This window comes from Rhinolophus sinicus, chromosome 12 (assembly GCF_057876585.1).
Source record: "Rhinolophus sinicus isolate RSI-liver-muscle chromosome 12, RSI-T2T, whole genome shotgun sequence".
In the NCBI taxonomy this organism is placed as follows: domain Eukaryota; kingdom Metazoa; phylum Chordata; class Mammalia; order Chiroptera; family Rhinolophidae; genus Rhinolophus; species Rhinolophus sinicus.
The window spans coordinates 5,146,309-5,285,000 of NC_142512.1; the positions used below are offsets into that span (position 1 = coordinate 5,146,309).

The following is a 138,692-nucleotide window of genomic DNA, read 5'->3' on the forward strand; positions in this document are numbered from 1 at the left end:
CTTTCCTTTTAGGGAAGGTCCACTCTCCAAATCTTTGCTTCCTGGGGCTCCCCTTTGACCTGGCTGTGGTGAATGCTCTGGCACATGGGAAACTGTGGGCAAGAACAGAGCAGCCTGACCTGGCTCCAATCCATGTGCTCTGAGGGGCCCTGGCTGTCTGGAAATCCTGTCCTCCCGTCCGGGGTCTCTAGGCAACATGGGGTCTTAGAGACCCCTTAATTTATAGCAACAGCAGCAACAATAATAACACGGCTCTCATTGCTTGAGAACTTCTTAGTCGCCAGGTGCTGCCCTAAGTTTGGCACACATGCCTCACTTCAACCTAGAAGCAAAAGCTGTGACTGCTCTCACTTTATAGAGGAGCAAACAGGCACAGAGAGGGTTAAGGACTCACCTACCCACTTCGCTAACGAAGGGGCCAAGGATTGCCCTGGAATCTTGCTCTTTTCACCTCAGAACCTGCTGGGTAAACTGAGGCCCCTGGGCTCCCACCACTTGAATAGAAGAGAGAGGACCCAAACCCCAGGTGATAACGATGATCAAGGGATGATGAGGGGGACCCCATGTCATGGGCAGTTCCTTTGTCTCCCCAGGTCTCAGTCTCCCCATCTGAAAGATGAGGTGTTAACAGCACCCGTCTCAGAGGAACAGTTTGAGAATGAAGTGAGTTAACACATATGAAGTAAGCACTCAGGAAAGCTGGCTGGCATGGTTTTAAGAATAACTGGCATGGCTGGGGTGCAGGGTGTGTGAATTCTCCCTGCAGCCTGCTGAGTTGTCTGGTACACTTTCCTCAGTTTACAGACCTGCTCACAGAGGCGTGGGGTTAAGGAGATGTCCTGAGGTTCCTGAGTGGGGAACATGGGCTGTGGGTACAGGTGGTGGGGCCCAGCAGAGTCCCATGGGGACATGGCCTGGCCTCCCCCCCCCCCCCCCCCGCAGCCTTGCCGTAGGGGACAGCCAGGACTGAGTGTCCGGCTCTCATCCACTGGGGCCATCACCAGTGTCTGAGTATCCTGTCACCACACTTCCTGGCCTCAGCCAGGGCTGGCCAGCCTGGTGGGGAGTGGACGTTTTGCCTTGGACACTTTAGGGTGCCTCCCTGGTGGCAAGTGGGTCTGCCCAGCAGTGACTTGCTCTGTTTCCAGATGAAGAGGCCCCCTTCATGTTTCACTGACCAAAAACTTCACAACCATGATAAACGCTTGCATGACCCTTACATTGTGCCAGGATTGATCTAAATGCTCTGTCTACTCACAACCATGTGTGGCAGGAAAAGTCAACCCATTCTGCAGATGGGAAAATTGAGCTGGGAGGCAAAGTTCCACAGCTGGTGAGAAGCAGGGCTGGGCCTTGAACCTGGGTAGGGGTCACAGAGGCCACACCTTAACCCCCACCCTACGGGGTGGGTAATTTTATTATTTTATAATGCATTTATTATTGGTGAAACTGAGGTTGTGTGTGTGTGTGTCTTCCCCAAGGCCACCCAGCCAGGAAGGGGTAAAGCTGTGATTTGAACCCAGGCTTTTTAGCCACAGAAGCTGTGGAAGTCACCATGATAACATAAGTCTCACCATGGTCTCTCCGAGACCCTTGCCTACACCCTGCTGAACCCCACTTTCTGGGGCCCAGCCAGCCCCTCTCTAGTAGGTCCCCTCTCTCTCAGCTCTACTGGCCACTTCGCACATTTATCTCAGGCCCAGGCCAGTGTGTGTGACTTTTGGTGGAGGGTGACGAGGCCTTGGTGTGCCTATCTGGGAAATGGCCTTGCAGCCCCTGTCTTGCAGCCTCACTAGGGGAAGGGCTGGGGGAAGATGGGATGTCCAGGCAGGCTCACGTGCCACTCCAGGCTCCCAGACCCCTCCGCTGCCCCTGCCTAATCCTCTTGGGCCAATGTCGGAAATCTTCATGGGGCTGCCAGGGCTCTCTGGGGACCCCTGCACAGCCTCGCACCCTGGACTTGGAAACTCACCTGGCCCTTATGGGATGTAGTGAGAGGCCCTTCCCATCTTCCAACACCCTTGTCTGCAGAACCTGCTCCCCACCTCAGGTCCTTCTCTTCCCTTTGAACTGTCTGTCGTGCTGTGGAGGAAGCTATTCATAGCCAAGATGATGCAAAATTTATAAAGTGTGGCTGGTTGGGCTGAATCCACCCCTGGCATAGGCCACACTCCCCACCCCTCCTCCCACTCCGGGCAGCTCTTCCTGTGTGTGCGCATGTGCACGTGTATGTGTGTGAGGACCAGCTCCCTCCCCTGCCCTCTCCTCAGCCTCCTTTCTTCCTGTCCTCCCCTCTTACTGCCTACCAGCCTGAGTTTCCACTCCTGGGGGGACCTGGGCTTAGCACAGCCAGTCTATTTAGGATGGAGGGGCCATGGCCGGTGGCATCACATTCCAGCCAGCTGCACTCATGACCCCTCTGTTCCTTCAGCTGAAGAAAGGGTTGTTGTAGGAATTAGACACGACGAGAATCCACTCTGTAGAGCCAGGCACTGCTCTAATGGACTCATTCAGTCCTCACAACACTCTACTAAGTAGTTGCAATTATTATCCGTATTTTATAGATGGGGAAATTGAGGCACAGAGAGGCCAGCTGAAGCAACCAGATCCTGAGGGGTGGAGAGTTGTGAAGCGGTGGAGCTGGGATTTGCAGCCTCCGCTGTGGCTTAATCACCACTGCTGACCCAGTGCACCGCGCCGCCTCCCTCTCCAGCACACCCCCCAGCACACCGATTGACTGCCTTCCCTTGGACATCCCAGAAGCAGTAAGGCTCTGCGGCTAGAAGCTTCATAGAAGATCGATGTCCATCCCCCTCCCCAGATGGGTGGGCAAAGCCCAGGGAAAAGATCCAAGGACACAAAGAGACGGCCACTCTGGTTCAGCTCTGGACCATCGGGGTGGGGGCCATGGCCCCAGACGTGGACTAGGACGGCTCCGGAGCCTCCGCCCCCTGGGCAGCCAGCCTTACCATCCAGACTTCCTGCACATCCCGTGGCTCCTGTTCGTGGTGGCTGCAGATTCTTCAAGAGAAGAAGACTAACGATGCCTAGTGCTTCGGCAAGGCAAGCCTGCTTCTGGCACTCTCACACACTCGCTTAGTCTCAGGAGCCCCAGAGAAGGCACTCTCTTTATCCCCACTTCATAGATGGGAAAACCGGGGTTCAGAGAAGTAAAGGGATGTGCCCAAGATCACACATCAGGCAGGTGGCCGAGGAGGCATTTGCACCCAGGCAGTCTGGCTTACTATGTCAGCTGCTGTGTTTGCCATGGTCCTGCTGTGTCCCTGGTGGTTCACACCCACATTTATTGGGGTAAAATTTGCATAACATAAAATTACCCATTTTAAAGTGTACAATTCAGTGGCATTGAATACATTTGCAGTGTTGTGTAAACATCTCTACTCTTTAGTTCCAGAACATTTTCATCACCCCAGAGGAACACCTTACACTCATTTGCAGTCGCTCCCCATTCCCCTCCTCCAGCAGCCCCTGGCAACCTGTATTCTGCTTTCTGTTTTTGTGAATTTGCCTATTCTGGACATTCCATATAAGTGGAATCATATAGTATTTGGCTTTTTGTGTCTTGCTTATTTCACCAGGCATGATGTCCTCAAAGTTTATCCACGTTGTAGCATGTGTCATGACTTCATTTCTTTTTATGGCCAAGTAATATTCCATATGTGAATGGACCCCAGCTGTTTATCCATCATCCGTGGATCCACACTGGGTTGTTCTTCCTCTGGCCATTATGAATAGTGCAGTTATCAATGTTCATGCACCAGTTTGATGTAAACACCAGTTTCAGTTCTCTTGGCAGAGACTTTGGAGGGGAATTACTGGGCCATATACGGGCCCTGGTGTTTTAAGGATTTCTTTTCTTGCTGGTGAGGCCTTGATCATAGTCTTCATGATTAGCACCCCTCCTTTGTCAGATGGAAGCACTCTCCTCCCCTCTGCTCCCCTCAGTGATCTGACCTGCATGTGTCCTCCCTTCTGGGCATGAGCCCTCTGTCTGTCCCCTCAAGGCTACACTTTGCTCCTTCCCTCCCTTATTTCTGGGGGTTCTGGCCAGGGGCCCAAGACGGTGAAATCAAGGCCCACAGGGGAAAGGGGCCTGGCCCAATGAGGAGCTGAGATGGGACTTGAGCCCAGGCCCATGGGACCTTGCACTGTTTCTGCCTGTGTCATATGGAACATTACCCCTGGAGAAAGCCAAGCAACAGGGCACTCATATCCTATCTTCTTGGTGCTTCAGCTTTCCAGGAAGATCTTGGGCAGGATGTGACACTTTTATGTGAAAACAAACCTCAGCTAGATTCTGCATCAGAATGGTAACCTCACATGAATTTTTCACCCTCAGTCAGAGGTGTCCAAGCGATGTCCTGGCTTGGATGGGCATGGACGTGCCAGGGGCCCACTCCTCTGCAGCTCCTGGATGCTCAATGGTGGGGATGTGATCAAAACTCTCAGACAGCCTCCTCGGGGCACGCATTTGGGAGGGGGCTTTGCTGTCCCCCTGCTCTCCCAAAGAGAGGCAGCAACCTCCTGCTGCTACCAGGCTGCCTCTCTGAAGTCCCAAGGCGGCAGGGAAAGGAATCTGCCTAGGCAAGAGCACAGCCCTTCTGCAGCCGGCTCTGGCATTGAGTGGGACTGTGGCATGTATTTTCGTTCCTTCAGGGGCTCTGACTCCACTCATTTTGCAGCCTTCTGCTTCCCCTTCTGAGCAGCAGTGGACACTTCATAAATATTGAAATGATCCATGGATATGTCCCCCTTGGGCTCTCACGAGTGCTCCTGAAACAGTAGTGTTTGCCACTCCCCTCACTGTGTAAGTGAGGAAACTGAGGCCTCCAGTGGAGTTGGGCTTATCCAAAGTTACCCACTGAGGCTGTGGGGGTTGGGATGGGTCAGGAACCAGCCCCTCTGACTCCTGCCCCAGGCATAAGTTGGCCTCCTTACAGTAGCCCTGGGCCTGATGCCAACATGTTCTCAGGTCCTGGACCCTCAGTGTCCCTTTGGCCATGAGCACCCACCCCCAAGTCAGTCCCCTCCGAGTGCCTCAGAATTCTGGGGAGGAGATGAACCACCCATTCCCCAAATGTTTACTGCATGTCTACCCCATGCTAGGTAGTCCTGGTGCATCCAGGGATGTATGAGACAGGGACCCTGACCTCATGGAGCCGATGTTCCCGTCAGGGAAACAGACTATATTAAAATGCCAGGTGGAAGTAAGTGCTATGAAGAAAAAGAATGCAGGGAAATGGGAAGGAAAAGGTCAGGGAAGGCCTCTTGGAGGGGATGACATTTGAGCAGACACCTGAATAAAGTGAGGGAGTAAGCTGTGAGATGTCTGGAGGAAGAACTTTCCAGGCAGAAGAGCAGCAAGTGCAAAGGCCCTGAGGTCTGCACATGCTTGGCACAGTTGAGGAAGTTACCTAAGAACTGGCAGGGATCACAGACTTGGTCCAGCCTGCAGACACCTTCAGTCTGGCCTTCATAGAATTAGTTCTCCTGATGGTTTTAAAATTTTGAATTAGTGGCTAACATTTTAAAATCTGATATTTTTTGTACCCATGAACAATCCAGATTTCCAGCCTCTCTTAAGAAATCAAAGCTCTGACAACAATGAGCCCTCGTTTTGGAAATCTGGAGTTAGACAGCATCTACCCCCTTGCCTCGTGTTTCTTCTCACTATGCTCTCTAGCCTGAGTCCTGCAGCATTTGCATTGGTGGCCCCTGCCCAGGGTCATTTGTGCATACCACAGGACAGGGGCACAGATCACTTAGGCATCTTTGCTTCTCTATATTTCATCTGGAGAAAAAACTGGTAACTGAAGCATTGCAGCACTGCTGCCACCAAATAAGGCAGGACTGAGAGGTCACACAATGTCATTTTCCTAGTTCTCTCCAGTTCTGGCAGTTCACAGCAATTTTCCCACCTCCGGAAATTCAGGGGGTACACTTGCTCCTTACTGTGTCTGTGCTGCCCTAACTGTAAAATCTTGGGCAGGTCACCTTGTCACTTAGTTTAGTTATTCCACTTCTCTGTACCTGTTTCCTTGCCTGGGAAATGGAGGGAGATAAACACTGACCTGTCTAGCTCAGGACAGAAATCGGAGAAGTCAGGGTCTTTGATGCTTCAGGGCCAAAGATCTTATATATTTTCCATTTAGGGTCAAAGAGCGAAGATTTGGGGACATGCCGGCCTTTAGGTTTAAGCCAAAGCCCTGGTATTCATGGTCCAGAGATTTGGGATCAAATACACCCTGTATGTTTCCTTTCCTTCTTCCCTTCCAGCCTGGCCTTTATCTCCCATTCATTGTTCTTTGAGCACCTGTTGTGTGTCAGGGCCCTGACGGAAGTTGAGCTGTGGCCCCCTCTCTCACCCACCTGGAGCTCGGAGGCTGGGAAGGGGGTGTGCGTTCCCTCCCTCTCTACCTTGGGTGGCACCTCCAGCAGCAGCTGCACCGTTTCCACGGCCTCAGCGGGGCGGTTTCCTATGGTGTCCATCACTGGTGCTCACCCTGTGCCTTCACCTCCCACATGACCAGTTCCCTAGAATCAGTTCTCTCTGAGAGACCTGGAAGGGCTCTGTTTCCTGGCTGGATCCTGCCCACTTCACCTGGCCCACATCCTGGCCACACAAACTAGAACAGTCTGGCTCTGAGTCTCTTTCCTCCCCAGAATCTGGAGTGTACCGAGGATGAGGAATGGCTGCTTCCTTCCTAGGTCAGCAGAGTCCAGGAATGACATGCAGTAACACTTACATGTTGTGACCATTTCCATCTCACAATTACCTCAGGAGTCGGGTACTTTATAAGCCCTTGCTGCGTTTTAATAGGTAAGTAAACCGAGGCACATGCTCTTAGCCTACGCTCACTATGCTGCCCGCACAGCTGGGCGTGGAGGAGGCATTGGCACAGGATTTCTTGCATGAATGGATGGATGGATGGATGGATGAATAAATGCAGGCAGGCAGGCAGGCAGGCAGGCAGGCAGGAAGGAAGGAAGGAAGGAAGGAAGGAAGGGAGAGAAGCAGGGCTGTGTGTGTATTTGGAGAGTGGGAGCCAGGCTCAAGTCTCAGGTAGCTGGGGATTTGCCCACTATTGCCCGGCCCCTGACCCGTGCAGAGCACCCCGCACGGCCTATGTTAGGCTGGAGCCTTTGGGTTGGGACAGACATCAGGAGCAGCCAGAGCACTGAGCCAGGTGCCTATGCTTGAGGCTTGTCCTCCCAGCTCCCACCCTGAGCAGCTGGGGCCCAGAGACAGGCATGAGCTGGTCCCATAGTGAGACGGTGTCATGCGGGGGACCCTGCTTGCTGCATCATTTGTCGTGCGAGGTGGCCTGTGGGGTCTCTGCTCCTGCTCCCCACATAAGAGCGCAGGATATGGCGAGGCCATAGATAGGGGAGTCATACCACTATCGTCTCACTGGCGGCACTGTAGTCTCACTGGGGGCTGGAGTCACACGACCTGCAACCTGCTGTCTGCCTCTCTGCCTGCCAACCCACCAACTGACCAACCAGCGCAGCCGCGGCAGTTATATCAGTGGCTGACTGGCTCACTGGTTACAGCTGATGGCCAACTAGTCACAGCTGACGGCCATCTGCTACCCAAGCCAGCACCTTTCCACATGAGGCTGAAAGCCTGGAAACTGCTCTCTGGGACTCTGTCCCCACAGATGGTGACAGGGCTGGGACAAGGGCCGGTCTCCACCTCCTTTCCAACAACCTGCTGGAAAAGGCTTGTTTCTGTCCTAAGGATAAAGATCGTTACCCCTCAGACTGCCTGCCTCTGCCATCTCCCCAGCCCAGACCCCCTCTGCCCTTGCTCTACTGCGGCCTTCTACTCTCCTTGAATACCCCTGCCTCCCTCCGGCAACCGGCTTTTGCCCTTGTTCTTTTGCCCAGGTTGGGACACCCCTCTCCCAACTCCTACTCAAGCTTTAGGTTTCAGGACAGATGTTACCTCTTTAAGGGGGTCCTCCCCGATCCTTCAGTGTGCTTAGGGCACTCACCTTTGGGGGCTCACCCATTAGCACTCTTATCACTGAATGTGATTATACACCTGCATCCGCCCCACAAGTGCCAAGGGGCTGGGACCAGGGCCCTGGTTCACCACACTGCCTGACCCAGGGGCCCTGATGTACATCACGTGCTCAGTAAGTATTGAGGAATGAATGAAACCTACCAGGTACTAGGCACTGGTACAAACAGCTCCTACGTGCTCTAATTAATCTCATTTTCCAGATGAGGTGACCGAGGTTCAGGGATGCTCACAGACCTGCCTAAGGAAGTACAGCTGGAAAGTGGTAGAGGTCAAGGTGGAGCTGCTGCATTGCCGTGACACCACAGGCCACTGAAGGGGGACGGTGAGAATGAAGACTCTGTGGAGTTTCAGAGCCCAACTTCCAGGCCTGAGGGCTGGGTTTTCTTTCCTTCTGTCCTGTTGGCATCTCCTGTCTGGTGATCTCACCGCAGTGCCAGAACCCTGCATGATGGAGCAGAGAGGGGCCTTCAATGGTCCTACCATTTGAGGAGTGACCCCACCTTAGAGAGAAGAGAACCCAGGTTCCAGGAGGACACCTGACTGTCACCCCAAGGCTGACAAGTGAGAAGGTCAGGGCTACAGACATCAGCTGCAAGGGCTTGGGCTTCGAAAATACCTCTGATGATGTCACATCTGATGATGTCACATCTGATGATGTCATTTCATGTCACTTCTGGAGTGGGTGGAGCCAGGGTAAGTCCGTTTTGAAGAGCCAGCCCCCGCCACCCCCCATCCTGCTCTGAGCATGGCCCCCGAGCCTGGGCCTGGCCTCCTGGAGGCCCCTCAGTGCCACCCCATGTGTGCAGGGCACCTCCTGTCCAAGAAGACGTGCTTGCATGTTCTGAGGCCCAGCAGACATCTCTTCAGGTCCTAGTGTCTAGAACTGGAGTATGTGCCCACCCAGCAGCAAGAGAGGCTGTGAGGGGGATCCGTGACCCTTCAGTCTCTGGGGCAGAGAAGATTGGCCCTGCCATCAGGGCCTGCTTCGATCTCTTTCCCCTGCTCCCTCGGTAGCAGATGTGATGGGCTCTGGTCCCAGACCTAGGACTCATCTTCATTCTTGTTCACAGACACTCAGAGCCCTCATACCACTCAGGCCCGACTTACTTAGGAACCAGCCAGTTCTTAGGGCCCGGGGTTTGGGGGAGTTCAGAGGTCTCTTTTGTATCTTAATCTCTGCACCCCAGGGCCTGTGGGTGAGACTGGCAGGGCCTTCTCACAAAGGCAGCTCCAGGAATCTCGAAAGGTCCCGGCCTGTGGGCTCGTGGGGTCCTGCTACACACTCAGAGGAAGGCTGCCAAGAGGCTGAGCCACTTGCCTGCAGTCACACCATCCCTGTTGCCGCGCATCATTTCCAGGCCCCTCCCAGGCCCTTGCTCCTTTTCTTTCCTCCTCTTTCCCCAGAAGCTTGGAACTTGGGGACTAAATGGGGACCTGAGGGCTCAAATTAAATGTGCCATTCTGCCTGTGGTCATATGGGATGTTGCCCGAGGTCACACAGCAATGAGCAGCAGGTGGGACTCCAAGCCAATGAGCCCATTGCCTCTGCTGGGCTGCGTCCTCAAGGGCACCGTGCAGCGCCCTGTCTGTGGAAGGAGCGGGTGCAGTGCAGTGTGTGGGTGACTAGCTTTTCAAAGCCCCATGGTTCTGTCCCTCATCAGTCTCTTGCTGTGGGTGTGAGACTGGGAAATCTGATGGGCATTTGAGGGGGCAGTGAATGAGTCGACTGGATGGCTCCAGGGTTGGCAGCCTGGAGGGTGGGCCGTAGTAGGGCCTGAGCTGGCTCCATCCCCGATGCCAAGTCCCATGGTGGGCACTGGGATGATCAGATGACCTTGTCCTGGAGGAGCCAGTAGGGAGGATACTCACAGGACAGCACACAGACCCTCCTAACCACACCACATGTCGCCTGGGCTGTGGGGGGGGGGGGGGCAATCTTAGGGCTGCCGTTGGGTCTCCGGTACAACCTGGCAGGTCAGTGAGTCTAGGGTATAGGTCTCTTCACCCCACCAGTAATATACATTCTCAAAAACACAGAGAAAGCAAAAAGAAGAGATCAAAAACCTGGCCCAGGGATAAGCTTTGCTAACATCTGAGATGTTGCTCTTCACACACTTGTCCACACATTAAACACATCTTCCTCTTCTTCTGCAATACCTGCCACCTGCTTTCCTGGTCACTGGCTGTGTGGGGTGCCTTCTGAGCGATCAGGTCCTTCTCTGTGGATGGCTGTCCCACCGCACACGTTGCTGGACACTGTCTACTCTTGCTAGGCATTGTGCCCTGTCCACCACTTAGACATTAAAACAGTGCTGCTGCAGCACCCCTGAGGTTACAATCTCCATGTACCCTAATTATTTCTGGAGGGTTTGTGCACTGCTGTAAAATGCCTGGGTCAGTGGGTCAGCAGGTTTCATTTCTATATTGAATTTGTAATGGACACACTGTGCACAGAGCATTAAGGTATAGCGTGGATATCTCTTGCTCGTCTCTGTCCCCCAGGTACTGGGTTTCTTGTGTGTCCTTCCAGAGGCTTCCATACATACACAGCATTGGAACAAAATCTTTTGTGTATGTGGTTCTTATTTTGCACAGAATATGTAGCATGTGTGAATGCTGTTCTATGCATGTCTCCTTCTTTTAACTTGATAATCTTGGAAGTTCTTATGTCAGGGGAGATTGAGCCACTTCATTCTTTTTCTCACCTCTGTAACATTCCATGGTATGATGCCACTATATTTATTGCATTAGTGCCCCACGGTAGGCATCCTGGTATCTGAACTTTTGCTCTTGCAAACAGTGAATGTCCTTGCTCAGGTGTCACTTCATATGCATGCAAGGATATCCATGAGCTAAAGTCTTCAGTGGGCCTGAGGATCAGTAATTTCTGGCAAGTTTGCCCAAATGGCCCTCCATGGTGGCTGTCAGGCAAGCAACAGTGTGCGAGGCTGGGGTCTTTGACAGTCTGATGCTGAAAATGGCAGGTATATCGAATTTGGTTTGCACTTTTTAGAGCTGGTAAAGGGAGGGAGGCAGTCAGCCGTCATGAGTAGGATAGCGACTATGCTCAGGGTGGGTAAGGGACCCCGTATGTCCCAGATACATGTCGAGGGCAGGCAAAACTTCCTGAAAGATTGACTTCAGTGGGGCCGTGAGATGGGTGAAGAATTTCCTCAGGTGAGAAAGAGAAGGAAGGGCACTCAGGCAGGTGAAACAGGACAGGCAAAGGCAAGGAGGTGTGAACGTCAGGGTGGGTTCAGGAAGCAGTAAGGGTCACCGGCTGGGCAGGAGGGGGCAAGAACAGGCCATCTTGCCAAGAGCCTCAGTTTGTCCTCTGGGCGATGGGGAGCCAAGTCAGGAGAAGGAGAAGGGAGGACTTGGGAAGAAGGTGAGCAAGGGTGACCCTAACAAGCGAGGCCTATCCCCCTTAGCAAATAATGAACCCAAAATGGAGCGAAGGCCGATATTTTATTCATGGCCACGCAGAGCCATCAATTACCGGTTCCTGCCACCCAGCCCGGCACCGCCTCCATCATCCTGCCATCCCAGGCTATTTTGGGCTTGGGCTTGGGCTTGGCCTCGACTCCCTGTCATCCAGGTCCCTCTCCCTGCCCGGGGTGGGGGGCGCTTGTCCTGGCTTGGAGCGACGGGCCAGAAGCCACAGGTGCATTCCCACTGAGGTCTAGAGAGGTGCAATGGCACGATGAGCCTCCCACCACTGAGGGAGACCGGGGCTTTCATTCCCCCCATGCAGGTAGGGGGATGTTATTCCCACTTGACCCATGGAGGACCACAGGTGCCAGCTGACAGCCAAGATCACACAGTGAGCCAAGACCAAGCCAAAGCTGGAGCTGCTTCCCAGCTGTCACCTCTTTTCCTAGGTTCTCTGTGCACACCTAGCTGCTTCTGGGAAGTGGGCATTCCGGGCCCCCACTAGAGCCCATCTTCAGTGCTATTCTCTCACTCATTCCACAAACACCCTAAAGGTTTCCTCTGTGCCCGCCCCAAGCTAGCCACTTAGGCCACTGAGCGGGGCAGCTCCAGGGCCCTGCTGGGGCCTGAGAATGTCCCACCCCATCCCTTGCTGCTCACCACAATTGGTGTATCATAGGACCCCCAAGGGAGGGGTGAGCAGCCCCCAAACCCCAGAACCTCAAGGGTCCTGGCAGAGCTCCCTCAGAGGACCAATTAGAAGCTCCAGGCTCAGAGAGAAAGGAAATCCAAGCAAGGTCACACAGCATGGCACTGATGGAGTGGGGAGCAGTAGAGGGAAGGAGCACATATTAATTTAATATTACTGTGTGCCTGTGGCTTTCCTGCTGCTCGATTTGTCACACCTCAGTTACTCCTCAAGACAATTCCGGGTGGTCTTGATGATGAGACTGAGCCAGCCTCCCCAGAGAAGGGACCCCGCCACCTGGGGATCCTTCCGTAAGACCAGGGCACCCCAGCCCCCAAGCCAGGGGCTGAGGGGAGCCAGAAAAACAAGGAAACAAATGCCCTTGGTACCAAGCATGTCCTCCTGCTGCTTGGAGAGGCGATGAGTGGGCACAGCAGCAGCAGGAGTCCACGGGGCCACTGCATCCCTGGGGCCTGCAGGCTGCTCAAATGGGGGTTCCCCTGGGCTCCCAGGGTTGCTGGAGCACTTACTACACACCAGGTGTAGGCCCATCACATCCCCACTTTTCTGAGGAGAAGCCGGAGGCTTGAGCTGTGGGCTCCACGGCAAGCCGTCCGCCATGTGTCTCACAGAGATGGTGGCAAGCACTGAGACGCCTCATTGTTCCCGGACCTGTGCTCCAGAAGGCCAGTGCGGCTGGAGTGGAGTGGACGACGGGCAGGAGTGCGAGGTAGCCAAAGGGCTCGGCTGGATCATCACGGTCTTGTTGCAGGGCCCCAGCTGTACACAAGCTCCTGTGTGACCTCAGGCAGAGGGCAGGAAGGGTCCACCCCTGGCTGACCCCCCTTATCATACTAGCCCAGAGCTAGCATGGGTGGCCAGGAACTTAGACGGGCCCCTCGAGACTCCATGCCCTCTGAACTTGTTCCATGAGGATGTGTCACTGTGTCATTTGGGTGAACAGCACTGAAGCTCCCTGCTAGGCTCTGCAGGGCTGTGCCCGGTACCCAGTGTGCTCCTATCTTCAGTCCCAGGAATCTGAGAGGAGACTCAGGGTGTCTGTGGGAGAATAGGGGTGCAAATTCCTCTCTGTTTCAGTCATGAAAACCCTCCCTAATGGGCTTAGGGGGAAGGCCCTCAGGGATGCCCCTGCCTCCATGCCCCCACCAAAGCACACTCTGCTCTCTGCACCCCCACTCATTCCACGTGCCACTGGCCCAAGGTGACTCTTCGTGTAGCACTGCCTCATCCCGGCCTTCTGGGCTTAGGGATCACGAAGGAGCAGTCCTGCCTCCCCCCACCCATCTCCTGCTCCAGAAGGTGATGAGCCAGCCAGCAGGGCTTAAAAGCCGGAGTCACATCTGACACACTGCTTTGGCTCTGCCACCCACTAGCAGAGGGACAACCTCTCTAAGCCTGTTTCCTCATCTTTAAAGTGGAGCTGGGGCATTGACTGGGGTGAGGAGCTGTGTGTGAGGCATGTGCTGGACGCATGTGTTGTTTCCCTGGGTTCTATCTGCCAGGGCCCCACCCTGGTCAGTCAGGCTCACATCCCTGGGCCTCCAGTGGTACACTCTCCACCCTGGCCGGGCTGGAAGCCTCCGCCTCCAATCCCACTTGTCTTCTCTGACCCCTGTCCACCTGGCGGCCAGAACAGCCTTGGCCAGTGGCCTGGTCCCTATCTAGTCACTGGGACAGCCTGGGTCCTGGCCACCCTCCGCAGAGACCCTCCTGGATTTTCAGGACCTTCTTCTGATCCCCTAGACTCCCCCAAGTCTAGATGTGGAAGGCCAGATCCTCCCCAGGGGATGCCTGGATCCCTGTGGGGCCCCTGGTGAACAGTTGTCATGTCTCTGCTTGCACTCGTCCGCCAACAGGGAGCCCGCTGCCACAACATAAGCAAACAGCACGTTTTGGGGCCAAGTTCTGTTCCAAGCCCTTTGCTCACAGCCAGTCTGAGCCAGTGTGGCCTCACGTGCTGGAGAATATATCTAGACCCTTGTGTGTTGGTGGGTCCTTCCCTCCACCATCCCCCTCCCTCAACCACAGCCTCCATGACCTGTCATAGGGCTCTGCTCCCACTGGAGGTGCCCATGTTGTGGTTTGGGGCTGTCACAGCAACCCCTTGGGGGCCCCATTTTCCAGATGTGAGCATGGAGGCCAAGACCTGGCTCAAGGTCTCCTGACTAGGGGGACCTGCGTGGGGGCAGGTCTGCGAGACTGAAGTCCACCCTGAGCTCTCCAGGGGCTCTCCAACCCCACCCTCCACTCCCTCCACACTCAACCTTATTGATGCATTTACAGATGAGAAAACTGAGGTTCAGAAGGTGAAGAGGGAGCCTGAGGGCCAAGGAAGAAAAAGCAAAGCTGGCAGAGTGGCCGCTGTGTCTCTCCCACAGTCCAGGGGCTTGGGCTATTCCTCCTACCTAGACTGTCCTGGCTTTGTGACTGTGGGTGGGCCCACTGCCCCCCTCTCTGGACAGCGGGGACTAGAGGGGGCCTTGCAGGGGCTGTTGAGAAAGCCAAGTTCACCGAGAGAGAGCAGGCCATAGGCCCAGCATGCGTGTGTGCAGATGGACCCTGGTGCCCAGGAGCAGCTGATGGATGACGTCATGGTCTCCACCACCATTTCCACTGACCAGCGAAAATGGGGAGGTCACCAGGGACAGGCTTAGAGACAGGAGGTCAGTGCCAATGCTGAGGCTCTACCCTGAGGCTTCCCCCTCTGAGCCTCAGTCTTCCCATCTGCGAAAGGAGTACATTCTCACAGCTGATATGGGGTGAGCATGCCAGGCCTAGGTGATCACCCCAGCACCCTGTGTCCTGCTTCTTTCCTTCCTGACCCCAAGCACTGCCTGAGTCATCCCATTTTCCATGGATGCACTGGCACATTTATCAGTTGTCTTCTCTGCTGGAATGTCACCTCAAGGAGAACAGGAACATCGCCTGACTTTGCTCACCTTCCCAGTTCCCAAAATATCACCTGGCACATAGTAGGTGCTTAAGGAGAGAAGAAGAAGGAAGAGCATTATTGAATGAATATATTTGATGAATGAATGATTGTCAGTTCCCCACTCACTGACTTTTGGCCCCATAAACCCATTCTGTGTCAGTCTTCCCTATTCTATGCCACTTATTGGGCACCCACTGTGTGCCAGGCCCTGTGTAAGGGGCTAGGGACCTAGTGGTGACAGAACAATGACCCCGCCCTTATGGAGTTGACATTCAAGTTGGGAGATTGATAAATATCAGGCATCAATAGGTGCATTGGAAAAATAAGGCGGGGAAGAGGGGCCCATACTGCTTGGGCCAGGGGCTGCACTTTTAAATCCAGTGGTCCAAGAATGCCTCCCTGAGAAAGTGATAACTGAGCGAAGACTTGAAATGGGTGAAGGATTAATCAACAAGTCATTTGAGAAAGAGCGTTCCTGGCAGAGGGAACAGCAAGTGCAAAGACCCTGAGGTGGGACTGTTTCTGGCATTTTTTCCTCTGGAAGTGGTAATTTCTTACTTTCCCTCGTTCCCACACCCAGCCCCTCAGTAAATCTGGCAGCGCCTACCTGCTGAATTCCTAATCCGACCACTTCCTCTGCCTCCACTGTGACCATCATCGCTCAGTTGGACTAGAGTAGTGGCTGCTTCACGGCCTCCCGGGGCCACATTTCCCTGTCTAACGTCCACTGTGCATAGCAACTGGGCATAGTTTAAAGCACAGAAGAGACCATATCTGCAGGTACTGTGGAAAAGTTTTTTGGTTACACTTGGAGTTACAATAGGACCCAGCAATTTCTCTCCTGGGTGTAGTCCCAAGAGAAATGAAAAGAGACATCAAACAAGTAGAGGTGCGCAGGCTCGTATAGCAGTATCAGTCACCACAAGCAGGAAACAACCCTAACGTCTAACAATGGATGTGTGGATAAACAGACTGTGGTTTATTTATTCTAATACAATAGAATACTATTCAGCCATAAAAGTGAAGTTCTGACACACGCTACCACATGGGCAAACCTTAAAGACATTATGCGAAGCCAAAAAAGCCAGACACAAAAGATCACATACCGTATGATTTCATTTATACATAATATGCAGAATAGGCAAATTCACAGAGATAGAAATTAGATCAGTAGTTGCCAAGGGCTGGGATGGAGGGGAGTTGGGAGTGACTAATGGGAGTGGCTTTTCTTTTGAGATGATGAAAACATTTCAGTTCACTCGTTCATGCATCCATCCATCCGTCCATCCAACTATCCATCCATCCATCCGTCCATCCACCTATCTATTCTTCCACAATCATATCCATCATCAATTGTTCATCCACCCATTCATTCATCCCTCTCAACCCACCTGCTCACCCCGTCCAATTGTCCATCCTTCCCATACATACTCTCACCTGTCTGTTTACTCGTCCATCTGTCCACATGTCCATCTGTTTTCTTTCTTCATCATGCACTGCATCTGTCTCTGCATTCATCTCTCATCTCCAGAGATGTTTCTAGCATCTGACTCCAACCTGCTCGGCACAGATACCCTCTTCACCTCCCAATGCTGACTGATCCAAACCTAAATTTCAAAATCAGTGGGGCTTCAAGGCCCTGCGAAGCACTTGTCTCTCCTCTTACTTTTCCCACTTTTGATCCTAGAAGTTAGTGGGCCCTGTGCCTACTGTGCCCAGTGGGTGAGCTGTCCCCAGCTTTCCCCTCTGGCCTGGGTTGGAAGCTGTTCCTGAGGGTGTGTGACTGGAGTCTTATAGCACAGAGAGGAGAGGTAAGTAAGCCATGATCACAGGGTCTGTAAGGGAGATGAATAGGAACAGATCGATGCACTGGGCCTCAGTTTCCCTACCTGTGATGAGCGGATGAAGGGTGATGACCTCCCTCAGCATTCTTAGGCGCTCCCTCAGCTGCCTGAGCGCCACCGTGGAGAGGGGTTGCTTTGCTCTGCCCTTCCTTCCCTGACACTTATCCACTTAACAGCCCTCAGGACCTCGGTCCAGGAAGGGAGGGCCTGCTGCACGAGGGGCATGTGTTAGCAGCCCTTGGGGAATCAGGGGTCACCAGATTGCAGCTGTAAGGCCATTAGCAGTCCATTAGCCCCATCCCCCCTTCCCCCCAACCCCCCACTTTACCTCAGGACCTGCCCTGTACTTCCTGGCAGAGCTTCTGGCCCCTCACACCAACCCTAGTAGCCTCAGAGGCCCCTATCAATTGTCAAGGCCCAGTCAGCTGGTGCCTCATCAGAGCTGTGGAGGACAAAGGTGAGGGAGAGCCTGGAAGGTGGGATCCCATTGCTGGACCCACTAAGCAGGTGTTGAGGGCAGGTAGAGAGGTATGTCCCGTGGGGCAGCAACTTAGCACGAAGTTCCCTCTGGCCCTTTGCCAAATTGGAGTAGTGAACCGTTCTCTGCTTTCTCGCCCCAGCCTCTGTGAAGTACATTTCACTCAAGAGGAGCTGTGCCAGGTCAGCCAGTCAATGAACAAAGAGCCACTGAGCTAACAAACATCAGCACTTGGGTGGGGGGCACAGATTTAGACTCTCCTACCTGGAGAATTCATTCACTCACAACCAATATTTACTGAGCACCCACTCTGTGCCATGCCCCGGGACGCAGCAGCGAAAGAGGCAAGCATCCAGTGGGGGAGATGGAAAACAAACATGTGAAGAAGTTAATTAGACAATTTCCTAAAGGATAGTACCATGCAAGAGATAAAGCCCAGTCATGTGAGACAAAGGTGGGGTTGCCACTGGAGAGAGGGAGAGAGACGTGGGAGAGGACATGAGGGGGGATAGGGGGCCCGAGGAGTTTGGATTCTTCGTGTTATGCAAAGGACAGCTGTTGGAGGGACACGACTTGGCTCAAATTTCACAGAATTCCTCTAGCTGTGCTTGGGGTGGAAAGGGGGCAGCAGGGCGGTCCGTGAAGAGGTTACTACGTGTGTCCTGGCGAGCCGATGACGGCTCTGACCCGGCTCGGAGAGTGGAGAGTTGGGGATGAATTTGGATCTGCTTGGAGTCTGAGCCACCAGGAATTAGAATCCTCATGAATCTTAGAATTAGACTCCCCTAATTAGAACTAGACTGAGAAACATTAGAATCCTGGCATTAGAAGCTGGCAGGAAGCTCAGGGGAACCTGATCCATCTCCTATGGTCTCAACAACCCAGCCTCACCTCAGCCTCTGCCTGAAAAAGCACCTGCCCCCCGACCCAAATATACTAGTAGCCTTAAAGGGCCAGCTGCTGAAAGACTACCTCCCCTAGCGTCCCTCCTAGCAAGGGCAGCCACGTGACCTAGTCTGTCCCATGCTAAGGGCTTCACAATATTACTTCATTTGCTTCTCAGGACCTGATGAGACATATGCCATTATTCTCCCCATTTCACAGACGAAGAAACTGAGGCTCAGAGAGGGATGAGATCCTACCTGCCCTCAGGGCCTGGCCTTGGGGTAGATAGAGCCATAGAGAAGGGGGAAGGTCTAGCAGAAAGAGCAGCGCCTGGCGCAGTATTTTCAGCTGGCTGCCTGCCTGCCCTGCCTGCCAGGGGAGGGGTATCAAAGATAGTCTTCATGGGAGGATGAGCGTAAAGTGATGTCTTAATTGGGATTCTCAAGGAGAAAAACTGTTACAAGTGCTCAATGATTGTGTAATGAGCTCACCAGTGTGAGGAGAGTCACAAACATTTGCAAAGCTGAAACGTGTGTGGTGCTGACGTCGGGGGTGGGCGGAGGGTTGGAGGTTCTTTTTCCTGGTTGTGAGGAGTCTGCTCAATGTCTGTGCCAGGAAGGTCCTTTTGCCTCACAATTCACTCACCTGATGAGCCACTGCTGGAGGAATTTCAGGCATTGTGCAGGACTCTTTGGTGAGGATTCAGAAGCTTCTTGCCCCTGCTAGGTGGAAAAGGGGCACAGATGTAGGGAGTTGGGCTGTTGCAGGTGGGGAAAGAGGGACACCTTGGAAGGACAGACCCACATTTATCTGTCTGGGTCACCACCAACTCAACACCCTCTGTGTCTCCTCATCACCCTCTGGTAACTTCCCAGCTCTGCTGGCCTAGGGGGTCCTCTGTGACTTGCCCTGCTGACTCCCCTCAGGCCCACTCATTCTAAAGCAGGTCTGACAGGTTCCTGCCTGCAGGCCTTTGCACGTGCAGTTCTTGCTGCCTGGACCACCACCTGTGTTTTGTTCACAGCTGAAGAACTTGATGTGGTCTTTCAGGGCCTGGATCAACTTTCTCCTCAGTAAACCATCTAGTGTATCTCACCTGCCTCAGGCAGTCCCTAGTATGTCCTTAGTTACCTTGGTTAAATCAGCCCTGGTTAGCTCATCTATTCAATGGGGGGCGGAGTGAAATGTAGGAATTTTGAACTGCCAGAGCTGGGAGGGACCAGGGTTCCCCACACAGAGAGAGAAGCCATAGGCCTAGAGAATTTTTCCACAGAGGGTCTGACAGAGATGAGACACTCCCAGGGTCTCTACCCACAGAGCCTGGCCCTTGGCAGGTGTGTGGGCCAGCGAGCAAAGCAGACATTACTGTTATCATTTGACATTTAAGAATTTTAATTTCAAACTAATTTTTCAAAACATGATTTTGTCTTCACAAGTATATCTGAAAATGGACAGTGGCTGGGAAATGGGAACCAGATTGCCGGGGGCTCTCAGGAGCTGGCCCCAGAGGCCCCCACCTCCCCATCTGTGACATGGAGATGCTGATTGTCGTGGTGGATCTGGGCTCTGCTCCCATCACAGAGACCCAGTGATCCTGACAGAGGCTGTAATGGCCTGGGGGAGGGGATGGCTGGAAGCAGCCTTCCCTGGGGCCCTTCCTAACATCCCGCCCGGGCCCAGGGTCAGGAGTCTGGACGCGCTGTGCAGCACTAGGAAAGGAGCAGGCACAGGAGCCGGCAGAGGCAGGAAGGCTGTCCTGAGCCCCACATTAGCTAAGGGCTGCACAGGGAGGCTGTCAGGGGCCCCCACAGCCTGCAGCCCTGGGACAGTGTCCCAGACTACAGGTGGGCAGTGGTGACCTTAGAGGTCAGGGAAGAAAGGAAGGGAGAGGAGGAAGAGCAGAGACTCTTAGCCTCTGTCCTCATGCATTCATTTACTCATTTATTCCTTCGTTCATTTATTCTCTTGTTCACATCACCCTCTTCTTCCCTCCCTTCTTTAATTCAGTAAAAAGGCTCCCAGCTCCTACTGTGTGCCAGACTGCATGTTGGGTGCTGGGGACAACAGAACAGACATGGGCTCTGCCCTTAAGCTCTTCCAGTCAGGATGGGGAGGCAGACACCTTCCAGGCTCTGTGCGTGAGAAGCCACTGTCATGCGGGAGACCCTGCTCGCTGCGCCATTTGTCGTGCGGGAGACCCTGCTCGCTGCGCCATTTGTCGTGCTGGGCGTCCGGTGGGGTCTCTGCTCCCACTCCCCACACAAGAACGCAGGATATGGTGAGGCCAAAAAGGAACACCCATGGAGCCATAGGTAGGGGAGTCATACCACTATATTCTCTCTGGCGGCACTATACTCTCACTGGAGGCTGGATCCACACTGTCCGCAAACCGCCATCCACGCTTGCCAGCCCAGCCGCCATCTTCTTGCTAGCCCCCATTCTTCTCTCTTCTCCTCCTGCTAGCGTAGCCACAGCAGTTATATTAGTGGCCAATGGCTCACTGGTTACAGCTGACAGCCAACTAGCCACAGCTGATGGCCATGCAATCACAGTTGATGGCCATTTACTACCTGAGCCAGGCACCTGTCTATGTGAGGCCGAGAGCCTGGAAACTACTTTTTGGGGCTCTGCCCCCACAGCCACCATTACAGCCACCAGCCATCTTGAGGGGTTTGGGGGAACAGTAGCGGGGCTTTGCCAGTCAGGCTCACTTATCTGCTCCAGAGACCTCTCCTGCCTCCCTTTTGAAACTTAAGTCAGCTTAGGTCACCCTACTGCTCTAAACCTTCCCCTGGCTCCCTGCTCCCTCGGAGACCAAGGCAAAGGTTTCCTAAGGCCTCAAGGCTCCGTATTGACCAAAGCCCCCACGCCCTTGCCCATACACCCTCTGCTGAGCCACATGGGCTTCAGCTGGAACTCACCAGACAAGTCCTACCTCAGGACCTTTGCACATGCTATTCTCTTTGCCTGAGCTGCTCTTCCTCCAGATATCCTCATGGCTCCTCCAGCACCTCCTTCAGTCCTTTCTCAATGAAAACTTTTGTGGCCCAACCTAAAATTGCAAAGCCCCCAACTCTGCTTTATTTTTCTCCATAACACTTGGCATTCTGATTCCTCACTCAGCTTTTTTATTCCCTGCCTCCTGACAAGGGCAGGGATTCTGTCTTTCTTGTTCATTGCTTTGTCCCCAGCAGCTGGCACAGTGCCTGGCACACAGTGGGTATCCAACAAATATTACTTGAATGATTCATTTATTGATTGATTGGTTGGTTGGATGCCTACAGTTACCCTGCTCCAGTCTGGAGTTGGCTGGAGAGGAGAGTAAAGTGCTGCGGATGGGCGGCTCTCCTCCCTCCGCCTCTGCCCTACTCCTCCACCATGTAAGCCCCAAGGCCTCTGCAGGGCCCGATATAAAGGATGAAGACCCAGCTAAGTTTGAAGTTTGGGTCTGACTCTGTCAGCAGTGGTAGGAAGAGACGGTTTGTACTGGGAAGTTTGGGGTCAGATGCTAGAAAAATCTCTGGCTGTTAGAGATGAGTGAGAAAGCTGATGCTATAAACGATGAAGAAAGGAAACAGATGGACACACAGATGAATGAGAGGGCAGGTGGATGGAAGGAAGACGGATGGATGGATGGATGGATGGGTGGATGGACAGATGGATAGATGAATGAGTAGGTGGTTGGATGACTAGATGAGTAAGTGGATGGATAGACAAATGGGTAGATGAATAAATGGGTTGATGGATAGATGGATAGATGGGCAAATGAATGAATGGTCAATTGATGGTTGGTCAGATGGGTGGACGGATCACTAGGATGATGATGATTAAAAGCACCTATTATTTATTGAATTTATCCCGTGTACCCTGCCTGCACTTCACATACTCAACCTAATTTAATTCCCATTATAATTTTATGAGGGAGGGATTTATGTCCCCATTGTACAGATGGAAAAATTGAGTCTCAGATGTGAAATGACTTACTAAGGCCCACAGCTGAGGAGAGGTTGAGACCAGATTTGTACCCCAGTAAACGTAGCCTTCAAAGTTGCCTTGCTCTTCAGGACTGAGTGCCCACCACATGAGTAGCCACATTTAGGGGGCAGGCAATCTGTTTTGGCATCTCCGAAGCTCCCACCAGTTGGCCTCTGCAGGAGAAAGTCTCTGTCAAGAGCTATTGGCTCCAACCTGATGTTTATGGCTACATTCGGCCTCAGAGTCATGAGACTGTGGGAGCAGCTCACCCACAATCCTCCACACTACACTGGCACCGGGTGGCCCCCTACAGGGGAGGGAGTGCGGGTGGGAGAGCAGCTGGCATGATTCACTGCAGACAAAGAGAGCCCCATGATTGTCAGGGTTTCTGCTCTAGCCATCCCCTCAGACCCGGGGCTCACTGCTCTGAGCCTTGGTGCCCAAAGGGTAAACGGGCATCCTAATATCCAGCTGGCTCACTGGGTGCTGGGAACGTACAGAGATGATGGATGCAAAGTGCTTGGCACGTAGTAGGTACTCAGCTTCTACTGATGATTCCAACCAGCTCTACCATGTTCTGGCAGGAGATCCTGGGCAAGTCAATTCTCTCTGAACCTTAGTCCTCTTCTCTTTAAAATTGGGAAATGCACACGGGCCAGACAGTGAGCTGCGCCCTCCACCACTAGATTGAAGACAATGAGCTGCCCCTGGGTGGCTGGTCGGCGGCTGGATGGCTCAGTTGGTTAGAGCACTAGCTCTTGTCAACAGGGTTGCCGGTTTGATTCCTGCATGGGATTGTGGGCTGCGCCCCCTGCAACTAAGATTGAAGGACGGCGACTTGACTTGGATCTGATGGGCCGTGGAGGGGCAATATTCCCCAATATTCCCTAATGAAAAAATTTTAAAAATGGGGGGAAATAAAGTTGGGAAATGGATGCCTACCTTGAAGTTTTGTGAAGATTCTATTCTTTAAACAAAGCCTTATTTTTTCCCAGGCATATTCTAGGTGCTAGGGATACAGCAGTGAATAAAACAGACAAACATTCCTGCCTTTGGAAAAGACAATAAACGTAAATAAATAAATTACATACCATATTATGTGAGGATAAGTGATATAGAAAAAAGTAAAGCAGAGGCAGGGATGATGGAGTAGGGAGGGCACTATTTTAAATACCGTGTCCAAAAAGGCATATCCCCAAGAAGAGACATTGACAGAGACTTGAGGTTGGCGAAAAGTGAGCCATGCAGAGGGCGGAAGAGCATTGTGGCAAAGGGAGCAGCAAGTGCAAAGGCCCTGGTGTGGGCAGGACCTGGTGTGCTAGAGGAATAGCAAGGAAGTGTGAGGAGAGGGGTAGGAAATAAGATCAGAGAGGTGATGAAGGCCTTGAGTCTGTGACTGAGCTGAGAGTCATGGATGGGTTCGGAGCAGAGGGTTTTCACAAATTCTTAAGTTGTGATGTAAAGAGGAAAGGGCTGCATCCCTCCAGCGGAGCAGCCTTTCTCCTTGGCCCTTCAGGGGCTCAGCCCTGCCTTCCCCGCCCTCTGCTCCATCTCACCCCTGGATGCTCCTGTGGAGGCTCCAGGGAGCTGGTGGCTGCCCCAGACCAAGCCCCAAGCACAGGCTGGAATTAGGAACACAACAGCTTGGGGGTCCAGGCTGGGAGACAGCCCCGGACCTGAGACCCCAAACCAGGGCTCCCGGCTCCAAACATAGGAAGCTGTAGATGGGAAGGAAGGCATGTGCCAGGAAATGGCACCAAGCCCACATTACTGCCAATGTCACCTCTAGAAACTTTATCTTTTCTATTTGGGAAGTTTGTGGTCCAAGTTCTTCCCATGGCAGAAACCCCTAAGGATGCTTGTAGCACAGCCAGTCATAAACTGAACTTGTTTCAAAAGCAAAATTATAGAAATCCTATTCAACCTTCCCCAAATGATGCTGGGGGGTGGGAGTGTGTTTCTGAATGTCAGAGTCCCTGAGATTGGTGAGGCTGAGAGGGGCCCCTCCCTGGGTCCGGGAGCCCAGTGTTAGGGGCAGTAGCAGCCTTGCCCTTCGTGAGCTATGCGATGACAGCCTTGAATTCCCCATCTTCCTTCCCTCCCTGCACCCATTTTGTGGCTACACCCTGGCTCTGCCAAAGGCGCAGGAGGGATCCCAGGACAATGTGCCCCGGCTCTGGCACTGACCTTGTGGCTGTTCCTGGAGGGGCCTGATCTCTGCACACTCCCTCCATCTCCCCAACACACCAGACAAGCTGACTAGAGTCCCCATCCAGACATTCCAGGCCTGCTGCTCTGGGACAGAAGGGTCTTGGCTATTTGCACATCTCTTATGATATGGCGCTCACTACCTCCCAGGGTTTGAGCTGCTCGAATCTTAGGAAATGTTGTTGTTTCTTCTGCACTAGTGCAGAGAGACTGAGCTTTGGCCTCCAAGAGTCCTCAGTTCCATTAGCCACACACACTCCAGTTCTCTACACCAGCCTCTGTGCTTACTGCCCTTTCTGCTCCCATTCTGACTGTAGTGCTGGACCTTTATGCACCAGAGAACTTGGGGAAACTTAAATCCTGAAACTACTTTCCTCTGCAAGGGGAGCACCATGCAGTGGTTAGGAGCATTACTCTGGAGTTGACCACGTCATGGCTGTGTGCCCTTGGACTTAACGTCTCTGTGCCTCTGTTTCCCTCATCTGTCAAACAGCAAAACGTTCTAATTTGGGGAATGGAGATGTGGGTGGAGAGGCCGCCTGGGGAATTCAGTGCATTGGTCCCAGGGATGAGCTGAAACACCCTGAGGTCTTCAGGCTTCGCCAAGAGGCAGGATATTCCGTGCCCCCGTGTTCTGCCAAGCTGCCAACTTTGGAGCTTTGAGGAGGGGCTGCTTTCTTCATGTGTCCCCCATTTGAGAGCACCTTATTGAGAACAATCCTGCACCCTCAGTTCTCACCTCCTGTCTTGTACTCCCAGCTCTTCTTGTCACTCCTCCCCTTCCTCATCTTTTGAGTGCCAGTGTCAGGGGTTGGAGATGGTGGGCTTGCAGGGGCTTCTGGATTGGCCAGAGGCTTAGCCAGGGTGCTGGAGAGGGATTGAGCTGCAGCTGGTGGTGAGAGTGTTCTCCAGGCAGACTCGGAAATGAATGCTCCAGGAGTGAAGGCATGAAGCTTCCCCAGGGTATGAGGGGAGTAAAGGCACCCCCAACCACAACGCCTTGCCTGGCTGCCCCCGGCAAGGGCTCAGACCTCCCCATCTTGGTGTGATGCCTCTGAAGGGTCATAGACATCCTGGAGCTTGTGCAGATAGATGTGCAAGACCCAGAGCAAGGAAGGTCCTGTGGAGACAGGCCCAGGACTGGAGTTGTGCAGTCTTGGCAGGAGGGGACCGTAGGTCAGTGGGCCCAGCACCATCATGGTGCCATCCCACTGGCCTTTTCCTGTGCCTCAGACCCCTCCTTAGAATTCTGATCTTATATGCATCAAAAAGCACATAGAATTCCAAAGGGGCCAGTTATCATAATTGGTAAAAAACACATTTGTGATAAGGTGGAATATGTGCTTCTCTATGAATGCATTGGTGATAAGGTTGAATGACAGATTTAATCCCAACCACAACTTTAGGCCAGAAATGAATACAAATGACATTTGGAGAGCGGCTGCAACTCTAGGAGTGGGATATGAGCACATTTGTGACTTTTCTTGGCGCCAAAGTCCCAGGAACTACTGATGATACCAGGGTTTGCTGCTTCAATTCACAGTTGAAGGAAACACTAAATTTCAGCTAGAAGTTAGTGAAAATAATGATATTTTCCCCCATTCAAATATGTGGACCCTGAGTCTCATCCCACATTTCCCCTGCTCCTGCACTCCCTGGCAAGAACAGCAAGAGCAGGGACACCCGTAACGCCACATTCCATGACTAGTGGTGACAAAGAATGGTTGCTGGTCTTTGTGGAGGTCTTGCATTGTGTCAGACACTGAGTGAGTGCTTTCCCCCCACCTGAGCCTCACCACAGCCCTGCAGTGTAGGTACCAGGGTAGTCCCCACTGTGCAGAGGAATAAACTGAGGCACAGAGAGATTAAGTAACTTTCTCCAGTCACACAGCTTGGGTGTTGGTGTCAGGATTTGAACCCAAGTCTGTCTGACCCCAGATCCTGTGCTCTTACCCTTCCTCCCACTAGAATGCCTGGCACACAAGTGGGGTTTAATAGATATCTGGCCCATTTAAAGGGTCATTGCTGAATCCTCTTGATTCACAAAGGGACATTCTCTGGGGCTGGGCTGGGTTCTGTGCATTTACAATTGATTCTATATTTATCATCCCCTTCCTTAGGCAGGTTAATGGATTTTAAATGGAGTCAATACTAATTGTCCCTGTGCTGTAGATGGGCGATCCTGAGGGTAGAGTTTGCTTCAGCTCTGGGACCAAATTCCTTAACACAGATGAGCACTGAACCTGTGGTGAGGACTTAAATAGGCAGAGATGCAAATAGGGAGGGCGCTCTGACTGGCTAAGGGAACAGAGTAGGCAAAGGCATGGTCATATGGACCCGATAGCCCTATTGAGGGAGCTGCACCGGCCCCTCCCGCCAGTGAGTTCTCCTGGTCCACGGCACAGAGCAAGGCTCTCCCCAGGAGCTTCTGTGAGATTCAGGTCATCACAGAATGTTTATTAATCACCACAGGCAAGATGGGGTTGGGCAGCTCGACAGGGAGTCCAGAGCGGGAGGGGAAGCTCAGGACAGGCAGTGGGGGCTGGGGCTTTCTGGACCAGCCTCCCAGTCTCCCTCTTCTGTCAGCTTTGGGTTATTTTAAAAATTAATTAATGTTGGGGACACGTGGAATCCTTGAACACGGTATAAAGATACAAACAGCTCACCTCCCTCCTGCTTCCCCCAACCTTCCAGTTCGCCTCCTGGTAGCAAGTTTCCGGTGTTTCTTTCCAGAACATTCTACCACAAGCACATAGACGCACGCATACGCATATCCCACTTTTTTAAAAAATCCCAGTGATGGCATCCAGGACCCTCTCTTCTGCCCTGTGCTTCTTCACTGTGTCTTAGAGAACTATCTCTACTAGAATCATTCAACAAATATTTATTGAGCATCTACGAAGTGTTATCATGTGCCCAGACAGATCAGACCCCTGTTCTCAGGCAGTCTGGGTCCTCACTTTCTCACAGGTGCACTGATGTATATAGGTGCTGGGTTCACCTTCCCCGGGAATGCTGTGTAGCTTGTTACTATTACAAAGTGAGTAACTTTGGATGTATGTCTTGCTACCAGTGTGCAAGCATCTCATGGGATAAATTTCTAGACCTAGAAAACCCAGGGTAAAGAAATGTGTCTTCTTAACTTGGCCAGCTGTCACCAGATTGTGGTTGAAGGTTCAGGGTTTAGATGTGGGCAGGGAGGTGATCCAGGCTGGAGGTGGGATGTGCTTGGGGAGGGAGACCAGAGATGCCACCTTCGCCCTAAAGGATCCCTTAGTCTGAGGAAAGGCAGGATTGGAGAGGGACAGTGACTCCGGAGAGCTGTGATGGAGCAGTGCAGGAGGCTGCAGGTGCCCAGAGGAGTGCATCCAGCCTGGGAGTGGAGGGCATCCAGGGAGGCTCCCAGGAGGAGGCTTCTTCATTGAGCACCCCCTGTGCATCTGTCCTGCGCCCTTCCCACACATCAGCCATTCCCCTGTGCAATGTCCAACCCCAGGGCCTCCTAGGCAATGGCCACTGTATTAGGGGAGCAGCATATCTGTTCTACAGCTGCTGAAACTGAGGCCTGTGCAAAAAGCAAGAACCGAGGCCCCTGAAATCTAGTCTTCTTCCTCCCTGCTCCAGTCCCTGAGAACAGCCCAAGCTGTGGGCGCTCCTATAAATAGGAGCTTCTGCCATGATTCCTAGGAATGGGCTTCAGGACACCAGGAAGCCTTGTCCACCCTGTCTCCAGGCTGTTATGCTTTCTTACATTGACAGGATAACTTGACTTAAAAAATTGCTTTATTGTGCCAACTTCAGAAGCCATGAAGCTGTAGGAAGTGCCCACGTGTAACATGCGCCCATACTCATTCCTCACAGCCCACCAAGCAGAGACTAGAAGGGAGGCTGAGCTCCTGCTGAAGTCTCTCTCCATTGGCTGGGTGAGTGGAGGCTCGGGGATCTGACCAGGTGGGCCTAGTTCAGAGCACTCATGAAGCAGATGTAGACATTTGCCTACACACAAAAGTGAATGAGGAGCAAGGTCCCCTCCCAGGAGGACCACTAGCAGTTTCATCTCCAAACTTCCAGATCTTTTGCTTTGCTAATGCAAATAGATCAGTAGTTTTTCTTAACATAACTAGGATCATGCACTAGGCCCTATTCTGCCTCTTGATTCTTTTTTGGCGGGTAGTGTGTCTTGGCCAATGAACTCGCCATTCTCATGATCTACCTCATTCTGTTTCAGAGTCAAGCCCACTTCAGAGAAGAGGAGACTGAGATTGAGGGCTCTAGCCCTGCCCCCTTGTGAGGAAGAAAGGGTGAGGGGTTGGTCATGGGGCAGGTGCTGGGGACAGAGGCCCCATCCCTGGAGTGCTGGTCCCACATAGGGATCTCAGTGGGGGTCGCAGGAAAGAGGCAGGCAGTGCCCACTGGGGTGGAGGGGGGCTGGGTAATTGGCCCGATTATCCCAGCTGGGAGGCCTCCTTCGTGGAAGCTATTTTTAACCGTGAGAGAGGCTGAAGTGACTTCCCTCCCTCCCTTTACTGCCCTTTATTCCTATCATCCTGGTGCCTGCAGGCCCTGCCCGCGTCCTGGAAGCTCTGTCCCTTTAGAGGAAGGGAGACCGTGAAAAGGAGGGGAGGCAGAAGATGCCCTTGGCCTGTGTCATGCCACAGCATTTGTCCCCCACACAGTTCTGCCAGGCAGCTCTCATGCTCCCCCTGTTACAGAGGGGTTTAGAAGAGGTTCAGGAGGTCTGAGAAACATTTTTCAGTCCTTGCTGTTCTTTTCACATCCATCAGCTCCACCAGCAGCCCCTTGAGGGCATGGAGAGGAGTATTAGAACCCATCTCAAAAATCTCTGAAGTTAGTTAGACAAGGGCTTGTTTAGGTTGCAGAACTCAAAAGTCCAGGGGTAGATCTAAGGGTCCCAAAGGAGCATGTCTAGACTCTTGTTTCTCTCAAAATCTCAGCTCTCCTCTCCTCTGGATGGGTCTTGTCTCAGGTGGGTTCAGCCCATGTAGGGATAAGGAGGTCCCCAGCAGCCTCTGAGAAATAGAACTCCTTTGCCAGATGACCCAGCCAAAGTCCTAGGGCTGGTCCTCATTGGTTGGCTTCAATCACATGTCCATCCCTCAAGCACTCACAGTAAAGCTCACAGCTAGGCCTGGGTCACTTGCCCACCCCTAGGCTCTGGGGATGGTCCCAGCCCCCAAGGAAGCACGGTAGAGAGTATGGGAAACAGGTGATGCATCCCCCAAAAGCAAGGTTCCCAAAAGAAGGGCCTAAACACTGGGAGGACATGGACCACTGATGCCTCTAAAGCTGGGCAGCCAGGACAGAAAACTCCAGATACCCAGGACAGGACAGGTCGTCTGGGGCCTACGTCTTGGCCTTCAGCCCCATTGCTGGCTCCTGGCCGACATCAGCCCATCCTCCTGACAGATGAAGCACCAGGGGAGTCAGAGAGGAGGGGGGAGGCAGCGTGGCGGGTGTCAGAGCCTGTGCAGGAGGGAAATAAGTCAGCTGGCCAGCTCCCGGCTGCGTGATCAATGCTGACTTCCTGACAGGGTGGGAGTGACTCAGTGTCCTGTTTCCAGGGCCGACAGCCATTCCTGAAGTTCTGCTCTCCTCAGATCAATGCCACAGTGTCAGCCAGGGACCTGCGGGAGGGGTATGTGGCCTTGAAGGAGCAAGGCAGTCACTTTGTTGTCCTCTCTGCACATTTACCCCTTCACAGCACCCCTGACGAAGGGCCACCAGGGTTCGGCAGCTCATGTCCTCCCAGGCAATCCCTTTCACTGCAGGAGCTGAGACCCATCTGGGCATCGTTTCTTCATCTACCAACTGTGCGGGCATCTATGTGTCTATCAACTGAAGCAATTACATCATCCTTCATCATGAGTTCATGCAGTGTGCATGTAACCTAGAGGCTGGCACAGGCCAAATGTAAAATTAGCGTCATCCATTGTTACTATCATTGTCGTTATTCTTGGGGAAAATGGTGTTGAGGGAAGGGACAGGGCTAAGAGCAGTACTCCCAGGCCCAAGCTCTGCTCTGCCACTCACGGCCTGAGTGATCAGGGGCCTCTCCTTCTTCCTTGGCCCTGTTGGAATGCAGTCCGGCACCTTTTGACTTCTGGCCAGGGTTTTGGCCATCCCACCAGAAATCATACACTGGACCAGCCAGGCACAGGCTCTGAACACCTTATGGGGGTGGAGGTGAGAGGCGGGGTAAGCTCCAAACCCTGGACACCTGCCTGGATGAGGATGCAAGGCTTCTGCTGAGAGCCAACCTGTGATCTGGGTTTCATTCTGCAGATTCACAGCAGGATCACTGCGTGCTGGGCCCTGGCTATGTACACTCCAGACAGATGTGTCCCTGCCCTTACAGAGCCGACATATCTCGGCTCTGTGCCAGGCCCAGGTACAGTAAATGAGATGCTTCAGAGAGTGGCCAGTGTGGGAAGGAAGTCAAACAAGCTATGGGAGACGCCGTGGGCCTTTACAAAAGGTGCTGTCTGAGCTGTCCCTGAATGAAGAGCAGTTTGGGGAAAGAGCCCCGTGCTAGAATTGAAGTGGTGGCCTGTGAGGGCCTGGATGGTGGGCCAGTATGTCTGGAAAAGGAATGCCAAGAGAGCTGGGCGAGGTGAAGTCAGGTAGGTCCTGGGACTCAGGGACCGTGGGTCTCACGTGTGTCCTGGGAGAGTTTGAACTGGGCATGCCATGAGCCCATGTTATGTTTCAAGGGTCTCCTGACTCAGGGGCCAGGGCTGGGGTGAAGTCTAGGTGGGACAGGAGAAACCTGGGTGGGTTACTGGGAGGAGGTGGTCCTTGAAGCACTGGGAGGATTCTGGGGCAAACTGGTATAGCTGCCTGTGGGGCCAGACAAAGAAACACCAGTGAGGGAATATCTGGTTTTCGCATCTCAATCAATGATTAATTTATGACAGAAACAAATGCATCGGCTTTGTCATATTAAAACACGAATATTATAAAAGCCAGCAGCTTTGAGCCAGCTGCCCACTTGGACCAGCAAACCCCATCTAGCAGGATGCCCTCTCCACGCCCTGACAGCTTTGTGGCCTTGGAAGCAACTCCCCTGACTGGGCTTTTCTTTCCTCAAATGAAGGAGTGGTTCCAAATGGGCTAAGGTGCTATTTGGCCTCCCAGCCTGTGGCTCTGAGGATACCCAGGTCAGCAAATGTTTTTTGAGTAGCTATTATGTGCCAGGCCCAGGGCTGAGAGGGACTGGGCCCCACCCTGGAGGAGAAGAAAGATAATTTTAGATTAAGAGGAAGTCAGGTACAGGGGCACAGTGAGAAGGGGTTGGGAATGTATGTATGTTGCTAGAATCCCTACTGCGTGGGGGACATTGAACTCCCTTTCGTCTCATTGGCTTCTCCAGGGGCCTCCAGAGGGGCATTATTTTTCTCATTGTTGTGGCTATTACTATAACCCCCCCATTTGACAGAGTGGGACCTCAGCTAGAGATCTGTCCAGAGTCCCCTCCCACCTCGCCAAGCTCAGCCTCCCTTCAACACTAGAGGGTGGAGTGATGCCCTGGGAGGGTGGTGAGCCCCTCTGCTCACAGACAGGAAGCCTTGGGGTAGGTGTGTGAACTGGTTAGACAGACAGCAGTGCACGTCCCTGCCCCTCTGTGCCTCAGTCCCTGCATCTGGAACATGGGAGTGCTCCCTGTATAGAGGCTGGCACCCCACGTGGTCCTGCAAAAGGCCATGTGTCCAGGGCCCATAACAGCTGCTCATGGGATGTGATTATGGTTGAGAATTCCGACATAGCAGGTGGGTCAGGAGGGTGGGATGTGGAGCCTAAGGGCAGTGGCCTGGGGAGTCAGACCTGAACCTCTGCAGGGACGTTCTTCGCCGGGTGCCCTTGGGCAAGACACTTGCTGTTTCTGTGAAAGGGGTCTGATGATGGCTCTAGGGAAGGCCTGGGGCTCAGGGAGAAGATCTGGCTTACCTTCCACTGGTCCTCTTGGTGAGCAGCAGGGGGGGGCTGTGTGTGTCGGGGGTTCAGGGTTGAGGATACTCTGGACCCAGCCGCTCGTCCTAAGAGCTGGCAGACTCCTAGACACAGAAGTACCCCGGGGTCTCCTGTCCTTTCCCCAGCCAAGACCTGGCCTCCCAGCTGAGGGGATGCAGCTGCTCCGCTGGGTGCCCATGGTCGGTCGTCACAGGAGAGGTGTCTTGGGGCCCATTCCTTCTGGGGTGGAACTGGGGCCTCCATGTTCTGGAAAACGGGGCAAGGGAGGGTGGGATGCTGAGTCACTTCCTTCCTTGGTCACTTTGAGGGAGAAGGAGGAAAAGTTTCCTGAGAGCTTTTGGTCCCCTGGGAGGTGGGTCTCGAAGGAGGAGGAAGAAACCAGGACACTGTGTGCCAGTCAGGGGCAATGTGGGGTGTTGGGCTGGAATCTCTTGGGATACCCTTCTCTCCACTGCAGCCCTAGGTAGCTGTCCCTGGCAAGGGGGCAGGTCTCTCGTTCGGGAGTTCAGACCTGGCTCTAAGTCTTGGCTCCCCCTTCAATAGTTCTGTGACAGGCAAGACCAGTCTCTGTGTCTCAGCTTTTTTACCTATAAAATAGGGCCAGTGACCAGAGGGTCATAATGATGATGAAACAATTCTAGCCAGCTCCTTAGCCCAGAGCCTTGCGAGTGTTGAGTGCTTCCCCGACCCCCCACCCTCAATCAAAGCTGTGCTAGGCACTCTGGATAGACTCTGCACTCACTGAATCCTCACTGCAGCTCTAGGAGGTAGGAAATCTCACTCACTATCCCCACTTGATGTGAAAGTGTGGCCTTGATAGCAGAAATTACCTGCCTCCACAGTCTGTCAGTGGAGGTGGTGGGGTTCAAACCCTAGACAGCATGAGGTCGGTGAACTCTCTGGGTGGCCTAGGCCAGGTGGGATCTACTAGCTAGCTGCCTGGGGCCAGGTGCCTGGGGCAGGAGCCTGGGGCTGGTAGGGCCTGCAGACAGCTCTGTCTGAGCCGCCAGCAATCTGGGCGTTGGCCAGAGAGCCATCCTCCTCAGTTAGAATCCTGCAGCCAGTCTCCCTGCTGTGCAGACACATAATTATATTTCACATTAAAGGGGGAACTGGAGGCTGAGGGGGCCTGGTAGCCCTTTCAGACTTGTGCTCCAAGCACAGACCTGCCTCCTTAGTTCAATGCTGTGGCCCCAAGGCTGAGCAAGGGGTCAGACTGGTGATAAAATGGGGTCTCCCTGGGCTAAGGCCCAGCTAGAAAGGTCTGTCTGCCAGGATGAAAGGCCTGGGCCCTGCAGGAAGCTGAGAGATCTGAGACCCAGACAATAGGCCCCAGGAAGCTGGGAGGGCAGGGCTCGTGGGGACAGGCTGGGAAAAACGCCTGAACCTCCAGAGGCAGGGGTGGCAGGAGAAGAGGGTCACACGGGGGTCAGGTCTGCAAAGAGGGAGAGCAGGGGGAGGAGCACAGAGGAGAAAGCAGGAGATGGGAGAAGCCAAACAGAGCACAAGAGGGGAGGGGAAAATGCTATTAAAGAGGGGAAATTATGTGTGTATGTAAGTGTTCATGCCTGGTGTGCAAGGAGAAAGGATCCCGTTGGAATGTACAAGCCAAGATCTGTGTGCACATGTGTATATGTGCAGATACTACCCTGCATGTGCACTTCTGAGTATGTATGCACCTGTGCACCTGCAACCATCATGGACGTCAGGGCACTCATTTTGCGCATGTGGATACAGACGCCTGAACTTGTGTGCTGGCTGTGTGCAAGATTCCTTTCCCTGTGTGTGCACTCTCCATGCACCTGTGTGTGCTTGTGTCTCTGGAGGACATGCTTCTGTGTGTGTGTGTGTGTGTGTGTGTGTGTGTGTGTGTGTGTTCGCGCGGCCGGCCGCGCGCAGTCGCGCGCGGTCGCGCGCCAGTGCTCAAGTGGCTGGTGGTTGTGTGTGTGTTGTGGGGGGGCATCCCTGGGCTGGGGAGGCGCATAGCTAGGCCAGCGCCCGTGAGGGCGGGGGCAGCAGCCGCGCGGCGCGGGGCGGGCGTGCTCTCGGCGGAGAGTTAGAGGAGTTGCGGAGCTGGGTTCTGGTGGCAGCGGGGCGCGGAGCTGGGTGCGAGCCGAGCCTCAGACTCCCGCCGCCACCTCGCCCTCCATCCTTCTCTCGCCGCCTTCTCTGGGCCTGGCTGCTGCCACCGCCTCCTTGAGAACTGCAGCGAGGGGCGAGGGGGCTGGTGCGGCCGGAGCCGGCAAGGAGGCGCGGGGCGGCGCGGAGCGCCGGGGCGTGGGGAGCGCGCCTGGCCTGCCTGGGATCAGATAACAGCCGGCGGGGGAGGGGGTGCGCCGGCCGTGCTCACAGCCCAACCGAAGGACGGACTCTAGCCGCGCGGGCCGGACCGAGCGCCCCGCACCCGGGGGCGCCGTCCAGGCGCGCTCCCCCGATCCGTGGCTGCACCGGGGCGATCGGCTCCCGGAACCAACGCTCCCCTCAACATGGAGCGCTCCCGGGTGTTGCCCTGAGGCGGCGGCGGCGATGCAGCCAGCGCGGCGGCGGCCGTGGCCAGGAACGGCCGCCCGGAGCTCGGAGGACGCGGAGCGCGCCGCGCCCGGGGGACTGACCGAGGTAAGTGCGCGGCCGCCCGGCGCACGGACCCCGCGGGCCAGGCTCCAGCTCCCCGCAGGCCCTCTCCCGGCTCGGAGTGAGCATGAGGTGGTGCAGCAACAGGGAAGGTGGCGCGGGAGGGTTTTCTTCCCTCTGGTTTTCAGGGGTTTTTTTCCTCTCTTGGTGAGCCATCGGAGGAAATGCTGACTGCAAGCGTTTTCTTCCTCTGCCATGTCTCCGGCTACACCACCAAGGAACTTTGCTCGTTGCTAACCTTCGTCCTGGGGGCGCTCCGGGAAACTTTGAGGCTCCTCCGGCCCCTTCTGGCAGACTTGCACGAGGGGGCTCGGGAGGGAGCGTGGGGAGACACTTTCCCGCGCGGCATCAGCCCTAAGCGTGACCTTCCCGGAGATCCCGGGATCAGGGTGGGGGGCGGATGAGGGTGCCGTCTACCAGCCGCCCCCAGGCCCGAGATCTGCGGGTTCTTGGAGTCGTTTCGGTTTCTCACTTTCTGTGCTCTAATGGAGTAAAAATATTTCTGGAAATGGTGTTCTCCGCTAGCCAGCGAGCCGACGACTCCAGCCCGAGCTTCTTGCTTTTAGAAATGGGCCTTGACTGCGGAGGGGATGGCCCTGCAGCTAAGAAGCCCCCCGGCGTTTCAAGGCCGGGTCCCTCCCACCACGTGTTCCTGTCGGCTCTGGATGTCCTGGGGAGAGGGGAGGGAGGGCGGATGGGAAAGCAGAGCTCCCTGGAAGGCAACTGGGGTGCGCAGCTTTTGGAGGGGGGGCTTCAAAGGGTAGCTGAGGCGCTAGGGGGTGTCTGTGCTGCCTGTTTGGATGGAATGTGCACAAGTCATGTGAATACCTTAAACTGTGTTCGGAAGGGGAGCGAGGTCACAGGAAAGTGTTTCTTTCGGGGTGGTCTTCAGTCCTGAGAGGTTCTTCTGCCTCCCTATAGTCTGCACTTGCTGGGACCTGGGGCCACTTGCTCCCCGTTTCCTAGGGGGCATGCCCATCCTGGAGTGCTGTGCTACCTGTGACCATATCTACTTTCTCGTTTGCTCCATGTGCCCAGGCCAGAGCCCTGGAATAAAGTGGTGGAGACCTCCTGCCCCCCAGATCCACATCCCAGAGCCTGGGTTCTCAGGCTCCATCTCCCTGGAGCACAGAGGCGCCCTCATGCTTCTGAAATCAGCAGCTGCCTCCTCAATGATGCGAAGCCAGAAGGCATTAGCCCTCCATCCTACCCCTCACTCCCTCCTTGAAGTGCCAGAGGAAGGCTATCCTGCCCCAACCCCAGCCTCACCTTGTGCTAGGTTGCTCCAGACCCTGGACCGCCGCCATGTGGCCAGAGAGAGTTGGGGAGAAGATCCCAGCCCCCAGCACTGCCACAGGGAGCTTATAGTCTTTGTGGAGTATTACCTCTTCTGTTCTGAGAAGAGCATCCCCATCCCATGCTGGGACTCTAAAGAGACTGCTCAGCAAAGTCTACCATGTGGCTTTCTGGCGGCCCCTCCCCTCCAGCCAGGGTGCTGCAGCTCGGCCGTTCCAAGAGGAGGACTTCAGAAGGGCTCCCATCAGGTGGGTCCAGGACCCCTGAGGGAGAGCAGGGTGCAGAGGGTTGGGGGCTTGCTTGAGCGCACCTGGGGACAAGAAGGGGGGCTCCAGTGTGCTTTCCAACAGGGAAGGTCCTTCCCCACTGGAGCCCTGCTGAGTGTGTACAATGGGCACTAAATACTGGGTGTTGACACAGACCTGGCAGAGACTAACTGCAAGCCCCCGACCACCTCCTGGCCCCTGTCCAGGACAGGGCACAGCAGAGCTCCCTCCCCAACCCTGAAGGGGATGGCCCTTCTCTCGGGGGAGGGACAGAGCCTGAGTTTGTCAGCCGTTCTCTAACCCCCCCCATACCCAACTGCCAGGTCAGACCCCATAGGGCTCCCAGGGTGCTCAGGAGGGAACCCCTCTAGATGAGTGCCTCCTGGAGGGATGTTCAGTGGGCTGTGCTGTGCTGGGAGGAAGACGTGCTCTTGTCCAAAGCTCCGCAGCAAGTCAGGGCTTTGAGCAGAAGCCTCCACCTAGCTCTCCCCTGACAGGCTCCTGTTCCAGGGCCATGATACCCCTTTCCTGAAGTTCGCCCAAAGCAGGAGAAGGTGACATTGGTAGCCCTGTGGCAGTGAAATATTATAATAACAGCAATGACAATAGTTATAATAGTGACAGGAGTGCTCTGCAGCACTGGGACTGGTTCTGCCTGGAGGCAGTTTCCTCTGGCCAGACAAGGCCTCTGATGCCCTGGGCCGTAGCATGGCATCCAGAGGTCTTGGCACGTGTCTAGGGAGGAAGCAACTACGTCGTCACACCCGGCAACTTCTGTGGCCCTTGCCTGGTCCCAAGGTTGAAGGGTGCTGGTGCCCCCTCAGAGGCCACCGTATGCCCACCCTCAGTTCTGCTGCTCCCAGGCCTGGCTCTGGGTTGGGCCACCCTCTGACAGGTGCAGCTGGTGTTTGTTACTGGGTTCCCGTCAGGGCTTTGCTGTGAACGACACATGGGCACACCTGCCCCTCCCCTGGGGCCTGCAACGGGAGCACTGCCACGGGCTGGCACAGAGGAGAGGCTGGGAGGGACGCAGCTTGTGGGCAGTAGGAGGGGTGGAAGCTGGGTCCGCCACTTGGAGTGTGGTGGGTGTGTGGGCTTAGTCCCAAGGGACGGCCGCACCAGGGGAATTGGCAGCATGATAGGGAGACAGAAAAGGCTGAAGATGAAAGCCAGCCTAGAACTGGGCGATGGGCTGGGCAGGGAGGCTGGGGGCTTCAGAGGCGCCTTGGGGTGGGATGGGGGTGCTGGGCCAAAGCAGGCAGGTGTTCCAGAGGAGCTGGGGCCGAGAGCAGGAGTGGAGCCCTTGCTCGGCACTGGCTGAGGGCCCAGCGCTCTGCCAGCTGGTTTAGTTTCCTAATGGTCTGCCAGTATAGAGGGTGGCTTTAGCTCCATTGTACAGATGGGAGATTCGAGGCCCTGGGAGGGACTAGAACCTGTGCCCCTCGGTTCCAGAACCCTGGCACTCTCCCAGATACAGCTCTGTCTTCCCTCATTCCACAGATAACCTGCCAGGTGCACCTGTGTGCCATGCTGGCTGTGGGACCGCCAGAATGGCACAGCATCCCCTCCTGACACCCCTCACCCCAGGCTGGTTCTACGCAGGCCCTGGTGCAGCTACCAGGTTGCTGTATCCCTGGGACCTAGTGAGGCCTGAGATGCAGTAGGTGCTCAGAAAATGTTAGGTGGGTGCATGTCTGGCTGCTTTCTCTGGCCACAGCAGCCTCAGTGGGGCCTTGCTGTGCTGGCATGATTTGTGGCTGGTTGTGAACTCCGGGGTGGATGTGAGCTCTGAGGGTGGGGCCCTGGCACTCCAGTGTTCAGCTGGTCCCCAGTGCAGTGTCTAGTGTACAGAAGATGCTTAATAAACTGGTGTTGAATAAATGGAGGCCTGGCTCCTGCCCACAAGGATCTTAGCATTTAGGAGGAGACAACTAGGCTGGGCAAGGCCTATGGTGTGACTGGGGCTGAGTCACTTTTCCTCTTGGGCTTCAGTTTATCATCTGCGAAGTGGGACTGCTAAGAGCACACAGGATGGAAGAGTAGAAATGTGAGCCCCTGTGTGTGCCTCTGGGCAAGGGGTCTCAACAGAAATGGGGGTGTGTATAGGGGGCTCCAGGAAGGAGCGAGATGTGAGCATTGGTGATGCCAGAGCCTTGGGAATTCGTTATTTCAGTCCAGCCTTCCCTTCGACGTGTGGTGAAACTGAGACCCACAGAGGGTAGGTGATTTGCCGCAGCAAAAGAGGGCTTCGAACGCAGGCCTCCTGCTCCTGCTGTGTCCGCTATACCCCCTTCGTTACCCCCTCCCTCCAGCCGCTCCCACTGATGTGCCACAGCTCGGGTCTTCCTGCTTGGCTGCAGAAATGGCAGCTGTAGAGGCAGTGCGAAGCTGCGGGGACTTACGGGACCTCTGATCCAGCCCCTAATTGGCCTTCTGTAGCACTAGACACACTTCTGTTTACATGGCCAGATAGGAGTGGAAGCCCCCTTTTCAGTGGCCTCAGGGAGCAGGTCTGCTGTGGCTGTGATTAGTGCTGCTATAGAGTCACTGGAAGGGGCCTCCTGGATCCCGCTGGGGTCACCTCCCCACTAGCCTGGACTGAGCTCTCCTACCACCTTGGGTAACTGAAGCCTCTCCCTCCTCTGCTCACCAGTGGTCTGGGCCTCTCTGGAGGACTCAGGCTTGGAGAGGGGTCAGGGAGCAAAAATTAAAGCCTTCAAGGTGCACGCTTTTGCCAGTGCCAGCCCCGGCCGTGGTCGCTTAAGCACCAAATGAGCTTGATACACTCTGGGTGTTTTAGTCTCGGGACACCCCTGAGCTCGGGACCCTCCCACGGTTCCCCTCTCACACAGAATAAAAAGCACACTCCTCACTGCGGTCGGTCCACAAAGCTCTGCACAGCCTGTCCTCGTTACTGCCCTCACTCCCACCACTCTTTCCTTCCCCTCAGGCCACCCCTCACCTCCCTCCTTACTGTGCCCACAACACACCAGGCCTGCTCCTGCCCCAGGGCCTTTGCACTTGCTGCTCCCTTTGCCTGGAGCATTCTCCCCCAGATGTCCACACAGCCCCCTCCCTCACCACCTTCAGGTCCTACCCAAATGCCACCTTCTCCATGAGGCTTCTCCTTGCTTTCCTGCATAACAAGGTGATGCTTTATCCCTCTCCTGCTTTATTCCTCTGTAGAACTTAATGCCACCAGCCATGTTATGCTTTATTTGCTTATCTTGTTTACTGCCTGTCCCCCCAGGAACGTAAGCTTCCTGGGTGTAGGGGTTTTGGTCTGGTTTGCTCATAGCTATGCCCACATTGCTACAGCAGCGCCCAGTGTATACAGGTGTTCAGTTGCCATACATGGTGCCCAACACATAGTGAGTGCTCAGTTGCCAGAATCATTGTCCATTCTGCAGATGAGAAAACTGAGTCTCAGACAGGTGACATCACTGTCCCAGAATCATAGAGCTTGTCGGGGCTGGCATTCAGATCTTTGCTCTGAGCTCTTGGCCTGCCATCTGCCTGTGTCACAGGGAGCGAGTTGGCATTATTTAAGGCCCCTACTCTGTGTTGAGTTTTTTCTGTGACTTCGCCTGCTTCAAGCTCTGAACCTGCTGTGTCCCTGGCACTTGGCCTACCTCCAGCTTAGAATGTACCCACCACATCCCTTTGAGGGGCAGAAGCTGTTCCCATTGCAGATCTGAGCAAACTGAGGCACAGGGATTTGCGCCTCTCAGCTCTCATCTGCCTCCCACCCTGGGGGGCTGGGGTGGCCCAGGGCTCAGTGTCCCCACTTCTTGCCAGTTAAGCATTTTCAGGTGTCCATTGTCCATTTGTGTTGTGTGTCAATGTGTTTCACCCCCCCTGCCCACTCTCTTTTTGAACATAGCACCCAGATTATTTTTTTTTTAACTTTTGCCATTTTCAACAATAGCAACTTCCCACTTTAAAAAGAATCTGCATGCTTCCCCCTTCCGTTCTCTCCTGATCTTCCTGTCACCTGTGACAAGTTGGGGCTTACTTGAGCAGACAGGTTCCAAGAGGCCGGGCCCTGGCCAGGGCTGTTGTGCTCCACCAGGTGCTGGTTGGGCCTCTCTGGTGGATGCACTCTGGGCAGGGCACTGTCTCTTGAGGCTCACCTCTGGGGCAGAAAAGGGACCGGCTCTTAACGAGAACCAGAGTCGTGTCCAGCTCACCCATGGCTATTGCCAGCCCCTGACCTGTCCCCACCCTGCGAGGGGGTGTGGTAGGGGGAGGGTACAACATGAATATCTCACTGTGGGAGTGGGCAGCCTGAGGCCCAGAGAGGGACAGTCACAGCCAGAGGTGGCACAACTCCTTAGAAGCAAGGTGGTGGGCAGCAGAGGAGACCCTCTGCCCCCGCAAAGCCTGCCAGAAACTCTTTGGAGACACTTAGGAAGCTGGGACTCAGAGGAAGGAGCCCGTGGAGATGGGGAGGTGTTGTGCTGTGTGTGTGTGTGTGTGTGTGTGTGTGTGTGTGTGTGTGTGTGTGATAGCAAGGCTGAAAGGCCAAGGGCAGGAAATGTCGGAGGTGGGGGTTGTATGGCTCCCAGCCCCTGCCCACCTCCCTCTCCTTCCAGCTGCAGCCTGAGCCCCCTGAACTGGCCGCTCCAGCCCTGCAATTCTCCAGCACTTAAACCAAAAATTAATCGCTGCCAGCAGCTGGTGTTCTGGGTGGTAGCTGCTGTGCTACACCCCCACCCCACCCCTGACTCTATGCCTCTGGGTTCTTGGTTCCAAGCCAAGGCCAGGCCTGTGGGGGTTCAAGGAGGACTAAGGAGGGCCGCAGGAGGCTGGCCCCATCCCTTCCCAGAACTAGAACTTGGCAAGACCCAGTGTGTGGGGCCTGGCTGGGTCACATGGAGGGCAGAGGCAGTTGGATTCCTGAGGCTCCTGAGGGTGCTGGGATTCCGGGGCAGGTGGGGGGCCCAAAAGTGGGATTTGTGGAAGCAGGGTGTGGACACGGCCTGGGAAACCCCCTTACATAACCCCTCGGGACAAGCCCCTGGTAATCTCTTGTCTTGCCAGCTTCTCCCTTCCCTTCTCAGAGAGGTCTCACTTGTCCTTCACGCTTTCAACACTTAGCTTCTGAGCACATGTGCTGTGCCCCTTGCCAGAGCTAGGGGCTCACGTCTAGGTAGGTGGGGAGGAGGAAAGAAACAAGTAAACCAATTCATAAGGAAGTACAGACTTTGTCATATTCTTTTGTTAATTATTACAATTTTTAATTATGAGTGTCACATGTTCATGGCAAGCCATTAAGCAATTGTAAGGGTGGAAAGTGAATTTCTCTTTCTCAAATCCTGTATCCACTTCACCCCAACCCCAAAGCTTTATGTTCTTGAAGTGCCCATGATTAGAGAACCTTCTGGATTGACTGCTTGTGCAAACATGTGAATGTAGCTATGTAAACATGCCAACATCTATAGCTCCCTTTCTCCTCTCTGCCTTTCTTTTTTTCTGCTTCCCCCCCCCCCCATGGGATGACTCCATACGTGCTGCCCCCGTTGGTGCCCCAGCAGTCTGGACCTCAGCAGCAGCTAGTTGCCTTCAATCTAGTTGTGGAGGGCGCAGCTCACTGACCCATGTGGGAATCAAACTGGCAACCCTGTTGTTCAGAGCTCGCGCTCTAACCAACTGAGCCATTCAGCTGCCTGGAATCTACAGTTTCTTAATCTCCCCAATAGCACAGCCGGCAGCCCAGCCCCCTGTAGGGTAGTCACCCTGCTGCAGTCAAGCTCCCTGACCCTGGAGCGGTCCCACTCTCTCTGGGCCTCAGGGACCACTAAGCCAATACATCTGCCACTCAGCGCAGTGTAGACAAATAGGGGCTGCCATGAGGCGCTCGTCCCCATTACTTGCTCAGATGGGCAGAAGGCCTCTGTTTGGGGGAACTGGTCACCTCTGATTCATCTCTGAGCTTCTCCATCTCAGGTGCCCACCACCCTGTCATTCCTGTAACCTGGTTTGAGCCAAATCAGAAGGATAGTCCCTGCTTTGCTCCACCAAGGGCCCCTGTTTGAAAGGATCTGATAGACTAAGTCTGAGAGAAATGTTAATCAGCCCTGGTGCTCTTCCTCCCCGAGCCTCAGTTTCCCCATTTGTGAAATGGGCATTAACACCAGGCTCCCATCTGAGTATCCATTTTCTCATTGCCTTTTGGTTTTGGCTCTGCGGGCAGGGCAGGGCAGGGCAGGAAGCGTCCTCTCTCCCTGCTCCCCCATCCTGTGCCTTGTGTGCTGGATGCTCGGCCGTGTCCATCCCCTTGGCCTGCTGGGCCTCAAGCTGTCGGCAGCACCTGTGCGGCTGGGGCAGCCAGACCCCCCTGTCCCAGGCCCTGGGAGCCTTCAGAACCAATGGAGGGGGTGCCCTCGGAAGTCCCTGGGGCAGCCACAGAGTGGCCCAGCCCCTCCTTGGGGGCTGAATAACGGAATAGACCCTGGCTGCCCTCTTTCTTTCCTCTGCTGGCCCTGCCAGCCATAGCCTCAGAGGCAGCCTTGGGACCTGGCCGTAATCCTACAGCAGATGCCATGGCCCTGGAGCTCCAGGGCCAGGTGACCTGGCTCTGGGCCCTGTCCTGACCCAGCTGCCCTTTTGGAGGCCTCAGGACCAGCTGCAGCTGGGTGGGCCCCAGGGGTTCTCCACTTATTCTGCCACAGATCAAGGGCAGGTGGACGGGGTGTGGTTGGGGAGTAGCACCCCTGGGAACTGTGACCTGATGAGCCTGTGGTCTCAGTTTCCTCACCTGTGAAATGGGAACTCCCGGGAAAATGGGTTGAATGAATCCATATCCTTGACATTTTTTCTAGGGTGTGGAAGAAGCACTGGGCCAGCACTCTGGAGGGACAGTCAGTTAGGTCCAGACAGGAAACAGAGGCAGGACGGTGAGGAGCAGATTGGGTCGTGTATGGATTTCCCGTGTATGCCATAATAAATAACCACAAACTGGATGGCTCAAAACAGTACTGGTGTATTGTCTCCCAATTCTGGAGGCCAGACGTCTGAAATCAAGATGTTGGCAAGGTTGCTTCCTACTGGAGACTCTGAGGGAGAATGTTCCACGCCTTTCTCTTGGCTTCTGTGGCTGCTGGTCATCCTTGGGGTTCCTTGGCTTGTAGACACATCCTTCTAATCTCGTCTCTGTCTTCGCATAGCCTGCTTCTCCCTTTGTGTCTCCCTCTTGTCTCTCTCTTTTTTTAAAGATTTTGTTGGGGAAGGGAAACAGGACTTTATTGGGGAACAGTGTGTTCTTCCCAGTCCCTCTTCTTTGTAGAGACATTTGTCATTGGATTTGGGGCCCATCCTAATCCAGGATGATCTCATCTGCAGATCCTTAAGTTAATTATATCTGCAAAAACCCTTTATCTACCCTATCTTGCTGTGTATAATGCGCACCCACGTTTTTGGTCCAAACTTTCAGGGGGGGAAAAAATCTTTCATTTTAATTTTTTAATGCAAATTTTTATTTGTTTACATTTAGGTACTTGTTTTTTGTATTATAAAGGAATTCTAGCATTTATTTTTAACATAAGAAATTTTACAAGAAATTTTATGTAACAAATTGTCATGCAGGGTGACAGTCGGGGTCTCTAGTCCCGCTCCCCACAGGAACGCAGGACATGGTGAGGCCAAAAAGGAACACCCACGGAGCCATAGATAGGGGAGTCACACCACTATAGTCTCGCTGGCGGCTGGGTTGGACACACAGGAGGCAGGAGCCACACGATCCGCAACCTGCCGTCCACTTGTGTCTACCAACCAACCTCACTTGCTAACTGCAATCGTCCTCTCTGCCATCCGTAATCCACACTCTGCCACGCCATGCCACACCAGGACCCCACACCACCACGCCACACTTTGCCATGCTAACTGCAATCCACGCTTGCCAGCCACCATCTTCTTGCTAGCCCCCATTTGCTGCTAGCGTAGCCACAGCAGTTATATTAGTGGCCAATGGCTCCCTGGTTACAGCTGACGGCCAACTAGCCACAGCTGATGGCCATCCAATCACAGTTGATGGCCATTTACTACCCAAGTGAGCACCTTTCCACATGAGGGCGAGAGCCTGGAAACTGCACTCCTGGCTCTGTCCCCACACAAATAATTACAAAACACAAGAACAGATACAAGGTACAAGAAATTTTATGTACCGGTTAACAAATTTACGATATTTACTATTTACGCATCATAAAGGCCAAGAACTCTTCGTAGTTGCAAGTTTGTTGTAAGTTCAACAAAACTGATCATCGTATTCCAGGGTATTATGTTGTATACAGATATCATTATTGATTTCTAGAGTCACCCTTATAACTCATAAGCGTAAATTAAAGAATTAAAAACATTTGTATAGATACAGAATTGGTACTTCCCATGTATAATGCGCATCCTTATTTTTCCCTCACAAATTTGGGCCAAAAAAGTGCCCATTGTACACAGCAAAATACGGTAAATTCACCGTCACAGGTTCCAGGTGGATAATGTTTGGAGGGCCGTTATTCAACCCATTATACATGATCAAGCTGAATATGCTGCCCTGTACCTTGACTTTTTCTTTTGTAAGAAAACCAGTCTATTTTGGCAGCCCAGGCTGATGATACGCTCCTCAGGTGTCTGGGTTTCCCTGAAAGCTCACTGTTGTTGGAGGAAGGGAGCTGGGTTTCACGCCCGCTAGCCTCCCCACCCCGGCCCCCTCCCTGGGCTGCCAGGCAGTGAGTGTCCTTCTGGAGAAGGCTGGTGCATTGATGAGCCACTGTCATGCTCTGGCCTGATGCTGTGTGGCCTGAGGAGCCTGGGTGTCCTAGGCCCCCTCCCGTGGCTCCTGACAGCCATCAGAATGTTTTGGGGGCTTCAGCAAAATGCATACCCCGGTGGTGAATTCAATTGCCCATGGTGTCACTGGGTGCCTTTCTCTGGAAGTGGCGTGACATTTTGCTAAGACTTGGCACTCAAAAATAATAATGAAAATGACTGTTTATCCGGTGCTTTCTGGTGCCAGGTGCTGTGCTCAGTGATTTTCCAAACATCATCTCATTTAATTCTCAAAACATCCTGACCGTGTGGGGAGCAGGGCTTGAGAGAAGAGGCCACTGAAGGAGGCAGGAGGCCAAACCGCCTTTGAGCAGTAGCACCCCTGGAACTGTGATGCTTACCATGCCCTGGCCTGACGGGAAGCCTCATGAATGGGCCTGACTTTCTCTCCAAAGGCACGAAGTCTTTTAAGAATGCCATGAGTGTTTTGTTTATTTGTTTGTCTTGTTCCTTTGCTGCTTTCAGTTTTATATCCCACATATCAGTGAAATCATATGGTTCTCGACTTTTTCTGTGTGACTTATTTCACTTAGCATAATAATCTCAAGATCCATTCATTTTGTCACAAATGGCGCTATTTCAGTTACCAGAGCGGGGGGGGGGGTAGATGAGGGTAAATGGGGTCAAATACGTGGTGATGGAAGGAGAACTGACACTGGGCAGTGAACACATAATGTGATATATAGATGATGTATTACAGAATTGTACACTTGAAACCTATGTAATTTTACTAACCATTGTCACCCCAATAAATTATAATTTGAAAAAAAAAGAATGCCATGGGCCCTGCTGGGCTCTCCCTTCAGGGGGGTGGAGCCCTCCTGCGCTGAGGATCCAGACATGTCTTTGAAACATCTCTGTCTTGGAGTTGCAGTGCTGGGCATGAGCCAGGTTGGCCTGGCTTTAAATGTCCCTCTCTATTTGCTGTGTGACTCGAAGCAAGCTGCTTTACCTCTCTCAGCCTCACTTCTCTACTCTGAAAAATGGGGCTATCTACTCCATTTAAGCGGTGATTGTGTGTGCCAGGCGCGAGAACTAGTTCCAAATTCTCAATGACAGAGGGCTCTGAGGCCCTCAAATGGGGAGGGACTGGCAAAGCTGATGCCCACACTGAATGGCCTGCAGCCCTCCATTCCCTGTGCCAGAACATGGGTCTGGTTCAATCTCCTTCATTCTTTCCCTCGCAAGACTAGGCTAGAAAGACAGACCTTTGCTTGAGCACTGACTATATGCTGGAAGGCTCATGCAGAGGGAAGATTTCAGCTAAGGTCTTGCTAAAGCTCTCAGGATGGCGATCCTGCCCCCTTTGCCCATTTCTTAGAGATGGAGCTCATGTCTCCCCATCTGCCCCACGTCCTAAGAGCCCCCACATTCCCATGACTGAGTTCTGTGCTTCTGTGGATGTGGTGGCACGTGTGTCAGGCTGTCCCCAAACCTGTCCATAAATATTGTCTGATGCCCCAGGATGTAATGGCACTGGCTTTGCTGTTTGGGGAAAGAGTGGAGCTGTTGATCACTAATTTATTCATGCACTTATGCTTTTAACTTTGGATCCAAAGTAAATGAATCCAGGTGGACTGAGTAGAGGTCTCTGAAGAGAGCAGGATGCTGGAGGTGGCAGAGCAGAGAAAGCGCCCAAGGGAGAGGGCTCTGGCCCCTGACTCCATGGGAGGCTGCTGTGGCACCAGTGCCTCCCAGGGTGAGTGTGCAGCCAGCAGAAACTGTAGAGAGCCCTTCAGAGCCATCCCTTGGGCCTTAGGCAGGTGCTAGGGCACAGAGGTTCCTTGCCACTTGCCTCATGAGCCCTCCTAGACACACAGGGAAAGAATTAAAGGCCCCCTGAGTCGAGTCGCAGCACTCTGCTGCTCAGCCCTCTGCCAGTTGGCCTTACAGACCCCTTTCACTCTAGGTCATGCTTCCGAGCTTGGGGCACTGGTCCCAGAACCACCCCCTTTCTCTCCATTCCAGAACCTGCCCCTGAAGATAGGGCCCCACCTTCCACTCCAAGGTTCTAGATTCTCAGCCAACAGTGTGGCCTCCTCTGTCACAGAGAAAATCAAAGAAAAGAACTTTCACTTGTTCCCACCACAGCTACCCAACGCCCTTACACCTGCGCCCCTCACATGCCTTCCTCCCTTTCCTGTGGATAGATTGTTATCCCTGCTTTCTGTCCTGGGATCCCACTCCTCTTGCCTACCCAAGAGCATCGCTGTGGCGAGTCTCCCTCTCTCTGCTGGACCCTCCTCTACACCCTGCACCTGTTTCTTCCTAAGGTGATTGGTAAAGCCCTGCACTTTCTCTGAGCACCGGGACATTCCAGGGGCCAAAACAAAGTCCTACCAAAACACATTAGTGATTAAAAACTCTCAGTAAAGTAGGAATAGAGGGGAACGTTCCCAACTTGATAAAGAACATCAACAAAAAACCTGCAGCTAACATCTTAATTAATGGTGAGAAACTCAAAGCTTCCCCACAAAGATCAGGAACTCGGCAAGGATGTCCCATCACACCCCTCCTTTTCAGCTTCGTACTGGAAGTCCTTCACAATGCAGTTAAGAAAAGGAAATGAAAGGTATACATATTACGAAGGAAGATATAAAATTGTCTTTCTTTGTAGGTGATGTGATTATCTATGTGGAAAATCTGAAAGAATTGACCCCCCCCAAAAAAAAAAATTCTTGGAACAAGTAAGCTATTGGAACAAATAAGCTATATAGCAATGTTGCAGGATACAAGGTTAATACACAAAAGTCAATTGCTTTCCTATATACTAGCAATGAACAAATAGAATTTGAGATTAAAAATAATAGTATTTACATTAGTTCTCCCAAAATGAAGTACTTAGGTATAAGTGTAACAAAATATGTGCAAGGCCTATATGAGGAAAATTACAACAGTCTGATGAAGGAAATAAAAAAAAACACCCACAACACTAAATAAATAGAATAAATGGAGAGATATTCCATAATCATAGATAGGAAGACTCAATATTGTCAAGACGTCAGTTCTTCCCAACTTGATCTACAGGTGCAATGCAGCCCTAATCAAAATCCTATTGAGTTATAGCGTGGATATCAATAAATGGATTCTAAAGCTTATAGAGAGGCAAAAAATGCAGGACAGCCAACACGGTATTGAAGGAGAAGAACAAAGTTGGAAGACTGATCGCACCTGACTTACTGTAATGCTGCAGGAATCAAGACAACGTGGTCCTGGCAAAAGAATAGAGTGCAGAACTAGATCTACATAAATATAGTCAATGGATCTGTGGCTCTTTGACAGAGGAACAAGGCAATACAATGAAGCAAAGATAGTTTCTTGAAGAAATAGTCCAGGAACAACTGTACATCCACATGCAAAAAATGAATCTAGACACAGACGTTACAATCTTCACAAAAATTTCCTCAAATGGGTCACATTCTGTAAAATGCAAAACTATCCAACTTCTGGAAGAGAACATAGGAAAAAACGTAGATGACCTTGAGTATAGCAATGACTTTTTAGATAAAATACCAAGGCATAATCCATGAAAGAAATAATTGATAAGTTGTACTTTTTAAAAATTAAACACTTCTGCTCTGTGAAAGTCATTGTCAAGAGAATGAGAAGCCACAGACTGGGAGACAATATTTGCAAAAGACACATCTAATAAAGGGCTGTTATTCAAAATACACAAAGAACTTTTAAAACTCAAACAATAGGAAACAAATGGCCTGATTATAAAAAAAAAAAAAATGGGCCAAAGACCTGAACAGACACCTTAGCAAAGAAGATATACAGATGGTAAGTAAGCATGAAAAGGTGCTCCATGCTGTATATCATTAGGGAAAGAAATGCAAATTTAAAGGAGATACAACTATACACCTATTAGAATGGCCAAAATTCCGAGTACTGACATAAGCAAATGCAGCCGAGGTTGTGGAGCAACAGGAACTGTAATTGCTGCTGGGGATGCAGAATGGTGCAGCCATTTTGGAAGACAGTTTGGAGTTTCTTACAAAACTAAACATATTATTACCATCCAGCAATCATATTCCTTGGAATTTACCCAAAGAAGCTGAAAACTTATGTTCACACGGATGTTTATAGCATCTTTTATTCATACTTGACAAAACTTGGAAGCAACTCAAATGTCCCCAGTAGGTGAATGAATGAATGAATGAATGAACTGGTCCATCCAGACAGTGGACTATTATTCAGCAATAAAAAGACATGAACTGCCAAGCCATGAAAAGACATGGAGGAACCTTAAATTCAGATCATTGTATGAAAGAAGCCAATGTGAAAAGGCTACACATACGTGATTCCAACTATATGACATTCTGGAAAAGGCAAAACTATGGACGGACAGTGAAAAGATCAGTGGTTGCCAGGGGTGGAAAAGGGGAGATGAATAGAGCACAGAGGGTTTTGAGGGCAGTGAAAACACTCTATATGATACTATCATGGTGGTTACGAGTCATTATACATTGTCCAAACCCATAGAAAGTACAGCCCCAAGAGTGAACCCTAATGTAAATTTTGGACTTTGGGTGATGATGATATGTCAATATGGGTTCACAGACTGTAACAAATGTCCCTCTCTGGTGAGTGACACTGATAATAGGGGAGGCTGTGTCTGTGTGGCATCAGGAGGCATGCGGGACATCTCTGTACCTTCCCCTCAATTTTGTTGTAAACCTAAAACTGCTCTAAAAAATAGTCTTGGAAACAAAAATGAATCCTTGCCCTCACATGTCAATAGGTAACTGAGTACAGACTCCTGAATAAGTGGCCCTAGAACATGTGAGAGGCAAGGGGACATCTAAGGAGGGACCTGCATGGGATCAGGGCGGAGCCAGGAGGATGTCTGAGCTGGGAGCCAAGGGAGAGGCCAAGGGTGGATTGTGCGCCTTGGGTTCAGGGACCAGCCTGGAGAACAGAACGTCGGGGCTGGAGTAGAGTGAGCAAGGAGGGAGCCTTGCACAGGGCCCACAGGCAGTGCAGCGTTCCCGTGTTGTTTCTTACAGCAACAAGCATTTCTGTCCCACTCCTTCGTAGGTGGCTGTGTCTGTACTGAGTGGGTGTGAGGAGTTAAGCTTGGATCTGTCAGGGTGCAGTTGGGTTCAATCTCTTTTATGTGTCTCCTAACACACACACACACACACACACACACACACACACACACACACATATAAGGTAAAATTCACGTAACATAAAATTAACCATTTGAAAGGGAACCTTTCACTGGCATTTAGTACAGTCACAATGATGTGCCTCCAGTGCCTCTTATCTAGCTCCAAAGCCTTTCCTCGCCCCACATGACGCCCCGTACCATCCGGAGTCACTCCCCACACCCATCTCCCCAACCCCTGGAAACTACCAGTCTGCTTTCTGTCTTCATGGATTTGCCTCTTCTGGACGATTGTGGTTTTTTGGGTTTTTTTGTTTTAATGAACGTTTTTTATTTTATTTTATTGGGGAGTATTGGGGAACAGTGTTTCTCCAGGGCCCATCAGCTCCAAGTAGTTGTCCTTCGATCTAGTTGTGGAGGGTGCAGCTCAGTTCCAAGTCCAGTCACTGTTTTCAATCTTTAGTTGCAGGGGGCGCAGCCCACCATCCCATGCGGGAATTGAACCGGCAACCTTGTTGTTGAGAGCTCGCGCTCTAACCAACTGAGCCATCCGGCCGCCCCTCTGTCAGCTCAGTGGCAGCTCGTTGTCTTCAATCTAGTTGTTGTAGGGTGCAGCTCACTGGCCCATGTGGGAATGGAACCAGCAACCCCATTGTTCAGAGCTCACGCTCTAACCAACTGAGCCATCCAGCCATCCCATGGACATTTGTATACGTGGAATCACACAGTATGTGGTCTTTTGTATGTGTCTGGCTTCTCTCACTTAGCGGAATATTTCTGAGGCTCATCCATGTTGTAGCATGGGTCAGCGCTCGAGTCCTTTTTATGGCTGTGATGTTCCACTGTGTGGATGCACCACATTTTGTTTATCCTTCAGCAGTTGATGGCTGTTTGGGCTGTTTCCACCTTTGGCTGTTGTGAACAATAATGCTGCCGTGGACATTTGTGCACACAGTTTTGATTGAACACCTGTTTTCAATTCTCTTGGGTGTACACCTAGGAGTGAGTGGAATTGCTGGGTCCTGTGGTGGCTGTCTGTTTAAGCTTCTGAGGACATATTACCTTTGAAAGGCGTCTTCCAACAATGAAACACCTCCCTTGACCCCTCTCCAGCTTCTGCCTCACTTCTCTGCTCTCAGAAACCACACAACTCACAGGTGGCAACCCCGCTTGCTTTCCCCAATTTCTGGTTCTGGCCTTCACCTCTGCGATGCCAGTGGAACTATTCAGGTTCGTGGTCACCTTGTCTTCGTCCTGCTCGCCCTCGCTCCCTCCGGGAACGACCTGCGTGGCTTGGCACCCATCCCGCCTGCTGGCCCTTTGGCTCTGCCTCCTCCCCAAAGGTCCCCTCACTGGTGTGCCCCTTTCCCTGCAGACCTCAGTCCATCACTCACCCAACTCTCAGTTTTCATCCCTAGTCCAGACCTTTCTCCTACCTTCAGGCTCAGCCACCCACCTGCCCACGTGCGTCTCCCCAGGGTGTCTGCAGGCACCTCAAGACTCTAGGCAGGAGCTAAGCTTCCACCTTCCGCCAAGCTTCTGCCCTCTCGCTACCTCTGCTCCTCTCCAAGAGACGATGAGGCTGCAACATACATGCTGCGATGACCTCCTCAGAAATTCTCAGAGTAATCAGCAGGTGGGACCCTGGGCTGGGGGGACTGCCTTCCAGCAGGGCTGCTTCCTGACTCCACCACTGTAGTCTCCATCTCCTAGAGCTGTCTTAACGGTGAATCCCAGTGATTTGTATAGAAGGCCACGTGCCCGGCCTGCACAGGGGACTTTCTGACAGGGCTTCTCTTCCGGTCTCACTTTCTGAGCTGTAGCAACTTTTGCAGGAAGCAGTCTAGGCATGCCACAGAGCTTTTCTGAGCCTCAGTTTCCCCTAGGTGTAAACTGGGAATAATCTACTTACTAGAGGTCCTAGCGGGGCTTGGTATCCAGGGGTTCCCATAGGCCTGGCACACAGTAGGTGCTCAGTGTGTGCTCACATGGGGGGTCATGGGTCACGGACATGGATATGTGTGTGTGTACTCAGTGGTGCCCAGTCCAGCAGGTGGGTCTCCCCAGGGAAGGGTGGGTCTGCCGGCTGTGATGGGTTTAGAAAGCCAGGCAGGGGACAAATGTCTCCTCCCAACAAGACCCCCACCCCTCACCAGCCCAGGCTGCAGCTGCTTGAGTTGCAGAGGACTTGGCCCAGCTGACCCCCCATCCCCTAATTAGCCTGTCAGCACTGAAGAGCGGGCAAGAGGTCCCCACTAGGCCTGTGCCCAGCAGCTGGATTTGGAGGGGATTCAAGCCACGTGGCTTCCTTTGGCCTGAGGATGCAAGTGCTGTTGGGAATGGGAGTTTCATGGAAACTCCCCTCCGTTTTCCCCTTCTCATAACCAGTAGAGCCAGCCCAGGCAAATGGGTTCAGAAGGTGGGGCCTGGGACCAGCTGTGTAGACAGGGTGCGGCTGTCTGAATGGCTGACAGTATAGAGAGTTTGTGGCCCATGGTAATGGGTAGGGCTTTGGGGCAGTGCAGACAGATGAGCACTGTGGAAGCAGATGGATGGCCTGAAGGCAGGTGTGGGCAGTCGAGATGGGTGCCTTCGCTGTGTCAGTGCTGTGAGCAGTGAAATGGGTGTGACCTGATGACATAGGTTGGGGAGGGCAGGGGCATCCATGGGTCTGATCTCCACTCCCCCATGCTCTGACCCTCAGTAACTTCTGACCCCTCTTGTCCAACCCACCAGTCTCTGAGGAGGGGCCCAGGCTGCTTCCAGGCCAGGACTGGATTTTTAAGTCCACATGTCTTTCGAATCTTCCATTGTTTCCCTGTACTATGGTGCCGACATCTCCCCAACCCCCCGGTTCTCTGGCTCACCTATCCTCCCACCCACAGTGCCTCTCACCCTCACCCCTGCTCAGCTGGAGGGAGAGTGCAGCCTCCTCCGTCTTGGTCTCGGTCTCGGGAAAGGACCTGGAAGCTGCCTTTCTTTTGTTGTCCCTATTTACAGATGAGGATGTGAGGCTCAGAGAGGTTTAAGGGATTTTCTGGGGACCAGGTGCTCCTTTGAGCTCTGGTCTAGGGGTCAGGCTCTGGCTGACGGGTAGCCCTCAGAAGCCCAGCATCAGGGCCCCACAAGTCTGTCCCTAACTGCTGGCTGCCCCAGGGCTGGCCCCGCTCACCCCTGCTCCTAGGCTTTCCTTCCTGGTGCTCACAGAGCCTGTGCGGGGCCTTGCCTTTGTCCCAGACCTCAGGTGCCTTTTCTCTCTTGCTCACAGGGCCAACACTGTCTGCAGGCCATTGATCTGGTGCTGGGCCCTTTAATGCTCCTCTGAGGACCTCGGACCCCTGTCTGGGCTGACCTACCATGAGGGGTGGAGGCATGAGTGGAGCGAGGCCCACAGGCCCACGGGCCCCTCCACCCCTGTCTTTCAGGACGGATAGCTCCCACTCTGCACTAGGCACTAGGTTCTGACTCATCTCAGTCCCCCCACTTTACAGATGAGCCCACAGAGGCCTTGGAATGCACAGTGCACTCCCACAAATCTGAAGCCAGACCCATGCTTTCACTCTTCTTTTGTCCTGCTCTCACACTGAGCATTGGGGGCCTCTCATATGGGCTGGTAGGTGACAGTACAGGGCTCCTCCAAGCTTAGGCCTTGGGGGTGCCATTGAGGGGTGAAGGGACCATCCCCACTGTAGGGTACAGCTGATCACTAGTGCTGGCCTCTCCTGCCCACCCCACAGGCTGGAGCAGAGAGACGATTCTGAGTTCGTGCTTCACGCCATGTGAAATCTCCAGTGTTCTCAGGCCACCTCCCGTGGCTCACTTTCCTTGTCTGTAAAATTATAACATGTATTTCATAGGACTCTTCTGAGGCTTAAATGAGAGAATCTAGGTAGAGTACTTGGGGACAAGATGTGGTGTACCGTACCCGCTCAGTAAACATGAGCTCTCGTTATAGATTGTTGTTGCTTTGAACGTAGACGCAGAGCCCTTGCTCTGTGCCTGGCCATGTCCTGGGAGACTCCAGACATGAGTCAGGATCAAAGCTGGGGGTGGGGGTGGGCAGGGTGCCTGGTCTGGTCAGGGCTGTGACAGAGAGAAACCCAGGGAGACCTCACACTCGAGCTAGGGGCCTGAAGGACGTGCCAGAGGTTAGCCAGGAGCTGGGCATCCCAGGGGGAGGGGAGTGGGGTGGGGGGAATAGCCTGGGCAAAAGTATGGAGATGGGAACTGCCGGGAGTTTGGTGTTGTCAGAGGTAAACCATCAGAAAATGTCACTTCATTTTCTTTTCAGAAGCTCTTTCCAGGCCCTGCTGAAGCCACAGAAAAGGGGTGCCTGAAAGTGCATGAGGACCTCTGGAGCTGGCAGGGCCGGATACAGACTGTGAACACAGTGTCCAATGCTGGGACCCATGGGCCTCTTCCTGCTGTGCCGCCCGTGGCTGGCACAGAAATGCTGATGATGCTAAGCATAGTGACAGTGATGATGTTTCTCGATGCCAGGCACAGTTCTAAGTGACTTATGAACTCACTAATCCTTACTACAATCACACCTTATTAACCCCGTGTTACCGATGGGGAAACTGAGGCCCAGAGCGGTAAAGGGACCTCCCCAAGATCTCATCACATCTGAGCGGCAGAGCTGCAATTTGAACATGGTTGGCGTTCAGGCAGGCGTTGTGCACTGGCCCAGGGAGAGGGGAAGGGTGTTCTGAGGCACGGTGAGTGGGGGGGGCTATTCCTGGTGGGAGCCCACCCTGCCCTGCCCTGTCCTCCCTGCCCTGTCCTACTGTGTGGCCCAGGCAGAACTGGCCCTCTCTGGGTCCCTGGGCCTGAACCTTCCACTTCCAGCTGGGCCACACTTCTGCTGTTCCGAGGTCCCTGCCAGGCCTGGCACAGTGGCCACTCTGGGTCCCCGATCAGCAGGCATTGGTGGGGGATCACTCAGAGTTCCAGCTGCCCTGGTTTTAGAGTTGGAATGGGAGAGGGCCAGTCAGCTGTTAGCGGTTGCTGAGACTGGAGATGAGTGCTGCACGTGCCTGGACCCACTTTGTCCCCACATCCCTATGGGGAAGGAGTGACATCCTCAGCTGACAGGCCAGGAAACTGAGGCTCAGAGAGGGGCAGCTGGGTGCCTGAGATACACAAGCAGAGAGTCACAGAGCCGGAATGTGAACCCAGAGCCTGCCCACAGCAAAGCCTATGCAGTCTATATTTAAGCAGATGTGCTGCCTCAGGCTTTGCAGGTGGTGTGAATGCCAACCACAGTGGGCACTTGCTGAGCAATTACTGCCTGCAAGCCCTGTGCTGGCCATCAAGTCCTCACATGCCCAACCCCACCCTGGGAGGGGCTGTCAGCCCCCATCTCACAGATGAGGACACTGAGGCCCAAAGAGGGGACTAACCTATCTGGCAGGATTTGGGATTCTAGATAGCTCTGTTTCCCGGGATCCTGGGAGAAGCTAGGGGTTATAGGTTGCCCTGGGGATGGGCAGGGGCTTCGCAGAATTCCCAGCCCAGTACTGACATGGCTGGGCCTGTTCAGCTGGGCAAGGGGCCCCTTTTCTGTGATGACAAGTGGGTGATGATGAGAGGTCAGCGCTGTGATTTGAGGGCCCTTCACACTTGTCACTGTGCTGAGAGCTGTGTCCTTGGAGCTACCAAAGCTGGCCAACCTGGGCCTCCATTCAGCGCCTGGGAGTTGGGGCTGGACATTGAAGTATTGAAGAAGTCAGGTGAGGGGACTCCACGTGGCTGCGGCTTCAGGTAGCAGTGGGAACTGACTGCACTGAGCCATTCTCATCCTCCTTGGACACATCCACAGGATCACCCAGGGCACGGAGTGGAGCACAGTGTCAGTCAAGGTCACCTGTCTGGCTTCCATTCCTGGCTGTGTGACCCTGGGCAAGTTACTTCACTTCTCTGAGCCTGTTTTCTTATCTGTAAAACAGGGATCATATGGGGCTTACCTCACAGGGCTGCTCAGTTAGGGAGGCCAAATGCTGTGAGGAGAGGCACAGGCTCTGGGGCCCCTGCCTGGCTTTAGTCCCCACCTCTTCCTCTTATAGGCTGTTGGTCTGGGGTAAGTCACTGCACCTCTCTGAATCTCAGTTTCCTCATCTGGAAAATGTGGATAATAGTAGACTCTTTCCTGCAGGGCTTTCTCAGGACACAATGAGGCACTCGAGGTGAAGCCCAGTAAATACAAGCGGAGCACCTGTCCCAGGCTCTCAAGCAAGGGCTGTCCCGGAAGAATGTGAGAATCCACAGACTTGCCTAGAAAGCCAGAGTCCACTTCCCAGATGCCCCCGCCCGTGTGGGAGTTCAACTCCTGGCTGCCTGAGGGGTTCATCCTCGCAGCGTTTTCAAGCGAAGATAGGGGAGTGTCTGGGTCAGGCCCTCCCAGCATAGGCAGTGAAGCTGATGAGCTGGGCGTGGGGACAAGAAAGAGATAAGAGCTAGTGAATAAATCATTGCACAATCTGGGCTAATGGACCGCCATGGGACAGCATATGCAATTAGTGCATTAATTGTCCAGAGAGGGTGACTTCTGTGCTGGGTGACCCAGCATCCCATGGTTTACCAAGTGCCTGGTATCTGGGGCTCCCTCTTCTGGTGCTTGGTGAATCTGTGAGCCGGCGCTCCCCAGATCCTGCAGTGTCGGGGCTTGGGAGGGCCCACATCATCCCTGCTTGCTGTCCTCTGAGGGGTCTCCCCAGGACGCACAGCGGGCCCTGCCTGATAGAGGAACCTGCGTTCCAGCTTCCAGCAGCCCTTAGCTGGGGGAGGGATAGGGCAGTCCCCGGTGCAGGTGGCGCAGCTACGAGCAGAGCCTTTGCCCGCTCCCATCCCTCCAGCTCCTTTTCTTTTCCCAGCCTCTTTGTGTTTCATGGTTTGAACCAAAGGTGTCCCAGCTTAGTCAGCTCCTGCCCCGTTGCAAAGGTGACCAGACCATCTCCACTGACAGGGCTGGGCAAGGGACTATGGTGCACATGCATTCACATAGCCTGGGCACACATGCATGTGTGTGCCATGCCTGGTACACATGTGTGTGTGCACAAAGCTTGAACATGTGCAGGCATGAGTGCAAAAGCAGACACACGGAGACCTAGCCCAGGGTGTCCAGCACCAGCTCTAACGTTGGGACAGATCCGTCCTCGTGAGGACACAGGTCCGTGTCTGTGTGCACCTTGCACACGCACCACTGTGTTCCCACAAAGGAGCAGGGGCGAGTAGCTGACACACACACACACACAGACACACACACCCTGCTGCATGTGAGACGTGAGCTGTCAGGTTGCCCACTTCATACCTGGAACTTCCATCCGCACCCTCGTCTCTGCATGAGCACCTCCTCTGGCCACTGGAACTGTCCCCACCCTGCTGCCCTTGATTGATGACACCAGGCCACTGTAGTCCCTGCCTCCCACAGCACCATAGGCCACTCCTGTGACTGCCTTGCCCCTGAGGGGCATAATGAATGTGGAAGTTTAGGCACCAGTGGGCAGGAGCCCGGTGCCTGCTACTCATCAACACACCCATTAAGGGCTGCTGTCCTTCCCTGTATCACTTTCCTGGGGGTCACCCTCACACTCCCTGCTTCTGGGGAAATGCAAAGTGGGGCTAGGTGCATGCACACCCATGACACCCCTAGAATAGCAAGCACCATGCTGTAGGCTGTGTACCCATGAAAGGATGGTGCATACATGAGCACCTGTCGTGTACTGGGCACTTTTCATCCAATAACTCCATTAATTCCCAACAGTTATACCAGGGAGGCAATGGAATTGATTTAACCAATGTGGAAATTGAGGCAAGGATTAATCATACAAATGAGTGACTTAAGAGGCGGAGGCAGGGCAAGCTAGAGCACGTAAAGGCCAGGACCTGGCATAGGAGGAATCCATTCCTCCCCCACCCTAACACTCTCCCACCCCCCAGCAGATGCTGGTGTGAGGATGGAAGCACCCTTATTCACCCTCCCAGCTCTGGCCATGTGCCCCAGCACCAGGTGCACCTGACCTCTTCAGAATGCCTAGCTCGAGGAGGGCCACCATCCCTCCCCCAGGCACTGACTGGCCTGTTGCTTTGGGCCATTGGATTCTCTCTGACCCTGTTTCTTCCTCTTGGGGCAGGGAGAGACCCAGGCAGTGTTTCATAGGCTTGTTGAGAGGCATACACAGTAGATGCCAAATAAAAGGTTGAAGCATGAGAGCACTTTTTTCTTGGATTTTCAGTGGCTGCTCGTCCTGCTCTCGGGACAGAGATCTGCTGGTAAGACCCATTGCTCTAGGACAAATGACCCTAAACCTACCTCGTTCTCCTGGGCACAGGCTCAGAGAGGGCCAGTGGCTCAGAGTCACAAAGCACAGCAAGGGCCAGACAAGGTCCAGACACCAGGCCCTTGCCCCACCAGCCCTGGGCTTTCTGCAGCCCCTGCCTCTACACAGCACCAGTTAGCCATGAGGAAGAGGTGGTGGGAGCCATGCAGCTAGGGAAGGTTTCCTGTAGGAGGTGATGCTGAGTCACCTGGAGAGACTAGTTTCTCCTAGAGACATTAGGGCCAGGTATGTGTGATTGATTCCAGGGTCTCTGTTCCCACAGCCCTGGAAGTCCTGGGTTCCCATCCCAGCTCTGCTGTGGACCGGCTGTGTGGCCCTGGGCAAGATGCTCACCCTCTCTGAGCCCCAGTCTCTTTCCTCTATTGAAAGGAACGGTTGCATGAACTGAAGTAGCATGTGTTAAGTGTCGGGCATGATGGGTGTACAGTTCCAGTTCCCTAGAGTTAGAAAGACTTGCATGGTAGTGAGGTCAGTGTGAGGTGGCGTGGGGTGAGAATGTCAGTTGCCCTGCAGCTGTGGGTGCCTTCCCACCCTGAGCCTCATTCTCCTCATTGAAATTATGCTAAGAAGAGCCTGCATCTCACCCAGGACTAGATGAGGTATTGCATGGAAGGGTGATGCTGTCCCTGTGTTCCAGAAAATATCTCAGGTTTATGTTCCTCCCCGGGACCTTTGGAAGATTCCCAAGGGACTTTGGGTTTGACCTGGGACATCATAGATGGGTCACAGGTGAGACCCCGACCTATACAGGAGCTCCTCTCCCCCTTACTCTCTTGCTGACCTCCCTCAGATTGTATGCAGCTCCTTCTTGCCTCCTGACCTTTGCCTGGTGCTGTTTCCTGTTCCAAGCCTTGGCTCTCTCCCCACCAGCAGGAGGCAGTCACACAGCGCCTCCTGCAGCCTGAATCATTGACGCATTTTTTTCTCAAATGTCCGTCACCCTCCTATCTGTTCTGAGCACCAAGGGGCAGGACCTTTCCATCCTGTTCACAGGACCTCTCATGGACTCAGTGCTTAGCGAAGACACGCTTGTGGAATGAACGAATGGACGAATGGACTAATGAACGAGTGAGATGGCCCAGACAACCAACCTCACCATTTCATAGGTGAGGCTCCAGTCCAGGTCGGGTTGGCTGTGGATGCTTGTGATGTCCACTTGCTCAGGATAACATTTTTGAATGCATGAGAGAACCCACATAGGACCACAAAGGAAACCAGAAACGTGAAATAGTTATCAAAACATGATTTTAGAGATGTTTCAAAGGTGCAAAAGAATATCGTAAAAAATAAAAAACAAAACCATGATTTTAGAGTATGCGAGACAGTGATTATAGCATGCTGTTGCTTAATAATGCCTTCGACAGCAAGACCTAGCGAAGGCCCCATTACCTGCTGTACAGAGTGTGAAGCTTCAGGGCTTTGCTGTCTCCATTTGTCACAGAGGGAACACATTTTGCGGAGAGAAAAGGGAAGTTCACGTGTTTTCTCCATCAAGGTCATAGAGCCTTGGAGTCCATCTTTGGGCCCTTGGAAAGAGTCCTGAAATGTGCTGAGTTGTGGCAGGGACCACAGGACCCTTCCCTGCCCCATGCAGCCTGCCAGACCCCTCCACATACCCCCAGGTGCCCTCAGTTTCCCTCCTTTCTTCTTGGGCAGCCCTCATGGGTGCCTGGGGACCAACACAGGCATCATGGGCTATGACCTGTGGTTCAGTTTCCTGGACACGGCCCGGAGAAGCTGCTCTCTCAGGCCCACTAAATGGGCTGTTCTAGGTGAAATGCCCAAGGCAGGCATTGGGTTGTCTCCCTGCAGGGTTCTATTATGGGTGGGCGGGCCCCCCAACTCCCTGAGGCTTGGCCTGGAACCCCTGGCTGACCTGGCAGAAAGCTGACAATTCCTGCCTTGCAGGCTCATCCAGAGCTCCAAGGGGGCTCAGGTGGTGCCAACCATACCCCACTCCCTGCTGTGAGCAGTTAATAAGGGAAGGAGGTGGGAGACTCCCCATCCCTCAGGCCACAGACTTTTTCCTGCAACAAGTTGAAGAGGACCAAGGGGAGCCTCTCATTTGATAGATGGGGAAACTTCGGCCCAGACAGAGCAAGGTTCCATGTCAAGTTGAGGCTGGAATGGTCTTGAGACGGCATACAGCCCTGCCTGCCATCTTGCAATGCAGGCCTCAAGGGCACTCCTGGGTTACCGGGGCAGATCATGAGGGGCTTCTGCACTCTGCTTCCCACTGCCCTCCTTGGCCTCCTCCTGGAACCTGGCCCCATGCTCGAGGCAGTCAGACCTAGGCCCTGGCCTCAGGGGGCTTCTCGTGGGAAGACTCGGTAGGACAGTTAATTGACACCCAGAATGGTCTGATCTAGGACTGAGGGAAGTACAAGGGTTGGGGGCTTGCAAGTGGGTGTTGAAGGATGCATGGGAGTTTGAGGGAGAATGGGAAAGAAAAGGCATTGGGCAGAGGGTCTGACAAGGAGGTGGAGAGCATTTCCTCTGGGAGCCATTTCTGGGACATAGATGATTATTGTCACTGGCAGATAAGGAAGAGGAGGCCCAGGTGTTCCCATCTGCCTCGCTGGCTATGTGTCCCCAGCTAAGTCATCTCTCTGAGCTGTCTCTTCTCCTTCTCACCTATTCTCCCCTCTCCCTGGCACACTCAGCCCCAGCTCCTTTGCCTTCCCTCCAGTTTCTTAAACACATAGAGCAACATTCCAGCCTCAGGGCCTTTGTCCTTGCTGTTCCGGGAACGTTGTTCCCATAGCCTCTCAGAGAGTTCTTCCCTGACCTCTAGAGTAGTGCCTGCCCTGCCTCCGGAATTACTTGGGTTCTTTTCTCCTCAGCATGTTTTCTGCCTTGCCCCATTCAAACGTCGGCCCCAGGCAGTATGCTTGTATATAGTAGAGTCTCGTAAGCATCTGTTGAGTGAGTGAGTAAAGGCTAAGTGTGATCCTGGTGAGCAGACGGAGGGAGACCCAAGGCCTTGGCAGCGATCCCACATCTGAGCTGTAACTGGGGTCCTGGGCTGGAGTGATAGGCCCTCTGAAAAGCCCACCCTATTTTCCTGCACTCCTGATCGCAGAACTCAGCCTCCTGCCCATGCCAGGTGAGTCCCAGTGCCCTCACAGGTCTGTCACACCCTCCCAGTGAATTTTTTGGTCCCAAGATAAAGCCAAATTTATAAAAGGAGGAAAAGGAAAGGGAAGCTGAGAAAACAACTGTCCCTGTGTTCCCCCAGCAGGGCTTCTGGGTCGCTGGGGACTGAGGCCGGGTCTCAGGCCCTGATCCTGCCTGGACTTTGCCTGTCAGGACTCATATTGGGCACAGCCCATTAGGAAGAGATGAGGCCCCCAAGGTGGGGCCTTTTCCCTGATGGGAGCAAGGTGGGCCCGGAGGAATCATTAGGGAAGAGTTGGCTGGAGCAGGCAGGGACCAGAGGCACGACACCTGGGGGCGAGGCTCAGCAATGTGGCTCATAGACCAGGACTTATCACATGGCTGTGCACTTCTCTGCCTTCTTTCCTCCTCTGTCAAAGGTGCTTAGGCCATCCCACCTGGAACAATCTCTGATGAAGTGCCACGCACTCAGCGGAAGCCAGGCACTGGTTTCAGGGGGCCAAGAACCATGTTGTGTGGACTTGGCAAGGAGCAGCAGGGAACCCAGGGAAATCTTGGATGGCTTCATAGAGGAGGCATCCTTTGAGCTTGAAGGATGCATCAAGTTCTGGAAGGCAGAGCAAGACATCGCATGATGAGGAACCAGCTTATACTGAGGCTTTGAGGCGTGAGCATTCCTGAGACACAGCTCACTGAGGATCACATGACCCTCCTCAGTGGGGAGTCCAACCCTAGCCCTCTGCTCATTCCTAGTGTGTCTTGTTGATTTAAAAGAATTCTTTATGTATGAAGTACATCGGTCCTGTTTTATAACATACATCAAACAAAGAAAACATTTATACCTTTTGTTTTGCTTTGGCGAGTTTTGGTAAACATCATAATTATTTATATGTTGGCAAATTTTCCAGCCTATTTATTCATGGTCTATTTTGTTACAGGATGTTTCTTGTTACTTAACCTCAGGCCCTTGCTCTCCCATGCACATGCTGCACTTAGGAAATGCCTGAGACTCGACTTAGGTTGAAGCTTGAAAAATTAGTGCTGTAAGGAACATAGAAGCCAGGGTGCCTTTGCTCACTGGTCCCTCCCCCTGCAGTTCCTTCCCATTCTGTCCTTTTGCTCATTCCTTCCTGCATTGCACTGAGTGAGGTCCAGCTGTGGCCTTCCAGGTGCCTGTGACCCGTCCCCAGCGTCAGTCGGGCTCAGACATGTGATGACAGGAGTGGGTGGAGGCCAGGAGATTCCAGCTGGGCAACGTCCATGTATTAACTTGCTGACACCCCATCACCACCCCATAGTTAGACACTATTATTAATCCCATTTTACAGGTGAGAAAACGGGCTCAGAGAGGTTATATGACTTGCCAAAGGTCACATGGAAAGAGAAAAGACAAGATTGAATCCAAGACATATTGACCCAGAACTCATACTTTCAAACTCTCCTCTGGGATCAAGTCCAAGCTCATAAATATGCATCCAGGGACCTCTGAGAACCTCAGTCTCTTCATCTGTCAGTGTAATGCCTCGGCTCCAGCACCTGCACACATAGGCACTCAAAACACCTTCGCCTTCCCAGTTATTAGGGTGACAGGGTGTGCCCCCACCTGTTTCTCTACGCCTTCCTTAGCCCCAAATCCCTTAGGATCCTGGAATGTCAGGCTTGGAAGGGCCAGCTCCTTCATTGGAAGATAGGAATAGGGAGGCTCAGAAGCAGGGAGACCCAGTGTGTGAGGAATAGAGCCAGATGTGCACCCCGATCCGTGGGACTCTGAGTCCCCCTCACTGCACTGTGGTCAGTCTCAGGCTAGGCTCTCTCTGCTCCCTCCAGGAAGCCCCCTTCTCCCCCAACTGGTTTAGACACCTCCCTTGGGCTCTCAAGGCTCTGACCTTGTTGTGGTTGCTGGTTTATTATCTCCCCTGCTTGGCAGGATGCCCCACACAGGCAGGTACTTGGTGCCCAGCTGAGCCCAGCTTGAGCAGGACCTTAGGGAATGTTGACTGCAAGACGGAAGCCCTGAGTGGGACAGACACCTGCCACAGGTCACACAGCAAGTTGGAGCAGAGCTGGGAGCTCCATGAAACCCCCAAGACCCTCCAGGTTCCAACTGCTGCCAGGACCCAAAAAAAACCCAGGGACGGAGCACTGCCTGTAATGGCCACTCCAGTAGAGAGTGCCCAGGGGCCTCTGTCCTCTGCTGCTCCCAGAGGCCTGGGGCCAAGGACACCCTGTCCCCCTCCTTCCCCCGCCCCCTGTAGAAGGATGTTCTCAAGATAAAAATACCCTTGAAAACATTCTCTGGTGCCTGGCCTGACCGGAAACATTCCCTGGTGCCTGGCCTGACCTGTTGTCCACCCTGGGGACCAGAACCTTGTGCCCTGGATTCCCTTCAGGGCTCAGAGGATGGATGTCTGCTCCTCCTGGCCGCTTGGTGCAGCCTATCCCTGGGATCAATGTGTCCAGCCCCTGTCTCCAGACCACAGAAGGCGAGGGGCCAGAGGGGTCGGGGGCACCTGTGGACACTGCGACCACCACGTACCGAGCACTGCCTGCCGGCCAGCACTACCCCAGGCGCAGAGGAGCAAGGCAGCCAGAACGCTGCCCCAGTGGAGCTCACGGCCCTCTTGCATCATTGCCTGTTGGGGTTCATTCGGAGAGCGTTACTCGTGGCATATGGGAGGGTTAGGGATGTGCCAGGTCTGATCCCGTTGGGGATCCCCATTTCTGCTCCGAGCTCCCTGTGCTGGTAGTTGTCAGAGCCAGAAAACCCCCATCAGAGAACACTGGGAGGACCTGGAATTTACTATGGCTCTGTGTGCCACACAGTGGAATATGGCCTCAGTTTACCCTGCTGGCAGTTTCCTGAGGTAGGTGGGGTCTACCTGTTTTGTAGACGAGGAGGCTGAGGACCAGGCAAGGGGTTACTGTGAGCTGGGGGGCAGCCTCAAATGCAGAGCTGGGGACTTGCTGGCCCCTTGGGCCCCACCCCTCCAGGGATGGCTGGTGTCATGATGATGGTGACTCTGACAGCTGCCTCTTCCTGGAGTCCTGCTGTGCCAGGCCCTGTGCCCAGAGCATACCTCCCTCACCACATTGAATTTCACAGTCACATCCCCTGGGAGGCCAGTCATCAGCCCATTTTGTAGAGGAGGAAGTTGGGCCTCAGGAAGGGGAAATGCCTTGCCCTGTGCCCTAGGCAGTTTCAGCTCCAGCCTTGGCTGGCTGGTTGGTGCTGGGGTGTGAAGGCACATGGAGGTTCCGGTGTCAGTCCAGGCCCTGCCCTCACTTGCTGGGAGACTGAGGGCCAGTTGGGCCTCTCTGGGCTCCAGCTGCCCTTCTGTTGTGTACAAACCTTGCCCCCCCCAACCTTGACTACCCTGTCCAGGACTGTTACCATGACTAGGAAAGTGTCTGGTGAACTTCAGAGGGCCGAGCTCACATCATGGGCTGCTGAAGCCACTGCCGGGTGGCAGGGGAAGCGCTGGACAGGGCATCCAGAGACCTGTGTTCTTGTCTCCAAGCCACCCCTCACTCAATGGCTTTGTGGTCTTGGGCAAATCACTCCTCTGTTCTGAGCCTCAGTTTCCCTGTAGCGGGGAGCTATTTTTGCCTCCCTTGCAAGTGAGAACAAAGCTGACTCACTTGGATTTGTGGGCCTGGAGAAAGCCCCTTCCACAAAATAGGGAGTCGGGAACGAGGTTGAGATCGCCTGGTGCAGGCCAAGTGACCAACAGGAAGTGGGGAGGGGCAGGCTATCATGCCTTTTACCCTCACCCCTTCTCCCTAACCTTCTTTGGCTTCCTTGTCCTCTGCTCAGAGTTTCAGCTCTAGGTGCCCCAGGGCAAGTGACTTAACCTGTCTCAGCCTCAATTTCCCTCTCTGTCCAGTGAGGACACTCATCTTGCCTTCAGGTGGGGCTGTGAAGGCTGGACTAACTGAAGGCAGGAGCTGAGCACACAGGGCCAGGCATAATGCGGGCTCCTCAAAGGGACGGCATAAGAACAAAGACCTGATCACAAGTCCTTGCCATGGAGAGTCCCAGCTGTGGGCAGTGATCTATGACGGAGCCTCCCTGAGCCTCAATTGCCCCATCATTTTTGACAGTGAATGACCTAAGAGAGACACTGCAGGACCTAGGGCAGCTGATCAGGGAAGTATGAGGGATCGGAAAGTAGGGGAAGAAGACCGGGAGTCTTGAGGAAAGAGCCCAGAGGGTGAAGAGGGAGCAGCCAGGCCATCCCTGTACAGAGTATGCAGAGGCCTAGAAAGGGGAAGTGACTCACCCAAGGTCACACAGCTTGTGAGGGGCAGAGCTGGATCTTGAACCCAGCGCTGTGTGCGTCTAAACCCATTGCTGTTGCCTACCCCAGGAAACTTATGATGTGAGGGTGACTCACCAAGTTACCTTCATTCCAGCCAGAAAAGCCAGTGTGACAGTGGATTATAGCCATCCTTAGCTGTGAAAGGGTGGGGCTCCACGGGCTCAGTGGCTAATAGGTGGGGGAAGGTGAGGGCATTCCAAGTCAGCTTGCCTCTGGAAATTTGTAGAGCCCCTTCCCAACACACTCTCCCCTGATCCTCCAGCACAAGAGGAAAGCAGGGGCCCCCTTTGACAAATGGGAAAACTGAGGCTTGAGGGTTGCAGGGACCACATAGGATGTGTGGTTGCTCAAGGTAAATCTCTGACAAATTACTGATGTGCATCCATCTATACGAGGTGTGATCAAAAACTCTGGTGAATGCTGCTGCCGAGTGCCATCCAATGGAAAGGCAGGGACCTTCAATTTGGGAAGCAGTGTGTCAAACCTTAGTAACAGTGTGTGACAAGTTTCAGCTTGTTTGATGCAGACAATCGGGTGTGAGCTACACTTGAGAGAAGTTGTGTTTTAAAGTATGCCGTCTGGAAACCACTAAACTATTGGTACATTAGGGTAAATGGGATCAAACATACGGTGATTAAAGGAGAACTAACTCGGTGTGTCCTCATCCACCTTATTCACTGGATCAGGCTCTGTGTGACTTCTGGCTCTTCCCCAAAGTGATACAATGTGATATAAAGATGATATCTTACAGAATTATAACCTAACCTATGTAATTTTACTAACCATTGTGACCTCAATGAATTTTAACTAAAAAAAAAAAAAGTATGTGGTGGATGGTTAGCTCAGTTGATTAGAGCGTGGTGCTCTTATCAACAGGGTTGCCGGTTAGATCCCCACACGGGCCACTGTGAGCTGCGCCCTCCACAACTAGACTGAAACAACTACTTGACTTGGAGCTGATGGGTCCTGGAGAAACACACTTAAATAAAAGTTAAAAAAAAGAACATGTGCTGTAAATCATCCTCCATCACGACAGCACTTCATGTCACACATTGCTTCTGGTATACAGCAATTTCTATCAAATGAAAACATTACAGAGTGTCCTCATCCACCTTATTCACTGGATCAGGCTCTGTGCGACTTCTGGCTCTTCCCCAAAGTCAAAATGATTCAGGACATCAATGCAGCCACGACAGCACAACTAAAGACACTCACAAAAGAGGATTTCCACAACTGCTTCAGAAAGTGGCAAGAATGATGGCATAAGTGTGTTCGAAGAGAGGGGGAGTATTTTGAGGAAGATTAATGGCAATGTATGTTTTACTGCAATTAATTTTTTTATGTAAACATTCACTATATATTTTTTATCACACCTCATATAATCATCCATCCGCACACCCACTCATGTATCCATGTGTCCTACCAACCACCTCATCCATTCATTCACCTACGCATCTACCCACTTGCCCAGCCATCACACACCCACCCACCCATCCATCCATTATCCATCCCTCTATAGCCCACCCATCCATCTATCTGTAATCCATCCATCCATGCACTGCTGGGCCCTGTGATTGTTATTGGGAAGGCTCTGCAGGTGATAACTAGGAGCACAGGCTAGGGAACCAAGTTCCCCTGTGATCTTAGGAGAATTCCCATAGTACCCACCTCTCTGGAATGGGAACAGCAATAGTTCCAATCTTGTACGGTTGTTGTGAGCATTACTTGAGTTGACGTCTGGACACCCACCACAGTGTCTGGAATGTAGTAGGCACTTGCTAAATATCAGCTGTTATTTTCTCCGGGGACCCATCTTCTATTGCCCTTCTCTGGTTCTGAAAGTTATGGACAGGCTCACATGCTGTGAAGACGAGGGGCACCAGAAGTGTGGGAGGCCCCTCCACCTCCCTTGGGACCCTGGGGGAAGCAAGCAGAAGTATGGGTTCATGTGGAAATTTCTGACTTCCGAGCCCCTCTGAGGAAAGTGGCACTGTCTACAGTAATTTGGCTTTGGTTTGTTAACTTTAGGGCCTTCTAGCAACTGATTTGTCTCCAACTGGTGCCTGGGAAATGGCAGCTGCTACTAATGCAGCCTTGAAGACAGCCACTTGCCCACTCAGCACCGTTACTTAGAACATAGGATTCAAGAGGTAAGATTAATGTCACTGGTGTGCACCTGTCCGTCTAGTCGTCCATTCAGCCAAACACTCATCTATGCACCTACCCTCCTACTCATCTGTCTATTCATCTACCTATTCACCTATCCACCCACCTATTTAACTTCTCATTTACCCATTATCTATCCACGAGTTCCACACATTCCCCCATCCATCTACCCAACCCATCCAGTCATCTTTCCATGCATGTCTTCACCCATCTCCCAACTATTCATCTGTCCTCCCCAGCCATTCATCTACTCACCCAACCACCCGTCCATCCTTCCATCCACTGATTCATCTAGCTATTCATCCACTCTTCTAATGTATCCAATCATTTTCCACTTACCTAATCCATCCATCTCTCTGGTCACCACCCATCCATCCGTCCACCCATCTGTCAGTCACATTTATCTATCCATTTGCTTGACCACCCATCTCTGTACATATGTCTGTCTCCTCATTCATTGATCCACCCATCTCCTCATCCATTTCTCTATTCAGCGTCTTACTCCCTCATTCTTTTGTCTGGTCAGTGAGCATTTCCTGGATTCCCTCTCTGTGCCAGGCCTGCATCAGCCCCTGTGGGCCTCTGAGGTTGGCCAGAGATGGGGCCTGGGCAAAGTCAACTCTCACACATGGTAGAGAGTAGTTTCTGACCCTAACAAGGAGAAACCCAGAGCCAGAGAATCCAAAAGGGCGTCATGGAAGTAATGGCCTTCAGCTGATCCCTAACGGATGGAAAGATTTTAAACATTCCCTTTGGCTATGATTCAGAGGTTGGGCCACGTGGTGCAGAGGGGCACTACAGTGAAATCCATCAAAAAGCCTGTTGCCATGTCCAGACAGGAGTGGCCTGGACGTGAGGGTAGCTGTGGGCAAGGAGAGTGGATGGCTTTGAGAATTCAGGAGGTAAAATACCACAGGACCTGGCGAGGGAGGAGGTATAGGGGCTGAAGGAGAGGAAGGAGGCCAGGCTGCTGGCTGGGGTGAATGGAGAAGCGGTCAGGCTGCCAACTGACCATGAAGAGGGGAAAGGTGAGAATGAGGAGAAGTAAGGAAGGGGAAGGGGAGGGGAGATGGGGGAGAGGAAGGAGACGGAGGTTTAGAAGAAGAATCATATTGGCCATGTGGTGCTATGGGGCATCCAAGAGGGGAGACTCGGGTTTCAGAGCCTCTGCCACAGAGGGCCACCCTGAAGCCTGTGAGGGAGGCCTAGGAGACAAGGTTCCATGCAGACAGTTTAGTGGTTGGTGATCCCAGGAAGTACTAAAGGGGAGAGACCAGGAAGGGAAGGAGCCACCGTGGGGTGTATTTTCAACAAAGTCACTGCTTGGGGCAACTGGAGCCCAGTCTGCTGAGGAACCTGGGGAGGCAGCATAGAGCAGGCACCCCAGAGTGCCCGTGGGGGACAGAGAACTGACCACTGACCGAAGGCTTCTTCTGAGGCATTCATTCCCTAGCCTGCCAGATGCATGGGCAGAGCGTGCTCCAGTTGCCATAGAGATCTTTCAGGCAAAGTGGTTGGATTTTGGGCATTGGCCCTGGAGTGGTGAGGGCCGAGGGAATGGGTGGCAAACCAACCACCCCTTATCCCCAGCACATACCGTGTTTCCCTGAAAATAAGACCTAGCTGGACCAGCAGCTCTATTGCATCTTTTGGAGCAAAAATTAATATAAGACCCAGTATTATATTATACTATATTATATTAATGATATTATATTAAAATAAGACCAGGTCTTATATTAATTTTTGCTTCAAAAGATGCATTAGTGCTGATGGTCTGACTAGGTCTTATTTTGGGGGGAAACACGATACCAATGTATCATTGCTGGTTTTCTCCTTAGGCCTAGCGTGGCCTTGGCACAGAAAGCCCGCACTGTGTTGACCCCAAAGGTTTGCAGTCCATGGGTGTGCACTGTGGGCAGAAGCTGTCTGTGTATTGGCCTGCAAAGTTGATCCTACACACAAGCTTGTCATCTTTTCTCCAGATTGTGCGAATGGAAGTGGTCCCCCTCCCAACCCTCCATCTCCTTCAGTGCCAACTCTTTGCTCGCCCTACACCAGCCTCAGCCTCCTCACTGCCCCCCCCCCCGAGTGTGCCAGGATGTTCCCCCTCCTGCTTGCTCTACAGTGTCCCCACTAGAAATGCCTCTGCACTCCCAGCCCTCGGTACCTGTCACACCTGACTCGCTGGGCTGCACCCTCCAGGTCTGGCCCTGTCTCTCACTTCCCGTGTGACTGAGTAAGGGAGCTCCTCTTGGAGTTTCAGTGTCACCTTCTGCAAATGAAAGATTGGATTTTTAAAGCTCTTGTGCTAAGTCTGATGGACAGTGAATGGATTAAGAAGGATTCTGAGACTGTCCCAGGACACACTGAAAAAGAAGTTCTACGATGGATTAGTGATGTCTGCCACCAGCACAGGCTGTAGCAGGAAGTGCGTGTAGGCCACACAGTAGCTTTCCCTGAACGAAGTGCCCTGTAAGGGTTTCTCCAATTGTAGGACTTGATCATGAGGTTGTGAGTGCCCCTTCCCTGGACATTCTAAGTAAGGCCTAAATGGCTGTAGGCCAAGGGTGCTGGTGCATGTCTCACCTCTGTTTTCGAGTGCCGAGATTCAGGCTGTGTGTATGTCTTATCACTACATGGGACTGCCTTGAGGACCGAGACTAGAGTACAGTGTCATGCCCACAGTCTGGCCTTAGAGTGAGGGACATGGGGGTTGACTTTTCTCCTACCTCCAGATTGGGTGCTCACTCTTTAAAGGCTGTGTGACCCTGGGCAAGTGACTCAGTCTTAGCTTCAGTTTGCTCATCTGAAAATAGGGTAATGATCATAATGTTGTTATAGGGATTAAGTGCATTAATTAGAGCTCTCAGAACAGTTCCTGTCAGGTAGTAAGCACTGGATAAGCATTGATTACAATGGTCAGACCTCTGAAGGGGTCCCTGCCAGCCGAGAGGCCCCTGAGGGAAGAGGACCTTGCGCCCTGCCGCCTTAAGAATGCTTCCATTTGGCCCTTCTAGTCACTGCTTTCTTGGCATCTGAGACTGTGGGCCCAGGCTTTGCCCCAGTGTCCTCCCGGATGTCCCCGAAACCTGAGGTGTCCAGAGCCTCAGGGGACTGGGCGTAGGGTGTCTTCCTCCATCCAGAGGCCCCTCCCACTCACTTTTGGCCCCTCCCACTGGTCATGTGGTAGCTGCCTCTCTAAAAGCTTGCAGCCCAGGCCCAGCTGGTGTTCTGAGCATGCTGGATGCTGGAAAGCTGTGTCCACAGCTGCTGGGGCTGGCCAGGACAGCCTCGTCACTTCTCAAGAGTTCCAGGTCCACGTTCTCTACTGCCTGTTTTCTGCCTGCTGGGCTCGCTTCACGGCTGTCTGTGGAAGTCACCTTTTCTAGCTCAGGTAGTGCACCCCAGTGCCTTTCTCCCATTCCTCCCAGAAATGCCCAGAACCCTCGTTGGCCAACCTGGGCATCAGCTGAGGATGGTCCTGTTATGTACCATCTCATCCCTGCTCATAAGTCGTTCTGTGACCTGGGATTATTCTCAGCCTCCGTTCTCATTTAGTAGGGAGCTATCCGCATTGCTTGCTAAGGCCTCTTCTAGCAGAACAAATCTAATTCCATTTCTTATCTGATTTAATCATACACACCCACTTAGCAGGAGCCAAACAGGCCCGCAAATCCCTGGCTGAGGATACCATCCCACTTTTCTTAAACTGAGTCCTTAAAGACCGCACAGCTGGTGACCTACTTGCCATGCCTGTGTGTGTGAGGAGTGTCGTTCTGGGGACGTTTGGCAAGTTTGTGGTGCTGGGGTATCTAGTCATGGCTCCTCTTCTGCATCTTTCTTTGTGGTGCTATATTCACAAAAAGCCTGTGAGGGGCTCCCACACCCCAAGTGTCTCATACACACATACACGTATGCACACATGCATGTGCCTACACACACACAAGTGTGCACACACACAGCACAATGTAGGCATGGGAGACTGAAGACTGGACCAACACATGGGGCTCCATCTCTGTCTTTGTTCTTTAGTTTCTGCGTGACTTTGGACAAGTGACTTTGCTCTGAGTCTCAGTTTCCAGCTCCGAGAAAAGGCGGAGTGGATGTGAACATGATCTTGTTGATTTTCTCTGTGTGGTTTTAGGAGGAATGTCAACAGAAGAAGGGATTCCCAGGCCTGTGTGACACGGTCTCGGTGGGGCCCAGGTGCCCAGGCTGGCAGATATGGGGGGAGTCAGTGCAGCAGCCACATATGCCTGGCAGCTGGCCAGGCGTAAAGCTGCCCAACTGTCAGGAGCAGTGCACCAGGCTGGGCCCTCCGGCCTTTGATTCTTGTAATTCTGTTCCACACAGACAGGCCTTGAGCTGCTTGGAGCCCCAGCTGGAGCAGCCATGACCCATTGGACATCCCCCAAGGCCTCCAGGCCACACAAACTTACCCCTTGTGATCGGGGTACCGCACCTGAGTACCCTGACTCTAGCCACCTCCCCCTGGATGGTGCAGAAATCTGGGGCTGAGCCATTTTCCCAGCACAGTCCCTGGGGTCCCCACCAACTCCCTGCCTCATGGCTCATGCAGAAGCAGAATTCACCAGTATGGCCTCTGGCCTCAACTCATCGGACCCATGGTGAGGAGGTCAGCTGGAACACCTGTGGGAGAGAGGGGGATGGAAGCGTGAGATGCCCCTGCAGAGCCTGGACCCCATGATGGGAGATCTTGCATTAGACGAAAATGGTTCGAATCCCAGCTCTCCTGCTTATTGCTGTGTGGATTTGGGGAAGTCAATTTACCTCTCTGAATCTCCACTCAGGGAATAGAAGTAAGAATAGTGCCTACCTCATTGAGCTGTTACTGGACTTAAGAGCATTTGCTGATGTGTCTGGCCTGCTCTCTCTGTGGTTTGAGGCGATGGTTCGCTCAGGCATTGTGTGGGCATCATATATGTGCCAGCACTGGGAACCAGCAGCACCTGGCAATAGAGACAGATTCTGGAAGAGGTTTGCAGCCTTGTCACCTGAGGGCTCCACCCTCACCTATCTCCTAGATATTTGGAGCAGAGATCAGAGTTCATCGCTCCTCTGAATCTCTGGCTGCACTTGGTCACACAGACCAGGGCTGAATCCCAGTATTGCCACCTCCTGGCTGTCACTTCTAGTTTCCGAGCCTCTGGCGGATGCCCAGTCATCTGCCTCCCTGTTCCTGGCCTTGCCACCCTGGGACCTTCTCTCTGGGACTTCATTGTCTTCTGGGCACTCAAGGGCTCCTAGCCTTGTCTAGCTCTGACCTCGTAGTGAAACCAGATGGGGATTGGGGGTGCATGGGGTCCCCGCTGGTGGGGAGGAGCATGCCCAACTCCTCAGCACCTTAGCCAGGCCAGCTGGACAGGAATTTCTACCTCCTTCCAGTGCAGCCCAGTCCTGCTGAGACAGGCTGAGGTCCCGAGCACCCGCAGCCCCGATGCTAATGGCCAGATGGCATCAGTGCCCACAGGGCCAGGCGGTACCATGGTCTCCAGCCTGCGGATGCCTCAGCCTGGCACCAACAGGCTGTCCTGGAGCCTGCAGGGCACTGGGGGAGGGGTGGCCCCTGGCCTTTGTGTCTGGGGGCTGGACATGTACCGCTAGCCATGGGAAGTGTTTATCCAGTGTGGGTGCACGCCATGGGGCATGCCCTGAGACCGCCCAGTGTGTGTGAGTGTGTGTGTACACAGCAGGCCGACTAGGAAATGACTAGGCACTTCCCTGAGTGGCCCAAGGATAGTGACACTACTGACCTAGCTAGACCATCAACTGTAACGCGTCTTTTGAAGCAAAAATTGATATAAGACCCGATCTTATTTTACTATACTATAAGACTGGATCTTATATAATATAACGATATGATATGATGCAATATAATAATATAATATAATGTCAGGTCTTATATTAATTTTTGCTCCAAAAGACTCAGTAGAGCTGATGGTCCGGCTAGGTCTTATTTTCGGGGAAACACGGTAGTGATAAGGAGGCAGCGGGTATGGCATATCAGTGCTGAGTGTGCCTGGGGTGGAATGCGTGAGCATCAGGAGGTGGGGTGGGGCCCAGCTTTGGGTTTCCTTGGAAGCAGGACCTTTCCTAGGTCCTGGAGGTGAGACAACACTGAATGAAAGTGCTCAAGTGGCCGACGGTGTAGGGAAGGGATGGTCGCCAAGTGCAACCCCGTGGGCATCGTCGCTGTTACCTTTATTACCATTATTAGGTCAGAGGTCAGAGCTGGGGGGTTGCAGTGGAGACCTGGGTGAGGTATACCATCTTCTGAGGGTTCAGGGAGACTTCTGCAGATGTTCTTATGGCATTAAAGCCAAGGCCTGAAAGAGGGAGGTGTTGGGAAAAAGTCTGGGAAGAGAGAGTGGGGAACAGCAGGTTGCAACGGGGTAAATGAGGGGGAGGCTGGGAGGCAAGATCCAAGGAGTCCCAGGTTCTGCTTATGCAGGCCCTGCAGGTGCCAGGGGTCTCTGGCTTGGAGCAAATGATGGAGCAGATGATGATGGACAGGCTCCCCCCCGGCTGCCACTGGCCTGAGGTTGGGCAGGAGCAAGGAGGCTGGTGAGGTGGCCGCCAAGCTGGTCCAGGTGTGTGATGATGGGGACTCAGGCCGTGAGGGTGGGGGAAGGGGGCGGATAGTAACTATCTTTTGAAAGCAGAGCCCTTGGTGTGGGAGTAAGAGAAGTTGGGGATGAATCTAAGGTTTTTGGCTGGAGTGGAGTCTCCAAGCTGAGAAGGAGGGTGAAGAGCTGGCTTAAGGTGGGAGTGAAGATCAGGAGCTTGGTTGTGGGTAAATTAGGGTCAAATGTCTGCCAGTTCTGAGGGCCCTGGGTGGGGGCAGAGGCATGGGCAGGTGTGAGACACATGCTGTTCTATCTGTTGCAGGAGCCACCCCGCCCGGAGCCAGCCTGGGAGCGAGCGAGGGTCACCCCATCCCCGGGATGACCACAGCTGGCCGGGCCAACCCCTACAGCATTGTGTCATCAGAGGAGGACGGGCTGCACCTGGTCACCATGTCGGGCGCCAATGGCTTTGGCAACGGCAAGGTGCACACACGGCGCAGGTGCCGAAACCGTTTCGTCAAGAAGAACGGCCAATGTAACATTGAGTTTGCCAACATGGATGAGAAGTCACAGCGCTACCTGGCCGACATGTTCACCACCTGCGTGGATATCCGCTGGCGCTACATGCTACTCATCTTCTCGCTGGCTTTCCTTGCTTCCTGGCTACTGTTTGGCGTCATCTTTTGGGTCATCGCGGTGGCCCATGGTGACCTGGAGCCAGGTAAGGACCATGGCCACACGCCCTGTGTGATGCAGGTCCACGGCTTCATGGCAGCCTTCCTCTTTTCCATTGAGACGCAGACTACCATTGGCTACGGGCTGCGCTGTGTGACGGAGGAGTGCCCAGTAGCCGTCTTCATGGTGGTGGCGCAGTCCATTGTGGGCTGCATCATCGACTCCTTCATGATCGGTGCCATCATGGCCAAGATGGCCCGGCCCAAGAAGCGGGCACAGACGCTGCTGTTCAGCCACAATGCCGTTGTGGCACTGCGCGATGGCAAGCTCTGCCTCATGTGGCGTGTGGGCAACCTACGTAAGAGCCACATTGTGGAGGCCCACGTAAGGGCTCAGCTCATCAAGCCGCGAGTCACGGAGGAGGGTGAGTACATCCCACTGGACCAGATTGATATCGATGTTGGCTTTGACAAGGGCCTCGACCGCATCTTCCTGGTGTCACCCATCACCATCCTGCATGAGATTGACGAGGCCAGCCCACTGTTCGGCATCAGCCGGCAGGACCTGGAGACGGACGACTTCGAGATTGTGGTCATCCTGGAGGGCATGGTGGAGGCCACGGCCATGACGACACAGGCCCGAAGCTCCTACCTGGCCAACGAGATCCTGTGGGGCCACCGCTTTGAGCCCGTCCTCTTTGAGGAGAAGAACCAGTACAAGATCGACTACTCGCACTTCCACAAGACTTACGAGGTGCCCTCCACGCCCCGCTGCAGCGCCAAGGACCTGGTGGAGAACAAGTTTCTGTTGCCCAGCGCCAACTCCTTCTGTTATGAGAATGAGCTGGCCTTCCTGAGCCGCGACGAGGAGGATGAAGTGGATGAAGACCAGGACAGCAGTAGCCCTCAGGCCAGGCACAACTTTGACAGACTCCAGGCCAGTGGCGGCACCCTTGAGCAGCGGCCCTACAGACGAGAGTCAGAGATCTGAGCCACTGTTAGCCAAGATGCAGCATCTGCCCAGCCAGGGTGAGGCCCGCATCCTGCGAGGGCCCTGAGTTTGAGCAGAACGGGCCAGGAGCCCCAGTTGCAGACTCAGTAGCGTTTTAGATGTTTTACGCTTCTTGACAATGGCCTCGGAAGGTTGGTGAAGGAGTGGGAGGCTGGAGTGGGTGCCTCACCCCCACCTCAGAGGCCTGGGCAGGCTCAGGGGCAAGTAGGTGGCCTCCTAGGGGCTAAGGGTTTTTGCCTGAGAAAAGAGATGTGGCCTGTCCAGAAATGGCTCGACAGCCGCCCAGCCTTTGGGCAAAAGCTGGCATGCTGCAGGGCACCTCACCGGTTTTTAACTTGAGGAGAAACAAAGAGTTACAGCTTTCTCAATCTTAGTTTGGGTATGACTGTTTACAAAAAAAAATACGTAGCAAATGATTTGAAATTTTTTTAATTCATGGGGGTACCAAAAAAAAGGACAATTAGAATGTCATTTGTCTGCCAGGATACAAGCAGCTGGGTGAAGGCTCCAGAAGGTCCTCTGAGGCTGGGCAGGCCATGTGTGAGTAGGTGGCTCCCCCCGGCAGCAAGCACAGGGCTCACAGTGGTTCTTTATGCTCATGGGCCAATTAGATTCCATTTGTGATAGAAAAACCAAGACCATGTTAAATGATCATAATAAAAGCTTTCCAATGTCATAGAGGTGAGGGTAGAGGCCAGAGGAGAAAACTGGTTTGAGCTGTCTGAGTGTGACTTTGTACCTTAGAAGTATCTCTCAGAGCCAGATATGAGACCCGCCCGCTGTGGAGAGTCCCCTCTCCTCCAACATACCGGATTCTCCTGTTTTGTTTCTCTCTCCTTTTCTGGCCATTGGCCTCTACCCCATGTACAGTGAGAGGCAGTTGGGAAATGTAGGACTGGATGGCCCTGTGGGAAGGGAAGCCAGGTGGAAGGTTCCCAGACTAGAAGGAAGCAGGTCAGCCCCATCCCGAAGGGGGCCATTGGGTGAGTTGTGCCTTATTGACACTGGGTGATCTGGCTCCAGCTGTTTCTGTTTTTGTTGGACTCCCCTGTGCTCCTTGCTGCCATGACTCTCCTGCAAAGTCCCTGCCAGCAAGCCCCTGTCTGCAGAGGCTGGGCTGACCTGGTTCTTCCCCTACACCTGGAGCAGCACCACCTGTGAGCCCAGGTCGGTGGCAGCCAGGCTGTACCCTGCCAGAATGGCAGAGGAACAATTTTAGGGAAGGCGTGGAATTGTCAGTCGAGGTGACTGGGAGGGTCACATGCTTCCAGGCACCCCAGTCAGGAAGAGGTTTGGGGCTGTTAATGCTCTAGTGGCCCAGAAGCAGGCCCGGAGACCCAGAGCTGCCTAATGTGGGCTTGTTCTTGGTAGAGAAGACAGCTGGTGGAGGCTGGACCCTTCCCAGGACAGCTGAGAATGCTGTGCTCCCAAATGACCAGGCCCAAAAGGAAGTCAGTGTTAGAAAGCTGGGGTCTCCTCAGCCTGCCTTTCCAGGCCTCTCCAACCTGTGCCCCAAAGACAGCTCTCAACATGAAGCCATCAGGGCCTCTGAGAGGCAGAGTGCAAAGTCATGCAAATAAGGATGGGACTTGGGAGACTGGCAAAGGCTGGGCCCTGGGTGGGGTCTCTTGCCTCTTCCCTCCTCCTCCAACCCTGGAGACCTGACCTGAGGTCAGGGGCTGTGGAGGACCTGGGCACAGGCTATCAGCCCCCACCCAGAGACATCCCGGCAGCCCCTGCCCTTAGGTAGGCCTGACTCCCGACACCCTGTCCTAGCCTCAGACTTCACCCCAACTTCTGGCCAAGAAGGTTCAGCCCAAGATACTGGAGGCAGGTCTTTCATCTCACGGTCTGCTGGAGGGATCTCCGCTCCTTCCACCCCTGAGCGCCGGCCTTTCTCAGCCTTAGCCATGGTGGTGAGGGTAGGGTTGATGTAGGCGCACTTACCCACCCCCCACACCCAGATTGTCAGGCTGAGGTAACCCCAGTTAGGGAAGCATAGTGGCCAGTGCTCCTATCTGCCCAGCAGCCCGAGATCTTCCCAGGGCCAGGTAGGCCAGCCTTCCACTCACCCGACCCAGAGCAGAGCCCAGGGACCCCTGAACCCCAAGGCCCTGGCAATCTCAGGTGGCCTGGTGCGCCTCCTCTCAGACCTGTCCCCTCCCCGTTCAGCCGCCAGATCCTGTGGGAGAGCAGCCCCAAGCTGCCTTTCATCTCTCACCAAAAGTAGATGCTGTGTTTTCAAACTCTTCTGCCCTTTTTTTTCCCTCTCCTGTATTTATTTATTTATTGCTTGTGCTAAAGACCAAAATAGTCTTCCTCTTTAATGCACTTGAAATGGGAGGGTGGATGGGAGGAGGAGCTGTGTGTGTGCAGAGCCGGAATCACTGGGCCCCTGGGATGCGTGCGGGGTCGTGTGTGTCCGTGTGGTGTGTGGAGAGGATGTTAACCCACTGAATGTGCTGCGCACAGGTGAGTGGGGCACACTTGTGCACGTGAGTGTGTGTGTGCATGTGTATGTACATGGTCTGTGGTCTGTGTGACATGCAGGTGTGTGTTCCAACCTGCTCCTGCCCTCACCTTCCCAGGAAGTGAGATTTCCAAGAAGTTTGTCAACAGCCTGAACCAGGAGGTCCAGAGGTTGGAGTGCGCTAAGGACGTGGCCTCTGCACTCTGCCCTGAGACACTGAGCTGCTTATGTGGGAAAGGGCCATGCTGGCGGAAGGGTATGTGTGACTGTGAGAGTGTGAGCACCAAGTGTGTGGATTTATATGTGGAATTGTCTCATCTGTGTTCGAATGAAACATGCAATTATGGCTTTGCCTGTAACTTCATGAGAGTGTAGATTCATGATCTGTGGGACTGTTGTACCGATGTGTGCACATGATGATATCCATATATACATGACGTGTAAGTATGTATGCACACACACAGAGTTATGTGTATATTTTCCCATAGGTGTTTTTGTGTGTGTGTATTTTATATGCGGACGTTTAAATGTTCGCCTGGCTATAAGGCTGGGCACACACAGCACTCAGGATACTCACCAGCCATGGTCATCAGCAGATCTGCTCTCAGTGCCCCACTGGCCCTCTGCCATGCTCGTGTCCATATGGGCTGTGTGGAGTATGTGTGCCAGGGGGAGGCTCCTGTGTGCCTGGGCAGGAGCTGATATCTACTGGATGCTCACTGGCATCCAGCAGTGAGCGATTACAAGTATGAAGCCTGTGAACATGTTACGTGCATGTGGTGCATTTGTGTAGCAGCAGGTGCCTGCCTGCAGGGGGCAGTGTGTATGTGTGTGAGTGTGTGCAGGTCCTGGGAGCTGTGCACACAAATGTCCAAGGGGTGGTATATCCATGTGTGCACCCGTGCATGCTGCCTCCTGTGTCCCACTGGTGCTGTGCCGTCCCTGCCTGCTTAAAGGTTCCAATGGGGCTGCGGGGGGAGGCCTGGTGGGAAGGAGGGCCCTGTCTGCCCTGTGTGAGATCACAGAATGTGAAATATATTTTAAATGGTGAAACTGGAGAATTTTCATGTTATTTTCAATAACAAAGACATAGGCCACGAGACTAGACCACATTAAATGCATTTTGATCTCTGAGTGCCACCATGTGGAGATGTGTGTTTGAAAGGCTCTGCCTGGCTCCAGAACAAGCTGCCATTCTTGTGCTCCCTCAGCCCCATGTGTCCTGCAGTGATGGGGCTTCCCAGGGGCCTTTGAGGTGGGACATGGCAGCCGCTCAGGGACAAGGGACAGAACACAGCGTCCTCGCAAACCCTGGCATGCTCTTCCAGCTGGTGCACACGCCCTCATTTCCCCATGACTGCACACCTTCTCCCACACGGCCCTGAGTGTGTCAGACCACCCACTGGGACTGGATGTCACAGCTCCCCAGCTGTGTGACGTCGGCCACTGCCTTGTCGTCTCTGGGCCTGCACCTCCCACCTTCCCCTTCCTTCTGCAAAGATGTGATGAGTGCAGGAGGCCAGAGGCCCACTCTGGGACCCATAGTGCTGGGAACATGATAACAGCTCTGTTTCTCACTGCTGTGACAGCAGAGGAACCCAGGATGGGTGGAGGGCTGAAAGACTCCTGCTTCAATGTGACAGGGGGACAGAGGGCAGACAGGTGCTGCTGGCAGGGGGAACAGTACGTGCAAGGAGGGAAATGCGCAAGGCCCACTTTGAGGAAAAGAATTTTATCTGTACAAACGGCTCAGTCTCTGGGATGTCACTGGCCTTCTGGCCGAGGCCCACAGGAAGAGAATTCTTTCCTTTGCTCAAACTATTTTCACGTGAATAACTGTACATCAACAAAGGACCTGGGGAGTGTTCCCTTGGGTTGAACCTGGGGTTCTTACCCCAGGACCCTAATGGGTCCATTGGGGCACTACATGGAGGGTGCTTTGGCAGGACAAAAAGGAGCAAATCAGTGACCCGGTGTCTGGTTCCATGCTCCCTGCCTCAGTCAGCTGCAGTCCCTCCCTGGGCCTCAGTTTCCCCATGTGCAGTCTTACACATAAGGAACGATGCTGTTTGAGGGCCCTGAGTGTGGCCCAGATGTTAGCTCTTCCTTTCGTTATCAGGGTCAGTGCTGAGGCCTGGGCCTGCTCTTCCTTCCGGCTGAGGCTTGGTGCAGAGGCTGACCTAGAGCTCTGAGACCATGGCCTTCAGCCAAGCTAGGGCCCCCAGACCAGGCTCTGGAGCAGTGTGGTGGCATAAGTTGTATACTGCACCGCCCCAGCGTTGTCACTCACAGCCCAGACAATCTTGCACAGCAATGGTAACCTCTGTAGCATCTCGCCTTTCCTCACTGCCTCAAGGCTCCAGAGAGGAGCTGCTCATGGGCTCACTGGGGAGGGATCACCGCCTGCATGGAACATGCAGTGTGGGATGACAGGGATGGAGACACAGATGGGCGCTGCTTCTCCAGGCACCAATAACTGTTTTGTGAACCCACTGAGTGGCTAGAAAATGTTTGAAAGGGTGGTATAGGCTTATACCAACACACACACCCTGTACACACACACAACCCCCTCTACATAAACATGTACACGCACCCAAAATGCACACAAATGCATACGAACACATCCAAATTGTATGGAATATTACACAGCCATGAAAATAGCAACCTGCTACGTGCAACAATGTGGATGAGTCTCACAGACACAATGTTGAATGAAAGGATCCAGACACAAAGGGGTACATGCTGTTCCTCCATATGAAGTTGCAGAACAGACATTAATCTGTGATAGAAATCAGGACAGTGGTTGTCTGTGGAGAGCAGGTGAGCCAGTGACTGGGTGTCAAGGGACAGAACTTTCCTGTTAGAGCAAGTGGCTGGATTTCGGCTCAGAGAACAGGCAGCACCTAGATAGGACCAGGGCTTGAAGGACGGTTCCAGGTCCACGTGTCCTGCCCAGCAGAGAGTGGAAGTGAGTGACTTGTCTAAGGCCACAATGTCCTGCCCTTTTAGCTGGCCAGCCCTGGGAGCCATCACTGCCGGCAGAGCCTTCTAGGGGCAGGCATAGAAGGTGGGGAGGCTGGGTTGGCTGAGAAGGAGGAAGTTGAACTGGCGCCTGGAGGTGTGAGTTGAGGGGGGACCTGGTGTGTGGTGGGGCCCTCCTGGTGGCAGACAGAGGGCACATGACATCAAGACCCTCCCTATTTAGAGACACTAATAAGGTTCTGGGCCTCCCAGAAATCCCTCAGCACAAACAGGTACCCCCACTCCCATCTTAGCCCCTGAGAACCAGGCCCACATGCCCCTCCCCCTTGGAAGAACAGCTGGGCTCAGCCTGTAGAGCCAGATGGGCAGGTGTTAAAGTGAACTCTGTTAACCAGCCTTGTGTTTGTGGGGGTCAGTGAGCCAAGCTCCTCTCAGGAGGGGGGTCCCAGGCTGAGAAAAGTGTCCTGAGTGACCATGAGGTCTCTTCCCATGGAGTTATAACCCTATAGGGTGGGCTGGGATGGGGCCATTTCTTGAACCTTCTGCTGAATCTCAGAAACAGAGTATTCCTCTGTCTGCCCATGGAGCACTGGGAAGGTCCAGAGGGTTCTGACCTCTACCCAGCACCTAATGAGAGGCAGGGACAGTGAGGTGTGGCTTTGATTCATTCAGTAGTTGAACGCTTCCTCTGTGCCTGGCCCAGAAGTGATAAGTGCCACAGACCTACAGACCAAGTGGGCGGCAGAGAACCAAGGCAGTCAGAAGGGCCCTTACGGAGCAGACCCTCATGCCAGCCCTGAAAGTTCCCAGAGAGCGAGAATGGCCTCTTGAAGACCAACTCTTTGGGTGTGAAGCTGGCTCCCCCTCTCCCTGACTCTGTGTCCTGCCCCATGGAGCTGACTTCTATGATCACAAAGCAGGGCATGAAGAATGAATAAGAAACAGGGAAACAGAAGGGCAACATAAGTACGAGCTCTTTTCTCTTGTCACCTATCTGGGGACAAGTATCCCAGGTGGGGGCAGCCTTGAGCTGGTGCTCAGAAGGAAGGCTGGACCCCTTAGAGCCAGGGACAGAGTGCAAACAGGAGAGGGATAGGCTGCAGCCGAGGTTTCCTCACTCCAGGTGTGGTGGGAGCAAGAAAGACCCATGAAATGGTTGATTTCTTAAGAAGATCACTGTGATTGCCATGTAGGAAATGGCACAGCGAGGCTAATGTAGTTTCAGGAAGAGAGGAGGGTGCCTGGCAAGTGAGGGTTTGGGCCAGTTAGGAGGCTGCATGTGCAGCTGAGCTGAGGGGCACCCTGGCTGACCCTGTTGATCTTAGTGTGAGCCCCTGGATGGATGGGGAGGACTGGATGGCATCTCTGGACATTTTAAGATGCCAACAAATGGCACTTCATTTTGGGAGTCAGTTTGGCAGTTTCTTATAAGGTTACACATACATTTACTGTAAGATCAGACCATTGCATTCCTTTGTGGTGCTCAAGAGAAATGAAAATTCATATTTTGCAGAAAAACCTGTAAGTGGATGTTTACAACAGCTTTATGTGTAATTACCCCAAACACGAAGAGACAGAAATGTCCCTTGCCTGTAAGCGGGCAACCAGGCTGTGGTCTGTCGCCATGATGGAATCCTCTGGAGCAACGAGAAGGAATGAATGTTGCTTCATGGATGGATAACAAAGGCACGACGCCCAGTGAAAGAAGCCAGACTCAGAAAGATCCCATTTATATGGCATTCTGGAAAAGCCAAAACTGTATGGATGAAGAGCACATCCGTGATCACCAGGTCCAGGGTGGAGGAAGGGGTGACTACAAAGGGACAGGAAGGGATTTCGGAGGGGACGCGTGATGAACACATCTGTATCCTGACCATAATGATGGTCACACAGATAGGTCCATTTTGTCAAGACTCCCAGGACTCTGCGCCACAAAGGATAACTATAGCTCAATTATCCTTTTTTTTCTTTAAGAAAGGAAAGAAAAAGCAGCTGCCAACAAAACTCACATGTAGTCAATGTGTCTGGAGTTTGGAGGAGAGGTCAGGTCTGAAGGCTGAGACTAGGGAGTCACCGAGGTGTGGATAGAACTAAATGACCACGAGAACGTAGAAATAATGTGATAAAACAAAGGAGAGGTCGGGGAGATGCTGAGAATGACTGGGGCTTCTGCTGAGCAGACAAGGCACCAGGTGACACCATCTGGTGGCACCCCAAAGTTAGGAGAGGTGGTGCTTCTGGGGCTTCCTCCCCTGCCTTGAGGTGATGCTTCAGAGGCAAAACGGGTCTCAGAGCCTCAGTCAGAGTCAAGACGCTTCTGGGCTTCTGGGAAGAGAAGCCGAGGAGCAAGAGCTCCACTCCAGTGTCCCTGAGACACTTTGAAAGTGACTACAACCCAAAGGTAGCCTATAATTTATTGTCCAAGCCAGGACCTTTTTGGAAATGGAAGGAAGCATAATTAATAATAATTACCTGGGGAACAGTGGTGAAACAGGACAGTCCAGGGCAGACCAACTGGATCCTCCCCTCAACTTCTCTTCGCCCATCCCTTCCAGGTACCTCAAGGGGCCTGGACATAAGTATGAAAGGAGAGGAGGTTCATATCACCTCAGCTTGGGGCCCCAGTACAGCCCCTGTGGTCCATCTGTACACTGGGGGCATTGGTATCAAAGAGTTCAGAAGCCTCCATGGGCTTGGAGATGCACAAGGAAGACTTCCTTAAGGTGCCATGACACACAGGGCAGGCACCCGGGTGAGGTACTCACACATGTACCTCGACACGCAGCATCTCGTGAACCCACTCAGCTAAACAGTGTCTCTCACATGCAGCACTGAACACAGTGCCACATGCATGTCAGTGAACATGGTTCACCACACGTGCACTAGTGACACAGCTGTCACCTACACACACACATACATATATGCGCACACACAGTGAAATCAGCAAACGTGGTGTCTCAATCAAACACATCATTAAACATAGTTCCTCAAAGGGCGTTTTCCACTTGGCGGGCAGACACCAGAGAACCCTCAGTAGTGCAAGATAAATAAAAACAGTGTGCTGCAGTGCCACCTACTGGAAAACAAGAGAAAGACTCTTCTTATAACCTGCTAAATAGAGAAGTGCTAGACACTCTTTTAGAAAGCAGATTTCATTCCCATAAATGCATAGGCAGAGAAATAATCCATCAAATACTATGAATAACCAAGGTAACAAGGCAGTTCAGAAAGAAAATGAAAAATCTCCAGAAAATAAACTTAAAGGCATGGAAATATGTGATTTAAGTGACAGAAAATTCAAGATTGCAGTTCTGAAAGATACAAGAAAACTCAGATAGGCAATTTAATGGACTCAGAAATAAAATCAATGAACAAAAGGCGTACTTTGCCAAAGAGGTTGAAACTTTAAAATAAGACCAAATAGAAATTCTGGAGCTGAAGAAATCAATAAAAGAAATGAAGAGTGAACTACTGAGTGTAGGAAGTAGAGCTGATAAGATAGAGGAAAGAATTCATGATATCAAAGATAGAAATCTCAAAATGACACAGATGAAAAAAGAGACAGATTTGAGAATAAAAAAATAAATAAAAGAACTATCTGATGCCAACAGAAAGAGCAATATAAGAATAATGGCTATACTAGAAGAGAAAAGAGGGAGAAGGGAACAGAGAGCTTATTCAAGTGGTTGATGAGAATTTCCCAAACCTAGGTAAAAATCTGTATCTTCAAAACCAAGAAGCAAAGAGAACATGTATTTATCTCAATCCAAAAGTCCTTCTCCAAGGCATATTATACTAAAACTGTCAAAAATTAGTGACAAAGAAAGAATTCACAAGGTAGTCAGGGAAAAGAAGATGGTTAACCTATAAAGAAAATTCCATTAGATTATGATGGGATTTTTAAACAGAAACAATACAAGCTTGGAGAGAGCAGAATTGAATATTCAAACTATTGAAAAAGAGAAATTATCAGCCGAGAATAATATATCCTTTATATATGAAGAAGAAGTAAAGAATTTTCCAGACATGCAGAAGCTGAGGGAATTTACCATCATAAGACCTGCATTATAGGAAATAACTTAGGGGGTTATTCTACTGAAACAAAAAGACAAAAGATATAATAAAACTATGAGTAAGATGATGACCACACACAAAGAAGGAGGAAATTGTAACCCACATTCATAATAGGGTATTATACACTTAAACATAAAATAAAGGTTAAAGGAGGTAAAAATATCTTTTAAAAAAGAAGAATGCAATAGTGACTGCAATTTGGAAATGAATTCACAGCACAAAGACAGATAATTTGTGACAACAAAAACATGAAAGGGGAGAGGATAAAGGTCTGAATTTGCATAGGGGAATGGCAATAAGTTGCATTCAACAAGAAAGAAAAGGATTGCTGTATGTATGAAAATTTTCTTGCATACACCTAATGGTGACCACAAAAGAAATCTAGAACGGAGACACAGAAGATAAGAAAGAGGAAAGCATAGAATACCACCAAACTAATAAGAGACAGAAACACGGGGGGCGGGGGATGTAGACTCAAAGTGAAAGGGTGGAAAATGATATTCCAAGCACATGGCATCCAGAGAAAAAGCAGGTATTATCATCATTATATCTGACAAAATAGATTTCAAGATTAAAAAACGTAATGAGACAAAATGGACATTTTATAATGATAAAAGGGACGATACAACAAGAAGACATAATACTTATAAATATATATGCCCCCAATCAGGGAGCACCAAAATATACAAAGCAACTATTAACAGAGCTAAAGAGAGAAACTGACAAAAACACAATAATACCCCTACTATAGGAATATGGATAAATGATCCAAACAAAAAACGGATAAGGAAATATGGGCCTTAAATGTCACATTAGACCAAATGGACATAATCAACATTTATAGAACTTTTCATCCCAGAACACTAGATCATACACTCTTCTCTAGTGCACATGCAACATTCTCATGAGTAGACCACATACTGGGACACAAAACTAGCCTCAACAAATTTAAGAAGATTGAAATCATACAAAGCATGTTCTCTGACCCCAATGCTTTGAAATTGGAAATCAACTGGAAAAAGAAAGTGGGAAAAACCACAAATATGTGCAGATTGAACAACATGCTACTAAACAATGCCCTAGTCAAAGAAGAAATAAAAGGAGAGATCAAAAGATACATAGACACAAATGAGAATGACAATACAACATATCCAAACTTTTGTGATAAGCAAAAGTGGTAATAAGAGAGAAGTTTATATCATTACCAGCCTATTCAAGAAATAAGAAAAATACCAAACAACCAATCTAACATTACACTTTAAGAAACTAAGAAGAAAAAGAACAAATGAAGCCCCAAGTCACAGAAGGAAGGAAATAATAAAAATCAGAGCATAACTAAATGAAATAGAGAACAAAATGACAGGAAAAATTAATTCATTGAAGAGCTGGTACTTTTAAAAGATTAATAAAATTGACAAAACTCTGGCTAGACTCACTAAGGAAAAGAAAGGACTCAAAAAACAAAATCAGAAATGAAATAGGAGAAGTTACAACAGATACCACAGAAATACAAAGGACCATAAAATAATACTACGAAAGACTATATACTACCAAACCTAGAAGAAATAGACAAGTTCTTAGATATATATAACCTAGACTGAATCACAAAGAACTGGAAAATCTAAATAGACTGATCAACAGTAAGGAAATTAAAACAATTATTTTAAAAACCTCCCGGAAAGTCCAAGACCAGATGGCTTCAATAGTGAATTCTAACATTCAAAGTAGATTTAATACCTATCCTTCTCAAACTCCTCCAAAAAATTTGAAGAAGAGACAATACTTCCTAACTCATTTAATGAGCTCAACATTACCCAGTTACCAAAACCTGGCAAGGATAACACAAAAAAAGAAAAGTACAGATCAATATCTCTGATGAATACAGACGCAAAAATAAATCCTAAACAAAATACTAGCAAATAGAATACAACAATATATGAATAAGATAATATGTCACATTCAAGTGGGGTTCATTCCAGGCGCACAAGGAATGGTTCAACATACACAAATTGATCAGTGTGATACAGCACATTAACAGATAAAAATCATGATCATATCAATAAATGCACAAAAAGCACTTGACAATATACAACATCTGGGGTGGCCGGATGGTTCAGTTGTTTAGAGCACAAGCTCTTGGCAACCAGGTTGCCAGTTCAATTCCCACATGGGATGGTGGGCTGCGCCCCCTGCAACTAAGATTGAAAACGGCAACTGGACTTGGAGCTGATGGGCCCTGGAAACACACTGTTCCCCAATTAAAAAAAAAAAAGATACAACATCCATTTGTGGTTACAACACTCAATGAAATGAGTACAGAAGGTAAGTACCTCAACATTATAAAGGCCATATATGACAAACCCTCAGCTATTATACTAAACGGTGAAAAACTGAAAGCTTTTCCTGTAAGATCAGGAACAAGACAAGGATGCCCACCCTTACTACTGTTATTCAACGTAGTATTGGAGTCCCAGCCAGAGCAGTCAGCCAAAAAAAATAAATAAATAAAAAGAGAGAGAAAAAGGAATCCAAGTTGGGAATAAAGAAGTGAAATTGTCACTTTTTACAGTTGACATGATTCTTTATGTAAAAAACCCTAAAGACGCCAATAAAAACTACTAGAAACAATAAACAAATACAGTAAAGTTGCAGCATGGAAAATCGATGTACAAAAATCCACTGCATCCCTATATATAACAATGAAATTTCAGAAAAAAAATGAAGAAAATAATTCCCTTTGCAATTGCAACTAAAAGAATAAAATACCTAAGAATAAACTTAACAAAGGATGTGAAGGACCTATATGTAAAAATTACAAGGCAATATTAAAATAAATTGAAGAAGACACAAAGAAATGGGAAGACATTCAGTGCTCATGGATTGGAAAAATAAACATATTTAAAATGGCCATATTATCCGAAGCAATAAACAGATTTCATGCAATCCCCATGAAAATCCCAATGACATTTTTTTAAAAAGAAATAGAACAAAAAACCATCAGATTAGTATGGAACCAAAAAAGACCCCCAATAGCCAAGGTGATGCTAGGAAAAAAGAACAAAGCCAGAGGTATCACACTCCCTGACTTCAAATTATACTACAAATTTACAATAATCAAAACAGATGGTATTGGCAGAAAAACACACACAGACCAATGGAACAGAATCAAGAACTCAGAAATAGAGCCACATTAATATGGGCAGATAATGTTTTACAAAAATATACAATAGACAAAAGAAAGCCTCTTCACCACATGGGGTTGGGAAAATTGGAAAACCACATGCAGACTGTGGTCTATAACTAGACCACTATTTGTTACCACACACACACACACACACAAATGAACTCAAAATGGATCAAAGACCTAAATATAAGACCTGAAATTATTAAAAAATACATAGACACCAAACTTATGGTTTTACAGAGGATTATATGAATTCGACCTTAAAATAGAAGAAAGTAGAAGCAAAAATAAATAAATGGGACTATATCAAAATAAAAAGCTTATGCACAGAAAAATAAACAATTAGCGAAACAAAAAGGCACCCAACCAAATGGGAGAAGATATTTGCAAACAACAGGTTTGATAAGGGTTTAATATCCAAAATACATACAGAAATCATACAACTCAGACAAGGATCTGAGATGGTGCAGTAGAAACTGCACTTAGCACCAAGACTGTGCTTACGTCCTTCAGTGACCACATTAAAATTACAACTAAATTATAGAACAATATACCTGGGGAACCATCTGAATTCTACATAAACAGAGAGCTCCCATAAGGTTGTCATCTGATTTCACAACAGAAACTTTGCAGGTGAGACGGGACTGGCATGAAATATTAAAAGCGATGAAAAACAAGGACCTACAACCACAACAACTCTACTCAGCAAAGCTATCATTTAGCATTGAAGGACAGATAAATCTTAGACAAGAAAAAGCTGAACGAGTTCACCACCACCAAACCAGTACTACAGGAAATGTTATACAGACTTCTTTATGGAGAACATAAAGGTGAATAATAAAATGGCAATAACTATATATCTATCAATAATCACTTTAAATGTAAGTGGAGTAAATGGTCCAATCAAAAAAGACATAGGGGCCAGCCCGGTGGCTCAGGCGGTTGAAACTCCGTGCTCCTAACTCTGAAGGCTGCCGGTTTGATTCCCACATGGGCCAGTAGGCTCTCAACCACAAGGTTGCCAGTTCGATTCCTCGACTCCCGCAAGGGATGGTGGGCTGTGCCCCCTGCAACTAGCAACGGCAACTGGACCTGGAGCTGAGCTGTGCACAACTGAGACTGAAAGGACAACTTGAAGCTGAACAGCACCCTCCACAACTAAGATTAAAAGGACAACAACTTGACTTGGAAAAAAGGCCTGGAAGTACACACTGTTCCCCAATAAAGTCCTGTTCCCCTTCCCCAATAAAATCTTAAAAAAAAAAAAAAAAAAAGACATAGGGTAGGGGTGCCCAGTTAGCTCAGTTTGTTAGAGTGTGGTGCTAATAATACCAAGGTTGCTGGTTCAAACCCTGCATGGGCCACAGTGAGCTGTGCCCTTTTTAAAAGTAAAAAAATAAAAAAAGACATAGGGTCACTGAATGGAAAGAAAACAAGATCCATATTTATGCTATCTACAAGAGACCTACTGCAGATAGAAAGACATACATCGACGGAAATGAAAGAAAAGCTAGAATAGTAATACTTATAGACAAAATAGACTTTAAAACAGGCTATGATAAGAGAAAAGAGGGACATTACATAATGATAAAGGGATCAATCCAACAAGAGGATATATATATATATATATATATATATATATATATATATATATATATTTACAAAAAGTAGAGTACAGCATTAGGAATAGAGACAGTGGAAATGTAATGGCTCTGTGCGATGTCAGAAAGATAATGGATGGGGGGAGGGAGGTTGTCACTGTGTGAGGGATATAAATGATAAATGTCTAACTATTACATTGTTTTGTGCACCTGAAACTAATTTTTAAAAGTGTTATTATACACCTAACATAGGAGCACCTAAATATATAAAGCAAACACTGGTTGACTTAAAGGGAAAGAGTGACGGTAATACAATCATAGTAGTGGACTTTAACACCCCATTGACACCAATGGATAGATTTACCAGACAGAAAATCAAAAGGAAACAGTGGCCTTAAATGACACACTAGACCCAGTGTATTTAATTGATATTTTTAGAGCATTTCACCCCAAAGCAGCAGAATATACATTCTTTTTAAGTGCATATGGAATATTGGACAAGATAGAACACATGTTAGATCACAAAACAAGTCTCAATAAATTTAAGAAGACTGAAATCATATCAAGCCTCTTCTCTGACCACAGGGTATAAAACTAGAAATCAATTACAAGACAAAAACTGGAAAACAGGGGCGGATGGGCAGCTCAGTTGGTTAGAGGACGAGCTCTAGGTATCAGGGCTGCCGGTTTGATTCCCACATGGGCCAATGAGCTGCATCCTCCACAACTAGAATGAAGTCAATGAGTTGCCGGTCAGCTCCCGGGTGGCCAGATGGCTCAGTTGGTTGGAGCGCTGGCTCTCAACCACAAGGTTGCCACTTCAACTCCTTGACTCCCGCAAAGGATGATGGGCTCCGTCCCCTGCAACTAAGATTGAACACGGCACCTTGTTGGTTGGAACGTGTCCTCTCAACCATAAGGTTGCAGTTGGACTCCCACAAGGGATGGTGGGCTGCGCCCCCTGCAACTAACAACGGCAATTGGACCTGGAACTGACCTGTGCCCTCCACAACTAAGATTGCAAGGACAACAACTTGACTTGGAAAAGTCCCAGAAGTACACACTGTTTCCCCAATACAGTCCTGTTCCCCTTCATAAAAAAAACACACAAAAAAAACCACACACACACAAAAAAACCGAAAACATACAAACACATGGAAGCTAAATACGATTCTACTAAATAATGAATAGGTCAACAATGAGATCAAGCAGGAAATCAAAAGATATTTTGAGACAAATAAAAATGAGAACACAATGACCCAAATTTTATAGGACACAGCAAAAGCAGTCCTAAGAGAAAAATTCGTATCAATACAGGCCTACCTCAAAAAAATAAAAATATCAAGAAAGCAATATAATATTACACCTAAAAGAACTAGAAGATGAACATCAAACAAAGGTCAAAGTGAGTAGAATGAAGGAAATAATAAATAACAGAGCGGAAAAAACGAAATAGAGTCCAAAACAACAATACAAAACATCAATAAAACCAAGAGCTGGTTCTTTGAAAAAATAAACAAAATTGATAAACCTGTAAGCCGACTCATCAAGAAAAGAAGAGGGAGGACCACATAAATAAAATCAGAAATAAAAGAGAAGTGACAACTAACACCACAGAAACACAAAGGATTATGAGAAAATATAATGAACAATTATATGCCAACAATTTCGAGAATCCAAAAGAAATGGATAAATTCCTGGAAATATACAGTTTTCCAAGACTGAATCAACAAAAAATCTGAACTAACCAATAACTAGTAATAAAATCAAATCAGTAATCAAAAAATTCCTAACAAAAAAGTTCTGGGCCAGATGGCTTCACAGGTGAATTTTACCAAGCATTCAAATGCCTGTCTTTCTCAAATACCTATTCAAAAAAATTCACGAAAAAGAAAAGCTTCCAAGTTCATTTTTATGAAGCCACCATTACCTTGATTTCAAAACCAGACAGACATTACACAAAAGAAAATTGTAGGCTGATATCCCTGATGAACCTTGATGCAAAAATCCTCAACAAAATATTAGCAGAGCGAATCAGCAATACATGAAAAAGATCATACCCCATGATGAAGTGTGAATTATTCCTGGGATGCAAGTTTGGTTCAATATCCACAAATCAATTAAAATTATACACCACAGAAGCAAAATGAAAGATAAAAACCATATTGATAGAGGCAGAAGAAGCTTTTGACAGAATCCAGCATTGATTTATGATAAAAACTCTTAGCAAAGTTGGAATAGAGGGAACATATGTCAACATAATAAAAGCATCGTAGGACAAACCTACAGCTAACATCATTCTGAACAGGGAAAAGCTAAAAGCATTCTCCTTGCAATCAGGAATAAAACAAAGATGCCCAGTGTCACCACTTTTATTCAACATAGTATTGTAACTCCTAGGCACAGCAATCAGACAAGAAAATGAAATAAAAGACATCCAAATGGGAAAGGAAGAAATAAAACTGTCATTATTTGTAGGTGATAGGATGCTATATAGAGAAAACCTGAACAATTCTACAAAAAAAAAATTATTAGAACTAATACATGAATTCAGTAAAGCAGCAGGACACAAATTTAATATCCAGAAATTGGTTGCATTTTATTACACAAATAATGAACTGTCAGATAGAGTAATTAAGTAATCACAATCCTCGGACCCTAGTTTAGTCCCTTCTCTCACCTTACGCGTTCCACTTCTCATAATCCTTGGGCTAACACTATTTGGACCTTTCCATTTTAACATTCTTGTCCAGTTTATCTCTTCCAAAATCGAGTCTATTAAAGCTACAGATGACTATTGTGCAAGGCTTCCAGCCCCTCTCCGTGACGGACTCTGTAACCACTTTCTCCCCTTGGGTCAGAAATTAAGTTCCAATTCAACGCCACTAACTTAGTTCAGTCCATAGACAAGGACTCTCAAATTTTGGGGACCCAGGCATTCCACCATGCCCCCATTCCTCAAGAGGAACCGAACTTAAACTTAGTAGTCTTCCTGGCTTTCACACAGAGGACAGGACCCTGGCTCCCTTGAATCACAATGGAGGAACCCAGGGAAACACCTCACGTGGCAAGGAAGCCAATCTTTTTCTTAAAAGATGTGGGGGCCCAGGAATAAGTTTAACCAAAGTGTTAAAAGACCTGTACTTGGAAAACTATCAGACACTGAAGAAATGAAAGTAGATACAAATAAATGGAAATGTGTACCATACTTATGAATAGGATGAATTATCATGATTAAAATTCCACACTACCCATCAAACATGATGATGGAAGGAGAACTAACTCTAGATGATGTATTACAGAATTGTACACATGAAACCTATGTAACTTTACTAACCATTGTCCCCCAATAAACTTTAATTTGAAAAAATAACTGCTGCCATGAGCAAATGGTGGCCAATGTGAGTGGCCGGCAGCCAGTATGAGAGTCCGGCAGCCAGCCAGAGCTGCCGTGAGTGGCCGACTGATGCCCGACGACCAACTGCCTCAGCCAGAGGGATTGCAAAGCTCATGATACCAGCACGGGCCAGGGACCTTTCCTACACAACTAGACTGAGAAACAATGGCTTGAACCTCAGGGGGTGGGAGGGGAGTGGAAGAAGGGGAGAAAACCCTAATTTTGAAACACCAAATTTTGGGATACATCCAAATATTCTATAGTCTCAAAATCTATTTTAAGTACATGAAATGTTTCTGAAAAGTCAGAGGAGGGAAGAGTGAAGACATATGCGCCCTATATTCATAATTCAGGTGCCCTAGCCCAAGGTATGGGGAGTAAGAAGCAAAGCCTGGATTAGGATGTTTCTCTTCACTCCTCTTTTCAAAGCACTGGACATGTACTATTGTAAGATTTCAGCAATTTTACTCTGAAGTTCTATAAAAACCAAAAAATAAAATGCTTTTTCTCCTTCTACTTATTGTCATCACCCACTGTGAAAATAAACAAGATGTGTGGTCAGTCTCTTCATGCACAAACCATACTTTAGTAGTCACTGCAATTTTATGATTCTGCATCATATTATCAAATTCATTACTTCTTTTATATTTTTCTTCTGGATGTGGAGTTAGCACATAGGAAGTATCAGAGTCTGGGGCTGTGGCACCCTTTGTGCACCTCCTTGCTCACGCTTAAATAATGAAATTGACAACGAAGGATCAACAAATAAAAAGTAGAGGCAAAGTAAAAGTACTTAGAAGTCCTTGTTTGAAAATAAAATCACCATCTTCATTTAGTTTGTTGAATGTCCTCCAAGAGTGAACTGTGCTCAAAGTAATCATCAGCCTCAGGGCTCTCACAACCATTAAGGCCTTTCTTCTTTCTTAAAATCTGAAATACAATTGGAAAGTTCGCACACGATACTAACTTGCCATGAGTTTTTTTGGAAAATTTATTAAGAGAGTACAGACTGAATGGACTTATAGAAGAGCCACTGAAACAGTTTTAAATGACCGCAAATGTACTCTAATTCCTCAGTATGGTAAAGCTTAGAAATCAGCAAAAGCTATGTTCCAGTAGCAAAGAAATATTGACTTCTTCCTTTCCAAACTTTCAAACAATACTAAATTTCTCAATGCTCAGACAATTATAACCCAATCTCATTAAACCCTGATCAACATATCTGATAGGGCCAATGAGTGTGAGAATTGAAAAAACATGCATCGAAATGATGCTTTGAGAGTTATGATGGGTAGTACCTTTATAAAATGAACATTTCCGTAACTTCATCTATTGACATTTCTTTCTACATGAGTTTTTTATCCTCATCTCCAGAAAGAATCAGCACAATATCCTAATAATTTCATTTTTAATTTGTTCCTTAAATACAATCATTTTCATACATAACTGTGAAGTATAAAACCTCAAATATTTATATATGACAGTAATGATTATTTCCTATGTAGAATGAACATATTAGACTTTACATATTTTCTAAGTTTATGAAAAAAGTTAGTCAGCATTCATATTCCCCACCCCCTTTTGTTACCTAACTCAGGTTCAGTGCCAGTTGCTGCCCAAAGATTCCAAAAAACTAGAGTGACAAGGATTGGTGAGGAGAAAAGCATCCTTCATTCCAGATGCTGGCAGCTAGGGAAGATGGCAGACTCCTGTCTAAAAATACACCTTCCCGAAGACAAAATAATTAAGAAGTTTTATAGGCGGGTAAACAGCAAAGAACAAAGGGAAGCAGGCCTCAGGGCTAATAGTTGACAAGTCATCTCCTGGGGTCTTCTGATGCCTCAGGTCTGCCTCAGTGTTGTATGAAATCTCATTGTCTACAGCCTTCTGCTAGGGAGTTGTAAAATTTTGGTTCCCCAGACATCCAGGATCCTGAGGATTAAAGAAGCTGCTCTTTTCAGGTTAGGGTGTTTGTTAATGAACGAGGTTGGGTAGCTTTGAAAAACAGAGCAGAGCTCTTCAGTTAATCAGTGGGAGGAGAAACAAAGAGGAAAGAGCTGAATATTAGGAGGGATAAAACTGCAAACTAGCAAAGTTAAATTATATTATTGAGCTATCAAATTTCACTCTTACATTTTGTTAGCTCTTTCTAAAGAGCTCCTTCACGGATTGATTTAATTCACTAAGTTTCTGCAGCATTTCCTTAATTGTCGTCAAAGTATCCCCTGGACTAAATTAAAAATAGTTGGTTTTCTAATTTTTTTAATTAAAATCATCATGAAATAACTTTCCCAGTATTTAAAAGAACAAATTTAAAACCAAGGGCTTGACAATGTATGGAATATCAATTTACTTCCAGAATGTCTAACGTTTTAATACTTCTGACGGGTCTTATTTTAAAGTCAAATTATACTGGGTTCATCATCTTAAATAGCTTTGAAATCTGTTGATTTTCCAGCCCAGCACATAGAACTTTAGGGAGTTAAAATTTTCCAGGTAAGCATACCTCATAGAGCTAATTTATTTAGGAAATGATTTGATCAACAGACTAGCATTGGATAAGTTCAGTAATAAATGATTGTTTAAATTTAAATCATTAATAAATTATTATGAACTACGTGATTATTTAGACTTAAGGTATATTTTAAAGTAATTCATTATATTAGATCTTCGTATCCTTTAAAACATGATTTACAATAATTATGAATGCTCATTTTACATTTTTTCTTGAAATAAGCACACAATACATTAAAATTTGAAAAACTTATTTAGCTTCTCTGAAGTTAAATTAGTTTAAAATTCCATTTTACTCAATTTGACTTTCTTCATGCTTAGAGAATCCTAAGAAATCATTATAATCAATATGTTGGCTTCTCCAATTACTTGTCGGCACGTGCTAGGCCACACACAATGCCTGAAATCCCCACCAGCATAGTCACTGACCACGAGCATAGAGCAAACGCTACACGTCAGCCCCGTGGCTCTGAGTCCTTTGGGTCTAACTATCTTGATTGGACTTTTATGTGGACTCAGCCATAAAAAGGTCCTATTGTTTAGACCTAGGGGATGGAGACAGGTATCCTCCCTCATCCATGGATCAAGTCCAGCTTTCCAACACTCAGAACACTGGCGCACAATAAACTCTTACAACCTACATAGCCCTAGACACAGAACACATACAGTAGGTGCGTGCACACAAATTCTATTGGGAAGTTCATTTCTTCTAGTCTGAAATCTCTAGATATTTCCTCCTCCTACTCATATATCTTCAGACTAGGTAACTCATAGTCTTGCTCTTCTAGTAATAGCCTCACCAATTATGTATCTCTTTGAACAGCTTTTTAAATTACAGAAAAAAAGAACATGGCGTTTGTTTAGTAATTACACAAAAAATGTTCTAGTACAGTAGGGGTTACGCCTACCTGTACAGGAGGAAGAATTGCGCTCTGGTCAGTCCAGCTCTGCAAGTTGTCACTTCAGATGGGTTTCCTGTCATTGGGAGGGATTTCAGAGGCCGTGTGCTTTGGAGATAACCCATTAATGTGCGTCTGTCAGATAGCCAACTTGTGTCTTCTTCTCACTAGAACATGAAGAGTTGTTTTGAGGACTCAAGTATAATGAAAAGCCTTTTCTGTCTTCCTTATCATTATCACATAGCATAATATTAAAAGTTTATCTCTCCTGTGTCACTGGTATTAAAGAGCGGAATGCTGTCAACTATTAACAATACCAGGTGAGGCATGTAAGAAACAGGCTAGCTTAAGTTTTTTTCTCATGCTTCAAGTTAGTCACAATAAAAACACTTGTTCAATGAAAAAAAGTCAGATAAATCACCCACTATGAGGAATCTGCTCATATGAGGAAAAAATTTCATCAAGAGTAATAACACAGGTCCCAAGCCTGAAAGTAAGATGACTGAGGTTGATTTACAACAAAGGTAATTGATTCAAGCTGTCAACGAAAAACATCCAGCCTAAGAGAAAGCTTATAAGAGTTTATTTGGGCCAAACTGACAATTGCCGGGAAGCAAATTCTCAACAGATTGAGAAAAAGCTCTGCAAAATGGTTTGCAGTGTATTTTACACATAGAATCAAAAGGAGTGTTACATGAAATCCACTGGTGATAGATTAAGGGAATGGGAGAAAGCCAAGTGGGGAAGTCTCTGGGATTGGATAAAAGTAGATGGGAGAGACCAGTACTTCTTTTTTACATTGGTGCACATGATAGTTAGTAGTTCTCATAAAGATTTTATTTCATTGGGGTGACAATTGTTAGTGAAATTACATAGATTTCAGGTGTACAATTCTGTATTACATCATCTATAAGTCCCATTGTGTATTCACTACCCAGAGTCAGTTCTCCTTCCATCACCATATATTTGATCCCCCTTACCCTCGTCTCCCACCCCCCACCCCCCTTACCCTCTGGTAACCACTAAACTATTGTCTGTGTCTATGAGTTTCTGTTTCTCATTTGTTTGTCTTGTTCTTTTGTTTTTTTTTATATACCACATATCAGTGAAATCATATGGTTCTCTGCTTTTTCCGTCTGACTTATTTCGCTTAGCATCATACTCTCAAGATCCATCCATGTTGTCATAAATGTTCCTATATCATCTTTTCTTACTGCCAAATAGTATTCCATTGTGTATATATACCACAACTTCTTTATCCATTCATCTATCGAAGGACATTTTGGTTGTTTCCATGTCTTGGCCACAGTAAACAAAGTTGCAACGATCATTGGAGCACACATGTCTTTATGTATAAATGTTTTCAGATTTTTTGGGTAGATACCCAGGAAAGGGATTGCTGGGTCATATGGTAATTCTATTCGTGATTTTTTGAGGAACCTCCACACTGCCTTCCATAGAGGCTGCACCAGTCTGCATTCCCACCAACAGTATATGAGGGTTCCTTTCTCTCCACAGCCTCTCCAACACTTGTTACTATTTGTCTTGTTGATGATAGCCATTCTGACTGGGGTGAGGTGATATCTCATTGTGGTTTTGATTTGCATTTCTCTGATGATTAGTGATGTTGAGCATTTTTTCATATGTCTATTTGCCATTTGTATGTCCTCTTTGGAGAAATGTCTCTTCAAGTATAAAGATTTAATCAAGGGACATGAATAATTACAAGGGATTCTGTAGTTTTCGGCTCCGGTCTGGAAAAAGGAATAACCGACATTCCAAGGATGCCATTTTATGTGCAAAAAGACAATAGACAGGCTCACTTAAGGTGAAGATTGATTTTATGAAGGAAGTTTCCCTCCATGGCCCACCTTAGTTATGAATTATTTTATGTTCATCTTATATGGTTTTTTGTCTCCTGACCTTGTCAAGTTTAACCTGTGTCCTTTTCTGTCCTCAAAGTGATGATGGTATATACAGTCAGTTATTATTAGATGGTTATGAGGTTCCATTCTCAAGGAAATGGGACTAGCAAAAGTACTTTATTCTTGTGCATGTGGTTGACAGCTTTTCAGTGGCAAACTGAGGGGTTCAATTGTGCCTAAATAATTTCAAATTTCAGTGGTGCACACCATTTTGGTTGATTTATCCAGTTGCTTTTCTTAAATCATTACATTCTGAAACATACAGTACTAATGGGGTCTTTTCTCCTACTGAGATATAAAAGAAGGTTTTTTTGTTTCATTTGGGAATTACACTCTGACTGCAAAAATGGCTAACTGGATAAAGACCCAGACATCAGTTATTTTTACGTAAAGACCATCCAGTTTATGCTTCAGGAGATTCATCTTCCTAAACAGCCCATGATGGACACGAAAGACCAAGCAGACCTTGAACTTCCTCATGTCTAGGACTTCAGGAAGTCGGTCTTCCTGTATTTTGGGTGCCATCTGCCTATTGACTCAATAAATTCAGCTTGAACTACTTTATACGGATTTCTATTGCTTGTAAACCAGAAAATCCTTCTGAAGAAAACTGTCATATCATTTAGGTCACAAATTAATAGTCTCCTTATCTAAAGTCAGGTAAGTGCCCAAACAAGTCTGGCTGGTGCTCTCCCACAACCTAGAGTCCAGAAAGGGCCCCCAAACCTCGAGGTAAGATAACTGAGGATTATTTACTGTTTTGTGCCAAAGGCACTTGATCAAGTGAGGATAGTATATACACCACCAACGACATTTAAAGTCATGTGTTCTAATTGTTTGTACTTGTAAAGTATTAGAAACCTGATCTTTCAAATCAAGGAAACAAGGAAATGTAGAAGAGATAAAAGGTGAAACCAAAGGAATTAGTGGCTTAGTTAGATTTAGTTCATTCACCTCCTAAATTTTCTATTCATCCATCTTCCATGTGCTTTTCCCTTCCAATGCTTGATTTAATGACGTTCCCCTTTACTGCCTTAAACAGTATACATACTGTTGATCTAAGGAATTCAACAGAGTATTAACCTTGAAAGAGCAATTTCTCAATTCTCCGGTACTCAACACAGGGATCCATGGTTGCAACTACCCTGCAGCTTTTGCTGGTAAAGCATGATGCCACAATCCAGCAATGGCCGCTGAGTTTGAGAGACCTTATGAAGCCGACCGGGCCACTGGAGGTGATTTCTCAACTGTCAGCCCTTAAACCTATATGGTGAACGCCCACCTTTCCTTGTCCTCTGCCCCCCACGCCGCCACCACCAACCTGCCTGACAATAAAACCTCTTGATTATTTTCAGTTCAAAGAAAGTGTTTTTGTGTGTGTGTGTGTGTTTTTTTTTTTTCCTGGACATTATAGCCATCTTCCCAAGCTGTCGGTATCTAGAAAACTACTTTGCTCTAGAGTTTGTAGAAAACTACAATTTGATACTTGTTCAAATTTGGGTGCCAGGAGACAAGCGCCACCATATCTGAGCCCAGTAACATGTACACTTCAACATGTGTATTTGCTCACACACTTGGGTCCTGAAAAGATGATTACATGGAATGAACAACAGTTCCTGGCAATCTCCTGTTGCTTATAAAGTGTGTATAGCAGATGCTATCTGTCTCAAATATAGGCCTGGAAAATCACTCTGCCTCGACATCCCCCTTCCTTGAGGTCCAAAGGAATCGTTATTGGATTTTATCCAAATGCTACCCTATGTAGGATACAAATGGTTCATAATTTATATGTTCTCTCAGTGGGTTGAGACATTCCTTTGCAGGAGAGCGACAGCCTTACTGGTACATAAATTATTCTTGGGAAAAAACTATTCCCAGTTAGAGATTCCCCTATGAGTTTATTACACAGTGAGTGACCAAGGGGCTCATTTCAGTGGGCAAATGATGCCATTTGTAGTATTTGGCCTGTTCTACAAATTTTCATTGTACAATCACCCCAATACTCTGAATTGGTGAGATGCACAAATGGCAAAATTAAAACCCAACTAGGTTAACTTTCTAAGATTTAACCTCCCCTGGCCAAAAGCTCTCTCTATAGTTCTCAACCTGCAATCTCCTTTTGGTAGACACAGCCTTTCTCTCTCATTAGTCACTGGTCGCCCTATGCGTGGGGATGAAAGGGCACATGAAGCAACCGCACTAAAAGGAAACATTCTGTTGTTGTTATCAAGGCCTTATGAGCCAGCTTAAAGAAACTATACAATGATTCACTTTCAGTGTGCTCCTGGGAGACAAAGATTTAGAAGGCCACCAATCACAAGGAGATTTTGTCCTATTTTGCACAAGACATCAATTAAAGGCTATACCTCATTGGAAGGGACTTACCATGTATTAGTAATTAATAATCCTGTGCAGCTAAACTTCAAGGTGTTAACTTCAAGGATTCACAATTCTCATAAAATAAGGGATGCCTGCCTAACTGTAACCAGACAGCTTGCTCCTGACACTCGCCTCCGCCAAGAGTTGATGTCAAAGAAGAGATACTCCCCACCGCAACGGTCGCAGGCGCGGGCAGGGGCCGCCACGAACCACCGCGCCTCCGAACTGGGACTCGGGGAGGGGGCGTGAGGGGAAACGTACCACCGAGGCGCCTCCGACGAACGGGCCTCCGACGGCCCACCCCCACCGGCCCGGCCGCCCGGCCGCCCGGTCTCTGGGGACGGGAAAACGGGGGAGGAAAAGTCGAGTCGGACCGACCGGGACCCGCGCGTGCCCCCCGTCCCGGTCCACCTCGCCCTCCACGTGCCTCCCCGCAGGGCCCGGCCCCGGTCCCCGCCGCCGGAACGGGACTCCGGAGAGTCGCGTCCGGCGACACCGTCCCCCGCGAGCACGCACGCGGGCCGGGGACTCCCTCCCCGGCCACACGCGCGGGCGGCGTACGGTCAACGTCTCCCGATCGGGACTTGGGTGAAAATTCCCGCGGAGGGGCGTCCGACGACAGGCCCGCGGGAAGGACCGCGGACGGGCCCGCGGGGCCCTGGCCGGGCCATCCCGCGCGGCCCCGGGTCGGCGGGCAGCCTCCGGAGCGGGACGCGGGGGAGAGAAAACAAAGTGCGATCGACACGGAAGGGCCGACGCCGGGCAGGCCCGGCCGCGGGCCGGGCGGGCGGGCCGGCGCGCGGGCGCGTCCCGCCCTCTCAGCGTTCCTCCGCGAGCGGAGGGGCACGGGCGAGCGCCGGTCGACGCGACCGGGCAGCCCGGGGGACGGGCGGCGGTCACTCCCTCAGAAACCTGCACCTCCAATCTCCGGCGAACGGGCGACGCGCCGTCTCCACGGCACCACCGGGACGATTCCGCCGGTGACGCCGGCCGCCCGCGACGCCTCCCCGGGCACAGCGGCCAGATCCCTCCCCTTGGCGCGGTCGCCGGAGCTCCGGAGGGAAGGGACGATATAAAAGCGGCCGCCAGGTGGCGCCCGACAACCGGAGCGAACGTCAGCGGGACGGATCCGGATCGCGAGCCGGCGAGGGCGCCCCGCCGCCGGCACGGTCGCCGGACCTCGTCCCGGCCCACCTCGGATGGCCTCTCCGGGCCCGGAGCGGGCCGGCTTCGGCCACCGAGCTCCCGGCCGCCACGACGCGACCCCGGCCGCTCAAGGGGGACCCGGGGCGGGCGGGGGAGGGGGGAATCTTGGGTTTGGTTTCGTTTTCTTCCTTTTGCGCGAGATCTTGATCGAAAGACAGCTCACGTGCGACGCCGTATTCGTCTCGGACACACGTGGTAGCCAGTCCACGGGGACCCACCTCCTGGAGTACCGTATTTTGCACTGTATAACGCCCCCCCCCCCCCGGTAGACCGCGCACCCACGTCTTTGGCCCAATCTTTCGAGGGGGGGGGAGGACGTTTCCTTTTAATCCCCTCCCCCCCCCCCGTGTGTCTTTACGTTTCGGTACCCATCTTCTGCATCACAAGGGAATTCTAGCGTCCAGTCTTTGACGCGTTCCAGTATGAGAAATTTTACGTAACGAGTAATTACAGAACGCAAGAACAGGTGCGAGGTTCGAGACGTTTCACGTACCGGTCACACCCTCAAGGCCTTTTACGCACCCTTGAAGGCCAAGAACTCTTGGCCGCTGCCAGTTCCTCCCGAGTTCCACAAAACCGATGATCCCACGCCAGGGTATTGACTTATCGGTCATGCGGATATCGTGATCGACGTCTAGGATCACGCTTTTAACTCAGAAGCGTCAATAAAAGAATGAAAAAATACTCAACCACGTACGGAATCGGCCCGAGCCGCGTAGAACGCGCATCCTCATCTTCCCCTCAGACACTCGGGCCAAACGGTGCGCATTATACACGGCGATTTACGGCATCTGTTTCCTATCTGGAACTTCGGACCTCTCCCTCTTCTCTATGTCTCCCCCGCCCCCTTTTAATGTCTCAATGACAGTCCACGGTCAATACCATTCCATATCAGCTTCAGGTGTACCGCACAGCGGTTAGACATCTAGACAGTGCAGGAAGCGATCCCCCGGACCGGTACCCACCCGGCACCACGTACACGGTCACGACCACATCCTCGGTCGTGTTCCCTCTGCTCGACACGCCCGTGGCTATTTCTTTATCCCTTCCCCTTCGGCACCCTGCCCCCAACGCCGTCCCCGCACCATCGCCCCGACCACACGATCCGGTCCCCGTGTGACACCGTCCACGGTGATCGCCATAGGGTCGACTACATTCCTTACGCCGTACCTCACAGCCCCGTGACTACCGTGCCACGACCAATCTGTACTCATTCACCCCTTCCCCTTTTCACTCCCCCCAACGCCCCCCCCTTCCCGGATCTGTTTGACCGGGAATCGGGGTGGGGGGTGGGGTGGGGGGTGGAATACGTCGTCGTCGTCGTCATCATCACCGTAAGTAATAATAAATCCCCCCACCCCGGCCGGGCGTCGGCAGGAACGGGAAACAGACCGCCCCCGCGCCACTCCGGGGCCGAGGCCCGGCGCCTCGGACGTGAGTGAAACCACGCCCGGGGCGCTCAGGCCTCCCGGCGCTCCCCCGAGCGGCTCCCGGGCTCCCGGGAAGACTCAGAAGAATCTGGGGGGCCGTCGACCGCAACACGGCAACCGGGCACGTATTCAGAGGACGACCGCGACCGCGGGAGCATCGTCTCCTTTTTCTTCCCCCTTTTCATTCCATCTTTTTCCAGCGGAGGGAGGGGAGGGTCTCTCCCAGACAGAAGAAGCCCACGAGCCAGACAGGTGACGTCTACACACACGCACGGTCCCCAGTGCTCGCGTCTGGCGGGGTAGTGCAGGATTGTGAAATGACGGTGCCGGCCGAAACCGATACCGAAGACAGGCCACGTTCCAATCGTCCCCGTGACGGGGGAGGGGGAGGGGAGGAGGGGGCGGGGGCGGGGCGGGGGGGGGCGGAGAGCCGCTCGCAACATTCAAACTGTGGGGGTCAAAACGTTACACACGCCTACACGGACCGTCACGATCTTTGGCGAGTCAGGACAATTCACCTTTCAACATTCTGACCCCCCCCCCCCCCCCGTTTTCGGGATCGGTCACTTCTCCCCGAGCTCCTACGAGGGGGACGTTTCCACCACCGGCACTTCCCCGTGACGTTTCATCTCTCTCTCTCTCTCTCTCTCTCTCTCTCTCTCTCTCTCTCTCTCTCTCTCTCCCCTCTCTCTCTCTCTCTCTCCCCTCTCTCTCTCTCTCTCCCTCCCTCCCTCCCTCCCTCCCTCCCTCCCTTCCTCCCCCTCCCCTCAACGACCCTGCACCCCAGTCGATCGGGTCGCAGTTTCAGCGGTCAGTCACAAGGTGGCAGTGTTGTCGCGCCCGTGCTCGGGAGTCTTCTAAGCCCGTGCCGGTTCGCTTCAAGACACAACCCCTTTCTAGTCTCCGTCTCCGGTCACCTCTTCAAAAGAAATACTCTCATTTGAGGATCCGTTTGGGCGCAGAGAGGAGTAGGAGACAACGCCGAACACACTAGAGTGTCTGTGTGACTGCACGTGTGTTTTTATCACGGTGGTAAAAACAGACAATTGATCGTTTTCACAGTTTATGAGCATGCAGTTCACTGACGTGAAATCTGATCCCCTCCTCGTGGACAAAAAAGGAGGCACATCCTAAACCTGACTGGTCTGGAAGGGGCCAGCCCTGCAGGCGGCAGGGTATCGACACCAAAAGTAAACACATAGAAATTACTGCCGTGTTTCTCCAGAATGAGATCTAGCCATACCATCAGCTCTCGTGCGTCTTTTGGGGCAAAAATTAATATAAGACCCTGTCTTTTTAATAGAATAGAACGTCATACCGGATTTTCTGTGAGACTGGGTCTTACGTTCATCTTGACTGCAAAATACTCATTCGAGCTGATTGTCCAGCTAGGTCTTATTTCGGGGAAGCGTGGTAACTGAAAGTGGGTCGTAGGCAGCGGTCACATCTCTGGCCCGTACTTTTTCGGACAAAGGTCAATGTTTACCTGCAGGGAGACCCTCTGTCGTCTCTTGGCATTGAAGATGACAGACCCTCGGAATTTCAGAGTCATTCCTCTCTCTGTACCCCTCGGGGCAAGACCTGCCGCACCGGAGCCCGAGACCACAGAAATCCTCACCCTCCTCTCGCGGGCCGAATACCGTCTCCGTGCTGTAAACATTCATGATTCACTATCTCGCGTCCACCGGTGTAAAAGAAAGAAGTATGTGTCCTCCATTTTACTTTTATCCGATCCCACAGATCTCTCCACTCTTCTCTCTCCAACCCCATTCGACTACCACCGAGGGAACTCACGTGATCCTCCTTACGTCTCTTCCTCTGATTCCGATGTACAAGGTGTGATCGGACGATACGGTGAATGGGTAAATATAAGGAAATTAGGACACCGAAAGATTCATCGCCATCATCTCCCCTCAAAATACTCCCACTCGCCTCAAACACACTTATCCCATTGTCATCGCCACTCTCTATGAGGCAGTTCTGGAAGTCCTCTCTCACGGGTGCCTTTAGTGGCCGTGTTGTGGCTGCCTCGATATCCTGAATCGTTTTGACTTCGGGGGAAAGCCAGAACTCGTACGGTCCCAGAGCCGGCGAATAGGGCGGAGGAGGACACACCGTCGTGTGTTCCTGCGACGGGAATCGCCGTAGGCCAGAAGCGATGTGTGACGCGGGGCGTTGTCACGACGGAGGACGATTCACGGCCTGCTGTAAAACACGCCTTCAGTCAACCGTAGCTCACACACGACTGACCGCACAGAGCGAGTGGAAACTCGTCACGCACCGTTACTACCACCTCTCCCCAACAATCAGACCCGAGCGGTAAATAAGCCCCGGCATGATTTTTCATGAGACGGCCCCCGAAAATGAGCCCCGAAGCATATTTTGCAGGAAAAAATCCACACGAGACCCGGTCTTATTTTTGGAGAAACACGGTAAGGTTCGATGTGCCGCTTCCTACGTCGAAGATACCTGCCTTTGTCTTGAAGGGCACGACGCAACAGCGTTCACCGTACTTTGTGATCACAACGGAGAAGCTCCGTGTCGCTCATCGCTTCTGCTATGGCGATCTCTGTCGGATAAAAATATTATGGCGTGTCCTTAGCCACCTTACTCACCGGATCTGGCACCGTGTGACGTTTGCCCCTTCCCCCGAGTCAAAATGACCGTGAAAAGGCAGCATTTTTAAGTGATGCGGGACATCGAGGCGGCCACGACGGCACACGGCTGTGTGAAAGAAAACCAGACATCGATGTGTGTGAGTCATCCACGGTATGTCTAACTTCCGTGAGAAAAGTAAATTCTCACGGCCTGCGAGTACTCAAACAACCCGAACGGGGGAGAAAATAAACACACATCGCGTGGGATTCTGTGTCAGTACCACGTTTGCTACCGGTTTTAGCGAGACGGTTTTACATTCTACGTTTACGGAGGGAAGGGGACACAGCCAACGACTCTCTGCAGGTTGACGGCACTCGGGGTGCTCGGGAGAACTGCACAAGGTCCCTCCTATTTAGGAGTTAAACGGCCCGTCGGGGACCCCTCTTTCTAACCTTTTAGAAATACTTGGCCCCCGGGTCCGAGGGGTGGGGCTGGGGGGAGGGGCCGGTCCCCGTATCTCCTGAGTGCCTGCCGAAACTCTCCTAAGTTAATAATGGAGAGAAAAGAGAATTTAGGTCAGAATCTAAACTCACAGGCAGCCGTTAGAGGCAGGGCTTACGGGTCTCCTGACAAAACTTTTCCAGAGTCCTTTCTAAAGGACGATCGACTCGTGTGACTTTTCCTCTGTGGTACGGGCCATTGGCAAGAAACGGGCCGAGTACGAGCCCAGATCTAGGGGCTCCGTTCGTCTTCACAACCAAACAGGTTTTAGAGGCAATAAGTCCAGAGCGAACAGCTGAGAAAGGGTAAGCGGCCCTTGTATTCATCGGGAAATCAGCAGGCTTCCCTGCCGCATCGCAGGTCACCTGTGGTTCTTCCCCTGTGATGATGACGGTCTTCTTGAGAGCTGTGGGAAAACTCGGGCCCCGTTACTCGATGACAGCCATTTGCAGGGAAGGAGTTGGTCCCCCCGCTCCCTTTGGAGTAGGGGACAATCTCTCTTCCGCCTGCCCTTGTAGTCTGCACAGGGAGCACAGCTATTTTGGAAGATTAGCGTACTCCTCACTCCGGTGAATCTGGGCTTCTATGTCCAAAGCGGGCTCCTTTGCCTGGCGTGCCTCTTTTGGGGATGCCGGGGTAGCCCTGAGGTCGTCTCGGCCTTAGCCCGTGTATAACTGCAGCCAAAAAGTCTGGCCTGTCTCTGGCCTCGTCTCCGGCCTTTCTGCTCCTTTTTTCCCTCCTTTTCCCTGTCTCACTTGTGAAAGACATGGTAACAAATTTCCCGGCCTTCCTTAGCATAGAAGCCTTCTCGTCAGGGATGCGACAGGAAGTCGATGACTCCAACGCTCTGTGAGGTCAAGGAAAATATCGGGCTAAACTTAATGAATTTACTTTAAACTTATCTCGGTTTTTAGTGAAAATAGTAAAATTCTTCTTTACACGGGTTCATATCTGACCTGAGAAGGGTACAGGAACTCCAGCAGTACCAAAATACAGAGGTTTATGTAATTATTATATGTAAGTATGTAAACGTTACACTCAGTTCTTACTAGTGTGGAGATTTGGTTTTCTCTAGTAACCGAGGACCCCATGATGAGGATGGTATAAAATAGAGAATATTCTGATGGCACCTAAAGCCTTTGCTTTCCAGGCAGAGTTTCTCTCTCTCTCTCTCTCTCTCTCTCTCTCTCTCTCTCTCTCTCTCTCTCTCTCTCTCTCTCTCTCTGTAATTTCAGTAACAAATAACACGTTTCCTCCAAAATAAGACCTATTCCGAAAATAAGCCCCAGGTAAGATCTCAGCCAGACGGAAGCGTTTAGTACGTCCTGACGATGTTCCCGAAGAAGATGACACGACCGTAGCTGAACAAATGTAGACTACTGCTGTACATGGAAAAATAAGACATCCCTTGAAAACAAGTCCCAATGGAGCAAAAATTGACCTAAGACCCAGTCTTCTTTTGGGGGAAACACGGTAGTTCCAAAAACTTTGTCCTACGTCGCAGAGAGAGAACAGTCGACTCTAATGTTGCACTCCCTTTCTTCTGATACTAAAATTTATGTACTGAATTGCAGTTAGCTGAACTACATGTGATCTGTTTTCAAGATTTTTCTTCTGAAACCTTTTATAACTTTTCCAGTCCCTCTCAGTGTGTCTTCTTACCAAATGTAGGACAAACTAGTCTGTCCCCCCCCCCCCCGATTTCTTTAAAAATGTATTTTTATCTCTTATACCTCCTTTGAGAACATATTACTTTATGTAACTTTAAAAATATTAATTAGAATCTGTAACCTGTAGAACCCGAGTTTTTACTGATAACTAATAAATAAACGATTAGCATTTCTACTGGAATATCTAGGAACGTACTTTGTAACTCAGAAGTGTAGGCTCTGCTGGAAATATATTTACAAGTGTTTTGCCATCATATTTTTAATAAAGTACAAAACACATTTATTAACATACCTTAATTTAGGTTTTAGCTTTCCCATAATAAGGAGATAAAAGTAGATGAACGCAGACTTATCTTATAATTAATATTTTAGTATTTTGTTAGTTTGAAATATCTGCATATTTAATACTTTTTATCATGTAACTTACCTTAGTTCAACTCTAAGGCTTCCAGTTACCAAAAGAATTCAGGAAAGCACGTTTAAGCATGCACTCTGTCTCACACACACACACACACACACACACAAGGTAGGCTGATCAAGTTCACGAACTCATCCTAGAAAAAGTGCTACATACCTCATTGCTGAATATCATTATGGTCACCTTTGAAGTACTCCCGTTGGGAAGCTATGCACTAATGCCAGCACCTAGTCCACTCTTCAAAGCAATTTTGGAACTCTTTTTCTGGAATAGTCATCAGAGCTGTCATCGTTATTACTCTTGATGTCCTGAATGTCATCAAAATGTCTTCCTTTCAATATTTCCTTTATCTTTGGCTAAAGAAAGAAGTCGTTGGGGAACCAGATCAGGTGAGTAGGGAGGGAGTTCCGATACAGTTATTTGTTTACTGGCCGAAAACTCCCTCACAGACATTGCCCTGTGAGCTGGTGCTCTGTCGTGAGGCAAGAGTCACGAACTGTTGGTGACAAGTTTCAGGTCATGTCACTTTTTCATGCAGGCTTTTCAGCACTTCCAAATAGTAAACTCGGTGAACGGTTTGTCAAGTTGGTACAAATTCATAATGAACAATCCCTCTGACATCAAAAAAAAGGTCAGCAACATCGTTGCGACAGCTTCACACACTTTATTGTCCTGCTTTGTGCGTGCGTGCGTGCGTGCGTGCGTGCGTGCGTGCTTAATCATTATTACTAAAAAATTTCATTAACAACCTTTTATTTTGCTTGTGTTTCTTCATTATTTTTAACAACTCCAGGAGATTTTAGAGTCTATTATTACCTAAGTCAATTTTTGTAAACCGTGGTATAACAAAACATATTATATTTAACGATAGTGGTAGCGACTTCAAAAGACATGTCTATTTAACCAAAAGTTGATCTAGCCTCGGTTTCAACTATTTTCTTAGATCATGTGATCCGGAAAAGTACTTGGGTCAGTTTTTGTTCTTTATTTTTAATTTATATAAGCGCTTAATCTTTTTTCTTTAAGCCAACCAAATATTACAATCTTCTAATACCAGCCGGAGGCCAGAACGTTATGTTGTACATAAAACATAGAAAAACATAGATATCAGAGATCATATACATAAACAGTATTAATAATGACTATAGAGAGAAGACTTAAGATTTTTTATTTGCCCATGACAGTTTGAAGGAAGCTGGAAAACGCAAGGAGTGTTCGGCTTGTGAGATTAGCCACTAGATTTCAAAAGTGCCCTTTTTCTTTCTTTCTTTCTTTCTTTCTTTCTTTCTTTCTTTCTTTCTTTCTTTCTTTTTTTTTTTTTTTTTTTTTTTTTTTCCGGGTAACTCAGCCTCAGGCAGTAGCGGCGGTGTTTGTATTTCTTGCTCTCCGTAAGACCCTGAAAGTTACCGACAGAAAAATCTTTAAAAAGTTTTATTTTCAAACACAGAGTTGGTGTCTAGTTATAAGTGGACTAGGAGATGGGTGAATTCCCCTTTTCTATGAACCATCGGTGTAGATATTTTTTATTTTTCATTATAGGCTGACCGACCGATTGCCTGATACATGGCCCAGAGGGCTCTGAGGAGAGCGTGCAGACATAGAGCCCCCTATCGGTTTGGTGTTTAAGGTATAAACAGAAAAGTGAAGGGGAGGAAGAAAAAAAAAAAGGGGGGGGGGAGGGGAACGGACAGACCGGAGGTGAACAAAACGGAACAAAGAAGTCACCAACAAACCGGAACCAAAAGCAGACGAGAACTCACAGAACCAAATCCTCCTGAAACGGGGATCTGGGGGTCAAAACCCGGTCTCTGAACAACCCAGCACCAAAAATTGGCCTCGGAGTTACCCGAATTGGCACGAAGCACAGAAGGCTTACGCGTAAGCCCCCAAACCCAGTGACAGCGAGAGGCTCCGACGGCAGAGATAAGGGAATTCCAGTGCACTTCCTCGGTTTGACAGATTCCACGATTCACCGACACACGGTTTCCAAGTCCCGTCAGTTGCTTTTATTCCTCACCGACTGAGGCAGTCATAGGCAGCCTGCCAGGGAGGGGGAGAGCCGGGAGGGTCCCTGGGACGAAGGAGATCTCGGCAGTTACTGGGACGTCTCTGTAATCCCCTCCCTGGGCTTGGCCAGCCATAAGCATCAGGGATCACTGATGCATTCCGGCACTCTACCTCCGCTACCCCACACGGAGGCAAGGAGCAAGGGAGTGAGACTCTCCAACTCAGATCAGTCCAGTTCGATCCACGTCCCCGCCGTGGTCTCCAGAGTTCGTTACCAGACTCGGGGATGGTGGTGCTCGTTGCCCGGGCCCCAAAAACTTGAGTGACGAGGAGGGTCAGTGAGGAGAAGAGTGTATTTTATTCTAGGTGCCGGCAGCCAGGGAAGATGGCAGACTGACGTCCGTGGGGGGAAAAAAAGGCATCTTCCCTGAACTGAGAATAATCGAGAGGCTTCGCAGGCAGGCAGGCAGGCAGGCAGGCAGGCAGGCAGGCAGGCAGGCAGGCGGGGGGAAAGAACCGAGAAAGATGACAGCTGGTCATCGCAAGTTTCAGGGCTGACGGTTGACAAATCACCTCCTGCGGTCCGGTCTGCTTCATAAGGTTATCTCGAACTCGGCGGCCACGGCTGGAGTGTGTCATACGTCATCAGGAAAAGCTGCAAGGGTGTTGCAGCCATGGATCCCGGTCTCTGGGCGCCTGAGAATTCAGCGGGTTTTTTTCTTTTTCTTTTTCTTTTTTTCCAGATTAGTGCTCTTCTGATCAATCAGATCCACAAGGTATGTATAGTCTCAAGGAAGGGAAACGAGCAGAATCATGAAATCGAGCAGTAAAGGGGAAAAACAAAGAGAAGACAGATGAATAGCAAGCTATGAGGTGACCGAACTAAGTCTGACTCATTAATTTCCCGACTTTCACCCTCACGGCATGTGTATAGTCTATCACGTGCTCTGCACCCGATGGCTAGTTTCCATCCCTCGACCTAAAGTCGACCCCTTTACGTATTCGGCTCTCTCCCCATCCCAGTACCCTCTGTCACCACCATTCTGTGGTCTGTATCGATGAACGTGTGTTTTGTTCATTTTGCCACCTCGGTTTTTGCTTTCTCTCCTAATCCCAGATGGGAGTGAGAGCAGATCATGTCTGTCCTTTTCAACCTTCCAACTTGACTTAGCTTGGTGGTCTAGGGACGGGACGAAAGGGCCAGTTGCACGTAATCATTCTCCGAGGTTTACAGCACAGCTCCTAAGTCGCAGAGGCTGGAGATCCCGGCTAAAACGTATTTAGAAATAAATGAATACTATACTGAACCAATCGGGAAAGGAACGATTTTGAAAGAAACCGCGTGAGAGGAAACTGACCTTGACAACACCGACTGGACGTTTATGACGGGACACTCCAATGCAACTCTGGGCCTTTTCCGGTAGAGATGCTGGCAAGAATAAGTCAGTCACTCCTATTAAAATAACTATGGATTATAGTTTGCCTCTGCGTAATATTTGACACTATCCTTTAAGGCCTAACGGGCTAGCTGGAATTAGCCCATCACACAAGATTACATAATGGGGGGGGGGGGCGGGCTGGTTCATGCCACGCATGAGCCCCTGTAATTCTCCTAACCTTCCGGTAAAGAAACCCAATGGGAAAGGATGGAGATTTGCACAGGATATCGGAGCTATAAACAAAGAGATCCTGTAGTTCCAAACCCACATACCCCATTATCAGATATTCCCGCGTGTACTGCCGAGATATTTTCCGGTGATAGATAGACGCGGTGCCTTTTTTCAGCATTCCTGTAAAACACAGGACAGGAAATACCTCTTTGCCTTTCTACCTGGGAAGATCAGAGTTTACGTGGACAGTCGTGCCCCGGGGTAGACAGAGAGTCCCACCTGCTTCTCTCAGATGCTAAACGCCGATTTGAACGAATGCAAAATGTCCCAGAAATGATACTCTCAGCCAATATACGGATAACTTACTCTTACGCTCTAGGACACATTGGACCCCCTACCATAAGAGGACGCGATTTACCGATCGCAATAGCTAGCCATTAAGGGACACAGGGTGTCAAAGGACAAGCTTCGATTTTGTTTACCCAAAGGAAAATACCTTGCCATCTAATATCTAAAGATGGGCTACGAATTAACCCTAAATAATAATCTTTCCTCTTCTAAAAGCAAACAGACAAAAAACAGCCGAGAGGATTCCCCGGGTCTGACTGGATACTATCACGACGGGGTTCCGAATTTTTCATTCATGGCCCAGCCTCTGTTTGTCTCCTTAAAATGAGATCGGCCCGATCCCATTCAACGGAACCCTGAAGGGAAACGAGCCGAGCCGAAGACACTCTAGAGGAAGTATTATCTAAAGCTCCCACCCTGGGACACCTTCGCTATAAACTCTCTTCCTAGTCGTGCATGAAAACACAGGAAATTCGGATAAAGGAGTTTATCCGAAGGCCACCCTCTCCACGGTACAGATGTGTGTGAGTCACGATCTGTACGGTTGTCTCACTAGGTGGAGACATCCCCTTGCAGGAGAGCAACAGCCTCGATGGTGGGTAAGTCACGACTGGAAAGAAATGATCCCGAACTAGGGGCATTCCCTGTGAGTTACATAGTCTCTGAGGCAAAGGATGCACTCGATCGGGAACATCCGGCCTACCCTGCAGCATTTTCGTCGTGGCTTATCACCCCGGTCCTCTGGATTTGTAGAACGTACAAACGGTACAGTTAAAACTCCACTGGGTAAATTTTGAGAAGCTTTTCGTCTCCCTTGGCTGAAAACTCTCCTTACGGTGTTTCTCAACCTGAGAGCTACTCCTTTTGGTAAACGTAGACTTTCTCCTCAGTAGTCAGCGTTCACCCCGTGTGACCGGACGTGTGAAACAATCTTACCGAAAGGAGACATTTTGCGTTATTATCAAGGACTTATCAAGCAGCTTAAATAAACCGATAAGTCTGCAACCGATTCGCTTCAGCGTGCTCCCGGGACACGAAGACTTCCAAGACCACGACTCACAGCCGGGAGACGTCGTCCACCACTGGATATGACATCAGCTAAAGACCCTCCAACCTCGTTGACAGGGACTTATTCGTTATCACTAATCGATCCAGGTGCAGTGAACTTAAAGGCGTTAACGCAAGGATTCACATCGCTCATGAAAAAGAGTTGCCCACCTGTGGCTGGACATCTGCTCCTGTCTGACACTCGCCTCCACCGACGGCCAACCTCAAAGGCTCCCGGAGGACGAAAAGCTGCTGACGTCAGGGGTAGACAGCTATCCCGAGACCTCAAGAAGGCCTGTAGACCTACGAATTGACGTGGGACTTAAAATAACCATTCGTTTGATTGTCTTTACCTGCCCGCTAATATTATCAGTCACAATGATAGTTATACTTGTTCTTTAGGCTTTTCTCAAACCCTGTACTCATATACCCCAACTGTTAATCATTGAAGGTGCACAGAATAACTTTGGTATTTTCTTTCTTTTCCGGTAAAATATTTGTTTTTCTTTTTTTCTCTTCTTTTTTTTTAAATTTTATTTATTTATTTATTTATTTATTTATTTATTTATTTATTTATTTTTATTTTTTTACATTGGGGAAGGGGGACAGGACTTTATTGGGGAACAGGGTGAATTGCCGGGGCTTTTTCCCAGTCAAGTTGTTGTCCTTCCGATCGTAGTCGTGGAAGGCGCAGCTCACCTCCAGGTCCGGTTGCCGCTGTCAGTTGCAGGGGGCGCAGCCCAGCATCCCTTGCGGGAATCCAACCGGCCACCTCGTGGTCGAGAGCCCACCGGCCCATGCGGGAATCGAACCGGCAGCCTTCGGCATCAGGAGCACGGAGTTCCAACGGCCTGAGCCACCGGGCCGGCTCTGTATTTTCGATAATACTATTTACGCTTTCTCTTTGGAAACTTAGAAGGCATGCCAGCATAGAAGGAAGAAAAGGCGTGTGTATGTGGTTTTGAGAGAAGTTAAAAGGGAGTCGTTTGTTCTGATACTGTTGATCATTTCTGAATGCGAAAAAGGACACAAACTGAGAAAGACAAGTGAAGTCGTAGAAGGTTAGTAGAAAAGAAATACCGATAAAGGAATTTTACGTATAAATGCTAGAACACAATGACGCTTACCCCTCACCTCGACAAAGACTACTGACTATATTAATTCAGAGAAGCTTAAGCGGCTATTAAAATAATGGCCCTCTGTAACGGGGCTGCCGAGTGAGACACAGGAAATTGACTCATGAAACTCTTACCGTCCTCCTGGCCTCTAGACATTTTTAGATGGTGATTGTGATTCATACCATTGTGTTCTTAACAGCCTCGGCCCCAAATAAAAATTAAACTCAGTTCCCGATTGCACAACTAGCAGGAATTAGATGCTTCCCATGGGAAGTAGATGGGATATTCAGATCACAAGAACAACACCACCGGTGCACGGGAACCCATCTCACGGTCAGATTGTGAGAACTACAGCGATACATACACGGTGTGCCCTCAAACTATAAGTAAACGTTACACTGGCTGCAAAATACAGAAAACCGAGACAGACGGCAACGTTTGAATCACGATAGCTTATAGGTTAGAAACGATTCAGTGTGTTTTTTACTCAGTGAAGGCTCATGAGACCTACCTGCCTTCCGCTTACTCACCTTTCCTTTGGGGAAAACAACAACAACAACAACAACAACAAAAATTGGCCTGGACTGCCATCCAAGGTTACGGTCCGGCCCCATCCGCAATGGTCCACCATTACAGCAAGACAAAGGGAAACACTAAGAATTCCTAGGAGTGAGCCTTCCTAGTCCCGGGAGACCACATCATCGGTGCATCCTTCGGATCGACTTACGGCCCAAAGGGGGAAATGCGGACAAAGAAGGGGGCCACTTACTAAACCTGTCAAGCTCAGGAGAGGCCGGCGTGGCAGGCCCCACAAACTTAGAGACCGAACGTAACCGCACAGGAGGGTCTGAACATAAAAATTCCCGAATGAAAGCAAGTCACGGTGGGCAGTCACATCCTAGGCCTGTAGCTTCCTTGACAGACAAAGGTCACCCTTTGCCTTCAGTGAGCCCGTCTGTTATCTTTTGGCATCTAAGATAACATACCCTCGGAATGTCTGAGCGATCCTGTTTTCCAGACACCTCAGGGCACAGCCCACTGCACCGGTGCCCAAGACAACAGAACCCCCTCATCTTCGTCTTGTTCCCTGGATACCATCCTTACGTGCTGTAAACGTGAATTATTATCTACCCCGTTACCCACCCGTGCAAAAGAAGTAAGCGTCCCTCCGTTTTACTTCTTAATCCAGTCCCAGAGGTGTCCCCACTTGCTTTCTCCTGCCCCCTGACTCTGCCACCAACGGCTTTCGTGTACCAGGCCTTCTGCCTCCTCCGTGTATCCCAATTATATAAAATAAGCTGCAAAACTGCCCTTTTCTGGAGTATTTTCTCCAGCCCTTGAGACCGCTTCCTGGCAATGGTTGTCTGTCAGTGTGACTCAGATACACTCATTAACATTCTCCAAGGAGTCTGGAGGTTTGGATGTTTCTTAGGTGGACACCTAGGAACGCCAAACACCTCTCAAGAATGAGAGGTGGGATGTGAAGATCTGCAGCCTGGAGCAAAGCCTCCCGGTCCCGGGGATCACAGTCAAACACCAAAGGGAAGAGTAGGAGGCTGCGGAACAGGAAAGAGGTGAGGTGAGGTGAGGCTCGGGGCTGCTGTCAGGGAGCCCACGGGGTCTGTCACGCACACATCTGCTGGCTCTCCCTGGTTTCACGGGTGCTAGTCTGCGGCACCACAGAGGACAAAGGCATGTGGCCTCCGGTCACCAGACACGGTGCAAAGACCCGGTCAGAAGGAGCACGCGTGCTCCGGGGGCCACCTCCCACTCCTTGCGCAGGGCATGCTTGGGTGACAAGCCTCCATGCTGAGGCGGGGACAGAAAGCACACTCGGGCATACCCGCACAGGTGGCTCAGATCTTTAAAGAGAACGGCATCGTCACCCTTTCGTCTCTCCTTCTCACGTGAGTCAGCTGTCCAACGGGATGGACACGTGGGACCAGGACTGCCGTTGTCCAGATGCCCGGAGGCCACATTTTACCATCCTTCAGGAGAACGGTCGCGCCTTTGGCGAGCTCCCAAATTTCACATACGTCTACGGATTTCTGCACACACAGGGAGCCAGATGTGTTCTGTCTGCCTGCGGTGGGGAAGCACAATCACAACATCAGAGTTTCCAGTTCTGGCCATCTGGGGCTGCACCCTGACCCCACACTCATCCCCCCCCCCCCCCCCCCGCCCCAGCCAGCAAAATGCTGTCCAAGCTCTCAGGAACGCAGACGCAAGGGGTGCTGCGAAGGGAAAGACAGCAACCAACCGGTGGGAAAGGTCATCCTGCCCCCTCTCTCTTCCCAGGCAGGCGGGTGTCCCAACGAGCTGTGGAAGGCCGGTCACCACACGGGGTCACTTAGACAGCCCTGTTTACCCAATCCATTCTGGCCAGTCCCCGCTGCTGCCCCTCCCGCTGTATTATCGGACGTGCCCACCTTGACTGAGACTTCCCAGCAGCCCCATTCTCCCCCACACCGTCTCCACCAGGGCTGCTCACACTTGCTTATCCCCTGTGACCTTACGAAGTCCCAGGGGGCTGGGAAGTAAATTCTGCCCCTCCCTCACCCTTGTCACCTCCACACACCACCCATCCTCTCCTAGGCAGAATCTCTCCCGGATTCCCGCTTGAGGAGGTGGAGGACTTTGCCTCCACGTGGACCATCGGCCCCACTCCCAACCTTTAACTTTATGACCTTCCACTCTGCGATGGTCTCCCCCACTCGCCCCCGCTACCGCCACCTGACATCTGCCCAGGCGGCTTTGACATCCGGGGCCCCACGCTCTGCCCACCGACCCCGAACATCCCCTCACTCATAGACCACACACACTCCCCACCAGCCCCACCTTCCCACCTCACCCCTCCCACCTGCCTGAATCCCTCAGGCTGCGAATGACTGTCATAGAGCGTCTGTTTGTGTCCCCCAAATCAATACTTCGAAGGGGGGGGGGAGATCCTCAGGATGGGATCGGTGCCCTCAGACAAGGAAGAAACCAGAACTGTCTCCCTACTGTAGCAGAACCCGGGGAGAAGGTGGCCATGTGCCAGCCAGGAAGAGGACCCTCCCCAGGAACCCACCATGCTGGCACCCCGATCTGTGAGAAATAAGTGTCCCTTGTGTGAGCCCTGGGGCCTGTGCTGTCTGTGATGGTGCGTGAGAGCGAGGCAGAGGGCTCCCCTTGCCGACGCCCTCCCCTCTGAGCCCCGACGTCCCTCCACGGGCCTCTCAGCCCCACACCCTTTACACTCAGTACCCGGGATGCCCTGGCTGCCGGGGCACATAGACCAGGCCTTCTCTTTCTAGTGGAGTGCGTGCAGATACCTCCACGCCGCCCCCCCCCCCCACCCCCCAGGTCTGGAGGAGAAGCACAGAGCTGCTACCGCAGGGACACCTCCCACCGCACTGGGGAAGCACCACAATGGCCTTGGAAAGTCTCCCCCAATCCCACATTCCAGGCCGGGGGACCTTGCCTGGCCTTATCACCCTGGGTCTCAGGGGTCTGTCCCCTCCCACCTATGTTTTTGGAGGCAAAGGGGCTGCTGGGGGGACCATGTGGTTAGGGACTTCCTAGCATGTCTCTCTGGCCATGAACCCAGGAACCCTTTACCTCTCTCTCTCTCTCTCTCTCTCTCTCTCTCTCTCTCTCTCTCTCTCTCTCTCCTCTATCTCTGGGCCTGGACCTCATGGGCACAGTTACACCTGAACACAGCCTTATGTCTGTCTTTCTGCAGAATTAATGTATGTGATTGGGACCCTGCGACCTGGGTTGGCGCCGAGGCGGAACTGTGAGCTCTGAGCCAGGAAGCCCTTCTTCTTGCCCATGGCCACCCCGCCCCACCCAGGAGGACTCCCTCTTTTCACCTCAGCTTCTGGGGAAACTCTGCATGGCTGGGAGTTGTGGGGAGGCCTCGAAGCTTCATTACTCAACTCGCATGAATTCAAGGCTAGGGCACACATTGTGAGGCTAACACGCAGCTCTGGCGAAGGACCGTGGACTATGGGGAATGGCCTTCTACCCCTAATTCAATGGACCGCTTTACTGTTTGCCTGGGAACACACCACCATGTAGTGGAACTGGCGGATGTTTGCTTTTGTGTCTTGACCGGCCGCCATTGAGAGTATGTAAGCACCTTGACTGCTGAGTCGCTGTTGTTCAAGCAGGGTACCCTGAGAGGCCCAGAGAGAGTGGCAGGGCCCTGAGAACCCTGGCTGAGTCCAGGAAGTCTGGCTGTGCCCAGAGGGAGTGGCAGTGCCCTGAGAGGCCCTGGCTGAGTCCAGGAAGTCTGGCTGTGCCCAAAGGGAGTGGCACTGCCCTGAGAGGCATGACATGGGGTGACAGGTGTGTGGGGGGTGGGGGGTGGGGCGGGGGGTCGTCTGTTCCTCGGTTTGTTTATTTTCTGGATAGAGCGAGAGAACTCTAAAAGAGGAGGTATTATTTATTCCGTGCAAGGTCTGGCAGGATGGAAGGTCGCAGGTCAGTCCGTGGACGGGAAGGAAACTCTGTGGGGGAGGGAGGAAGGGAGGGAGGGAGGGAGGGAGGGAGGGAGGAGATGGGGGTTGGGGCCGAGAAGGGAGGGGGAGGCCAGGTCGACACATTCCAAAGGTCCTCGTTCAATGGCTTCATTCAAATGCAGAAAGCTCTCCGGTCCAGTCAGCGCCTCCGACCTGGCCTGGGGCTTCTTTCTCCCCGCCGCCTTTGTTCAAACCTCCCCCACCCTTAGGCGGCCGCTTTCCAACCGCTAGGGAGGAAAAAATTGTTGGCGAAAACTCGCCCCACCGTCGCCCTGGGCCAACGACACCGTCTCCCTCTCCTCTTCCTGACCCGGGCCAACGCGCTCAACCCGTGGAGAATCACGGGCGGCGGCGGCGGCGGCGGGCGTGCGGGGGTGGGGGGGGTGGGGGGTGGGGGCGAGTCCGGGGGGGGGGGGGGGGGGGTCGCTAAACAGCCGACCTCGGAGTCTTATTAGAGTTCGTAGGCCAGATACCGGCCGGGAACGATGAGGGTCCCGGGGAGGTCCGGCTGTGACGGTTGCAGTCATTTCCCCGCCCACCCAGCCCCCCACCCCGGCACCCCACCACCAGGGTTACGGGCCCAACAAGCACACCCCTGCAGCAACACTCTGCTCTGGGTGTGGGTTTTTAGCGTTCAGATTCCCGCGACGGACGGAAGGAAGGAAGGAAGGAAGGAAGGAAGGAAGGAAGGAAGGACCTGTCTTCCCTCTGCCCGCCCGCTTCTTCCTACCGGTCTCACCCTAGGTACCCACTGGGTACCCACTGGCCATTTCGCGTGCCGCCTCCTCACCGTGAAAGAGAGGAAGGAGGGCGGACAGACGTGAAGGAACCCCACAGATGGCAGCTCTGTATGAAGGAGTGGGGGCGGGGCGGAGGGGAGGACAGGGGAGAAGCTCTCGCACCGGGCAAACCCTGACTCCGAGTGAGTGGGGAATCCCGGGGTCCTTTTAAAAACCTAACTGGACACACAGAGGAAAGGCCACGTGAGGACACGGGGAGAAGACGGGCATCTGTAAGCCAAGGACGGAGCCCTGGGCAGAAACCAACCGTGCCAAAACCTAGCACTCGAACTTTCAGCTTGCAGAACTGTCAGGCGATACATTTCTGTCGTTTAAACCACTCGGCCTATGGTATTTGTGATGGCGGCCCGAGCCAACTGATACATGGCAGAAGGGGTGGAACGCGGTGCCCAAGAAAATGTGCCTGTCACGTCTCCAACGTGCACGACTCCATAACTGACCCTCCCCTGTGCTGTGCTGTGCTGTGCTGTGCTGTCCTGTGCTGTGCTGTACTGTGCTGTCCTGAGCTGTGCTGTGCTGTCCTGTGCTGTGCTGTGCTGTGCTGTGCTGTGCTGTCCTGTGCTGTCCTGTGCTGTGCTGTGCTGTCCTGTGCTGTGCTGTGCTGTCCTGTGCTGTGCTGTGCTGTGCTGTGCTGTGCTGTGCTGTGCTGTCCTGTGCTGTCCTGTGCTGTGCTGTGCTGAGCTGAGCTGAGCTGAGCTGTGCTGTGCTGTGCTGTGCTGTCCTGTGCTGTCCTGAGCTGTGCTGTGCTGAGCTGAGCTGAGCTGAGCTGTGCTGTGCTGTGCTGTGCTGTGCTGTCCTGTGCTGTGCTGTGCTGTGCTGTCCTGTGCTGTGCTGTGCTGTGCTGTGCTGTGCTGTCCTGTGCTGTCCTGTGCTGTGCTGTGCTGTCCTGTGCTGTGCTGTGCTGTGCTGTGCTGTGCTGTCCTGAGCTGTGCTGTGCTGAGCTGAGCTGAGCTGAGCTGTGCTGTGCTGTGCTGTGCTGTGCTGTCCTGTGCTGTGCTGTGCTGTGCTGTCCTGTGCTGTGCTGTGCTGTGCTGTGCTGTGCTGTGCTGTGCTGTGCTGTCCTGTGCTGTGCTGTGCTGTGCTGTGCTGTGCTGTGCTGTGCTGTCCTGTGCTGTGCTGTGCTGTGCTGTGCTGTGCTGTGCTGTGCTGTCCTGTGCTGTGGTCGGTTTTGCTGTGGTGCTGAGCTGTGCTGTGCTGTCCTGTGCTGTGCTGTGCTGTGCTGTGCTGTGCTGTGCTGTCCTGTGCTGTCCTGTGCTGTGCTGTCCTGTGCTGTCCTGTGCTGTGCTGTGCTGTGCTGTGCTGTGCTGTGCTGTCCTGTGCTGTGCTGTGCTGTCCTGTGCTGTGCTGTGCTGTGCTGTGCTGTGCTGTGCTGTCCTGTGCTGTGCTGTGCTGTGCTGTGCTGTGCTGTGCTGTCCTGTGCTGTGCTGTGCTGTGCTGTGCTGTGCTGTCCTGTGCTGTGCTGTGCTGTGCTGTCCTTAGCTGTGCTGTCCTGTGCTGTGCTGTGCTGTCCTGCGCTGTGCTGTGCTGTGCTGTCCTGTGCTGTGCTGTGCTGTGCTGTGCTGTCCTGAGCTGTGCTGTCCTGTGCTGTCCTGTGCTGTGCTGTCCTGTGCTGTGCTGTGCTGTGCTGTGCTGTGCTGTGCTGTGCTGTGCTGTCCTGTGCTGTGCTGTGCTGTGCTGTGCTGTGCTGTGCTGTCCTGTGCTGTGGTCGGTTTTGCTGTGGTGCTGAGCTGTGCTGTGCTGTCCTGTGCTGTGCTGTGCTGTGCTGTGCTGTGCTGTGCTGTCCTGTGCTGTCCTGTGCTGTGCTGTCCTGTGCTGTCCTGTGCTGTGCTGTGCTGTGCTGTGCTGTGCTGTGCTGTGCTGTCCTGTGCTGTGCTGTGCTGTCCTGTGCTGTGCTGTGCTGTGCTGTGCTGTGCTGTGCTGTCCTGTGCTGTCCTGTGCTGTGCTGTCCTGTGCTGTCCTGTGCTGTGCTGTGCTGTGCTGTGCTGTGCTGTCCTGTGCTGTCCTGTGCTGTGCTGTGCTGTGCTGTGCTGTCCTGTGCTGTGCTGTGCTGTGCTGTGCTGTGCTGTCCTGTGCTGTGCTGTGCTGTGCTGTGCTGTCCTGTGCTGTGCTGTGCTGTCCTGCGCTGTGCTGTGCTGTGCTGTCCTGTGCTGTGCTGTGCTGTGCTGTGCTGTCCTGAGCTGTGCTGTCCTGAGCTGTGCTGTGCTGTGCTGTGCTGTGCTGTGCTGTGCTGTGCTGTCCTGTGCTGTGCTGTGCTGTGCTGTGCTGTCCTGAGCTGTGCTGTCCTGAGCTGTGCTGTGCTGTGCTGTGCTGTGCTGTGCTGTGCTGTGCTGTCCTGTGCTGTGCTGTGCTGTGCTGTGCTGTCCTGTGCTGTGCTGTGCTGTGCTGTGCTGTGCTGTGCTGTCCTGTGCTGTGCTGTGCTGTGCTGTCCTTAGCTGTGCTGTGCTGTCCTGTGCTGTGCTGTGCTGTGCTGTGCTGTGCTGTCCTGTGCTGTCCTGTGCTGTGCTGTGCTGTGCTGTCCTGTGCTGTGCTGTGCTGTGCTGTGCTGTGCTGTGCTGTCCTTAGCTGTGCTGTGCTGTGCTGTGCTGTGCTGTCCTGTGCTGTGCTGTGCTGTGCTGTGCTGTGCTGTGCTGTGCTGTGCTGTGCTGTCCTGTGCTGTGCTGTGCTGTGCTGTCCTTAGCTGTGCTGTGCTGTGCTGTGCTGTCCTGTGCTGTGCTGTGCTGTCCTGTGCTGTGCTGTGCTGTGCTGTGCTGTGCTGTCCTGTGCTGTGCTGTGCTGTGCTGTGCTGTGCTGTGCTGTCCTGTGCTGTGCTGTGCTGTGCTGTGCTGTGCTGTGCTGTCCTGTGCTGTGGTCGGTTTTGCTGTGGTGCTGAGCTGTGCTGTGCTGAGACGAGCTGTGCTGTGGTGCGCTGTGCTGTCCTGAGCTGTGCTGTGCTGTGCTGTGCTGTCCTGTGCTGTGCTGTACTGTGCTGTGCTGTGCTGTGCTGTGCTGTCCTGAGCTGTGCTGTGCTGTGCTGAGCTGAGCTGAGCTGAGCTGAGCTGAGCTGTGCTGTGCTGTGCTGAGATGAGCTGTGCTGTGCTGTGCTCTGCTGAGCTGAGCTGTGCTGAACTGAGCTGTGCTGTGCTGTCCTTAGCTGTGCTGTGCTGTGCTGTCCTGTGCTGTGCTGTGCTGTGCTGTGCTGTGCTGTGCTGTGCTGTGCTGTGCTGTCCTGTGCTGTGCTGTGCTGTGCTGTGCTGTGCTGTGCTGTGCTGTGCTGTCCTGTGCTGTGGTCGGTTTTGCTGTGGTGCTGAGCTGTGCTGTGCTGAGACGAGCTGTGCTGTGGTGCGCTGTGCTGTCCTGAGCTGTGCTGTGCTGTGCTGTGCTGTCCTGTGCTGTGCTGTGCTGTGCTGTGCTGTGCTGTGCTGTGCTGTGCTGTCCTGAGCTGTGCTGTGCTGTGCTGAGCTGAGCTGAGCTGAGCTGTGCTGTGCTGTGCTGTGCTGTGCTGTGCTGTGCTGAGATGAGCTGTGCTGTGCTGTGCTCTGCTGAGCTGAGCTGTGCTGAACTGAGCTGTGCTGTGCTGTCCTTAGCTGTGCTGTGCTGTGCTGTGCTGTGCTGTCCTGTGCTGTGCTGTGCTGTGCTGTGCTGTGCTGTGCTGTGCTGTCCTGTGCTGTGCTGTGCTGTGCTGTCCTTAGCTGTGCTGTGCTGTGCTGTGCTGTCCTGTGCTGTGCTGTGCTGTCCTGTGCTGTGCTGTGCTGTGCTGTGCTGTGCTGTGCTGTCCTGTGCTGTGCTGTGCTGTGCTGTGCTGTGCTGTGCTGTGCTGTGCTGTGCTGTGCTGTGCTGTCCTGTGCTGTGGTCGGTTTTGCTGTGGTGCTGAGCTGTGCTGTGCTGAGACGAGCTGTGCTGTGGTGCGCTGTGCTGTCCTGAGCTGTGCTGTGCTGTGCTGTGCTGTCCTGTGCTGTGCTGTACTGTGCTGTGCTGTGCTGTCCTGCGCTGTGCTGTGCTGTGCTGTCCTGTGCTGTGCTGTGCTGTGCTGTGCTGTCCTGAGCTGTGCTGTCCTGAGCTGTGCTGTCCTGAGCTGTGCTGTGCTGCCCTGAGCTGTGCTGTGCTGTGCTGTGCTGTGCTGTGCTGTGCTGTGCTGTCCTGTGCTGTGCTGTGCTGTGCTGTGCTGTCCTGTGCTGTGCTGTGCTGTGCTGTGCTGTGCTGTGCTGTCCTGTGCTGTGCTGTGCTGTGCTGTGCTGTGCTGTGCTGTGCTGTCCTGTGCTGTGGTCGGTTTTGCTGTGGTGCTGAGCTGTGCTGTGCTGAGACGAGCTGTGCTGTGGTGCGCTGTGCTGTCCTGAGCTGTGCTGTGCTGTGCTGTGCTGTCCTGTGCTGTGCTGTGCTGTCCTGCGCTGTGCTGTGCTGTGCTGTCCTGTGCTGTGCTGTGCTGTGCTGTGCTGTCCTGAGCTGTGCTGTCCTGAGCTGTGCTGTGCTGTGCTGTGCTGTGCTGTGCTGTGCTGTGCTGTCCTGTGCTGTGCTGTGCTGTGCTGTGCTGTCCTGTGCTGTGCTGTGCTGTGCTGTGCTGTGCTGTGCTGTCCTGTGCTGTGCTGTGCTGTGCTGTCCTTAGCTGTGCTGTGCTGTCCTGTGCTGTGCTGTGCTGTGCTGTGCTGTGCTGTCCTGTGCTGTCCTGTGCTGTGCTGTGCTGTGCTGTCCTGTGCTGTGCTGTGCTGTGCTGTGCTGTGCTGTGCTGTCCTTAGCTGTGCTGTGCTGTGCTGTGCTGTGCTGTCCTGTGCTGTGCTGTGCTGTGCTGTGCTGTGCTGTGCTGTGCTGTGCTGTGCTGTCCTGTGCTGTGCTGTGCTGTGCTGTCCTTAGCTGTGCTGTGCTGTGCTGTGCTGTCCTGTGCTGTGCTGTGCTGTCCTGTGCTGTGCTGTGCTGTGCTGTGCTGTGCTGTCCTGTGCTGTGCTGTGCTGTGCTGTGCTGTGCTGTGCTGTCCTGTGCTGTGCTGTGCTGTGCTGTGCTGTGCTGTGCTGTGCTGTCCTGTGCTGTGGTCGGTTTTGCTGTGGTGCTGAGCTGTGCTGTGCTGAGACGAGCTGTGCTGTGGTGCGCTGTGCTGTCCTGAGCTGTGCTGTGCTGTGCTGTGCTGTCCTGTGCTGTGCTGTACTGTGCTGTGCTGTGCTGTGCTGTGCTGTCCTGAGCTGTGCTGTGCTGTGCTGAGCTGAGCTGAGCTGAGCTGAGCTGAGCTGTGCTGTGCTGTGCTGAGATGAGCTGTGCTGTGCTGTGCTCTGCTGAGCTGAGCTGTGCTGAACTGAGCTGTGCTGTGCTGTCCTTAGCTGTGCTGTGCTGTGCTGTCCTGTGCTGTGCTGTGCTGTGCTGTGCTGTGCTGTGCTGTGCTGTGCTGTCCTGTGCTGTGCTGTGCTGTGCTGTGCTGTGCTGTGCTGTGCTGTGCTGTCCTGTGCTGTGGTCGGTTTTGCTGTGGTGCTGAGCTGTGCTGTGCTGAGACGAGCTGTGCTGTGGTGCGCTGTGCTGTCCTGAGCTGTGCTGTGCTGTGCTGTGCTGTCCTGTGCTGTGCTGTGCTGTGCTGTGCTGTGCTGTGCTGTGCTGTGCTGTCCTGAGCTGTGCTGTGCTGTGCTGAGCTGAGCTGAGCTGAGCTGTGCTGTGCTGTGCTGTGCTGTGCTGTGCTGTGCTGAGATGAGCTGTGCTGTGCTGTGCTCTGCTGAGCTGAGCTGTGCTGAACTGAGCTGTGCTGTGCTGTCCTTAGCTGTGCTGTGCTGTGCTGTGCTGTGCTGTCCTGTGCTGTGCTGTGCTGTGCTGTGCTGTGCTGTGCTGTGCTGTCCTGTGCTGTGCTGTGCTGTGCTGTCCTTAGCTGTGCTGTGCTGTGCTGTGCTGTCCTGTGCTGTGCTGTGCTGTCCTGTGCTGTGCTGTGCTGTGCTGTGCTGTGCTGTGCTGTGCTGTCCTGTGCTGTGCTGTGCTGTGCTGTGCTGTCCTGTGCTGTGCTGTGCTGTGCTGTGCTGTGCTGTGCTGTGCTGTCCTGTGCTGTGGTCGGTTTTGCTGTGGTGCTGAGCTGTGCTGTGCTGAGACGAGCTGTGCTGTGGTGCGCTGTGCTGTCCTGAGCTGTGCTGTGCTGTGCTGTGCTGTCCTGTGCTGTGCTGTACTGTGCTGTGCTGTGCTGTGCTGTGCTGTCCTGAGCTGTGCTGTGCTGTGCTGAGCTGAGCTGAGCTGAGCTGAGCTGAGCTGTGCTGTGCTGTGCTGAGATGAGCTGTGCTGTGCTGTGCTCTGCTGAGCTGAGCTGTGCTGAACTGAGCTGTGCTGTGCTGTCCTTAGCTGTGCTGTGCTGTGCTGTGCTGTGCTGTCCTGTGCTGTGCTGTGCTGTGCTGTGCTGTGCTGTCCTGTGCTGTGCTGTGCTGTGCTGTGCTGTGCTGTGCTGTCCTGTGCTGTGGTCGGTTTTGCTGTGGTGCTGAGCTGTGCTGTGCTGAGACGAGCTGTGCTGTGGTGCGCTGTGCTGTCCTGAGCTGTGCTGTGCTGTGCTGTGCTGTGCTGTGCTGTCCTGTGCTGTGCTGTGCTGTGCTGTGCTGTGCTGTGCTGTGCTGTGCTGTCCTGAGCTGTGCTGTGCTGTGCTGAGCTGAGCTGAGCTGAGCTGAGCTGAGCTGTGCTGTGCTGTGCTGTGCTGTGCTGTGCTGAGATGAGCTGTGCTGTGCTGTGCTCTGCTGAGCTGAGCTGTGCTGAACTGAGCTGTGCTGTGCTGTCCTTAGCTGTGCTGTGCTGTGCTGTGCTGTGCTGTCCTGTGCTGTGCTGTGCTGTGCTGTGCTGTGCTGTGCTGTGCTGTCCTGTGCTGTGCTGTGCTGTGCTGTCCTTAGCTGTGCTGTGCTGTGCTGTGCTGTCCTGTGCTGTGCTGTGCTGTCCTGTGCTGTGCCGTGCCGTGCCGTGCCGTGCCGTGCCGTGCCGTGCTGTGCTGTGCTGTGCTGTGCTGTGCTGTGCTGTGCTGTCCTGTGCTGTGCTGTGCTGTGCTGTGCTGTGCTGTGCTGTCCTGTGCTGTGGTCGGTTTTGCTGTGGTGCTGAGCTGTGCTGTGCTGAGACGAGCTGTGCTGTGGTGCGCTGTGCTGTCCTGAGCTGTGCTGTGCTGTGCTGTGCTGTCCTGTGCTGTGCTGTACTGTGCTGTGCTGTGCTGTGCTGTGCTGTGCTGTCCTGAGCTGTGCTGTGCTGTGCTGAGCTGAGCTGAGCTGAGCTGAGCTGAGCTGTGCTGTGCTGTGCTGAGATGAGCTGTGCTGTGCTGTGCTCTGCTGAGCTGAGCTGTGCTGAACTGAGCTGTGCTGTGCTGTCCTTAGCTGTGCTGTGCTGTGCTGTGCTGTGCTGTCCTGTGCTGTGCTGTGCTGTGCTGTGCTGTGCTGTGCTGTCCTGTGCTGTGCTGTGCTGTGCTGTGCTGTGCTGTGCTGTCCTGTGCTGTGGTCGGTTTTGCTGTGGTGCTGAGCTGTGCTGTGCTGAGACGAGCTGTGCTGTGGTGCACTGTGCTGTCCTGAGCTGTGCTGTGCTGTGCTGTGCTGTGCTGTGCTGTCCTGTGCTGTGCTGTGCTGTGCTGTGCTGTGCTGTGCTGTGCTGTCCTGAGCTGTGCTGTGCTGTGCTGAGCTGAGCTGAGCTGAGCTGAGCTGAGCTGAGCTGTGCTGTGCTGTGCTGTGCTGTGCTGTGCTGTGCTGTGCTGAGATGAGCTGTGCTGTGCTGTGCTCTGCTGAGCTGAGCTGTGCTGAACTGAGCTGTGCTGTGCTGTCCTTAGCTGTGCTGTGCTGTGCTGTGCTGTGCTGTCCTGTGCTGTGCTGTGCTGTCCTGTGCTGTGCTGTGCTGTGCTGTGCTGTGCTGTGCTGTCCTGAGCTGTGCTGTGCTGTGCTGAGCTGAGCTGAGCTGAGCTGAGCTGAGCTGTGCTGTGCTGTGCTGTGCTGAGATGAGCTGTGCTGTGCTGTGGTCTGCTGAGCTGAGCTGTGCTGAACTGAGCTGTGCTGTGCTGTCCTTAGCTGTGCTGTGCTGTGCTGTGCTGAGATGAGCTGTGCTGTGCTGTGCTCTGCTGAGCTGAGCTGTGCTGTGCTGTGCTGTGCTGTGCTGTGCTGTGCTGTCCTGTCCTGTCCTGTGCTGTGCTGTGCTGTCCTGTGCTGTGGTCAGTTTTGCTGTGGTGCTGAGCTGTGCTGTGCTGAGACGAGCTGTGCTGTGGTGCGCTGTGCTGTCCTGAGCTGTGCTGTGCTGTGCTGTGCTGTGGTCAGTTTTGCTGTGGTGCTGAGCTGTGCTGTGCTGAGACGAGCTGTGCTGTGGTGCGCTGTGCTGTGCTGTGCTGTGCTGTGCTGTGCTATCCTGAGCTGTGCTGTGCTGAGGTGTGCTGTGCTGTGCTGTGCTGTGCTGTGCTGTGCTGAGCTGAGCTGAGCTGAGCTGAGCTGTGCTGTGCTGTGCTGAGATGAGCTGTGCTGTGCTGTGCTCTGCTGAGCTGAGCTGTGCTGAACTGAGCTGTGCTGTGCTGAGCTGTGCTGTGCTGAGCTGTGCTCTGAGACCCACCAACAGCTCTGGGCGGCCTGCCTTCTCCCCACAGCCAGCCAGGCCACTGTGGCTTGGGGGTTCTCTGCCCGCTTGGCCGGGAGTGAAGCGCACCGTGGCGTTAGACTGTCCCTGCCACACTTCTCTGCCGCACAGGGTCAGGCCCGCTCCGTGGATATGCCAGCTCCCCATCCTCCTCTGGCTCGCACTCCATCTTTCTCTCCCCAGTGTTTTCCCTAGAACGTGCTCTTGCACACCCAATCGTCTCTCAGTACCTGCTTCTTAGAATAGCTGAACTGTTTATTAAGTGGGAGCTCGCTCCCTCCCTCCCTCCCTCCCCACCCCCCATTTCACAGATGAGGAAATGGAAGCCCACTTTACAGAATGCTATCTGAGCCACATCCCAGCCTGTTTGCTCCCGCCAAGATGAGCCGCATTTCTGCAGGCAGGTTCTGTGCGTTCGAACTGTATTTCCCGATTAATATCGTGACAGATACCTTCCTGACTGTTCCTTTGAGAACGTACTTTCATAGAATGCATTCATGTCCCCCTTCTACAATGTATTCTCTCCTTGGCACTCATCGCTATCCGACGTCCTGTGACGTTTTACTTATTTCTCTTGTTTATTGTCCGATCCATAACTGCTGCGTCAAGAAGTGAAGAACCTCAAATTTTGCCATCCTCCTTACTGCCAACGTCGGACAGCAGAAGTCAGTGAAGCTGTCTCCCAACTTGGCATTTATCTCGTTGCATCACTAAGTGCTCGTGAACTTGTCCGTCAGCTTTTCTACATCAGGAAGCCCCCCGAGGGCAGTTTAGAATGCATGAGTGAGTGACTGGGCGTGCTGGACTTCTCCTTTCACCCATGTTGTGTTTGGATGGATGGGTGGGACAAGAAAGCCTTACACTCCTAATAGCTAATTTCGGAGAGGTGGTAGCAGTTGTCCGGATGGGAAGAGATCTGGATTGTTTTCAGTGATCCAGGCAGCAGATGACCGAGGCAGAGTTCACACTGCAACGTAATGAGTGTGAGTCAGAACCAAGGTAGAAACATGTCTGCAGGGTGGCAATTATCCAGGAAGGAGGTGTAGGGAGCCGGAGCATTAAGGGTTAAGAAAATGTAACTTCAAGCAGAGTTTGGGAGGATCGCTAAGGGGAACTCCGATAAGCATAAAGAACAAACAGACACCTGCTACCCTGGGAATGGGAAAATATCTAAAGGTCTAAGAACAGTCAGGGCCAAACTTTGAGAAAACATAACTAATCTGTACTTGCTGCCTCAGCCGCTTTATGTAACCTTCTTGTTTCTGTGTGTATAAAAGAAAGCTGAAAAATAAAGTAGGCGCTGCAGTCTAATTAGAACTGCTCGCCCTCCCGATCCCATCTTTGTCTCTTGTCTATTTTTTTCTCAATCCTCACTCCCCACTTCAGGGACCGTTCGTCTCGTCGGCAGGCTCCGACAAGTGGCGCCCGAACAGGGACCCGAATACTGGGGAATCAGTGAAGGACACCGCTTGCAAATGAGACGCGTCAAATAAGGTTGGCGAAAGCGGTGAGATACCATAGTCGGGAGTAAAATAAAATGGGACAGGGGAACAGTAAAAGGCTGTTTACCCACATATTAAGGAGCATGCTAAAAACTAGAGGAATTAAAACCAGTGAAGCACGTTGCTTCGATTCTTAGAGTTTGTAGTACAAATATGTCCCTGGTTCCCAGAAGAAGGGACTTTAAACTTAGAAACTTGGGAAAAGGTAAGAGAGCATTTGCAGGGATATTATGATGCTCATGGACCCTCTGAAGTACCAGTAGACACTTTTTCCTTATGGAATTTGGTTAGGGATGTGATCGATCCTAGACATAAAGGAATCAGATACTCTAAAAATGACCAACCCAAACTGGATCCCCCTTGGAAGCAGAGGTGCAAAGATTACAAGCTGCACTCACTTCCCTCTCTGTTCAAATGCAGTTAGTTCAGGCTCGACAGACTGGGCCTTTATTAGAAGCTCAATCAGAATAGAAGCCTAGGTTACAATGAAGCTCTCCTCCAAGTGTAGTTGCAGGGCTAGATCCACTGCCCGAGGCCCCTATCAACAGAAAAAGATTCAAGCCGCCAAGCTGCTAGTACAGGAGCAAGTTAAAAAGGGACACATTGCTTCCTCCAATTCTCCCTGGAATTCTCCCATTTTTGTTATTAAGAAAAAATCTGGTAGATAGAGATTATGACAAGATTTACAAAAAGTTAATAAAACCATGAAATTAATGGGAGCCTTACAGACAGGCTTGCCCTGTCCTGCAGCCACACCAAAAAACACATATAAAATTGTTTTGGACTGAAAAGATTGTTTTTATACTATACCTTTAAATCCTGATGACTGCCCTAGATTTGCTTTCAGTGTTCCTTCTGTTAATTTACAAAAACCTTTTAAGAGATATCATTGGCTAGTGCTACCTCAGAGAATGGCTAGTAGCCCTACATTGTGTCAAAAATTTGTATCAGCTGCAATAGAACCTACCCAAAGGACATTTTCAGATATTTACATCATCCACTACACGGATGACATACTTCTTGCCCACTCTTGTGAACCAAAGTTGCTTGCTGCTTTTGCTCATTTACAAAAAAGCTCCACAATTATGGGCTAGTTATAGCCCCCCCCCAAAAAAATTCAGCAAGTGCCTCCTTACTCTTATCTGGGATATTGTTTAATGCCTCAGGCCATTGTGCCTCAAAAAATACAAATCCGGCGAGATTGTTTAAAAACGTTAAATGATTTCCAAAAGCTACTGGGAGACATTAACTGGATTAGACCTCAGTTGCAGTTGACAACCGGTGAATTACAACCTTTGTTTAAAATATTACGTGGGAAAGCTGATCCTACTTCTCCCCGCGAGATAACACGGGGAAGAGGCTTTGCTTGTATTTCTCCAGGTCCGGAAAAAAAAAACCTTTGTGAATTCCTGGTCGGTGTTAAACCATACCGTGAACGACAGCCCACAGAAAAAGAGACATCTATAGATACCCATCCACGCCCCTAGGGTGTGGGAAAGCTCACTTTCCGCAGCTGCAGAAGGACTTTCCACTTCAGACCCTGTTAAATGGATAAAGACTTTGGGTAGAGGGTTTGCTGGGGATATTGCTGTTCTGTTTATTGTTCTGTTTGTTTTACATAGTCCTCAGATGTGGACAAATAGCCCTCCAACGGGCTGTAAATGAAACAACTGCACGTTCTGTGTTTCTCATGCTTCAAAAACAAAAAAGGGGGAGATGTAGTCACACAACAGCCTAGCCGACTGTCCCCCCCATGTCTTTCCTTAAGGAAAGAAGAGTCTGTAAGACTGTGCCTTTCTGGGACTCTGTTCCATCCTTGTGTTTACACCTCATGTCTCTCTGTCTGGTCCCCAAAAGATGGTTCGCAGCCAAAGACGGGTAAGATATCTCACGGGAGATACAACCTAAGCCAGGCGGAACCGAGTGGGGACCCCCAATGAGCTGCCTTAGAAGACCCAAAAAGGAGCCTTTCCTCCCCTTCCCCCTGCCTGGCAAAAGCCACTGCTGTCTCTGGCTTTCCTCTCTCACCTGATTGTGAGAGAAGTCATGAGGGCAATGAAGATCAGTTCTCTCCACTTATCTCAACAGAGCTGTTACAATATGAGTGACTTGACCCTGAGAAGGTAAGACATCATGGGACTTTATGCTTCGGCTGTTAACAGACAAAGGGTGAGTGGAATAAACATTTTTCTGCTATGAGGTATGAGTCTCACAGACCGTGTAAGAAAAAATGTTACTCTTGATCTTATCCAGTTTCATAAAGAGGTCTTGACACTGCAAGAGGCCTCTCCTTTAAATACAGGTATAGCTGATACTCTCAACAAACTTGTCTCTAGTTTTCACAATGTATTTCCATCATACTCTTCAATGCTTCAAATTATGGCCCCCCCTTGTAATTCCACTTGTTGTGATCCTCCTGATACTGTGTTTCCTCCCCTGCATCGCAAAAGCTGTGATGGGGACAGTCACAGATATTTATGGAGAAATTCACAAAATAAGGCTCCACATGGCTAATAAACCAAAAGCCACTGCCCCTGTCTAACCCCAAAGGAGATCGGTAGCCAATGACGGGTAATGATCAGTAAGCGTTTTTACAACCTAAGACAGGAGTCGATCGCTTTGATGATCGATATCCAATGACGGGTAAGTGAGAATGTCTGTACTGACTACCTAAGCCAGACACGATCTCAAAAAATAAAAATAAAAAAGGGGGATATGTAGGGAGCCGGAGCATTAAGGGTTAAGAAAATGTAACTTCAAGCAGAATTTGGGAGGATCGCTAAGGGGAACTCCGATAAGCATAAAGAACAAACAGACACCTGCTACCCTGGGAATGGGAAAATATCTAAAGGTCTAAGAACAGTCAGGGCCAAACTTTGAGAAAACATAACTAATCTGTACTTGCTGCCTCAGCCGCTTTATGTAACCTTCTTGTTTCTGTGTGTATAAAAGAAAGCTGAAAAATAAAGTAGGGGCAGCAGTCTAGTCAGAACTGCTCGCCCTCCCGATCCCATCTTTGTCTCTTGTCCAATTTTTTCTCAATCCTCACTCCCCACTTCAGGAACCGTTCGTCTCGTCGGCAGGCTCCGACAAGGAGGGAGGGAGGACAGGGAGGGAGGACAGGGAGGGAGGACAGGGAGGGAGGACAGGAAGGAAGGAAGGAAGGAAGGAAGGAAGGAAGGAAGGAAGGAAGGAAGGAAGGAGATCCTGGAAGGCCTCACAAGCACAGCCCTGCCCAGAGAAAGAAGAGGTGAGGCCGAGAGTTGATGATTTTGATAGCGAGGCCCTCGTGCTGACAGAAGAGTCCTGGAGGTTGGGAGCTGGGAGCTGAGAGCTGAGGTTAAGTTGGAAGGGGAGGAGGCCAGTTCATCTTCGGGGACCTCTCGAGCTCCTCAAAGAACAGCGCTCAGACTTGTACCCCGGGAGGTTCCTTGAGGTACGAAGGGAAGCCCGGGCTGAAGGTGACATGGGTGGAGGTGCTGGGGCAGAGGCCCACCGTGCTTACCGCAGGCGGGTGCCATAAAGGAGACCAAGCCCCCTTGACTCGTGGGTGTGCATGACAGCAGGACCGGGGCTGGGAAGGAACCCCTCCCTTCCCGCTCCGCCACGGGTCCCCACTTCCTCCTGCTCGAGGGAAAAGGGCCCGGTTTACTGCACGGTGGCGTCTGGGCGTCTGTCCCAAACGTTACCGAGCAACTCGGCTCGGGCCGGCCGCAGGCGCTCAGCGACACATTGACTTTTTGAAGTCAAAGGATGACAAAGTTTGCGGTCTTGGCTTTCAGTGAACTCCTGCAGCAGCACCGAGGTGATGTGGAAACGACCGGCCAACTAAAGCTGTATAGCTTCCCGAATGGTTTCAGCAGCTCACTTTAAGATATCAAAGAGATCGCATTGGAGTCTTGGGCGTTCAGGCTTAAATACGCGTTTGGGTGGGGGGATTTAAGGGGCACGGAAGTAAATTAGATAGTCACGCATTCACGGTATCCAGTGCCGGTCAGGTAGGGTATCCCGAGAGATGTAAAAGCCAGCGGTCCGCCTTCAAGGAAGAACACGTGAAAAGAGCAGCCAAAGGAAAGTACCTTTCCAAGATTCTTAGAGCCGTGACGCAGTTGGTTAGATCAGCTCTGTCCAGCACAGCAGCTACCGGCCACACGAGGTTGTGGAGCCCTTGAAGTGTGCCTAGACCGAAAGGAGATGGGCTGTAGTGGTAACGGACAGACTGCGTTCTGAAGGTTTAGCGTTAAGAGAAGAGTGCAAGATAACCTCGCGAATAACTTCAAATATGATTTTATGTCCACATGATAATAATTTGGTTACACTGGGCTAAATAAACTATAACACCGAAATGAAAAAAAAAAAAAAAAAAAAAAAAAAAAAGAATGAATGAATGAATGAATGAATGAATGAATGAATGAATCAATCAATCATCAAAAGCTAACTAACAGAGTTCAGGAGACCGGACTTCCGAACGTTCACGAGTTTCCGTGAGCCACGGTGATTCTTTGAGCCAAAGTGACCGTGAAGGCCGGGAAGGAAAACCTCAACGGATTCGGAAAGCGCTCCGGGGAACGGCAGTCCCTTCCCTCCTCGGCTTCCTTTTCTCCATCGCGATCAACGGGGGCGGGGCGGGGGAACGGAAGGAGGGTCACGTGAGGTCCACCCGCGGGGAGATCTCGGGGAACGGATGATAAAAAGCAAAACAGAGAGACACGTACTTCTTTTAGACGCGCGAACACGCGACAGGGAATCCCGAACGCGTACCACCGGGCACGGAGATGGTGTTCGGGGAAACGAGATCGCAAGGAGAGGTTCCCAGGCCTCCCGGGTCCGGGTGCGTCGGGTCGCGCCCCGAGGGCATCCGGAAAAAGGATGACTCTGACATTCCAAGGGCGTGTGTATGTACGTCGTCTCCAAAAGACAATAGACGGGCAGGCTCCCTTCGGGTACAGATCGACCTCTGTCAAGGAAGCCACAGGCCAAAGGTTTGACGGCCGGCCAGCCACGACCCACCCTCTTTCAGTCAGGAGGTTTCACGTTCGGACCGTCCCGTGCGGTTCATCTCGGCCCTCCGATTCCGTAGAGGCTGACAGGCCGCCGTCCCCTCCCCCACCCCCGCCCCGGGCTTTTCAGGTTTAGTCTGCGGCCCCTTCGTGTGTCCTCCACAAGGACGTGAAGGGACCCCATGCCAGCGAACCGTACACTCAGAAACGGTTAAAACGATCAATGAATGATAGGCGGTGTCTGGTTTTACCACCCTTGGGCCGCCGCGCGCGCGCACGCACGCGCGCACACACACCAAAGCACCGTCTCCCCGAATCGGAGTCAGGGAGCTGCTCCCTGCGCCTGTCACAGGGGGTCATCTGCAGTGTGAAAAGCCAGGGTTCGGCCAAAGGGAATATTTTCTTCCCGTCGGGGCGAATGAAGGTCATTCCTCCGTGACAGTAGGCGTAGGCGCTGCCGTTCCAAAGGCGAGGCAGGCGGGGCGAGCTCTAGCATCTAAAAGCCCTTCACAGCATCGACACTTTGAATCAGGTGTGACTTTTGAGTCGCCTTACTTCTCCATTCACTCACTTCTTCGGTGGTGGGGTTCGGGGACGGGAGGGAGGGAGGGAGGGAGGGAGGGAGGGAGGGAGGGAGGGAGGGAGGAGAGAGCAGAGACGGCTAAGGAGGAGCTAGTCAGTTAATGACACTGGCCATGGGTATTGTTCTGAAAAGTTATTTGTTTTTGTCTTTCCCCACCGCCTTCTTCGGCACACACACACACACACACACACACACACACACACACACACACACTCACTCACTCGGATTCAAGCCGTTGTTTCTCAACCTAGTCGTGTAGGACACATCTCCCCCCCCCCGCCCCGCCCCGCCCCGCCCCCCCGCATAGGACAGACTCAAATCGAAGTGTGTGGTGGCGGTGGTGGTGGTGGTGGAGGAACGAGAAAGCTTTCTGGTGCCCAGAGTGGGGGTGCGGGTTTGGGGGTGGGTGGGGATTTCCGTTCAAAATAGAAGTAGTTGCCGGGGGCCGGGGAAGCTGGAGGAGGGACGGCTGACTAGAAGAGGGGCGTTCTACGTATTCGATGGGGGGCGGGGGGGAGAGGAATGTTTTCTGTCACTCCCCCGTCGCTCAGGAACTCTAGTCGGGGGGGGGGGGGGTGGGGAGGGCGCGGCAACGGGGTGGGGCGTCGTCTGTTGTGGGGGGAGGCGGGGAGGTGGGAAAAAAGAAAACGAGGAAAAGAACAATCGAACAAACAAACAAAAAACGAGCGAGGCTGCCAGTTCGGTCCAGACCCTCGCTTTCCGGGGCCGGTCGTCCCAGGGGCGCGCTTCGGGCTTTCGGGCGGAGAGCCCCTCTGTCGTTCTCTTCGGTCCACCGGAGAAATAAACACCCTTCGTGGCCAGAGGGAAGACTTTCCGTGTGGTGCGGACAACGGCGAACGACGGTCACGGGGATAGTTCATCACATAGGTACACGTAGGCCCTTCTCGGTGTGATCCATAAACGATGGCGTATTTCGTGCTAACGATTGTCAGTCACCGCTGTTCCGAGTACCATCCACACCTCCCTGTAAACCGCGCCCCGCTCCCGGACGCGCGCAGGCTGCGCACACCCGCCTCCCGCCACCCCTCTCCCGCGCCCCACGCCCTTCTTCCGGCCATGCGCGGCCCCGGCCCCGCCCCCACACCCACCTCGGCCCCGCCCCCACACCCACCCACCCACCTCGGCCCCGCTCCTCTCGGTCGACCTCACCGGGAGGGAGGCCAGAAAAAGATCGCCCGGCCCCCAAGTCGGCTGGCGCCCGACTCCCAGCACCACGGTCGCAGGGCAGGACGACGGATCAGTGATCTCCGGGACGGACGGGACGACCGACCGACCGACCGACCGACCGACCGACAGGGGAGTTCGGCCTCGTCCCGATGCGGCGCGGGACCCGCGTTTCAGGGCCGGGGCGCAGCGGGCGGGGGATGCCCCCGTAGCGGAAGCGACCCGGCCTTGGAAACTTTTCTCTCCGAACGCCCCTGAGACGGGGACGTTTGCCGCGCGTCGACGGACGGCCTACCCCGCGCTCCACCTTCGCCGGTTGAGGCCTCCAGGGCGGCCCGGGAGATCGTCTCATCCCCGAGGCGCCCGCCCGGTCCCAGCGACTCCGGTGC

The 138,692-nt window shown here is 51.5% G+C and overlaps 2 protein-coding genes across 5 annotated transcripts; one reads left to right on the plus strand and one right to left on the minus strand.

Moving 5' to 3' along the window:
- The first annotated feature begins 34,453 nt into the window (after positions 1–34,453).
- Positions 34,454–80,455, plus strand: KCNJ12 (potassium inwardly rectifying channel subfamily J member 12). 4 transcript variants are annotated; one of them, XM_019715988.3, is made up of 3 exons: positions 34,454–35,118; positions 68,435–68,556; positions 75,482–80,455. In XM_019715988.3, exon 3 carries the CDS (start codon positions 75,538–75,540, stop codon positions 76,822–76,824), a length of 1,287 nt encoding a protein of 428 aa, XP_019571547.3. In that variant the 5' UTR covers positions 34,454–35,118; positions 68,435–68,556; positions 75,482–75,537; the 3' UTR covers positions 76,825–80,455. The 4 variants fall into 4 exon arrangements, with proteins under 4 accessions (XP_019571547.3, XP_019571549.3, XP_019571548.3 ...); XM_019715989.3 differs by lacking the exon at positions 34,454–35,118 and adding an exon at positions 60,058–60,076; XM_019715990.3 differs by lacking the exon at positions 68,435–68,556.
- Positions 80,456–93,518: 13,063 nt separating this feature from the next.
- On the minus strand, positions 93,519–104,090 carry LOC141568917 (uncharacterized). The gene is made up of 4 exons (XM_088788979.1): positions 103,999–104,090; positions 102,532–103,618; positions 97,976–98,133; positions 93,519–95,483 (listed from the first exon to the last, which is right to left on the minus strand). Exons 1-3 carry the CDS (start codon positions 104,088–104,090, stop codon positions 98,131–98,133), a joined length of 1,182 nt encoding a protein of 393 aa, XP_088645105.1. The 3' UTR covers positions 93,519–95,483; positions 97,976–98,130.
- Between the last annotated feature and the right edge of the window lie 34,602 nt (positions 104,091–138,692).

Coding starts and splice junctions, on each gene's coding strand:
- LOC141568917 (XM_088788979.1), bottom strand. CDS start 104,090: ATGACCGATAAGTCAATACCCTGGCGTGGGATCATCGGTTTTGTGGAA. Junction 103,619..103,998: donor AGAGTTCTTGGCCTTCAAGG/GTGCGTAAAAGG, acceptor CTTTCGATCAAG/ATCTCGCGCAAAAGGAAGAA.
- KCNJ12 (XM_019715985.3), top strand. CDS start 71,810: ATGCTGGATGCTGGAAAGCTGTGTCCACAGCTGCTGGGGCTGGCCAGG. Junction 71,967..75,481: donor AGTCACCTTTTCTAGCTCAG/GTAGTGCACCCC, acceptor TATCTGTTGCAG/GAGCCACCCCGCCCGGAGCC.